The sequence below is a fragment of the Salmo trutta genome, chromosome 17, assembly GCF_901001165.1.
Source record: "Salmo trutta chromosome 17, fSalTru1.1, whole genome shotgun sequence".
NCBI lineage: Eukaryota > Metazoa > Chordata > Actinopteri > Salmoniformes > Salmonidae > Salmo > Salmo trutta.
This window is the reverse complement of record NC_042973.1, coordinates 35,744,485-35,888,663: the sequence shown is the minus strand read 5'-3', so window position 1 is coordinate 35,888,663 and position 144,179 is coordinate 35,744,485. Positions and strand designations below refer to the sequence as shown.

The 144,179-nt window shown below is 43.3% G+C and overlaps 2 protein-coding genes across 3 annotated transcripts in view; both read right to left on the bottom strand.

The window, feature by feature from the left end:
* Positions 1-18,702, bottom strand: part of slc1a2b (solute carrier family 1 member 2b) — a 41,117-nt gene extending 22,415 nt beyond the window's left edge. Inside the window, exon 1 of one of the 2 annotated variants that reach the window (XM_029696664.1) lies at positions 18,415-18,702. The gene's annotated coding sequence lies outside the window, so the exon portion shown is untranslated. The remainder of the gene's footprint in view (positions 1-18,414) is intronic. The other variant, XM_029696665.1, reaches the window with a different exon arrangement.
* Positions 18,703-39,184: 20,482 nt separating this feature from the next.
* Positions 39,185-103,313, bottom strand: pamr1b (peptidase domain containing associated with muscle regeneration 1b). The gene is made up of 14 exons (XM_029696663.1): positions 103,122-103,313; positions 79,630-79,806; positions 75,530-75,655; positions 71,859-71,973; positions 51,626-51,843; positions 50,863-50,970; positions 47,737-47,907; positions 46,791-46,982; positions 45,540-46,529; positions 45,181-45,357; positions 44,898-44,964; positions 42,476-42,708; positions 41,795-42,171; positions 39,185-40,950 (listed from the first exon to the last, which is right to left on the bottom strand). The coding sequence occupies exons 1-14, from the start codon at positions 103,255-103,257 to the stop codon at positions 40,381-40,383; spliced, it is 3,657 nt and encodes a 1,218-aa protein (XP_029552523.1). The 5' UTR covers positions 103,258-103,313; the 3' UTR covers positions 39,185-40,380.
* Between the last annotated feature and the right edge of the window lie 40,866 nt (positions 103,314-144,179).

Sequence of the window (144,179 nt, the reverse complement as noted above, 5' to 3'; positions counted from 1 at the left end):
ACTAGCCTGGATGGCTGTGAAAAAATATGCTTAAATTAACCTTTTAGCAAACACGTAAGGTTATGCCATGCGTAGAAAGAAGGAGATACATTCTTCAAAGTGAAGGAAAGGGGAAAGTTTTTAGCGAGTCTTCATTACGTATTCCACAAGGGTGGATAGGGTGAATGGATTCCAAGACATGTAGATGGTTGGACATGTATAGACACTGTTACTGTTGAGGAAACAACTGAATGGTTGTGTCAGAGGTGCTCAGAGAAATCTGATAACTACGTGGTATAGAGAATATCTGATATTGCCTACATAATGGTCTCCAGTTGCTAATCAGACCAAATTGCACCCTCGATTACTAAACATTTCTCCCTGTTTGTGCCCCCCGGCCTCTTCATATTATCAGAGCCAGAGCGGGACTGTGTGTGTGTGTGTGTGTGTGTGTGTGTGTGTGTGTGTGTGTGTGTGTGTGTGTGTGTGTGTGTGTGTGTGTGTGTGTGACACTAGCAACCTGGCTTGGGGTCGATGTTGGTCAAGCTGTTCTACTGCACTGGACCAAGAGGACTGTCCACTTTAGCCCCTCAGAGGGAGAAGAGGGGAAGCAGTGAGCTTCACAAGATCCCAGCCAACAACAGGGATAGCTGCTTGCCCCTCTCCCTCCTTCCCTCTTCTCTCCCCCTTGCAGGCCCCTCTTTTGGCATGGTGTGACCCCTGTGCCCGTATCCCCCTCTCCCCCTCCCTCCTTCATGCCAAGGCCACACACACACACTATTTAGAGAAAACATATCACCCTCATTGTAATTATCCTAGATCTGCACACATGGGATGCCACTTCAACATTGACTTATTTCAGTCAATATGGCTCTTTCAGGTCATGTGACATGGCCTGTGAAATGTGATACGTCCAAGTCCTGTAAAAAAGCTTTGCCATGGCACTTCCATTTTTTAACGAGAGAGAGAGAGCTGGCAGAGCTGGCTGAATCCGATTCATCTGTGCCATATTAATAGAGTGAGTAAGAAAAACAAAGACAGTGATTAAGGGTGAGTAAGAGTGAATGAGTTAGTGAGTGGATGAGTGAGCGAGAGGGAGGGAGAGTAAATAAATTAGTGAATGAATGAATCTCTCAGTTTTTCTCTCTGTCCCTCTCCTCCTCTATTCCTGTATCCCTTTTCCTATTCGCTCCCTCCAACTGCTATTCAGTCTCTCTCCACCTCTTACTCTCTCTCCCATGCTCCCCCTTTCTCTCTTTCTCTCTCTTCCATACTCATAGATAGTAATAAACAATACATTCTCTCAATTTCCATCTCTCACGCTTCTCTCCCTTACAGTCTTTTATGGTCTGATGCTGCTTTCAGCTTGTGGTTTTGTTGGCTCTCACAAAGACACCCCAAGGATTTGGTTTCTGGGTTGTCCATCTCCCTCCACCACTCTCCACCTCTCGACCAACCACCTCTCCACTTCCTCACCTCTCTCCATCTCTTCCTAAACATCCCTCCACCTCTCCACCTCTCTCCAACTTCCTCCCTTGGATGAAAATGCTGCAGAATGAAAGGCCAGCAGCGAATCTAGGAATGTCCCTCATCACACCTTCCTTTTCTCCCTCTCCATCTCTCCCTCGTTCCCTCCGCCTAATCAGAGAGGGGCTATGTTCCTACGCTAGAGCGCCTCTCCACCTCTATTCTCACCTCTCTCTTTCCTCTCATTTCTCTACTTTTCCCCATCCCTGCGTTCACGCTTGCATGAGGCAGCACTGCTATCATTAGTGCTGGCGCATCTGTTTAACAGAGCTGGCTGTACAGCACAGAAGAGAGGAGCGCAGCTTTTGATGGCTTCAGTCCGATCCCCACAGGAGCTCATTAAATCCGGAAGGAAGGCCCACCACACCCCCTCCTACACCGCTACACTGCACTGATCTATCAGAATGAGAGGGAGCGAAGGAGGGGGTGAAGGAGGGAGCAAAGGAGGGAGGGAGAGATAGATGGATGGGTGGAGGAAGAGAGGGGCAGGAGATAGAGATGGGAGGAGGAGGACAAAATGAGGGAAGGTGTGGGTGTTGGAAGAGGGAGGGAGACAAAGAAAGGGGGTGAGAAAGAGAGAGAGTAAGCGATAATGGAAAGAGAGTGAAGGGGAAAATGGGAGTGGATGGTTCAAGTGTAACATAGAGAGGCCAGATTAAAGCAACCAATTGAAGTGGAGATTGAGTATGTACTGTAAGTGTATTTGTATCTGAGAGGGATCCAGTCTGGGGGTTACAGGAGAGGCTGACATCTGTGTTAGAAGGCTCACCCTGTGAAATTAGATTATTGCATCTAGAAAACAATTTCTGTTTCATTCTTCACTAGGGTCACATGCCACACTCTCTAATGTACATAATGTGTGCAGATACACACACACACACACACACACACACACACACACACACACACACACACACACACACACACACACACACACACACACACACACACACACACACACACACACACAGTCAGCAGCATACATGCCTGTATAGCCAATCATCTCCTTGTGTCTGGTCCTGGTCATACAAGGCCAGTCGAAAGGGTTGCAATATCTCAGGATTTGCCAATAAGAGGACTAGGGAGGATGAATGTGCTTTTACTAATTAAACACTCCAGTCTGAGGACAACCCTTCAGACCCAGCATAGCTCTCCTGTACTCTACTCTCCTCACCCCACAGTATGGTTCTACACTCTTAGAAAAAAGCGTTCCAAAAGGCTTTTTCGGCTGAAAGGAGAGTACACTCTTAGAAAACAAGGTGCTATATAGAACCTTAAAGGGTTCTTCAGCTGTCCCCATAGGAGAACCCTTTGAAGAACCTTTTTTGTTTCCAGATAAAACTATTTTGGTTTCCATGTAAAACCCTCTGTAGAAAGGGTTCTACATGGAACCCAAAAGGGTTCTACCTGGAACCAAAAGGGTTTTACCTGCAACCAAAAAGGGTTCTTCAAAGGGTTCTCCTATGGGGACAGCTGAAGAACTGTCTATATGCTGTCTGTCTATATATAACTGTTCTATATAGCACCTTTGTTTCTAAGAGTGTGCTCTCCTTTCTTGCCTTCACACCACCCCAGACAGACAGCATTCCTCCACACTGACATACAGACACACGTAAGTGCAGGCACACACATAGACAGGCACATTATACCATATACTGGCAGCCGTATATGCTAATACCTAGCGCACAGTCAATACATCCAGCTCCATGCTGAACTGTTCATATCACAGAACGTTGGTGGCACCTTAATTGGGGAGGATGGCTCGTAATAATGGCTGGAAGGTATAAGTGGAATGGTTTAAAGTACATCAAACACATGATTTCCATGTGGTGATGCCGTTCCATTCGCTCCGTTCCAACCATTATTATGAGCCGTCCTCCCTTCAGCAGCCTCCTGTGGTTCATATACAGGCTTCACAATAACCCAGAGACATCCAGAGATATCCACTATACACGGGATGTCTATACAAACCTTATACAGGATGTGCTTCATTAGTGCAGACAGTCTCTGTCATCTACCAGCTGCTCTGTATCCAAAGACTCTATCATAGATTCCTCAAGACACAACTTATATCATACTGCTACCGTTACTCTAGAGATACCTACCTACAGAAGCACCATATGTCATCTACTGACTAGAAACAATGTAATGCTCACTAAACAGCAAGTACCACAGTAGTTGTACAACACTATGTGGAAAGAGTTGACTGAACATTCACACTGTTCTGTGACATACTTAACTCCTTGGTAAACACGTGTAAACTCTAACAGAACCAGGCTAATAGATGTTGACAGTGAGGGCATCAAGAATTCATTTTATATTGTGTCTCTCTAATTGTGACACTGTGTCTATGTTGGATAATACATTTATTAAAATGTAATATTGTCATTCAAAGACTGATAGACTAACATGTCTTGAATGCCATCGCTATGCCAGATTTAAAAATAACTTTACTGGGAAATCACACTTTGCAATAAACGATGTGGTATGCCCAGAATAAAAGTCTAGGCTATACATGTTGGAGCCAACTTGGAACGATCAACCATCAAAAATACTATTGTAAATAATACCTTACCTTTGATTATCTTTATCAGAAGGCACTTCTTGGGATCCCAGGTCCATAACAAATCTAGTTTTGTTCAAAAAAGTTAATAATTTATGTCCCAATAGTGTTAGCGCGCTCTGAAGGCTAGTGAAAATGTACCGTGTGCGTCTGACTTGTCGTCAGGAATGAGCAAAAAATATATATTTAAGTTCGTTCAAACATGTCAAATGTTGTATAACATAAATCTTTAGGGGCTTTTTCAACCAGGGCTTCAATAATATTCCATTGGGACGGTTGCATTGTTTTTCAAAACGTTTCGAAAAGGGAGAGTAGTCATGGGCGCCGACGTCACAATGGTAATGGCCCATCCCCTGTGACCAAGTGCCACTGCCTCTCTTTGGGTCAGTTACTACCATAGGAGACTCAAACCACTTTGTAAAGACTGGGGACATCTAGTGGAAGCCATAGGAAGTGCTAAATGATTCACAAGCCCCTGTGTGTTTCAATGGCAAATGTTTGAAGTGATATCCACACATCAGATTTCAGTTTCCTGTCAGGATTTGTCTCAGGGTTTTGACTGCCATATGAGTTCTGTTATACTCACAGACACCATTCAAACAGTTTAGAAACTTTAGGGTGTTTCCTATCCAAATCATATATGCATATTCTAGTTACTGGGCAGGAGTAGTAACCAGATTAAATCGGGTCCGTTTTTTATCTGGCCGTGCAAATACTGCCCCCTAGCCCTAACAGGTTAACAATGTTTTCGAATAGTAATTTTGTAAATTGTAGCACTAATAAACCAGCATTTGAGGGAAAAGATTTTCTGAACGTCATGCGCCGATGTAAAATGCTGTTTTTATATATAAATATGAACTTTATCGAATGAAAAATGCATGTATTGTGTAACATGATGTCCTAGGAGTGTCATCTGATGAAGGTTGTCAAAGGTTAGTGCTGCATTTAGCTGTGTTTTGGGTATTTGTGATGCATGCTAGTTGCTTTGAAAATGGCTGTGTGATTATTTCTGGCTGGGTACGCTGCTGACATAATCTAATGTTTTGCTTTTGCTGTAAAGCCTTTTTGAAATCGGACAACGTGGTTCGATTCAGGAGAGGTGTATCTATAAAACGGTGTAAAATAGTCATATGTTTGAGAAATTGAAGTTATAGCATTTATGAGGTTTTGCATTTAGCGCGACGCGATTCCACTGGCTGTTGATTAGGGTGGGACGCAAGCGTCCCACTGGCCCAGACAGGTTAAACCAGGATGCAGATCAATACCAGCTAGCACCGATGGGGAGGGAGAGGAGAGGAGGGAGGGAGAGGAGGGAGGGAGAGGAGGAAGAGGAGGGAGGGAGAGGAGGGCTGGTATCAGGGATGCAGGAGAGTGTGACAGAGTTGTCAGTGGAGTAGCAAGATTTTGCTCAGAAGACTCATCTCCTCTCTTTCTTCCTTCCTTTCTCATTCTCTAATCTATACATCTCTTTATACAATGTATTTTATCTGCATCTGTGTAATAAGCACTGGTTATCCTGCTGACCATTGCCTTGCTTGTGCTGATGTGTCTGAATGAATACCCATGGGTAAGAAATACATTTTCTTAGCCAAGATCCTGTTGCCAAAAATCTGGAACACTGGAATGGATACTGAGCAAACAAGTGCAGAGCATACTAATAAACCTATTGCACTGCTGGGGAAAAGTCTTGCTGGACCAGACCTAAGTGTTTTACTAATGACTGGCCTAGCACTGTGACTTCCACTCAATTCAAACAAACATTGGGGACATACAGTACATAACGACAATTTATATACCAAATGAGAAAGTGCTCCTTTTGTCTAGTCTTTTGAAGTAGGGCCCTAGGGCTTGCAGGTAAGCACGATTTGCTTGGCATTTGAAAGCCTGTGCTTTATGGCTACTTTTTTTCAGTGCCTACTTTGGCACGCCAAATTTGCTGTCGTTTCAGAACCACGTTGAGCGGGATGACCGCCTGCTGTTCTTTCAGAACCCCATCTGGCTCTGGCTGCACAAAACCTCCAGTGAAAACAGAGGAATTTTACATGAAAAACAATGATGGCAAACACCATACAGGATTTTATAGTGTACAGTAGGCAATAGGCCCGAAGACTCACTGTATAGGAATAGGCATATCATCTACAGTACTGGCATATTGAATGTGTTGTTGTGATGGAGACTGGGTAGCCTATTGCCGCCTGCTGCACATGTGAAATGCCCTTGAGGGCTGGTCCCCGGTTCATTGTTTTTCTTTCCACGTCATGATTCGGCGCATGTTTTGTCAAACAGTGTAGATATTTCTGCAGCCTCACGCAGTTATGGAATGCTGTTGTGTGTGTGTGTGTGTGTGTGTGTGTGTGTGTGTGTGTGTGTGTGTGTGTGTGTGTGTGTGTGTGTGTGTGTGTGTGTGTGTGTGTGTGTGTTTGTGTGTGAGTGAGAGAGCAAGAGAGCGAGAGAGAGAGAGAGAGAGAGAGAGAGAGAGAGAGAGAGAGAGAGAGAGAGAGAGAGAGACTGGACAGCTTCTTCCCACTCATTTATGTCAACGAGCCTACTACCAGTGGGAGTCCATCATAATTACTTACATTTACCTACAGGTATTTCTCCCATCAAGTGTCTGATACTGTATATGTAATCCCCAAATTCACGCTCAGGGAATCCTCTAAGGGTGTGTTATACCCTTGAGCCGAGGTCTGAGGCACAAATCTAAAATTCCCCCAAATACACCAGCCTAAGAATCAATCCCCGTTTGTATGATTCCCTGTGCTGTTCTCCCAACTGTCAGACCCTCAGTGAGTTAAAGACAGCAACCTTCTATGGAAAGTTTGAGTTGTTCTGCAACAAAACAGTGTGTAATTGATTTCTAACATAACATCTATGACATCTGAATCAGAAAGACCCTAGTGATTTCCTGCCTTCACGTTTGTCTTGTCTCTTCATTCACCATCATTACGGGCCTGCTTGTGCGTTCGACACAACTACACTTATCTCACCGTGTTAGCTCGGTGTTTTTAACACAGACAGATATATTAGTAAAGGCCCAAGCCCAGGGAGGGGAGTTGGTGCAAAATACGATATGATTACAATAGATTCATATCGGAGGAAGTCAACGTTATTTGCTTCCCACTAATTACAGAAGCCACAAAACCTAGGCTACAGCAGACCCACACAAGTTTTGAAAGGTCCTTAACTGCGAGAGACATGTCAAGTACATCTGCACATTATAGGCCATTATGAGAACCATTCACACCCCATCTACACTCAAACCATCCAACTATCATAAGAGGCCAATAGCCTATACCGTAAAAAACTGTGCATTCCTCTCATCAAGGACTAACTGCTGTTGTATCAGCATAAGCCAACAGTTCTCATCTCCTGTGGAACACATAAACAAAGGAGAATATACATCACAGAGGGCTAATACTTGTCCTGGAGGGCCCTGCACATCTCAACAGTTGTTGGGAGAAGGGAGACAACACATTTAGCTGCTCTCATTGGCACTCCCTACTCTGATGTACAGTAGACACTATGTGCTCACAGCAGCACACAATGATACACTTGTCAATTCCAAATGTGTCTAATAATCCATCTAATAATGACAGGTGAAATGTGCACGGTTTGGACAGAGAGGGAGGCCTACTGAAGGTGGACAGATGGAGAGATACACAGATAGATGGATAGATAGATAAATGAATGCAGGTCCTAATTAACCAGTGCATGGTGTGGTGAGCCAAGAAGCCAGGAACAAAACCCCATCTGTGTTGGTCAGCCATTGAGGCCTGGCGCTCTTGGAACACGCCACCCTTGCTGGAATAATGGGCCACTTTAGAGTCCTCCAAGTTAGTTCACAGGCCCCAGGGCTGGGAAACCGCTATATTGCAGGGTTCACAAGAGGTTTTTAATTGTTTCCTCTGTTTTTTTCTTTTTTTCTTCTTTTTTTCACTCTATCCTCTTTTAGTTCTGAAAGGGGGGCTGACAAACAGGCGATGAAGGGGATAGCTGTGTGTTCCACTGGACAAGCGGTGAGGTAAACAAAACATGGCTGTATGCTCCATCGGCTCAGCTTGGGGATAGGCTGAGGGATGGGGGGCGGGGAGGGGAGGAGGGGCAGGAGAGGAAGGTTGAGGGCTGAGGGGTAGGGATGATAGGGGAGTATTAGGGGTTCGGGGAGCGAGGGGAGAGGGGTATGGGTAAAAAGAGGGAAAGGGGGGTCCTCCGGAAGGAGAGGGAAGTGGGCGCAGGTCGTTGAGGTTACTCTTCAGAGTGAGGCCATTGTCCTTGGTGCTGAAGTTCTCATGCATGTCCCCCTTTTGGCTCCCGGAGTGTCTGAAAGTGATGGAGCTCTCTGCGATTAAGCAGCAGCAGCTCAGCTCTGCGCTCCCACAGCCCGGGCTATTTACATAGTCAAGAGGGACATTAATGCCCACCGATCCCCCTGGGCTGCACAAAGCAGCACACAAACCTGCCTCACAGGCCCATTAAGGCTCTAAATTGAGGATTTGGGGGGAGAGAAAAGGGAGGAAAGGAAGAGAAATAAGGGGAGCGATGGAGCAGGGAGGTTGATGGAGGAGGAGAAGGGTGTGTATTTTCACTATCCATTTGCTACCAACTTAGACCACAGCGGTGGAGAGAAGTCTCAGCGATACTGTTTGGCAGATAATTTTTCTACAGCTCCCAAGTGGCTGTGGAGACACCGCCATTGTTCCCTGCGAAGGAGTGGAGTGGTTTCACTGGAGAGAGAGAGGATGGCCAAGTGGAACTGGGTTCCTACTGTCTGCAATGAAATCCACTCACTCTACTGAATATCACCAGGAGGCCTCATGCAAACATGTAAATGCTGGAAAGTATCTGTTTTTAGACAGATACTTGGCTTTGGATTTATGACATTTAACTCCAACCAATCTTCTGTAATTCCCAACAACATCTGGTACTCACCAACAGAAATGCTCACATGCTTGGTTTGTGACTGTGTGACAGTGTATGTTTAGGAGGATGCTGATGTGTAAAAGAGTATGAGTGCCAAAAACAATGCACACTCTCAATGCTGTGTACATCTGATGGCTGCTCGGAATCTGACGTGGTGCATATTGGGACAATTGTTTGGATGAGGTCTTCCATTTGTTTTAATGATTCCTTAATTGTGCTTTAATTATGATCATTCTTTTGTTGCCCCACAATGGGAGATTGTTCTCAGTGGCATGGGCATTGGTGCCAAGAGAGGGAACAAAAAGTGTGCCCCCTCCCCTCCATTACCCCATTCCAGCACCCCCACTTCATCAACCCTTCCGTGGGCCCTTTCGTGACTCCCTCCCCGCTGACCTGAATTCCGCTGGAGCGGGTGCCAAGAGGATTGTGGGTGGTTTAGGGTTTGGAGAGAGCGCTTGAGAAAGTGGGGGGAATGCTGACCACCATAACACTTCCCTGGCCTGTACTAGCCCCCAGCACACCCCCGCCACCCCTCCATACAAATACTAATCTTGGACTTCCGTCCTTGAGATGATGGTTATCTAAGTCACACGACGGGATGCCTTTCAAAAGAAGCGCACTTGAAATCTTGAAACCATTTAGATTGCAGTGAGATTCCACTAAAACAGAAATGTTGACCAATACACAGGTACAGTACAAAGTTGGGTCTGACGCAAACAATCTATGTGAGAAAAATGTATACATTTTGTCCATCTTGTGCAGTTTGATCTGAAAGAGTTTGTTAGGACTCCATAACCAGATTCATTTAGCTAGCTATCTCCGTTTTTGAACGGGACATGACAGACTGACATTGAACTCTTAGTTTGGCTTTGGCCGTTATCAGCTATCCTACAAACTGTAAATAGGAAAGCATGTTGGTGTAATGTCCTGTGTGTAGCTGGTGTAGAGAGTCAGGCGCAGGACAGCAGAAATGCGTAATCAACGTACTTTACTCAAAATACAAAAATACAAGGCAAATATACGAGCCCACAAATAACGGACCGATTTACAAAGAACAATCACTCACAAACAAACATGGGGAACAGAGGGTTAAATAATAAAAAGGTAATTGGGTGAGTGAAACCAGGTGTGTAAGACTAAGACAAAACTAATGAAAAATGAAAAGTGGATCGGCGGTGGCTAGAAGGCCAGTGACGTCGACCGCCGAACGCCGCCCGAACAAGGAGAGGGACCGACTTCGGCGGAAGTCGTGACAGTTGGACTGAATTCAAGGGGCAGCCTTTCAATTTCACTGAACGTTACTATCATGTTCAGCTAAGGCAGACTACTAAGGCAGAGTATAAAACATTAAGAACACCTGCTCTTTCCATGACATAGACTGACCAGGTGAATCCAGGTGAAAGCTATGATCCCTTATTGATGCCACTTGTTAAATCCACTTCAATCAGTGTAGATGAAGGGGAGGAGACAGGTTAAAGAAGGATTTTTAAGCCTTGATACAATTACATGGATTGTGTTAGTGTGCCATTCAGAGGGTGAATGGGCAAGACAAAATATATAAGTGACTTTGAACGGGTAGGGTAGTAGGTTCCAGGCGCATCCAGTTTGTGTCTGCAACGCTGCCGGGTTTTTCACAGTTTCCAGTGTGTATCAAGAATGGTCCACCACCCAAAGGACATCCAGCCAACTTGACACAACTGTAGTAAGCATTGGAGTCAACATGGGTCAGCATCGCTGTGGAATGCTTTCAAAACCTTGTGGAGTCCATGCCTCGACAAATTGAGGCTGTTCTGAGGGAGGGGGGATGGGGGTTCAACTCAATATTAGGAAGGTGTTCTTAATGTTTTCTACACTCAGTGTACATGCCCAAGGAAAACGTGTGTATTTTTCCTGTCGAAGTAAAGGAAATACAACATGTCCATGTGACAGATGTCCACCTGTGTACTTTGCCCCTCTCCTGAGCACCAAACCAGGGAAGATAAAACCTAAATAGCTTGTTTATGCGATAGATCACGTTATCAGAATATATTTAGAGTTGTGATCTGTAATGCCATTCATCTTTCCTAGAAGCACAGTTTATGATAATCTAGCAAACACTGAAAGCAAGCCTCAGGAAATTGATTATTCAAGGCAGTATCCAACTGCCGAGAGAAGGCGAGGAAAAGAAACAGCAAACAGCCATGAAAACACACTCAGGACTATATTATTTTCCCTTTGGAACTGCAACTAACAACACTACACAGACTATCTGCAGGGACCCAAAAGTTATTCTAAATTAGAGAATTTGTTTTCGCTATGACCAGCGGAGATCTATGGGCGTACAGGCAGGCGGGTAGGCAGGCTGGTGAATACCAGTGTGTCTGTTCTGGTGCAGTCAAACAGAAATGAAGAGAGCAAGGAAGGAGGCTTTTGTTTGTCCAACCCATGGGAATAGGGTCTCATTCTCTCTCAGCTCACTGACGACTGAAACACTGGAGTTACAGGGAGGACTACAGTGGCGAAAAGAGTAAGTATCCTTTAGAAAAGGGAGTCATATGAAGCAGATTGGAATACAGATGTAGGATCTAAATTTGAGCCAGTTTGCTGAAGGAAAATAATCCTGCAGCAACAGGAAATGTGAATTATTATGTGGATTATAATTAATGTACATTTGTGTAGGGGGTGATACATTTTTCGTAGAGGGAAAATCAAGTCTGAAATTTCAAACTTCAGAAGCCTTTTTAAATCTCAAATACACTACACATTTTAAATTTCCTGCATTGGAAATGTATCTTGCAACAGGGTGGACGAAATTAAGATCCTATATCTGTAGTAGCATATTCTAGAGATAAGGATAAGGAAAGTGGTAGTGAGGGAAAAAGGAAGAGAGAGTAAAAGGGAAAAGCAATGGATTGATGAAATTGAAGGACCAGGGGAAAGAGTGAGGAAGACAGGGAAGGAGATGAGAAGAGAGGGAGCGAGAGAGGCATAAACAGATGGGATGATGAAGCAAAAAGACAGGAGATAAGAAACAGGTAAGAGTAGAGGAAAAGACAGACCGATAGACAGGGGCTAGAAAAGGGAGCGACAGAGAGTAAGGCAGGGGAGAGTGGTGGAAGAAACAGAGAGCTAGACAGGGATAGTAGAGGGAGAGACAGAGAGAAGAGGATGGTGAACAGTTTGAGAAGGATCTGGATGGTACTTTGGCAGCTTCTGTATGTTCCCAGGGGGATTACTCAAGTGCTAGATGCTACAGAATGGCAGCGAGCCCACAGTGAAGCCCTATGAATGGAGCCACACAAAGACACACACATGCACACACACACACACACACACACACACACACACACACACACACACACATGCACACACACACACACACACACACACACACACACACACACGCACACTCTCATCTTCGCTTTCCGTCCTTCGCTCCTCTGACCCTATTCTGCATATTTAACTGTCTCTTTTTTTAAATTCTTCCCTGCCCCCTAAACCCTCTATCTCTTTTTCTCTGTCTCTCTCTCTCATCTCCCTCTCTTTCTCAGTAGCAGTCTCCTCCAGTGCTGGCTGGGTCTCAGAGAAGCAGCAGATAGAGGTTGACTTCCCCTAGCCTGGCTGCCTGGTGACAAGTAACAGATGCCTGACGTCCAGGAGGCTGGCACTGCCCTGTGACCCCCTCAAAGGCTCAGTCTCTCATCCTCTCAGCAGCACACAATGCCCTACTGTCTATCTACCCACCACCATTACTACTACTATTACCCCTCTACCCATTTCGCTCCTCCAAAGAAAATACCTGATAGATCACTCTCTGTTCCCTCTCTCCCGGACTCTCTCTCTCAAATGAAAAGTTCTCTCCTCCGCTGCCGGAAAATGAAAGTGTTTCACATCCCTCCATTCTAGCTGAACTCCATTCTCCAGTGAGGATTCTGTTACACTGTAAAGCATCTGGATGACAATACAGAGCAAGGTGTCAGAACAAATCATATTTCAGAACAATGAGCTGTGAGGATCATTTCTCACTCTCAAGCCCACACACATTCACACACACAAACACTCACACACACACTCAAATGTGAGTAATTTTTGCCATGCAATCAAGCCTGGCTGTTATAATAATATATGAAATACTCTTTGTGGTCTACCCCATGTGGATAACCTATTATTGATGTAAATGTTTACTAGTCTTTCTAGTACAACATCTGCACCAGCGTGAAGGCAGTTTCAGTTATTTGATTTGTTTCATGTTTATTGGTTAACTCCAATCCACCATCTGGCGTGAAAACGTGTTTCCACTGCTCCGGAGTCCAATGGCGGCGAGCTTTACACCACTCCAGCCGACGCCTGGCATTGCGCATGGTGATCTTAGGCTTGTGTCTGGCTGCTCGGCCATGGAAACCCATTTCATGAAGCTCTTGGCGAACAGTTCTTGTGCATACGTTGCTTCCAGAGGCAGTTTGGAACAGAGGATTTTTATGTGCTACATGCTTCAGCACTCAGCGGTCCTGTTCAGTAAACTTGTGTGCCTACCACTTTGTGGCTGAGCCGTTGTTGCTTCTAGACGTTTCCGCTTCACAATAGCAGCACTTGACCGGGGCAGCTCTAGCAGGGCAGACAAACTGACTTGTTGGAAAGGTGGCATCCTATGACGGTGTCACCTTTAAAGTAACTGAGCTCTTCAGTAAGGCCATTCCACTGACAATGTTTGTCTATTGAGATTGCATGGTTGTGTGCTCGATTGTATACACCTGTCAGCAACCGGTGTGGCTGAAATAGCTGAATTCACTAATTTGAAGGGGTGTCCACATACTTTTGTATATATAGTGTATCTATCAATTAGGGCAAACAAAGCATATAAGATTGTATGTTTTGTTTATTTTGAGCAGCTACTCCCTATTCCGGGCGATATTCACAATCTGCCTTGGTTAGCACATCTCTACACACACACACACACATACTGTGCACACACATACGGTACATACACAGACCTTGTACCTTGAGTGATATGTACCATAATTAAACTAACATGTCTTCACAGATGTTTCAGATAATAGATTCTGATAAATATGGCTTCAGCACCCCTCCAGGGTTTAACTTTGTGTCTAGTGTGTGTGTGTGTGTGTGTGTGTGTATGCATGTGTGCGCGTGTGTGTGTGTGTGTGTGTGTATAACTGGGCACCATCAAAGCCATTCAATGTTGATCTCATGTCTCTTGGGCTAAAAACCATTTAACGTGACCTATTTTTTTAAATAAAAACACCACTGAGAACCTATTTTACCCATGTTGAGATTTTATCAGTCCCCTTCCACTTCATATTTGTCTTCTTGAGTTTTCTTTTGTTCCTCAACAGATCACCATAGACAATACACGGCATAATCCAGGAAGGATTCTGCATAATCTCTGATAGACTCAGAGTAATGCAGCTCCTTTTCCCAGATTAACTGACTAACCTCAGATACTACAATCAGACCAAGAGTGTCCTCTAGGAAATGACAAAATCAATGAGCACTGTACATCTCCTTCTCCTCCTCTGGACTTTCACATGGAGTCACCAATAAAGACAATACTAAACGACAAGGATATAACAGAAACACATTCATGTAGATTATTGTAAATGGCTGTTGACAAACCAATCCCTGTCCAGATACACACATGAAATGGCACACTGTGCACTTGAGCATACAGTACATTAAGCTCTCCCCGAATGACTGCTGTGTATTCATTCATGTACGACAGCAGCCAGCGAGTGCTGTAGTATAGGAGAGCAGCCTCCGGGCTCAGGACAGAACATATTAGTTGCATGGACACTTTACCACTCCATATTCTCCTTCCAATTACACAAGGCCACATTTCACCAGATCCTGGCCTGAGGACATTTATCACATACATCTCCAGCCACCCACAGTCCTTACAGACTGACTCCCACTGGAGGATGAAATATTCATTAATAGTCTTCTTATCAAAGCCCCTGTAGTCCTGACAGAGACACCCCCTCTGCCGGTTTTGACGATCACCACCATCAATCAGGCAGCGATTGACGTTACATCTGGAAACATGTCCTCTGGTTTTGTTCAAATGACAGGCTGTGAGAATAATGTGAATGCAATCAAGTGCCAAGAGAGTATGTTTCCATGGTGACGATAGTGTGTGTGTGCATGTGTGTGTAATTGACGGGAAGTGGGGGCAGGGGGTATGGGGGGTGAAGTAATTGGTTCAAGGAAGGGGTGGTGAATATATACCACTTCCAACTTCACAAAATGTGAACATTTGGCAACTTGCACAAAAGGAAAATGAACATGTTATTCCCACTAAATATTAGGGTAAACATTCATGAAGTGCATAGGTCAAGACAAAAAGTGACTTTATCTTTACATATATTGACAGGGTCAGCTACGGAATGAGCAATCTAACATCATCAGTGAAATAACAAGGCACATGCCTTAACTTATAAAATAAATAAAAATAACCAAAAAATAGGACATGTAGAAGAAAGAATACAAATCAATTACACTATATATACAAAAGTATGTGGACACCTCTTCAAATTTGTGGATTCAGCTATTTCAGCCACACCCATTGCTGACAGGTGTATAAAATCGAGCACACCGCCATGCAATCTCCATAGACAACATTGGCAGTAGAAGAGCTCAGTGACTTTCAACGTGGCACCGTCATTTGATGTCACCTTTCCAACAAGTCAGTTCATCAAATTTCTGCCCTGCTAGAGCTGCCCCGGTCAACTCTAAGTGCTGTTATTGTCAAGTGGAAACATCTAGGAGCAACAACCACTCAGCTGCGAAGTGGTAGGCCACACAAGCTCACAGAACGAGACTGCCGAGTGCTAAAGCACGTAGTGTGTAAAAATGATCTGTCGTTGGTTGCAATACACACTACTGAGTTCCAAACTGCCTCTGGAAGGAACTTCAGCACAATAACTGTTTATTTAACCAGGGAAGTCAGTTAAGAACAGATTCTTATTTACAATGATGGCCTACCCCAGCCAAACCCTAACAACACTGGGCCAATTGTGCACCGCCCTATGGGACTCCCAATCACAGCCAGCTGTGATACAGCCTGGAATTGAACCAGGGTCTGTAGTGACACCTCTTGGACTGATATGCAGTGCCTTAGACCGCTGCGCCACTCGGGAGCCCCTAAAACTGCAGCTGCACACAAGCCTAAGATCACTGTGCGCAATGCCAAGCATCGGCAGGAGTGGTGGAAAGCTACATTATACAATGACATTCTAGACGATCCTGTGCTTCCAATTTTGTGGCAAAAGTTTGGGAAAGGCCCTTTCCTGTTTCAGCATGAGACTGCCCCTGTGCCCAAAGCAAGGTCCATACAGAAATGGTTTGTGTAGATCGGTGTGGAAGAACTTGACTGGCCTGCACAGAGCCCTGACCTCAACCCCATCAAACACCTTTGGTCTGAATTGGAACACTGACCGTGAGCTAATCCTAATCGCCCAACATCAGTGCCCGACCTCACTAATGCTCTTGTGGCTGAATGGAAGCAAGTCCCCTCAGCAATATTCCAACATCTAGTGGAAAGCCTTCCCAGAAGAGTGGAAGCTGTTATAGCAGCAAAGGGGAACCAACTCCATATTAATGGCCATGATTTTGGAATGAATTTTTGCTTGATTAAGTATGGTAAGTACTGATAAGGGTCCTTATCGAAAGTAGACTATCAGTTAAATACAAACCATGAATTTAGATATCAGGAGAATATCCCCAAAACAAATATTTTAAACGCTCCTAGAGGAAGTTGACAATTGTGAAAACAGTGAACATTTAACTCAAATGATGGTTTGATGAGCATGCACCTCTCTACAGTAACAACAGACCAGGGACTAGAAAAATGGCTTCATCGCTCACAACAAACCACTGTTGATAACACGACACCACAAGATAACTATGTTACCGAACACGTTTCTTTTTACGATTTACGCACCGGATATGGCTGTGTTGTAAACTATTGATAAGATACAGAATGAACGATAGAAAAGCTAACACCTAAAACACTAAAACAACAATGATCTCTCTTCATCGTAGTCCTCTCTGGCTTGCGTTGAGAAGACCTGGCAGGATACCTACAGGCACGCGTGTGGGAATGCCTTGCGGCAAAGCAGATACGATGCAGCTCGTGAAAAATGTGCGCTTTGGCACAAAGGCACGGAGCCGTTTGGTAGAGAAATTATATTAACGGGATTAGAAGCCCAGATGCAAGATATATCTGTACGTAATTACCACACATTGTCTGTATGCAAACATTGCCTCCTCAGTAGTAGACAAGATAAGTGTTTTATGACAGAAGCACACCTTGAATCTTAGGGTAACGTGGGGTAACCAGCTCCCCCTAAAACCAATGTCCAGTTACTGACACAAGCAAAGTTTGGTAAAAATGTGGTATGTGGATGATGGTCATGCGTAGGCAAACAAACTATGAAGGGAAATAAGTGGCTAACGTTTTAGTTCTAATGTTTTTGGAAAAGGGGTGTGTTTCCCAAGTACCGGGGTAATGATTTGGACAATTCTAATTTAAGGACAGTTGACTTGCACTCACCTTAAATTGTACTGCTTTATTAAAAATATAATTCAATGTTTATCGCTAAACAAGTGGGTTCTTTACCTTTAGGCTCCCCTAATGGTATATACTGTATATATAGATATATATAACACTTTTATAGATCTAATTTAATTAGATTATACATATAACTTTTTCCTTAGAATTTACCTTAGAATTGTTTTGTTGGTGACTTAAAAAATGTAGATGAGACAGATAACATTTTTAGTTGTGCAAGAGCAGTGGCTGCAGGGAGTGTTCAAATTTAGTTTTGTGACATAATGTGTTTTTTGTGACAATTACGGTTGTGGGGGGGACTTGTTACCCTACTGTTCCTTTTACTAGTTGCAGGTCAATAATTTATGATATAAAACAATATGAAGACAATGTAGCAATTGTGAAGTGTTCTTTGGAGTCTAGAGAGAGTGCAGATTGCTGTGCTGCCTAAAATTGTGTCCACATGCACCTGTTTTGCCCACGCCGGTAATGTGAAGCGCAGTCTATTGTTTTCAGGAGGAGCGAGCTCCAACACTTTGATCCTGACCACGCTCTTATAATTGCAGTATATGAACATTTTGACCTTTTGATAGCTAACCACATTGCGACTTTACTTTAAGTATGTGTAAAGAAGCATTAATAATAATAATAGTAATGATGATAGTGACAATAATTGTAATAATGATAACAATTAGAATTAGAATAATTAGGTAGCCTATATAATTAATTACCATGTGCTGATCATCATTATTATAGTTTATCATGTATTATTAGGCCTACTGCAAGAATTATTTTTATTATTATTATCCTCCCCACTTTTGCCAAAAGTGTATGTCCTATAAACATGTAATGTGCATACATGATAATAATTGCCTCTCACCTTTGTATTCAATCTCAGAGTTATTGGAAAATAAGTTTGTCTCTCTTCTTCTCCCTTCTCCGAGTCTCGCGCATCCGCTTCAGAGATGTTCGACTGCTGAAATGCAAGCCTTCAGTGGGTCCAGGGCATGAGCGAGAGCAGCACCAGAAACCAAACAGACAGATTTCTATCACAGTAATCCGTGGAGCTCTGTGCTCAACAATCCCACTGAATGAGCTCTGCCTTACTTCGCTCCTTTGCGCTTTCACTTCCCCCACCTCCCCTCCTCCTGTTCACCCTTTTTCTTCTCTGAATGCCGATCCTCGAAGGTTGACGGTACAATCTTGATGCCCCCACCCATCTTTATTAATGTTTAACCACTTTTACCTTCTTATAACACATGCTTTTGCTCCTCTGTGTCTGTATGTATCTGTGTGTGTGTGTGCGTGTGTGTTTGTTCTATGGGTGTCAGTATCAGGTCAGGTGTAGCGTTGACAGGTTAACAACAAGTTCACTATTCTCTATTGCAAGCACTAACGGTTATATTGGGGGTATGGAATGAACTGGCAGTTGCACTCTAAAAAATGCTGGGTTGTTTGGTTGACTCAACTGCTGAGTTGCAGGCGTTGGGTCACTTAGTTGTGTTGTTTTCTTTAGAAACTGCTGGGTTATTGATGCTGGGTTATTGGTGCTGGGTTATTGAGATATGACCCAGCCGTTCAGATCAGAAGACTGGAGGCATAGTTTAGTAGGGGCGTGGCTTTCAGATAGTTATTTTTAGCCACCCATGAGATTAAATGTCATTCCTGTTCAATTACATTTGTGTACCTTCAATGATGATTACAGAAGTATATGAGTTTCCTAAAACCCTGTGTAAATCCCATTGTTGGCATACAATAAGTTGGTATACCTTATTAGGCAATAAGGCGGTGTACATTATTATAATATGTATTTGGGGGTGTCAGGTAGCTTGGTGGTTGAAATCTGCCCTTCTTCCCTTTAGCAAGGCAGTTAACCCCCAACAACAACTGTTCCCCGGGCGCAGATGACATTGATTAAGGCAGCCTGCACAACTATCTGATTCAGAGGGGTTGAGTTAAAGGCTGAATACACATTTCGGTTGAATGCATTCAGTTGGGCAACTGACTAGGTAATCTTAATATTATAGAAGAATGTGTAATAAAAAAACGCAGAATGTAAACTTAACATGATGAACAGGGATTACATTTACTCTCACTGGTGGCCAATAAGATCTAGCTGAAAGCCATGCCCCTTACAAGCCACGCCTCCTGAAAATAACCTAAGGATTACATTCAAAAAGACCCAGCTGCTAGGTTAACCCAGCATGAGAGTAAAAAATACCCATGTTTGGGTAATCCCAACCACACAACATTTTGGGTTATTGACACAACCCAACTGGCTGGGTCAAAATATACGAAGGTGTGTTCTGCCTAATGTTTACTCAGCGCTGGGTTACCAAATAAACCAAATGTAGTTGTTTTTAACCCAGCATTTTTTTAGAGTGTGTTTGGTCATCCACGCTCATGTAATGAGTAACCTTGCCTGAGACCTGAAAACTCCCCAAGCTAATGTCTAGGCTTTAACTCTGCAGTCTAATTCGACTGAGCGTTCAAATTCAGCTGGTCACCAATTTCAGTCGGTCACATTGGTGCCTTTATCGGGACTCGGTCAGTTAATGTATTAGCTGCTGCAGTTGTTGTGGAGCGATGGAGAAGGTCAAAGGTGACTGCCGTGTAGCAGAGGTGGTTGGGTGAACCACATGCGATGTGTAACCTTGCCTGAAACCTGATGACTCGTGTTAGCTCACCTTGTTACTGCCTGAAAGCTTTAGCTCAGTGGATTTACTGTGTCACACTTGTCATTATCATAGCCATATAGTATGGCCAGTAACCGAAAGGTTGCAAGATTGAATCCCCGAGCTGACAAGGTAAAAATCTGTCGTTCTGCCCCTGAACAAGGCAGTTAACCCACTGTTCCTAGGCCGTCATTGACAATAAGAATTTGTTTTCGTAACGGATAAAATAAATAAATAAATAGTATGACAGTTTGGACTAGAAAGCTTTGGCTATTTGGTGGGTCCTCACACAGACATACAGTACTGATTCCTGGCAGGTGGATTTCATTGGTACTTTACCACGTGGATTCAATTACAGTAGTAGCACAACAACATCCACATGGTCTACTACGACACTCTTCTGGCACATCCTCCGTCTCTGACCCATGACCATAGAGGACAACATATGTGCAGGAACCACAACATATTTACCAGACACCCACAATGTGACCTCATGTAGATTATGTAATAACTCAAAGGTGCTACAAGGATTCTGGGGAGACAGTGATGTTTGGTGGTAATGAATATGGACAGAAAGAAGGAAAGGGATGACGACAGTGTGATAGGAACAGACATGTGCAGAAGGGAACTTTCTCAAAGTTGTTTTAGCTATGTGGAGTGTGATGAAAGAAAACATGATAAATTGATGGGAGAGTGAGTGCTAGGGCCCCAATAGGGTGTTTGGTCGCCCCTAGGTTATAGGTTGGCAAGTAGCCTAGAGGTTAGAGCGTTGGGCCAGTAACAGAAAGGTTGCTAGTTGGAATCCCTGAAAAATCTGTCAATGTGCCCTTGAGCAAGGCTGTTAACCCTAATTGCTCCAGGGTTGCAGTTGATAATGGCAGATCCTTTCTGTGACCCCATTCTCCAAGGGTATCTCAGGGAGAGTGGGATATGCAAAAATCTCATGTCCAATTAAATACACACCTAATTATGATAACTGTCTTTTCATGCTAGGCAAGGATAATATATTCTAATTGTATTTCCAGGTGCACCATTGAAGCCATGTGTAGACTGTTAGACCATATGACTTCTTATAGCACAAGGGTTCTAAACATGTGTTTATGGTACGCTGTAGTATGCAATTTTGGCTGCTGTCCAGGTGTATTTAGCACATGTCCTTTAGTCCATAGGCACCTGAGCAATGGGGCAAATGGAGCAGCTGCACCCCCACTTTCAAAATAAGGGAGCAAACATATGTTTTTGCATCCCCCACTTTTTACCAGAAAATGATCATGATCCATTCGGTCATTTGTCATTTTCAATGGCTAGTAATGTTTTGAGCTAGTCTGTATTAAAATATATATGTCCATTTTATAGATAATTTTATAGATATATATGTCCATTTTATAGATATAATAATTAACAGATTGCATTTTGCACCCCCGTCGCCTCAAGATGAATGGTTTTTGCTTTGCTCCTGTGCGCTGCTGTTATTGTTCCTTGCAGTTAGAAAGCACTAGTTGTACCACTGGTGTTTAAAATGAAAAGGCACCTGCAAAAGAAAATTGTTAATCTATTTTGTTGTGCTGTTGTTATATTTGTATCGTCATTTCATGTTCGATGGTGTTGGTCCAATGGTGTTGTTACACGTAAGTTGATCTGCATGCACCACGAGCAAATGAGTTGTATCATTTCACTTTGTCTTTAAGAACCATGATTACCCTTTGCTCTAGTGCAGACTCTGACTCTGAGTAGCCTACCAAAGGATGCACCTTAGCGGAAAACTACATGTTCCGTAGCTGGCAGGCTGTCAATGAGTAGCTCACAAGTAGATAGTGAGAAATAATCAGTAGGCCACAGGAGGCTGCTGGGGGAGGATGGCTCGTAATAATGCTGGAATGGCGCGAATGGAATGGCATCAAGCATGCAGTACCAGTCAAAAATTTGGACACACCTACATATTCAAGGGTTTTTCTTTATTTTTACTATTTTCTACATTGTATAAAAGTAGTGAAGACATCAAAACTATGAAATAACATGTATGGAATCATGTATTAACCAAACAACTGTTAAACAAATCAAAATATAATTGAGATTCTGCCTTGATGACCTTTGCTATGAGACTCAACATTGAGTTCAGGCGCATCCCGTTTCCATTGATCATCTTTGAGATGTTTCTACAACTTGATTGGAGTCCACCTGTGGTAAATTCAATTGATTGGACATGATTTGGAAAGGCACACACCTGTCTATAAATTGTCCCGGAGTTGACAGTGCATGTCAGAGCAACAACGAAGCCATGAGGTCGAAGGAATTGTCCGTAGAGCTGAGACAGGATTGTGTCGAGGTACACATCTGGGGAAGGGTGCCAAAACATTTCTGGAGCATTAAAGGACCAAACAACACAGTGGCCTCCATTCTTAAATGGAAGAAGTTTGGAACCACCAAGACTCTTCCTAGAAATGGCCACCAGGCCAAACTGAACAATCAGGGGAAAAGGGCCTTGATCAGGCAGGTGACCAAGAACCCAATGGATACTGACAGAGTTCCACTGTGGAGATGGGAGAACCTTCCAGAAGGTCAACCATCTCTCCAGCACTCCACCAACCAGGCCTTTATGGTTGAGTGGCCAGACGGAAGCCACTCCTCAGTAAAAGGTACATGACAGCCCACTTGGAGTTTGCCAAAATGAACCTCAAGACTCTCAGACCATGAGAAACAAGATTCTCATGTCTAATGAAACTAAGATTGAACTTTTTGGCCTGAATGCCAAGCGTCATGTCTGGATGAAACCTGGCACCATCCCTACGGTGAAGCATGGTGATGGCAGCATTAAGCTGTGGGGATGTTATCCAGCGGCAGGGACTGGGAGACTAGTCAACACTCAGCCAATACAACGCAGGAGTGGCTACAGGACAAGTCTCTGAATATCCTTGAGTGGCCCAGCCAGAGCCCGGACTTAACCCGATCGAACATCTCTGGAGAGACCTGAAAATTACTCTGCAGCGACGTTCCCCATCCAACCTGACAGAGCTTGAGAGGATCTGGAGAGAAGAATGGGAGAAACTCCCCAAATACAGGTGTGCCAAGCTTGTAGCGTCATACCCAAGTCTCGAGGCTGAAATCGCTGCCAAAGATGCTTCAACAAGTACTGAGTAAAGGGTCTGAATACTTATGTAAATGTGATATTTCAGTTAAATTTTTTATGTACAGGTACATTAGCAAAAATGTAAAAAATAAAAAAAATACAAAAATGTTTGCTTTGTCATTATGGGGTATTGTGTGTAGATTGATGAAAAAACGATTTAATCAATGTTAGAATAAGGCTGTAACATAACCAAATGTGGAAAAAGTCAAGGGGTCTGAATACTTTCTAAAATCACTGTATTTGCAGTAAAATCACTGTATTTGCAACATAATTCAAACAGCCCTTGCACATCTGAACTTACTTTGTTGCAGGTGCATTGTATCCCTGTTCTTCATTAAGCTTTATGTATCGGCCTCAAGGCCGTTGTCAGAGCTTTTGTGAGTATTTTTAATATGCACCCTTATGAAGACATTGCTCCACCCACATCAAGGAAAAATAAACATGTGTTACCAAATATAACAATGTGCATTTCATAAATATTCTAATAAAGTGTGTACATGAAACGTATCAAACACATTTGTAAAACCACAATGAGGACATCACCCTATCAAATCATTTGGTATAGAGTAGGCTGCAATGATTAATGACAAGACATTAGTTCATGTTCACATTTAGAACATTACATGCATGGGCATCATCATTAAGACCTTTTGGGAATAATGCCTGGAGGGTGAAAAACCCAAAATAATCTCTATTCCTCAGAGTGCTATTTATATCACCTCCCCTGTCTGATATCTTAACTTTCTCTATGCCACAAAATCTAAAGGTAGAAATGTCATGTTTTAGGTCATTAAAATGTACTGCGACAGGACATTCCCTGTCATTTCTCCTAATTTAACTTTTAGGTTCACAAATTCTCTGTTTGAGAGAACGAGAGGTTTTTCCTTTATAACACAGCCCACATGGACATTTAATCATGTAGATAACATGGTTGGAGGAGCATGTAATACTGTCATTAATTTGGAACCGTTTTCCTGTATGTGTGTGGCAGAAATATTCCCACTTCATGTTGTTGCACTGTGTCTCTGCATTTCTAGATACCGTTCAGAAGAGGGCGTAAAAGAGCCTGGCTCATGTTCTTTTGTGGCTGGCGGATAGCTTGGGCCAATGATGCGTAAATTGCGACCTCTCCTATATACTGTAAATTGTAGGTTCTTAAATTCAGCTGGCAAAGCTGCATCAGATGATAAAACACACTAGTGATTCTTGACAGCATCTCCCTCCCACTTCGCTCGAGTTCAAAATATATGTGGTGTTGAACATTACTGAGTGTTCTTTAGCTCTAGTGGGTATTTTTTGCATCAGTTCATCTCGTAATTTCCCTAGTGCCATATTAAGAGCTTCATCTACGCATTTTGTACGGTAGCCTCTTGTTAGAAACCTATTGCGCATCTCCACTGCTTTTTCTAGATAGTCCTCTGTGGAGTGGCATAAACGGCGCAGCCTGAAAAACTGGCTTCTTTGAAGTCATCTTTTTAATGGCTCTGGGTGAAAGCTGTCCCCCTGTAATATAGTATTTCTGTCTGTTTCTTTTCGGTACAGAGTTAGGGTTCCATTTGATTTCTCAATCCACATAGAGAGGTATTGAACACGCTTAGTGTCACATTAAGTCGTGAATTTGAGATTAGAGTAATGTAATAAAGTCTGACAGCTCTTCTACCATTCTTCCCCATATGGAAACAATGTGGTCAATATCGATACCACTTCAGGATTTTATTCAAGAATGGATTTCCATTTTTATTGTTAACCAAACGTTCTTCAAATAGACCCACATAAAGGTTAGCATAGCTTGGACCGAATGGAGCCCATCAATGTTCCATTAGTTTGGATGTAGTATTCATCATCAAACCTGAAATAGTTCAAAGTGAAAACATATTCAGCCAGCTCTAGAGTAAAGCTGGATATTTGTTGGTATTTCGGTCTCTCAGCTAGTTGAGCTACAGCTAGTACATATTTTGTCCCAAGCCATTGTATTTATCAGGAGTAGACTGTTTCACTCTTTCATGCGCAAGTGCTTTATGGGTGAGGTTGGTGCTGTTCCTTGTGCTGGTTTTATTAATGTAGAATAATTGTTGAATATCCTATATGTTTAATGTACTGTATGTCTAAGGGGAGGGGTGTTAAAGGCTACAAAGCTATATACACTGAGTATACCAAACATTAGGAACATCTTCCTGATATTGAGTTGATCTTGCCAATTCACCCTCTGAATGGCACACACACACAATCCATGTCTCAATTGACTGAATGCTTAAAAATCCTTTAACCTGTCTCCTCCCCTTCATCTACACTGATTGAAGTGGATTTGACGTCAATAAGAAGTCATAGCTTTCACCTGGTCAGTCTGTGTCATAGAAAGAGCTCTTTATGTATTGTATACTCAGTGTAGATGACTCTGTAATGAAAGGAACATTAACCCTAGCCATAATGGGCTTGGACCCCCATGGCCTGTGGCCTCCGAGGGGCAATCACGGAAGTGCGTTAGAGAGTAATAAAGCCATCGTTTCCCAGGGAATGCCTCTGGTAGTGGTTAGGGAGGGAAGATATAGATATTGTGTTGTATGGTGGGAGGTGGGTGTTGCTCAAGACTGAACCATAAGCTTAAGCCTCATCTTTGAATGGGTGATTTAAAACCAATAACAACATCAAGAGTACAGAGTGTATTACTGTTAAACCAGTAGAGGGGCAGGCTCTAGGCTACCTCTGGTTTGTTGCTGTGTTTATATTCAAGGTATCCAGGGCTTCTCTCGCTCTCTCTCTCTATCCCTCTCTGTGAGCAGCAGTTACCTGCTCCAGAATTCCATACATGGTTTCTGCTGTGGTGGAAGCCAAATAAACTAAGGTATCTATTCAATCTGTAAAGCTGAAGCATTACAGATTCTGCAATAGAAATATGAAGGTCATTTCCGATTGAGCCGACATATGCAGCATTTACCGTGAGTGCAGCCTCTGCTGAAGCGGAAACACTGCCTTTAAATTTCTATCACGATTTAAAGGTGACCTTCTGCGATTTCATTTGAATAGAGCCCTAAGTTACATTGTTGCCTCTGCCTGGGAACCTTCATCAGAGGCCTGCATATGGATGACTGATGGTAAAATCACATCCTGGGCTTAAAACGCACAACAAAACGTGTGTGTGCATGTGTGTGCAGTAATATGTGAATATACTTGTGCTTGTGTGTGCAAATCTATTTGTCTGTGCATGTACAGTATTTGACTGAATAATATACAGCGTACAGTATGTGTTCTGTTTGGTGCCTGAAGTCCTTCATTGCCAAGCAGAGGGTGAAGGTGGAGAAGGAGATGGAGAGGGAGGGGTAGCAGGCAGGGTGAGTAGATCCGGAGCTAGGGTGGTGGTGGTTGAGTGTGTGTGTGTGTCGTGTGGTAGATATAGCGAGGGGTGGTAAACACATCACAGAACACCTGAGAAGAGATTATATGTAAATGCATGGTCTCCATGGACACGGCAAAACCCTGAGGACATCACAAGACTACTGCCACAGCTCTCCCGTGATGGCAGGAAAGAGAGCCATCTCTTTGTTGTGTAATTCCCTGTCCTTGGAGCGCCAATGACTGTGTTGCATGTTTGTATGTGTTGTGTGTGTGTGTTGCGTGTACGTGTACACTTAAAAATAAAGGTGCAAGTTGGAACCAAATAAGGTTCTTGATAGCAATGCCGTAGGGGAACCATTTTAGGGTCTCTGAAGAACCATAAATGGGATGGTTCTTTGAAGAACCATACAGAAATCCCAAACTAGATCTTTTTTGGCCCTCCAGGACCGGAATTGAATAGCCATGCTGTAGGGTTTTAAACCTTATTTGCATATTTCCCAGTGCCTTTTGAGTTAGACTTAGATTTACCAGTACCATCCATGACTGTGTTCACTGGTAACTGTCATGCCCTGATCTGTTTCACCTGTCCTTGTGCTTGTCTCACCCCCCGCCCCTCCAGGTGTCGCCCATCTTCCCCTTTATTACCTGTGTACTTATACCTGTGTTTTCTGTTTGTCCGTTGTCAGTTCGTCTTGTTTGTCAAGCTAACCAGTGTTCATCTTGTCTGCTCCTGTCTTTTCCCTGCCTCTCTTTTTCTCGTCCTCCTGGTTTTTGACCCTTACCTGCCCTGACCTTGTACCCGCCCGCCTGACCACTCTGCCTGCCCCTGAGCCTGCTTGCCATCCTGTACCTTTGTCCCACCTCTGGATTATTGACCTCTGCCTACCCTGACCCTGAGCCTGCCGTCCTGTACCTCTGTCCCACCTCTGGATTATTGACCTCTGCCTACCCTGACCCTGAGCCTGCCTGCCGTCCGGTACCTTTGCTCCACCTCTGGTTTACTGAACTCTGCCTGTCCCTGACCCTGAGCCTGCCTGCCTTGACCTGTCGTTTGCCTGCCCCTGGTGTTATAATAAAAATTGTTACTTCACACGGTCTGCACTTGAGTCTTACCTTGTATCCTGATAGTACAACCTGGCCATGACTGACCCAGCAGATCCGGGCCAGCTGCGCGACGTCATCTTCTCCCAAGGAGCCGCCATCAGGAGGCACGAGGAATTGCATCGTGGCCTTATAGAGGTGGTCCAAACGTTGGCTGAACGCCATGACTGGGCATTGAACAGTTTGCTGGAACAATTCCGCGGGTTGTCTGGGAGGCAGCTTACCACGGTGGTAACCCTGCAGCTTCTCAGCGCCTCAGCTGCTATCAGCACCGTCTCATCGGCCACTCCACTTTCTTGGGAGCCCAGTTTACACCCCCCCTCCCCCCCCGGAATTCTTCAATGGAGAGTGGATCACCTGTTGGGCATTTCTAGCTCAGTGTGCCCTCATTTTCGAGCATCAGCCCTCTTCCTTCCCCTCGGATCGCTCCAAGGTAGCCTATCTCACCACGTTGATGTCTGGGAGGGCTCTCACCTGGGCTACTGTTGTATGGGAACAGCAGCCTGCCATATGCGTTAGTCTGGAGGGGTTCGTGGAAGAGGTGAATGTTTTTTTTCCGCCCCATTCTCTGGGAGAGAAGATGCCCGGGAGCTAATTGTCACGTCCTGACCAGCAGATGGAGCTGTTGTAGTGTTTTGGGGTCAGGACGTGGCAGTCTTGTATGTGTGTGATTGTTCTGTGTTGGTCTTGTGACTCCTGATCAGGAACAGCTGGGGATCGTTGTTCCTGATTGGGAGTCATATATGTAGGAGTATGTTTGTCACTTGGTTTTGTGGGTAGTTGTTTTTGCACTGCGTTGGTGAGTCTGCAAAACTGTTTAGTGTTGTGGGTATCATTTATTGTTTTGTCAAGTGGATGCTTTACTCTTTTTTTGTTAATTAAAATATGAGTATCCACAACTCCGCTGCATTTTGGTCTTCCCTGCAACACAACGAAGGATTTTGTGACAGAACTACCCACCACCAAAGGACCAAGCAGCGGAGAAGAGGACAGAGGCAAGTGAGGGAGGAATGTTGGAAGCAGCGCGCTCGGGAGGTGATGGATTCCTGGTCGCTGGAGGTGTTGACGGAGAGGATTGACTGGACATGGGAGCAGTTGCGGGTCCACTGTGACAACCTGCCTGGGAGGCAGGTAGAACCTGAGAGGCAGCCCCAAGAATTTTTTAGGGGGGGCACAAGGGCTATTTGGCGGGGCGAGATTACAGCCCCAGGCCAGCTCCCCGTACCCTGGTAGGGCAGACTGGACAGGTCCCGTGCTTTGGGGTTGGGGCTGTGGTGAGGCCTGGGATTTTCAGGCCGGTAGGCAAGGTACCAGCGCCCCGCATGTGCCAGGGCGAAGTAGGCATCGAGCCGGAAGGGGTGATGCCAACCCTGCGCTCAAGACCGCCAGTGCGCCCTTTCGGTCCGGTGTTTCCCGCTAGACGCACTAGCATGGAGGTGCGTGTTCCCAATCTGGTACGCCCAGTACCAGCACCACGCACCAGGCTTCAAGTGCGTAAACCCAGCCTCGCCAGTCAACAGTCACCAGAGCTGCCCGCCAGTCAACAGTCACCAGAGCTGCCCGCCAGTCAACAGTCACCAGAGCTGCCCGCCAGTCAACAGTCACCAGAGCTGCCCGCCAGTCAACAGTCACCAGAGCTGCCCGCCAGTGAGGAATCGCCAGAGCCGCCCGTCAGTGAAGAGTCGCCAGAGCCACCCGACTGCCCCGAGCTGCCAGAGTGGCCAGACTGCCCCGAGCTGCCAGAGTGGCCAGACTGCCCCGAGCTGCCAGAGTGGCCAGACTGCCCCGAGCTGCCAGAGTGGCCCTCCTGTCCTCCGGCCCAGCCCGAGGGGCCCTCCTGTCCTCCGGCCCAGCCCGAGGGGCCCTCCTGTCTTCCGGCCCAGCCCGAGGGGCCCTCCTGTCCTCCGGCCCAGCCCGAGGGGCCCTCCTGTCCTCCGGCCCAGCCCGAGGGGCCCTCCTGTCCTCCGGCCCAGCCCGAGAGGCCCTCCTGTCCTCCGGCCCAGCCCGAGGGGCTCTCCTGTCCTCCGGCCCAGCCCGAGGGGCCCGTCTGACTGGCGCAGCTATCGGCGCCACCGAAGTGGGCGACGCCGAGGGTGTAGCAAGGTCCACGTCCTGCACCTGAGCCACCTCCAGGATAGGTGGGTTGGGGAGGGAGGGTGTAGCACAGTGCCGTCGTTGACGGTAGCCACCCTCCCTTCCCTCCCTTATTGTTTAGGGGTTATTGTTTATGGGTTTTGTTGGGGATTTTGTTTGTTGGTGTTTTTTGTTGTTAGGTGCATTCCGGGGTCTGCACCTTGAGGGGGGGGGGGGGGGGGTACTGTCACGTCCTGACCAGCAGATGGAGCTGTTGTAGTAGTTTTGGGGTCAGGACGTGGCAGTCTTGTATGTGTGTGATTGTTCTGTGTTGGTCTTGTGACTCCTGATCAGGAACAGCTGGGGATCGTTGTTCCTGATTGGGAGTCATATATGTATGAGTATGTTTGTCACTTGGTTTTGTGGGTAGTTGTTTTTGCACTGCGATGGTGAGCCTGCAAAACTGTTTAGTGTTGTGGGTATCATTTATTGTTTTGTCAAGTGGATGATTTACTCTTTTTTTGTTAATTAAAATATGAGTATCCACAACTCCGCTGCATTTTGGTCTTCCCTGCAACACAACAAAGGATTTTGTGACACTAATCCAGCTTCGGCAGGACTCCTGCAGTGTGGCTGACTATGCGGTGGATTTCCGCACGTTGGCAGTGGAGAGTGCTTGGAACCAGGATGCACTGTTCGATGTGTTCCCGCACGACGTCTCGGAGGAGGTCAAGGATGAGCTTGTTGCTCGGGAGTTACCTACGGATCTCAATTTCCTCATCGCTTTGACCATCCGTATCGATGGGCAACTACGGGAACGACGGAGGGAGAGGAAATTCGACTTCGCTCACACGTCCAGGGATTCCACCGTGCCTCCGAGTTATCCCAGAGGTCCCCGACAATCCCATTGCCGAGAGAACCCGAGGCCTCCCGACCTGCCCCGAGAATCGGCTGAGTCGCCGCTTCCCGAGCCTATGCAAATAGGTAGAGCTGGGCTATCGGCATCAACACAGTTGTCTGTATTGCGGGACTCTTGTTAATTTTGCGTCCCCTTGTCCTTTAAAGAGATCAGGCTCACTGGTAGGAGCGAGTACTCTGGTGGGTCATATGGAGAACTTTCCTGCTTCCCTTGCTCGCACCCATGTTCCTGCCATTCTGCTGTGGGGTAGCCAGTCTAAATCTCTCCGGGTCCTCATCGACTCTGGGGCCGATAAGAGTTTTTTGGACGCTACCCTGGCTTCTGAGCTAAACATCCCCACTCAGCCCCTCTCCACTCCCATGGAGGTTAGAGCGCTGGGAGGGTACGCTATAGGCCGGGTCACTCATATTACCACTCCCATCAAGCTACGGGTGTCAGGGAATCTCAGTGAGACTATTCAATTCCTGCTCATCAAGTCTCCTCAGATTCCCGTGGTATTGGGATTCTCCTGGCTCCAGCAACACAATCCCCTCGTTAACTGGTCTACTGGTGTCATCGTGGGCTGGAGCCCATCCTGCCACAGTCATTGCCTGAAGCCAGGTCTGCCTGCTCCGGGACCTTTTCCGGGAGGCTTGGAAATTGCCCCGGACCTCTCTGCCCGCCCCGCAGAGTACCAGGACCTCAGGGAAGGGTACAATAAGGCCCGGGCCACTTCGCTTCCGCTGCACCTACCGGTGTCCAAGAAGGTCAAGCCTGAGGCTCTGGCATGCCGCTATAGTGCCGTGGCTACACCCCCGGAAGCCGAGACCTTCCCCCCTCCACCCCCCGCTCCAAGATCATTCATCCTCTGTTGCCCCGTACCCTCCTTATTTTTCCTACCATTTCTGTCTATAGAGTTAAAACCATGTCTGACTACCCCTTGTCTCCTGTTTCCAAATGAGTGCCTTTTGAGCTAGACTTAAATTTACCAGTACCATCCATGACTGTGTTCACTGGTGACTGTCATGCCCTGATCTGTTTCACCTGTTTTTGTGCTTGTCTCCACCCCCCTCCAGGTGTCGCCCATCTTCATCATTATCCCTGTGTCCTTATATCTGTGTTTTCTGTTTGTCTGTTGCCAGTTCATCTTGTTTGTCAAGCTTACCAGCGTTCGTCCTGTCTGCTCCTGTCTTTTCCCTGCCTCTCTTTTTCTCATCCTCCTGCTTTTTGACCCTTGCCTGTCCTGACTTTGTACCCGCCCGCCTGACCACTCTGCCTGTCCCTGAGCCTGCCTGCTGTCCTGTACCTTTGTCCCACCTCTGGATTATTGACCTTTGCCTGAGCCTGACTACCATCGGGTACCTTTGCTCCACCTCTGGATTATTGAACTCAGCCTGTCCCTGACCCTGAGCCTGCCTGCCTTGACCTGTCGTTTGCCTGCCCCTGGTGTTACAATAAACATTGTTACTTCACACAGTCTGCACTTGGGTCTTATCTTGATTCCTGATAGTGACAGAGACATGCTTGTTGCATAAGTACATTCATATTCAGTCCTGTGGCCTTCACCAAGTGAGATCTTAAGTGAATATATTATAATTAAAATTGTATTATTTTAGACAACACAAATTTCATGCAGCCTTTATTGCAGGCCTAGTTTTACCCCAACACAGTGGCCTGAAACTAATGGTTTCCAGGCCATATCAGGCTTGCAATTCACATTATTGGAATTCATCCTATTGGAATCCAGCCAGAGTGGGGATATCCAACTTTTGGAATTTTTATTCAACTGCAACTTGCATTCAGAAAGACCGCCAGGGTTGGGAAAACTAACAAATGAGACTACATTACACATCTAAACTACCACCATTTCAGTAACGGTTGCGATAAGTCCAAGTAACAGATTGGAATAGATTAGAAAAATGTATGCTCTTTATAATTCAATAGCATAAGATTAATTAGGCAATCAATGCAAAACATAGAGTTGGAGTCAGAAGTTTACATACACTTAGGTTGGAGTCATTAAAACTAGTTTTTCAAGCACTACACAAATTTCTTGTTAACAAACTATAGTTTTGACAAGTTGGTTAAGACATCTACTTTGTGTATAACACAAGTAATTTTTCCAACAATTGTTTACAGACAGATTATTTCACTTATAATTCACTGTATCACAATTCCAGTGGGTCAGACATTTACATACACTAAGTTGACTGTGCCTTTAAACAGCTTGGAATATTCCAGAAAATGTTGTCATAGCTTTAGAAGCTTTTGATAGGCTAATTGACATCCTTTGAGTCAATTGGAGGTGTACCTGTGGACGTATTTCAAGACCTACCTTCAAACTCAGTGCCTCTTTGCTTGACATCATGGGAAAATCAAAAGAAATCCGCCAAAACCTCAAAAATTGTAGACCTCCACAAGTGCAGTTAATCCTTGGGAGCAATTTCCAAACGCCTGAAGGTACCACATTCATCTGTACAAACAATAGTGGGACCACGTACTTTGGTGCAAAAAGTGAAAATCAATCCCAGAACAACAGCAAAGGACCCTGTGAAGATGCTGGAGGAAACAGGTACAAAGGTATCTATATCCACAGTAAAACGAGTACTATATCAACATAACCTGAAAGGCCGCTCAGCAAGGAAGAAGCCACTGCTCCAAAACCGCCATAAAAAGCCAGACTTATGTTTACAACTGCACATGGGGACATTTTGGAGAAATGTCTGGTCTGATGAAACAAAAATATAACTATTTGGCCATAATGACCATCGTTATGTTTGGAAGAAAAAGGGGGAGGCTTGCAAGCTGAAGAACACCATCCCAACCATGAAGCACGGGGGTGGCAGCATCATGTTGTGGGGGTGCTTTGCTGCAGGAGGGACTGGTGCACCTTACAAAATAGATGGCATCATGAGGTGGGAAAATTATGTGAATATATTGAAGCAACATCTCAAGACATCAATCAGGAAGTTGAAGCTTGGTTGCAAATGGGTCTTCTAAATGGACAATGACCTCAAACATACTTCCAAAGTTGTGGCAAAAGGCTTAAGGACAACAAAGTCAAGGTATTGGAGTGGCCATCACAAAGCACTGACCTCAATCCTATAGAACATGTTTGGGCAGAACTGAAAAAGCATGTGTGAGCAAGGATGCCTACACACCTGACTCAGTTACACTAGTTCTGTCAGGAGGAATGGGCCAAAATTCACCCAACTTATTGTGGGAACCTTGTGGAAGGCCACCCGAAATGTTTGACCCAAGTTAAACAATTTAAAGGCAATGCTACCAAATACTAATTGAGTGTATGTAAACTTCTGACCCACTGGGAATGTGATGAAATAAATAAAAGCTGAAATAAATCATTCTCTCTATTATTACATTTCACATTCTCTACTATTACATTTCACATTCTTAAAATAAAGTGGTGATCCTAACTGACCTAAGACAGGGAATTTTTGCTAGGATTAAATGTCAGGAATTGTGAAAAACTGAGTTTAAATGTATTTGGCTAAGGTGTATGTAAACTTCTGACTTCAACTGCAGATATTAAAAATGTAAATTCTACCTGCAGCATGCTGGGAAATATGATAGTGATGGGCGTGGTTTTGGTTCAACTCTGGTCATTAACGCCAACATTGGGGTTCTTTAACGCCACTGAGTGTTAATTGTTAACTGAAAAATCAACAATTTGCTGTGTGCTATGAAATGGACACATCTGCAGGAATCTTCCATACATTTAAAGAAACTTTTAGAATTTTTAAGAACCTTAACAGCTGAGGAAGAACCATTTAAGAACCTTTATTTTATTTTTTGTGTAGCATAGGAGGCTGGTGGGAGAAGCTACAGTATAAGAAGACAGGCTCATTGTAATGGCTGGAATGGAATCAATGGAATGGTACCAAACACATGAATACAATGTGTTTGACTCCGTTCCGTTAATACCATTCTAGCCATTACAATGAGCCCATAGTCATATAGCTCACATCCTCTGGTGTGTAGAGCGATCAGCGCCGAGCTCTAAAGAACATGCAATGCTAGCGGGATCCACACTACAGCTTGGTTTGACTGGGAAACTGGACTGTGAATGGACATTTAGTGTATGTCAGGTGTCAAGCGCCTTGCCCCTCCGCCTCTTAAGTGCAAACACACTATAGAGCCTTCATCGCATCCCTTTTGTCAGCATTGTCAAGTGCTTTCCACTGGTCTCAGGGTCATTCTCTAGTTCCCAGCAGATGAGTCAGGTTATGGTGAAGTGTTGGCCCACTCTACTGAGGATGGCCAGTGAGCTAACAGGGGCCTGAGAACGCGTCTGCTTCCAGCCTGGGTAGAATAGATCTCTCCTCAGGGGAATTTGAGGCCTAAACGAGGCCCTTGTCCATTTCCAGTAAACAGCCAGAGAAAAGAGACAAAAAAGCTTTCATAAATCTTGTTCCTGTGTACAAGAGAAAGTTAACTGTCTCTAGGTTGCCGTCCATCCAAAGGTTTTATTGAACTTCGATCTCCCTCCAAGTATTCTTTGTACAGGCTGTTCCTGCCAGGGCAGTGAGGGTCCAAGGGAAGGCTATGGCCAGAATGTCATTGTTGCCAACATTAGGTTTTCTACAATATGATGCAGAGGAGGCAGGTCGGAGGAGATATAGGAGGACAGGGTCATTGTAATGGCTGGAATGGAATAAATGGAATGGAGTCAAACATGTGGTTTCGATATGTTTGATGTGTTTGAGAACTTTCCATTTATTCTATTCTAGCCATTACAATGAGCCCTTCCTCCTATAGCTCCTCCCATCAGCCTTCTCTGATGTGCCGTCTCTCAGCATGCATATGCAATATTGCAGGTGTTGTCGAAGCACCTCCAAAGATCCTTCCGTCATATTCCTGTGCAATCAAAGATCTCACTGACATTTCCATTTCACATTGTCATGAGGCCACAATTGTTTTTTAATCTGAAACAGTATACACTACTGGTCAAAAGTTTTAGAACACCGACTCATTCAAGGGTTTTTCTTTATTTTTACTACTTTCTACATTGTAGAATAATAGTGAAGACATCAAAACTATGAAATAACATAAATGGAATCATTTAGTAACCAAATAAGTGTTAAACAAATGAAAATATATTTTATATTTGAGATTCTTGAAATAGCCACCCTTTGCCTTGACAACAGCTTTGCAAACTCTTGGCATTCTCTGAACCAGCTTCACCTGGAATGCTTTTCAAACAGTCTTGAAGGAGTTCCCACATATGCTGAGCACTTGTTGGATGCTTTTTCTTCACTCTGTGGTCCGACTCATCCCAAACCATCTCAATTTGGTTGAGGTCGGGTCATCTGATGCAGCACTCCATCACTCTCCTTCTTAGTAAAATAGCCCTTACTTGGAGGTGTGTTGGGTCATTGTCCTGTAGAAAAACAAATCTTAGTCCCACTAAGCGCAAACCAGATGGGATTGCGCATCGTTGCAGAATGCTGTGGTAGCTATGCTGGTTAAGTGTCACCAGCAAAGCACCCCCACGCCCTAGCACCCCCACGCCCTAACACATGCAGAGATCATCTGTTCACCCACACTGCGTCTCACAAAGACACAGGCGGTTGGAACCAAAAATCTCCAATCTGGACGCCAGACCTAAGGACAAATTTCCACCGGTCTAATGTCCATTGCTCGTGTTTCTTGGCCCAAGCAAGTCTCTTCTTCTTGTTAGTGTCCTTTAGTAGTGGTTTCTTTGCAGCAATTTGAACATGAAGGCCTGATTCACACAGTCTCCTCTGAACAGTTGATGTTGAGATGTGTCTGTTACTCGAACTCTGTGAATGTCACGCCCTGACCATAGAGTGCCTTTTATTCTCTATGTTGGTTAGGTTGGGGTGTGACTAGGGTGGGTAATCTAGGTTGTTTTATTTCTATGTTGGCCTGGTATGGTTCCCAATCAGAGACAGCCGTTTATCGTTGTCTCTGATTGGGGATCATATTTAGGCAGCCATTTCCCCACTGTGTTTTGTGGGATCTTGTTTTGTTTTTGTGTAGTTGCCTGTGAGCACTCCAGAATGCCACGTTTCGTTTGTTCTTTATTGTTTTTTTTGTACGGTTCACTTCAAATAAAATGTCCAACCGATTTCACGCTGCACTTTGGTCTGAATGTTCTTACGACGATCGTGACAGAAGATCCCACCACAACAGGACCAAGCAGCGTGTCCAGGAGGAGTGAGTATCCTGGACTTGGGAAGAGATTTTGGATGGGAAGGGATCCTGGACTTGGGAGGAAATCCTGGCAGGACAGGATCGCCTTCCTTGGCGGCAGACGCAAGGAGAGAAGGGAGGACAGTGACAACGCCGGGGTTCGCGGCCACAAGGAAAGCCCCCACCCCAAAATTGGGGGGCACACGGGGTGGTCGGTGGAGCCGAGGAGCGAACCAGAGCCAATCTGGGAGAAGAGGGAGAAATTGGAGGAGAGTGAACGGAGAGAGTCAGAGACCGTCAGTGAGTTGATGGAGAAATTGGAGGAGGGGAAATGAGAGAGTTGTTGTGTTGGTGTATGATGCACGACATTCGCCCTAAGGAGCATGCTATCTGTTTGATGCCACCTGAGTCAAACGTTCACAAAAAGCATAACAATTATTTTAAGAATTATAGATACATTACTCCTCTATGCACTCGATATGTCCGATTTTAAAATAGCTTTTCGGATGAAGCACATTTTGCAATATTCTAAGTACATAGCCCAGCCATCACGGGCTAGCTATTTAGACACCCACCCAGTTTAGCCTTCACCAAAATCACATTTCCTATAAGAAAAATGGTCTTACCTTTCCTGTTCTTCGTCAGAATGCACTCCCAGGACTTCTACTTCAATAACAAATGTAGGTTTGGTCCCAAATAATCCATCGTTATGTTCCATCAGCGACGTTTTGTTCGTGCGTTCTAGACACTATCAGAATGGTAAATCACGGTCGTGCGCATGGCGCAGAACGTGACAAAAAAATTCTAAATATTCCATTACCGTACTTCGAAGCATGTCAACCGCTGTTTAAAATCAATTTTTATGCAATTTATCTTGTAGAAAAGCGATAATATTCCGACCGGGAATCTGCAATTAGCTAAACAGCCGAAGGAAAAAACTGCACGGGGTCGAATCGGGCATGCGCCTAATTCTATTGTCCTCTGATGGGCCACTTGGAAAAGGGGATTCTGTGTTTCAGCCTGAGGCTGCCTCGTCATCATTCAGGTTTTTCCCGGGTTCTGGGAGCCTATTGGAGCCCTAGGAATTGTCACGTTACAGCTAAGATCCTGACTCTTCAATAAACAGAAGCAAGAACAACAACACCTTGTCAGACAGGGTACTTCCTGCATGAAACCTTCTCAGGTTTTTGCCTGCCATAGGAGTTCTGTTATACTCACAAACACCATTCAAACAGTTTTAGAAACTTTAGGGTGTTTTCTATCCAAACCTGAACAATAATATGCATATTCTAGCTTCTGAGTTGGTGTAGGAGGCAGTTAAAAATGGGCACATATTTTTTCCTAAATTCTCAACACTTTGTTGGTTACTACATGATTCCATATGTGTTATTTCATAGTTTTGAGGTCTTCACTATTTTTCTACATTGTAGAAAATAGTAAAAAAGAAAGACAAACCCTTGAATGAGTTCTAAAACTGCAGCGATGGGTTGTGTACTTTGCCTAAGCTTTGAAGGGCTATGATAATGATGGCATCCCAGCCTAAGTATCACCAGTAACACTAGCTTATTATCATTCCCAGAATCCTCATGACTCATAACACAAGTACCTATCAGCCAACCACAGACACAGCAGCTCCCCCAACATGATAGAAGTACATCTTCAGACTGTGTGTGTGTGTGTGTGTGTGTGTGTGTGTGTGTGTGTGTGTGTGTGTGTGTGTGTGTGTGTGTGTGTGTGTGTGTGTGTGTGTGTGTGTGCAAGAGAGAGAGAGAGAGAGTGTGTGAGAAGAAAGGGCAGGGTCGGGTAAGGTATATGTATTACAGAGAACAATGGACACACACATTATTTCCCCTTGGTGTGTGCTTTGATCTCTGTGTGCATCTTTCCAGACAGGCTTGATCCCTCCGCCCACCTTATAAGGCTGTGGACTCGGTCTGATGTGGCTATGGCTGGTCCTCCTATAGACGACTAGACTGAGGAGTCACTCACTCTACCATTACATCTCATGGTTCATCAGTTATTACAGTGCGACAGCTCCTTTGTTTTCAGGAGGAGGAAAGTTATCCATATGTGCATACCAAATGGTACTCAATTCCTAGAGTGTACTACTTTTGACCAGGGCACAAGGGGATCTGCTCAAAAGTTGTGCACTATGTAGGGAATAGGGTGACATTCTGGATGTCAGTTGGAACATATATTTTCTGGTTTGTATAGTGATATGTGTGGTTAGTCGTGATTGGGTAAATGTCCGTTTTAATGATCCAGGAGATTTCTATATCAATGTGTTTATTGTGTCCCATTATATGAAAATATATATTACAGAATCAGTCATGAACATAGTCATGATCGATGATCATACAACATGTGCTGGGCTTGTGAGCTTGTTCTGTAGTTGTTTTTGTACATGTGGTGGACATCTATTGTAAGTACACGGGTAATAGAGGAAGTGAAGTGAGCATAACTTTGGTATGTGTGGATCCTCAGTCACTCTGGCCATGGTTTTTGGCTGAGCCTGTCTCAGAGCATCCCTCCATAGAAATGGATGTTTTGATACATCCACCCTGTGGCTAAATGTTTCTCCGTCAATTACTTCCCTCATTTTCTCTTTAGATACTAGCAGAGGGGTCAACACTTAAGTGATTAACTTCATTATACATACTTTATTAACTGGGTAGGCATGTAAGAGGGAGCTGTTCTAAAAAATATCAGGTTGCTGTTGTTCAATTGAAGCCTTTCATTGTGTATATTTGACCTGGATTAATTCATAGGCTTTCGCTGGAGAATTGGCCCTGGCTGAACGGCTGGCTGATTTACATAGCAAGCGCCAGGTTCTCTCTTTCATCTCTACTTATTACAATCACATGAGTCTCCCTTGAATTTATACTAGATTAAAGCTCACAGAACCACTCTGTGATCAACTCCAATCAGACCACTGTGTCTTCACACACACCCACATATCATTAATTAAAAACATGGCTTTGCTGTCCTTCTATACAATATGTACATCACTTGAGCCATGTGCAGGGCCATAATAATAATACATTACAATATATATACATATCAAAGAATACAATGAAACCAGGTCTTCCCAGAGGCCAGGGGGACCTGATTTTCAAGTCGTTTTCAAGTCTGTAGCACCAGGTTGAAGGTAAAGCCTGAACACTGAAGTACTGTGCTGAGTGGAGGTTATACCTGATCAGGCTGTGTTAGGGCACCCTAACATCAGTGCACCGCACTGTGCAGTCCAGTGTTACTCTGCTCTTTACTAATCACACTCCCTGCCTGTGTATGACAAGAAGAGGGACGGTGGGAGAAGAAAGGAGGGAAAGGGAGAATGGAGAAGACGTTGGCAAATAAAAGGAACAGGGGGAATAATGATGAAGAGAGAGATTGGCAAAAAAAAGCGGGTGAAGTTGGTTGGAGGGAGGAAAAGAGAGATACAGGGCGGGTCACATCCTGGTGATCTCACTTCATATGGCTCTCTATCCAGTCTTTGAAGTTAGCCACATGTGTGTACACAGTAAACAGGTCCGGGTCACATTCTCCCTGGTCATACCCAAAACTCACCAAACCCAGCAGCCGCCACTCCCCTTTGGACATGTTCTGCCCCCCTGGAGAGGCAAGAGAGGGGTCCTGGGTGGAGCCTGTCTGGGCGGGAAGGATCAGGATACCCCCTGTGTCCGCAGGACAGATGTTAGATGGGCCATAGTCGGGTCGCTGGCGGCCGCAGAGCATGTTGTCTGTAACGCTCACAGGCACGCCATTACGGGCATACTGCTGCTCGCAGGGCACCACGTCGGCCAGGTGCTGCACACCCACCCTGGCCCTCTCCTCTTCCCCAATCCAGGGGTCCGGCAGGGGGGCCCAGCCCATCACTAGCCCCTCTCTGGAGGTCACCTCTTCCCCCTGGGTGTCAGGCAGGCAGAGGGGCAGGACCTTCTCCCCGATACGAGCCTTGTCCAGCAGCTTGATCACAGCCAAGTCTGAATCCAAGACCAGGGGGTCGTAGTTGTGGTGGACAGAGATGGAGGCCACCTGGAGGAGAAAAGGCGGGATGGTTAGAGAGACATAAAATAAATGATCACAAGGTAGACAGATAACATAAACTGGTCAGAGTAAGAAACAAGAAAGGAGGTATGGTCAGTGAGACAAGGGATGGTCAGAATGAAGAAGGAATGATCAGAGAGCGGGAGGGATGTTTCGAGAAAGAATAGAGAGAGAAAGGGGGTGTGACAAAAAGAAAAGCTGTAGAAAGAAGAGAGAGACTGTGCCAAACATAACAGCAGGGTGACAGCTTGGCTCTCTGTGGGATGATGTTAGCTGTGCCTGTTACCTGGCAACTCACACTCCTCACTCATATGCTCATACACGAATTGACTGTCCTTTATAACGTGCAGTATGTACCATACATTGACTAGCCATGTAGCACAACCAGATTGGAGTTTACTTACAGTCAAAGTAGCTTTCTGGGACCTATTCAATGACTGAACATAAACAGACATGGGGCTGTATGGCTAGATGTGGTATACATGATGTCATATTTGTAAAATGCTGCATTATAATTGGACAAAGGTTTAAAACCCCTGCCACCCAGCCATTGGTATTATATAGATCCCATAAGACTGGTAAATGTACCTATATAGTGTAGAACCTCATGTGTGATGAACTGTACACCATAGTTGTATTTCAGTGTAATTAGTGCAGTGTGTGGCTAACTGAGTACAGGTGGTCTCCCTAGCCTATATAGTATAAACCCCTTTCATTCCTTACTTGCCACCCCCACCCACCAACCCAGTTAGCCCTCTCCAAACCCTATCTCACTCCCTACTCCCTACTCCCCACCCCCAACCCCCTCAGCCCTATCCAACCCCTCTCTTACCCTAAGATGCTGCAGGCCCTTGGTCTCCCGGAGGTCACTACGGTAGTGTTTTCCCATCACCACCTTGACCTTGGCTGCATCAAGAGGGTACATCTTCCCCAGCTCAGTCACACAGTGGGCTGCCACCACCACACTCCTCTGGTTCACTAGGGCCCCACTACACACCAGCTGCCAGCCTGAGGTCTCGTCCTGCCCCTGGGACCCAACCCCTGCTCCTAGTCCAGCTCCAGGCCCCATATTTAGTGACTCATCCAGGCTGGCCTTCTTGTCTAGCTTGGTCCCTGCTCCGTTAGTGGAGCGTCGGTAGATGGCGGCTAGCCAGGGCCAGTGGGACTCTGCTGGGCTCTGAGGGTCAAAGCTGGGGTGCTTCCCACATACTGGGAAAAGAGAAGGATGGGGAGACAAGGGTGGAGAAGAGGAAAGTGTGGCCAGGGAGGAGAAGAGAAAAGAAAGAGAAGGAAGATATTTAACATCATACTTGCCAGAGAGATACAACAACACTTGATATTGTAATGTATGAAAAAATTATTCCATATCATATCCATCCTGGAATATTACTTTTTCAGCCCAATTTCCTTGATTGTTTAGTGTCTGGGTGTGGTTTGAAAGTGCCGTTCTAGCATGCCTAAGTGGCAAGAAGAACCTTTTTTATATCAAGTAATGTGGCTCTGCTGTCCTCACCTGGCGAGCAGGAGACATGACGCCCGCTCCACTTGCCAGTCTTGAGGCAGGTGCGGCGTGCACTGCCTGAGTGGTGATAGAAGGGAGAGGCACACTCGTATGCTACGTGAGTGTAGAGGTGGTGGAAGCCCTGGGGCAGCTGGGATAGCACTGGAGGACCTTTGGTGGGGCCGGCGGACTGGAAGAGCCTCCTGAACCCAGAGGAGGAGTAGAGCTTATGCACAGGGGTCTTCCTGAGAGGGAGAGAGGAGAGGGGTCAGTGGAGATGTCCTTACAGAAACAACTAGTGTATAATTAAGCAATAAGGCCCAAGGAGGTGTGATATATGGCCAATTTACCATGGCTAAGAGCTGTTCTTAAGCACGATGCAATGCGGAGTGCCTGGATACGGCCCTTAGCCGTGGTATATTGGCCTACCTGGTTAAATAAAGGTGAAATAAAAAAATATATACCACAAACCCCCGAGGTGCCTTATTGCTAGTGCCTTAAACTAGTTACAAAGGTAATTAGAATAGTACAAATAAATGTTTTGTCATGCCCGTGGTATGATATCCCACGGCCTTCAGCCTATCAGCATTCAGGGCTCGAACTACCCAGTTTATAATGTTCTTTAAGAGGCTAGCAGTGTGTATAAGTAGAGTCCTTTTACGTTTTTAAATGGCAAACTTTGATGTGGGCTTCACATGGTAAAGTGCCTCTGTCATTAAAAGATAGAATCATGTCTTCTACTATCCTGTGTGCATTAATGAGCATCATACATAATATTCATGGTCTCTTGTGGTGTGCGTATGATGTTGATATATGATTATGCACATGTTTGTGGTTTTTAGATATGATGATCGCTAAGGTAATGCCGATATCTGTAGTGTTGGAGAATGCTTTTGTCTGTCGTATTTATGTAGACTATATCATGTGCATATTTTTGTCTGCTATGTAACATATGTTAATGAGCGTCTCATCCCGTTAGCGGGATCATTTTCCAGCGAAAACTCCTAGCGACATTAGCATAACGAAATTCAATATTTTTTTTTTTCAAATATAGGACTGTCTCATATCGTTTTATAGATACACCTCTCTTGAATCGACCCTCGTCGTCCGATTTCAAAAAGGTTTTACAGGAAAAGCACAATATTAGATTATGTTAGAGGAGTACATGGTAAAAGTAGCATCATATGAATTTTCCGACCAAGCACATGCATCACATATAACCAAAAAACAGCTAAATGCAGCACTAACCTTTTACAAACTTCATCAGATGACACACCTAGGACATCATGTTACACACAGCATGCAATCTTTTGTTCAATAAAGGTCATATTTCTATATAAAAACAGCATTTTACATCGGCACCTGACGTTGACTAACTATTTTCCCATAAAATGCGTCCCGGGAAACAGTGCTACAATTTCATAAATTACTATTCGAAAACGATTTTTTTTTTAATATTGTCAATCTAAGATTTATAGATGAATATCTCTTGAAAACACCCGTCATAACAGATTTTAAATGAACTTTACAGGGTAATCACACTTTGAGATAAAAGGGGATGCGATACTCAGAAAATAAGCAAGAAAACCTAGCTCGGCGCCATTTTGGATCAATCGCAATTCACATCTAATCTTGTATAATATTGTCAATAATCCCTCACCTTTAGTTGTCTTCATCAGAAAGCACTTCCAGGAATCCCAGGTCCACGACAAATGTATTTTCGGTCGAAAAAGTCTATCCTTTATGTTCCATTAGCTTGCTGTTGTTAGCGCGTCCGAAGGCTGTAACCAAATGTTGATACGGGCGCGGGACTTGGCTAACGAAAAATGACTTTTTTCCCTCCTTTAGGTTCGTTCAAACATGTCAAACGTTGTATAACATTAATCTTCAGGGCCTGTTTCAACAAGAGAGCCAATAAGATTCGAGTGGGACGATTTCATTGTGTTTCAAAACGTTTCCAAAGGTGGGGGTAGACACGGCCGCCGACGTCACAATGCCGATGGCCCTCCTACTGTGACCAATTGCCACATCGTCTCCTTCACTGAGTTTCGACAGCAGAAGCCTCAAAACACTTTGTAAAGACTGGGGACATCTAGTGGAAGCACTGGAAAGTGCTCAATTATCATTTTTTCACGTTGTGAATTACAGGGAAGGCTGTGAAGTCGAGTCCACAATTCAGAATCCCACTTCCTGTTTCAATCGGTCTCGGGGTTTTGACTGCCATACGAGTTCTGTTATACTCACAGACACCATTCAAACAGTTTTAGAAACTTTAGGGTGTTTTCTATCCAGATAAAATAAGTATATGCATGTCCTAGCTTCTGAGTTTGATTAGTAGGCCGTTGAAAATGGGAACGAATTTTTTCCAAAATGCGCTGTGGCGCCCCCAGTGGTAGGATATACGCAAGAGGTTAATGTAAATCGTTAGACATACCTGAATGGAGCCTGTGGAGGCAGAACTCTCTGTCTGACCAGCTCGGAGACCTTGGGCTCTCTGCAGGCTGCAGAAAAACACACACAGGGTTCCCATTAAAACCTACTGTCAGGCAGGGAGCTGCTCTCATTCTCAATGTTGGGTTGATTAGAGGCTGCTAAAAGTAGCGGCAAACTTGCAGGGGCAACAGCATATTCCTAGATGATAGTCACAAAGTAGAGGCACACGCATGCACACACGCTTGCACGCAATCACACACAAACACACACATTCCAGTGCCTACCTCTCACACAAAGAGGTTGAGCGCCCCCCCAGGAGCTGTCAGGCTGGCAGGAGCGTCGGGCGTCACCACTCAGAGCGTACGAGTGGTTACAGAAGAACTCCACCGTCTCTGGCACCATCCCTGGCACCACCTGCTGGTACCCATGGTAGAGCTGTGGGAGAGGAGGACAGCTCTTCTCTGGAAGGAGGGAGTAAGGGAAGATAGAGTGGAAAGAGGGCAGGTGGTGAGAGCAGAAGGTGGAAAGGAGTGAGAAAGATGGAAAGGGAGTGAGAGAGTGTGAAATAAAGATGCTGAGAGTCATTATAATATCTGTTTTAATGGTGCAGTGTATTTTACAACATGCACTTATGATGTCTTACCATTGATGATTTGGTTCTCTCTCTTCTCATCCTCAGACTCTTCTTTAGTTGGCTTTTCTGAATCTTTTCCTGCATTTTCCTCTTCAGGTTTGCTTGTACTTGACGCTGTGTCTTTGGCTCCTCTTGAATCTTTAGTCGATCCTATGTCTTTAGTCGATCCTATGTCTTCGCGTGGTTTTCCCACAGGCCTTTTGGTTTCCTGATCTCCTGACGAATATGGGGTGAACTGTGTGTTGTTGCTTCTAGTTGGAATAATACTCTTCACAACGTCTTTAGACACTGTTGTATTCATACCCTGCTCTATGTCATTGGTGCCAAACACATCCGTAACAGTATAATCTATGGCAAATGTGTCTCCCCGTGGTTTTATCTCAGTGTAATCTATGGCAAATGTGTCTCCCCTAGGTTTTAAGTCGTTAAGATCAACTATGTTTGGATCACTGCTTGTATCTACTGGTTGCTCTTTCTTCTCCTCTTTCTCCTGTCCTTTATCTTCCACCACCACCACTATCTCAGGAATCTCTGTTGTCTTGCCTATCTCCTGTAGCACATCTGTGTCTCCCCCCTTATCTGGACTGCCATCTGTGTCCTCTGTGGTTTTCCCCAAGTCATTTTCTCTGTCTCCCTCCACTGTGTTTAACATGTCATCCGTTTCTTTACTGTCCACTTTATCCTTGCTACCTCCAGTAGGTTTCTCTAGCCCCGTTTCTTTTTCTTTGTCACTCGTTTTATCCTTGCTTCCTCCTGGGATATTCACCAGAGTAATGTCTATCTTTTTATCTTTACCATCTGTAATGTCCACTGTCGTGTTCCTCAGGCCTGTGTCTGGATCTTTACCAGCCACGTCCTCCTTGATACCTGTAGTATTGTCTATCTCTTTGTTTTTGGGTTTTTCAATGTCTTTATGTGTGGCTGTGTCAATGTCTTTGTCTGCATCCTTTTCTTTGTTCTTTTCTGTATCTTTGCCTGATTCAGCAAGAGTGTTATTCACTGTAAGAACAAGAATAGAGAAAAAAAAGTGATTTACTGGATTAAAATTTTTGTAAATAAGTGTTGTTATACAGTTGACTGACGATTCTGAATGGTTGTACACATTTTACTAGTGAAATATTATCAATTTCTTGCAGGCTTGGTCATGTAGTACATAGTCATTAATTTACAATAATAACAGGTCAACTGTTGATGTCTGTCAAAACCTGTTCCCACTGTCTCCAAACTCTGAATCCTGCCATGCCATGCTCTGACCCTAACCTTTGCCACAGGTGGGAGGTGTTCCGCTCCAGGTGTTGTTGGGAAGACAGGTTCTCTGGTGCGTTCCGCTCAGCTTGTAGGGCTGGTAGCACAGATACTGCAGGGCAAGGATGACGTCATTGGGCCCGTACACCTTGAAGTGGTCTCCATGGACGGGCTTGGCTGGGATGGCACAGAACTTCACCATGGGCACTGCATAGGAACAGAGAGGTCATGTAGGCTCAGTGAGATGGGATTGAGGTGGTCAGACACTATTGCTGTTGTGTTAATAGGTCACAAATTTTATTGTATAAAACAAACCTATAAGCGTTAATGTCACTAAGGTCAATCAGGTTTGATTTTTCACAAAGCACCCAAATATACACTGAGTGTACCAAACATTAGGAACACCTTCCTATATTGAGTTGGACCCCTTCTTCCCTCAGAACAGCCTCAGATCGGCGGGTCATCGACTCTACAAGGTATCAAAAGCGTTCCACAGGGATTCTGGCTCATGTTGACTCCAATTCTTCCCATAGTTGTGTCAAGTTAGCTGGATGTCCTTTGGGTGGTGGACCATTCTTGATACACACGGGAAACTGTTGAGTGTGAAAAAGCCAGCAGCATTGCAATTTCTTGACATACTCAATTCGTTGCGCCTGGCACCTACTACCATACACCATTCAAAGGCACTAAATCTTTTGTCTTGCTCATTCACACTCTGAATGACACACATACACGATACAAGTCTCAATTGTCTCAATGCTTATTAAACATCCTTCTTGAACCTGTCTCTTTCCCTTCATCTACACTGATTGAAGTGGATTTAACAAGTGACATCAATAAGGGATCATCGCTTTCACCTGGATTCACCTGGCCAGTGTCATGGAAAGAGCAGGTGTTCCTAATGTTTTTTACACTCAGTATACATTGTGCTTTGCCTCACTCTCTCTGATGAGCCTCTTACCACACTGGGGGGCAGGGGCGCTCCAGGTGCCATCCCGGAGGCATACGGCTGTGTGGATCCCCCTCAGCTCAAACCCAGGGTCACAGCTGAATATGACTTGTGCCCCTGAGTGATGGAATACCCCCTCTGTGGTGCCATGGACAGGTACTGGGGGCCTCCGACAACCTACAACTAGAGGGATACACACAAACCCATACACACACATACACAATTACACACAACCCTTCTCATGCTTTCTGAGCACATTGTGTTTTGTCTTCTGTCCACCAATCTTCTGTCAGCCATAAACACCACTTCAGTGTGTCCACTGCTGTGTGATACAGTATTAGCATTGTGTTGTCTGGTATAACCACAACTCTTTCTGAATAGCCACCTACAGCCTAAGGGCTCTCAGAACCCAGTTCATTATTTACAAACCATTTCTTCCTCCTCAGTATTTCCTCTTTGACTAGCTAGAAGTTTATAAATATAGCCTCCACATCGTACTGCCTTATTAATAGGTCACTTCAGCAGGCCTGGAAAAAGTCTGAACAGCTCATAAGGCGACGTACAGAGGAATAAATAGAACAGTCCTAGTAAAAAGAAGCTTTAGTTTCCACAGCAGTAAAGTGTTTTTATGATGTGGGTTGGTAGCGTAGGGCTTGGGTTGGTAGTGTGGAATGGAATAGTGGGTGTAATTGTTCAGACAATTGTGGCTCCTTTGCGTCATTATTGCTGTCTCTACCTTCTTGCCCTTTCTGCTCTTGTCTGCGCCCAATAATGTCTGCTGCCATGTTGTGTTGCCACCATGATGTTGTCATGTTGTGTTGCTACCATGCTGTGTTGTCATGTGTTGCTGCCATGCAATGTTGTCGTCATAGGTCTCTCTTTATGTAGTGTTGTCTCTCTCTTGTCGTGATGTGTGTTTTGTCCTATATTTTTATTTAATTTATTTGTATTTTTAATCCCAGCCCCCGTCCCAGCAGGAGCCCTTTTGCCTTTTTAATAGGCCGTCATTGTAAATAGGAATTTGCTCTTAACTGACTTGCCTAGTTAAATAAAGGTTAAAAAAATAAAAAATAAAGACAATGTCGACTTTGAAACAGAGAACTTGACTGACACAAATAGCACACGTCAACTTATAATTCACTATCGGTTCCCCGCTCTCTGGCCCGGAACAAAGCAAAATACCAAGCACACACATATCTGCACAAACACATGTACACACCTACAACCCTCCCCCCATACACACACGTGAACAAGGGGTGTGTATGTGTAGGGCTGTTATTATGTGCATCATATCAGTCTGTAATGTGGGATACACAAGCATTTCACTACACCTGCAATAACATCTACTAAATATGTGTATGAGACCAATAAAATTTTATTTTATTTTTATTTGTTATCCCCTCTTGGGACCATACTGTGTCATAGGACCAGCCCCATGCCTCTCTCCCCCTCTCTGGCTGTGGTCTGACAGCGGTGTGATCCAAAACCATCAGAGGAACCCTCCCTATTATCACTGACTACCAACATTTCCACCCTCTAGTCGAGCTGCACGTGGGACGGGACAGGGAGCTTTCACTTGGCTTTCCGCATGTGGAAAAGGAAAAGGTGCACCACCCTGTTAAGTCATTTTCTTTCTTAGAAAAACAGATAAAAGGTGGGGGGGGGGGGGTGTTAAAATGAGAGTCTATCATATCCTCTGTGTTTGCCCACACCCCTGTCCTCCCATCACAGTGTCTGTCTGTCTACCCCAGTATAGTCAATCTTCTACTGGGCTGTCTCTACTGGGATGAGTCATAGCCATTATTAAGGAATGCTAACAGAGGATGTTATGATTAATGAAGCCTCATTAATCCACCACTAATTCCTGTCAACGCCTCAGAAACTATGTTTCAATAATCATCTAAAATATAGACTGTTACTTCATCGGAAATATACAGACAGTCAAGAAAGAATCGTGTCTTGAAAGCATGTTATCCTGAAGAAGGTTGTTTGGAATATTATTTAATGATAGGTAAATTATTGCAGACCCGAAGTGCAGCTGCTGCCAAATCCACCATTTCAGTTTTTTTGTCTAACTAACTGCCTCTGGGATAAACTGGGAGTAATGTACACGTGTTTCCACAACATATACCACATTAGTGTTATCCTAAATCTACCTCACAAACGAGCAGGCCAGCTCTCCTCATGGGAATACCAGCTGAACGAACAACGTGTACGGAATTCCATCCCTCCAATTCTCCCGTGCGTTTTATGAGCGCCTCTCATCCAACGGAAAAGCTGGCTTAGATTATAGAGGCAGGTTTGTTTCACCATTCGTTTTATAGACTCAACTGTAGCCCTGAAAATGAAACCACCTGAAAAAATGGATAGGGTTCTTGGCCAACCTGTTTTCTCTGGGTCCGGGGGGAGGAAAGGGGAGTGGTGTGGTGGTGGGTATGGAAACCCAGGCCTGCGTCCAGACACCCATAAAGAAGCAGGGTTGTGGTGGAGATGTGGACAGAAGGAGCTCCAGAAATATAGGGCCCTGTTGGACCTCTATTAGAATGAGGTAGGGGGCTGTCTGGCATTGTGTGGGTGACAGCCAGGTGACTGCCCCAGATACAGATGGCCATAGGGAAGCCTAGCTTAGTTTAGCCTTGTTTACTCATTCTCTGTCTGCCAATATCTATAATTATCTGTCTCTCTTCCTCACTGTCTCTCCCTCTCTCTCGTCATTCTCTCTCAGTCAGTCTTTCTCTCCAAGACGTTTATTATCCATATATAAACTCAGATGGTGAGCTGTAGTTTCATGAAGTTTTAATTCCGTCAAGTGGTTATAACGGTTTATGGTCCATCTGTCGACACGTGACAGTTTTTACAAGCAGCTGATTGGCCTGGGCCAGAGAGCGAGATAACCAGTAGGGAAGGCAGCTGGTCTGGAAGCTCTCCACACCACAGAGCCCTTGTGATGGTGACTCACTCGCTGTTGTTAGCACTTATGGGACTCTGAGGACATGGTCAGGGGAGAAGTCCAACATAGATACTCTGCACGCTTGTTGTCTGTGGTCTTTGTTTTAACTGTACTACATCTGACGTACATCAGTAACATAAGTCACATCACCTTTGTGAATAGGCTAACCCAAAGTTTAGTGTACTCACCATTCTCACACCTCTGTCCAGTGTAGCCAGCCAGACAGCCACAGTGGTAGGAGTAGGACATGTCCAGGATACAGGTTCCATCATGGAGACAGGGGGAGGAGCTGCATGCTGAAAACACACAGGAGCAGGAAGGATGCTTAATCACATAAAATGGACTACATAACAGCAGTAAAAAATATATATATATATAAATAAATAATTGCAGGCTTTCCCTAAAATATTAAGGAGACCAGGAGAGGAACCATTGCTGTGTCCTTAGTATTGCTTTGAACTGGCGCAAAAGTTTGTAGTGGATAGCTTATGTTGGGGATATGGCAAAATATTTAAAGACGGTATAAAAGTGTAAGAATTCATGCCTAATCTCCAACACCCATCCCTAAAAATGTACAGTAGCCTACTACAGTATGTATTTTTGGCATGAGTACAGCTGGCTTGCAGTACTGTGTTACAGTGTGTGTTCATAGTGATTGGGTTTGAATGAGGAACTGAGTGACAGGTTAAGTTGGTAATTATTAAGGGGTTTCTCTGTTAGGCTGCCAAGCAGGGACCCCCAGGCAGGAGTTTGATAAGATAAGGGTGTGCCCTGCTTAGTTATCATAACAGTTAACATTCAAGTAGCTTTTTTCAACTTTCTAAACTCATTTCCATCCAAACCTCAATTATAATAATATTGAATTAGCATACTTTTGCTACAAAATCCACAGTGATCTACTTAGTCACCATGAGAGTCATAGGTTTCCTTTCAGACATGTACTGTTCCTACCTGAGCTCTCCTGGAAGGTGGCAAAGAAGCCGTCAAAGTTCTTATAGCCATCGGACACAAACAGGACATGTAGGGAGTTGCCGGAGCTCTGGATTGGAGCAGGCCTGTCGTTCCCACAGAACCGACCAATCACACGAGAGTTGATGCTGTCACCATCACGCACCTCTACATAGTCGTAGCGACAGGAGTGGTCGAACTCAAGGCTCAGCATCATGAACCTGTGGGTGGAGATGGAGGGAGGTGGTTATAAGTGTCTAGGGAGACTGCTCTAAATGATTGTACTGCACATGTAGCAGAGGTCAGCTGAGTTTATTTAGTGGTATTGACAGTTTACCTCAATGTGAAGTACTAATGGGAGTATGGGGTTTGGGGGCTTGGTTTGCTACACAAATTCACATCAAATCAAATTTTTATTGGTCACATACAAGTGATTAGCGAAATGCTTGTACTTCAAGCTCCGACAGTGCAGTAATATCTAACAAGTAATATCAAACAAAGTATTCAACATATACCCAATACACACAAATATAAGTAGGAATGAATTAAGACTATATACATATGGGCGAGCAATGTCAGAGCGGAACGACTAAGATACAGTAGAATAGTATGTACAGTATATACATATTAGATGAGTAATGCAAGATATGTAAACATTATTAAGTGAATGAGATACCGTAGAATAGTATAGAATACAGTATATACATATGAGATGAGTAATGCCAGATATGTAAACATTAAAGTGACTAGTGCTCCATTGCTTAAAGTGGCCAGTGAATTATCGTCTATGCCTATAGGCAGCAGCCCCTAATGTGCTCGTGATGGCTGTTTAAAACATCTTGGTGACAGGGGGCAGTATTCAGAAATTCAGATGAATACGTGCCCAAATTAAACTGCCTACTTCTCGGGCCCAGAAGGTAGGATATGCATATTAATAGTAGATTTGGATAGAAAACACTATGAAGTTTCTAAAACTGTTTGAATGATGTCTGTGAGTATAACAGAACTCATATGGCAGGCAAAAACCTGAGAAAAAATCCAACCAGGAAGTGACTTGTAGTTCTTCTATCTAATCCCTGTTAAAACTACAGTGTCTGTGGGGTCATTTTGCACTTCCTAAGGCTTCCATTGGCTGTCAACAGCTTTTAGAAACTTGTTTCATCCGTCTACTGTTACTGGGCAGAGAATAGGAGCTCAGTCAATCAGTGGACTGCCTGGTACCAGTGAGTTGTTTACTGCGCCGGCACGTTGGTGCGCCTCTCCTTCTTTTTCCTCTGTAATGAATACGCTATTGTCCGGTTGGAATATTATCGATGTTTTATGTTAAAAAAGACCCTAAGGATTGATTGTAAACATCGTTTGACATGTTTCTATGAACGGTAATGGAACTATTTGACTTTTCGTCTCTGGTTCTGCACTCTCGTGTTATGGCTTTGGATTAGTGACCCGAACGCGCGAACAAAAGGAGGTATTTGGACATAAATATGGAGTATTTCGAACAAAACAAACATTTCTTGTGGAAGTTGGAGGCCTGGGAGTGCATTCTGACGAAGATCAGCAAAGGTAAGGGAAGATTTATAATACTAATTCTGAGTTTAGTTGACTCCAGAACTTGGCGGGTAACTGTATAGCTTGCTTTGATGGCTGAGCTCTGTACTCAGAATATTGAAAAATGTGCTTTCGCCGTAAAGCTATTTTAAAATCTGACACAGCGGTTGCATTAAGGAGTAGTATATCTATAATTCTTTCAATAACTGTTGTAAAGTTTATCAACGTTTATGATGAGTATTTTTGTAAATTGATGTGCTCATTCATCGGAAGTTTTGGTGGGAATAAATTTTCTGAACATCACGCGCCAATGTAAAATGGGGTTTATGGATAGACGACTCACTGCGAGCTCACAGAACAGGACTCCGGGCAGCCGAGCGGAAATGGAGGAAAACTCGCCTCACTGCGGACCTGGCATCCTTTCACTCCCTCCTCTCTACATTCTCCTCTTCTGTCTCTGCTGCTAAAGCCACTTTCTACCACTCTAAATTCCAAGCATCTGCCTCTAACCCTAGGAAGCTCTTTGCTACCTTCTCCTCCCTCCTGAATCCTCCTCCCCCCCCCCCCCCTCCTCCCTCTCTGCGGATGACTTCGTCAACCATTTTGAAAAGAATGTTGACGATATCCGATCCTTGTTTGCTAAGTCAAACGACACCACTGGTCCTGCTCACACTGCCCTACCCTGTGCATTGACCTCTTTCTCCCCTCTCTCTCCAGATGAAATCTCGCGTCTTGTGACAGCCGGCCGCCCAACAACCTGCCCACTTGACCCTATCTCCTCCTCTCTTCTCCAGACCATTTCCGGAGACCTTCTCCCCTACCTCACCTCGCTCATCAACTCATCCTTGACCGCTGGCTACGTCCCTTCCGTCTTCAAGAGAGCGAGAGTTGCACCCCTTCTGAAAAAACCTACACTCGATCCCTCCCATGTCAACAACTACAGACCAGTATCCCTTCTTTCTTTTCTCTCCAAAACTCTTGAACGTGCCGTCCTTGGCCAGCTCTCCTGCTATCTCTCTCAGAATGACCTTCTTGATCCTAATCAGTCAGGTTTCAAGACTGGGCATTCAACTGAGACTGCTCTTCTCTGTGTCACGGAGGCTCTCCGCACTGCTAAAGCTAACTCTCTCTCCTCTGCTCTCATCCTTCTAGACCTATCTGCTGCCTTTGATACTGTGAACCATCAGATCCTCCTCTCCACCCTCTCCGAGTTGGGCATCTCCGGCGCGGCCCACGCTTGGATTGCGTCCTACCTGACAGGTCGCTCCTACCAGGTGGCGTGGCGAGAATCTGTCTCCGCACCATGCGCTCTCACCACTGGTGTCCCCCAGGGCTCTGTTCTAGGCCCTCTCCTATTCTCGCTATACACCAAGTCACTTGGCTCTGTCATATCCTCACATGGTCTCTCCTATCATTGCTATGCAGACGACACACAATTAATCTTCTCCTTTCCCCCTTCTGATAACCAGGCGGCGAATCGCATCTCTGCATGTCTGGCAGACATATCAGTGTGGATGACGGATCACCACCTCAAGCTGAACCTCGGCAAGACGGAGCTTCTCTTCCTCCCGGGGAAGGACTGCCCATTCCATGCTCTTGCCATCACGGTTGACAACTCCCTTGTGTCCTCCTCCCAGAGTGCTAAGAACCTTGGCATGATCCTGGACAACACCCTGTCGTTCTCCACTAACATCAAGGCGGTGACCCGATCCTGTAGGTTCATGCTCTACAACATTCGCAGAGTATGACCCTGCCTCACACAGGAAGCGACGCAGGTCCTAATCCAGGCACTTGTCATCTCCCGTCTGGATTACTGCAACTCGCTGTTGGCTGGGCTCCCTGCCTGTGCCATTAAACCCCTACAACTCATCCAGAACGCCGCAGCCGTCTGGTGTTCAACCTTCCCAAGTTCTCTCACGTCACCCCGCTCCTCCGCTCTCTCCACTGGCTTCCAGTTGAAGCTCGCATCCGCTACAAGACCATGGTGCTTGCCTACAGAGCTGTGAGGGGAACGGCACCCCCATACCTTCAGGCTCTGATCAGGCCCTACACCAAAACAAGGGCACTGCGTTCATCCACCTCTGGCCTGCTGGCCCCCCTACCTCTGAGGAAGCACGGTTCCCGCTCAGCCCAGTCCAAACTGTTCGCTGCTCTGGCACCCCAATGGTGGAACAAGCTCCCTCATGACGCCAGGACAGCGGAGTCAATCACCACCTTCCGGAGACACCTGAAACCCCACCTATTTAAGGAATACCTGGGATAGGATAAAGTAATCCTTCTAACGCCCCCCCCTTAAAAGATTTAGATGCACTATTGTAAAGTGGTTGTTCCACTGGATATCATAAGGTGAATGCACCAATTTGTAAGTCGCTCTGGATAAGAGCGTCTGCTAAATGACTTAAATGTAAATGTAAATGTTTATGGATATAAATATGAACTTTATCGAACAAAACATACATGTATTTTGTAACATTGAGTCCTGGGAGTGTCATCTGATGAAGATCATCAAAGGTTAGTGATTCATTTTAGCTGTATTTCTGTTTTTAGTGACGCCTCTCCTTGCTTGGAAAATGGCTGTGTGGTTTTTCTTGTTAAGGTGATGTCCTAACATAATCTAATGTTTTGCTTTCACCGTAAAGCCTTTTTGAAATCAGACACTGTGGTTAGATTAAGGAGAATCGTATCTTTAAAATGGTGTATAATACCTGAATGTTTGAGAAATTTGAATTATGAGATTTTTGTTGTTTTGAATTTGCCGCCCTGCTATTTCACTGGCTGTACCGCGGGTGGGACGCTAGCGTCCCACATGGCCCATACTAGTTAACAGTCTGATGGCCTTGAGATAGAAGCTGTTTTTCAGTCCCTCGGTCCCAGCTTTGAGGCACCTGTACTGACCTCGCCTTCTGGATGATAACAGGCTGAATAGGCAGTGGCTCGGGTGGTTGATGTCCTTGATGATCTTTATGGCCTTCCTGTGACATTGGGTGCTGTAGGTGTCCTGGAGGGAGAGTAGTTTGCCACCGGTAATGCGTTGTGCAGACCACACCACCATCTGGAGAGCCTTGCAGTTGCCGTACCAGGCGGTGATACAGCCCGACAGGATGGTTTCAATTGTGCATCTGTAAAAGTTTGTGAAGGTTTTAGATGACAAGCCAAATTTCTTTAGCCACCTGAGGTTGAAGAGGCACTGTTGCGCCTTCTTCACCACACTGTCTGTGTATGTGGTCCATTTCAGTTTGACAGTGATATGTACGCCAAGGAACTTGAAGCTTTCCACCTTCCCCACTGTGGTCCCGTCGATGTAGACAGGGGGTGCACCCTCTGCTGTTTCCTGAAGTCCACGATTATCTCCTTTGTTTTGTTGACGTTGAGTGAGAGTTTTTTCCAGGCACCACACTCCCAAGCCCTCACCTCCTCCGTGTAGGCTGTTTCATCATCGTTGGTAATCAAGACTACTACTGTTGTGTCGTTTGCAAACTTGATGATTGAGTTGGAGGAGTGCTTGGCCATGCAGTCATGGGTGAACAGGGAGTACAGGAGGGGGCTGAGCACACACTCTTGTGGAGCCCCAGTGTTGAGGATCAGCGGAGTGCAGGTGATGTTTCCTACCTTCACCACCTGGGGGCGGCCCATCAGGAAGTCCAGGACCCAGTTGCACAGGGCGGGGTTCAGACCCAGGGCCTCGAGCTTAATGATGAGCTTGTAGGGTACTATGGTGTTGAATGCTGAGCTATAGTCAATAAACAGCATTCTTACATAGGTATTCCTCTTGTCCAGATGGGATAGGGCAGTGTGCAGAGAAATGGCGATTGCATCGTCTGTAGCTCTATTGGGGCAGTAAGCAAATTGAAGTGGGTCTAGGATGTCAGGTTCTTGACTTGTTTCTCAAAGCACTTCATGATGACAGAGGTCAGTGCTACGGGGCGATAGTCATTAAGTTCAGTTACCTTTGTCTTCTTGGGTACAGGAACAATGGTGGCCATGTTGAAGCATGTGGGGACAGCAGACTGGGATAGGGAGAGATTGAATATGCCCGTAAACACACCAGCCAGCTGGTCTGCACATGCTCTGAGGACACGGCTAGGGATGTCCATGTCGGTGGCACTGTGTTATCCTCAAAGCGTGCAAAGAATGTCTTTAGCCTGTCCAGAAGCAAGACATCGGTCTCGGCGATGTGGCTGGTTTTCCTTTTGTAGTCCGTGATTGTCTGTAGTCCCTGCCACATACGTCTCGTGTCTGAGACGTTGAATTGCGACTCCCCTTTATCTCTATACTGACGTTTAGCTTGTTTGATTGCCTTGCGGAGTGAATAACTACACTTTTTATATTCTGCCATATTACCAGTCACCTTGCCATGGTTAAATGCAGTGGTTCGCGCTTTCAGTTTCACGCGAATGCTACCATCTATCCACAGTTTCTGGTTAGGGTAGGTTTTAATAGTCACAGTGGGTACTACATCTCCTATACACTTCCTTGTAAATTCAGTCACCGTATCAGTGTATGTGTCTAGATTATTTTCGCAAGCTCCCTGGAACATATCCCAGTCCTTTGATATCAAAACAATCCTGAAGTGTGGATTCCGATTGGTCAGACCAGCGTTGAATAGTTCGAAGCATGGGTCCTTCCTGTTTGAGTTTCTGCCTATAGGACAGGAGGTGCAAGATGGAGTTGTGGTCAGATTTGCCAAAAGGGTGGGGGAGGGCCTGGTAAGCATTCTGGAAGATTAAATGGCAATGGTCGAGAGTCTTATCAGCGCACATAGTACAGTCGATATGTTGATAGCCTAGTCCTCAGATTTGCTTTGTTGAAATCCACAGCTACAATAAATGCAGCCTCAGGATATGTGGTTTCCAGTTTGCATAAATTCCAGTGAAGTTCTTTGAGGGCCGTCGATGTAACGGCTTGAGGTGGGATGTAAACGGCCGTGGCGATGATGGAGGATAATTCTCTTGGGAGATAATATGGTTGGCATTTAATTGTGAGGTATTCTAGGTCGGGTGAACAAAAGGACTTGAGTTCCTGTAGGTTTCTAGAATTACACCATAAGTTGTTAATCATGAAACAAACCCCTTCACCCTTCTGCTTCCCAGAGAGATATTTATTCCTGTCTGCGCCATGTACTGAGAATCCTGCTGGCTTTACCGACTCCGACAGAGTATCCAAAGTGAGCCATGATTCTGTTAAGTAAAGTATGTTACAGGCCCCGATGTCTCTCTGGAAAGAAATCCTTGCTCTAAGCTCATCGGAATTTTTTTTAATGAAATGTATGCATTCACTACTGTAAGTCGCTCTGGATAAGAGCGTCTGCTAAATGACAAAAATGTAAAATGTCATGTAAATGTTATCTTCTTTGGGAACGGGGGGCAATATTGAGTAGCTTGGATGAATAAGGTGCCCAGAGTAAACTGCCTGCTACTCAGGCCCAGAAACTAGAATATAGATATAATTAGTAGATGTGGATAGAAAACACTCTAAAGATTCCAACACTGTTAAAATAATGTCTGTGAGTAAAACAGAACTCATATGGCAGACAAAAACCTGAGACAAATCCCACCAAATCTGAGGTTTGTAGTTTTTTTAAGTGATTGCCTATCCAATATACTGTGTCTATGGATAGGCACTTCCTAAGGCCTCCACTAGATGTCAACAGTCTTTAGAACGTTGTTTCAGGCTTCTACTGTGAAAGGGGAGCGAATAAGAGCTGTTTGAACCAGGGGTCTGGCTGAAAGCCTTGAGTTGTTTATCGCGTGTGGCCGTGAGCGCGAGCTCCGTTCCCTTTCCTTTCTAAAGACAAAGGAATTGTCCGGTTGGAATATTATTGAAGATTTATGATAAAAACATCCTAAAGATTGACTATATACATCGTTTGACATGTTTCTACGAACTATAATGGAACTTATTTTACTTTTCGTCTGGACTTTGTGAGCGCACCATGTGCATTTGGATTACTGGACTAAACACGCGAACAAAAAGGAGGTATTTGGACATAAAGATTACCTTTATCGAACAAAACAAACATTTATTGTCTAACATGGAGAACTGGGAGTGCCATCAGATGAAGAGCATCAAAGGTAAGTGATTCATTTTAATGCTATTTCTGACTTTTGTGACACCTCTGGTTGGAAAATGGCTGTATGGTTTTCTGTGGCTAGGTGCTGACCTAACACAATCGCATGGTGTGCTTTTGCCGTAAAGCCTTTTTGAAATCTGACACAGCGGTTACATTAAGGAGAAGTTTATCTTTAATCGTATGTTAAACACTTGTATCTTTCATCAGTGTTTATGATGAGTATTTCTGTAATTTGATGTGGCTCTCTGCACTTTCACCGGATGTTTGTTTGAGACAATGCCTTTCTGAACATAACGCGCCAATTTCAAATGAGGTTTTTGGACATAAAGATGAACTTTATCGAACAAAACACATATTTATTGTCTAACATGGAGTCCTGGGAGTGCCATCCGGTGAAGATCATCAAAGGTTAGTGATTAATTTTAACCCTATTTCTGTCTTTTGTGACACCTCTCCTTCTTTGGAAAATGGCTGTATGGTTTTCTGTGGCTAGGCGCTGACCTAACATAATCGCATGGTGTGCTTTTGCTGTAAAGCCTTTTTGAAATCAGACACTGTGGCTGGATTAACAAGAAGTTTATCTTTAAAATGGTGTGTAATACTTGTATGTTTGAGGAATTTTAATTATGAGATTTCTGTTGTTTGAATTTGGCGCCCTGCAATTTCACTGGCTGTTGGCGATATCCCAGAGATGTTAACCAAAGACTGAACATTAGCGAGTAATATACTCGGAAGCGAAGGGTGGCGTGCGAGCCTACTAAGTCGAACCAGCAGGTCGCCTCGAGTGCCTCTCCTTGTTTTGGGGCGGTCTATGGAATAAGTTAAATTGCTCTAGAAGAGTGAACAAAGGATCTGCTCCAGGGAAGTCGTATTCCTGGTCGTAATGCTGGTAGTTGTTGTGAGTTACCACAACTCTAATATCCAATTGTTCTTCCTGGCTGTATGTAATAACACAAAACATTTCCTGAGCTAATAGTGTAAAAAATAGTACATAAAAAAATATATGCCATCTTTCTAAATCCACCTCATACTGGGGCCAAGTTTCACCTTCTAACAGGACAACGACCCGAAGCACACAGCCAAGACAAGGCAGGAATGGCTTCAGGACAAGTCTCTGAATGTCCCTGAGTGGCCCAGCCTGGGAGTGGACTTGAACCCGATCTAACATCTCTTGAGAGACCTGAAAATAGCTGTTTCACAACGCTCCCCATCCAACCTGACAGAGCTTGATAGGATCTGCAGAGAAGAATGGGAGAAACTCCCCAAATACAGGTGTGCCAAGCTTGTAGCGTCATACCCAAGAAGACTCAAGGCTGGAATCGCTGGCTACAAAGTACTGAGTAAAGGGTCTGAATACTTATGTAATTGTTATGTTTTTTTAATACATTTACAAACATTTCTACTAACCTGTTTTTGCTTTGTTAAGTGTGTGCAGATTGATGAGGGAAAATCTATTTAATAGATTTTAGAATAAGGCTGTAACATAACAAAATGTGGGAAAAAGTCAAGGGGTCTGAATACTTTCTGAATGCACTGTATATTCTGTCGAACTCCACACCTTGAATAAACTTGGAAACAGATATTTGTCTACAGCCAAAGTATTGCTAGTGAAAAAATGGCTGTTGACAAAGTATCTGTTCACTTGCAATGCCATTAAAAAGGTGGATATCTTCAGAAGCCAATTTTCACGGTTTGTTTTAGCTAGTCACTTATACCATTCAGTCATCCAGTTATTCTTCTGTTTAGTCCAGCCAGAAAGTTTTCATTGCAGTAGCCAGGCCTGGATTTTCCATATCAAACTAGTCAACAGGTTTCTCACTTGGCTCCACTCAAAAGTAATGGGAAGTAAACATCATGTAAATTGCTCATTACTGCACCACCCCACTTTACTCTGAGTTTTCCTGCTAGAGCCTTTGTTTTCCTGGAGCAGCCGTGAGAGGGAGTGCCTGCCTGGCTTTCTTGGCTCTGCCACTCTGGCTGGCATCATCTCACACCCCTGACTCTTTTACTACAGCCAGCAGGCGAGCAATGAACAGCAATCAGAGCCGTTGAGGATGTTAACGGCGCCAACGTGTGATTCCCTCACTTTGCACGACTCACTTCCTTTTAATGAAGGTGAGAATGGAATGTTTAGTTCTCTCTGGTTGCGGTGGAGGTGAAATCTGTTATGTCTTTTCACCAAGGCAACAGTGATCAGCGCTTTTTCATACTGTCATCTTTTTTCTGCTTCCTCGCCTGCGAACGAGATCAATGAAAAAAAGTAGACTCAGAGTCGTTATAAAAAATGTATCTGCAATGCTTTCAGCTGAGATCATAGCTGAGTCTAATGATGTCCAATTTGAGGCAACAACGCAACAATTGTTACTGCATGGAACTAATGGGACATTTGCAGGAGCTAAGAGGAAAAATGGAAAATATAATGCCACAAGTGTTAGTAACACAGGCTACAAAAACAGAACATATTTTAGCCTTCAATTTCAACAAGGACAGATGTTTGAGTTAACATATGTCGAGCTATAGAAAAACAGATATATTAATAGTCAAGGTTTAGCACTATTAGAAATATTTTAAGGATATCTGTTCACCCCAACTTTAAGAGTCAATTTGCACTTAACACTCTCCCATTGCTTTCCATGAAGCAGATATCCAAACAGTTTAAGTACCTCGTATATTTTGAACCCAGCGAGAAGTATATGGTACTATACAATACAATTTATACATCTATGTTGTGATGCCCGTAAACATCTCATCTCATTCTTTATAATCAGTGATCATCTGCAAACTTCCATGTGTGACTGACTGTATTAACACTGGTCTGATTGAAAGTCATTGACTGTAACTTGTTGATGTGTCGTTGATGTATGATTACTTATTAACTCAAACAGTCACATTGCCAAGCTAAATAGTATGATTGGTGAATATACTACTGTCAACTCCTAGCGTTCCTTGTGAATTCTCAGTGAATTTACACTATAAGGTCGTCCAGAAACCAGAGGTCTGTGTGGCTTCAGGGCCTCTTTTAATGAGAGTTAAAGTGAATAGCATAATTGGTGAGAGACACATTGGTATACAGTGCCTTCGGAAAGTATTCACACCCCTTGACCTTTTCCACATTTTGTTAGGTTACAGCCTTATTCTAAAATTGATCAACTCGTTTTTCCCCCTACACACAAAACCCCACAAGGTTTTTAGAAAAGTGTGCTAATTTATAAAAATAATACTTTACTCAGTGCTTTGTTGATGCACCTTTGACAGCGATTACAGTCTTGAGTCTTCTTGGGTGTGATGATGCTACATACTTGGCACACGTGTATTTGGGTAGTTTTTCCCATTCTTCTCTGCAGATCCTCTCAAGCTCTGTCAGGTTGGATGGGGAATATCGCTGCACAGCTTTTTCAGGACTCTTCAGAGATGTTCAATCAGGTTTAAGTCTGTGCCACTCAAGGACATTCAGAGACTTGTCCCGAAGCCGCTCCTGCATTGTCTTGGCTGTGTGCTTAGGGTTGTTGTACTGTTGGAAGGTGAACCTTCGCCACCAGTCTGAGGTCCTGAGAGCTCTGGAGCAGGTTTTAATCAAGGATCTCTCTCTACTTTGCTCAGTTCATCTTTGCCTCGATCCTTATTAGTCTCCCAGTCTCTGCCGCTGAAAAGAGATGGTGCCAGGTTTCCTCCAGACGTGACGCTTGGCATTCAGGCCAAAGAGTTCAATCTTGGTTTCATCAGACCAGACTATCTTGTTTCTCATGGTCTGAGAGACTTTAGGTGCCTTTTGGAAAACTCAAAGCGAGCTGTCATGTGCCATTTACTGAGGAATGTCTTCTGATGGCCACTCTACCATAAATGCCTTATTTGTGGAGTGCTGCAGAGATTGTTGTCCTTCTGGAAGATTCTCCCATCTCCACAGAGGAACTCTAGAGCGCTGTCAGAGTGACCATCGGGTTCTTGGTCACCTTCCTGACCAAGGTCCTTCTCCCCCAATTGCTCAGATCTAGGAAGAGTCTTGGTGGTTCCAAACATCCTCAAGAATGATGGAGGCCACTGTGTTCTTGGGGACCTTCAATGCTGCAGAAATGTTTTGGTACCTTTTCCCAGATCTGTGCCTCGACACAATCCTGTCTTGGAGCTCTACGGACAATTCCTTCAACCTCATTGCCTCGTTTTTGCTCTGACATGCACTGTCAACTGTGGGACCTTACAGTATATAGACAGGTGTGTGCCTTTCCAATAATGTCCAATCACTTTAGTTTACCACAGGTGAACTCCAATCAAGTTGTAGAAACAGCTCAAGGATGATCAATGAAAACATGATGCACCTGGGCTCTATTTCGAGTCTCATAGCAAAGGGTCTGAATACTTATGTAAATAAGGTATTTCTGTTTTTAGTTATTTTTAATTTGCAAACATTTCTAAAAACCTGTCGTTGTGGGGTATTGTGTGTAGATTGTTGAAGAATTCATTTTAAAATAAGGCTGTAATGTCACAAAATGTGGGAAAAGTCAAGGAGTCTGAATATTTTCCAAAGGCACTGTATATATCCGTTTAATGAATGAGCTGCTTGGTTTAATGGTATGACAGCACTGTGACTGACTCCAGCTGGAACCTGGACAGGGAATTACAGAAAACAAGGGTTTGGATGGAGGAGTGTAAGTTAACATTCAGCTCTAACAGAATAAGATGAAAAAGAATGGGGAGTATCTCTTGGCTCTTCTCTATAGTGGTAGATTTAACCCTTATACTATCAACATATTTCATACAGATGGATTACCATTGAGTAATTTTGACCCTAAGAAGAAACTATTGGAAAAAGCAACAATCAAAATATCAACTTGATTCTCATCAAAACATCATTAGACATGTTGTGTTATCAAAAATATATAAAAAAAGACCAAAACAGACATATTCTTAACATTCCTTCAATAATGTGCAGCTTTTTCCTAAAGTACATTCCACATAAGTACTAAAAAGCTGATTTAAAATCATACTAATTGTCATATTTTATGTGGTAAAAATGTCTGCCATTTAAAGGGGCAGTACACCAATATATGAAATATACTTCATTTTAGTGACAAAAAGTGATTCATCCATTTAGCCTGAGAGGCAATGGAGAAAAATATGGCTTAGTTGTATTTATTTTCTTACCCCACAACCAGCAGTAGCATCGCTGCTAGTGAAACAATGGGAATGGTAAGGCTTGTATGGTAGGATGTGTAAGGCTCTGCTTTTCTTTCCTAGTCAACCTTGTGTTCTTTTTCTTTGTGTTCTTGAACGTAGCCCTGTTTCTTTGTGTTCTGGAACGTAGCCCTGTCTTTCATTTTTGTTCATTGATTTCACCTGTGGTCGTTTCTCACCTGGTCTCATCAGCTCCCTATTTAGTTCAGTTCTTTCTGTTTGTATAGTTGTGAGGTATTGTTTTGTTTTTGACTGCCTACCTGTGTTTGACCATTGCCTGCGACCACAATTCCTGCCTTCTGCAAAGGTGTAATAAACATCTGCCGCGCTCTGCGCAAGAATCTACATATTTTTCTCCCTGAGTATTCATTACAGAATACCGCACCTAAAAACAGAATGGATTCAGCGGAGCTACAGCAGTGCCTAACCCAGCAAGAGGAGCTTATGGAGGAAATGTTCCATCTTCTCTGCCAGCCTATCCCTACTCCTCCGATGCCAGGTATCGTAACCCATAGCACTCCTTCGTTCACACCCATGCCTGGAACATATAACGGTTCACCTGGGAAATGTCAGGGATTTCTGATGCAATGCAGCAAATACATTGAGCACAACCCCACTAACTTCGCCACCGACAACAGCAGGGTGGATTTTGTGTCTCTACTCACAGGCAAAGCCCTGGATTGGGCCACTGCCATATGGACTGCCAACAGCACAGAACTCGGATCCGAGACCCATTTTCACACGCTCTTCAAAGATGTATTCGATCACTCTCCCTCCGGTCGTCCTATAGGAGACCTCATAGAACTTCAACAAGGTTGCAATTCAGCTGCTGAGTATGCCCTCGAGTTCTGCACCACGGCTGCAGGGAGTTGATGGAATGAGGCTGCTTTACTTACCGTCTACCAAAGAGGGCTCAACAGGGAACTTCAGGCGGAGCTGGCATGTAGAGGTCACCTTCAGGATTTAAATCAATACATTCATATCTCCATCGACCACCTCATCGCCGACTGCCGAAGAACTCTGCCACCCAGGAACCCGAAACCTTCTCTTTCCATGATTACGTCATCCTGTCTGAGTCTTCGAGCCCATGCAGTTGGGCCATGCTCCTCTCCCGTGTATCGAATGTCAAAACTGGATCCAAGAAGGGCTCTGCCTATACTGTGGTGGGAAAGATCATCTACTCAGCCATTACCCTGTTCGCCCCCCCACAGAGAGATAAGGGTCCCTCCGCTGCCATGCAGGTAGGCGTGTTCTTATTTCTAAATATCTCCCAGAAGCAATTCTCCATCACAATACATCACAGAGTATTGATAACCTTGAAGGGGGTTACCAAGGACATAGAAGGCTGACAGATTCAGGAGCAGCAAGTAATTTTATCGATCGCCAGCTAGTAAAAGAGCTTGACATTGATCTAACACCTGTGACCCCTCCCTTAAGGATTAACACCCTGGACAGGCAGCCATTGGGCATGCACCTGACACAGAGCGTCACCCTCCAGATTGGAATCTTCCACATGGAAACCATTCAACTCTCATCCTTGGACACCCTCATTGTCGTCACGACCCTGCAATGTCTTAAGCAAAACCAAGGCCTCCACTCTTCCACCACATCGCCCAGGAGACTGTGCTATTGACTTACTCCCTGGAGTGTCCCCACCGATGGGCCGTGTTTACCCCCTATCTATCCCGGAAAATGAGGCAATGGAGAACTACATTGATGTTTCATTCATCCTTCTTCCCCGGCTGCATCCAGCTTCTTTTTTTGGAAAAAAGGACTGGTCTCCGTCCATGTATTGAATGACGTCATGGCCAAGAACCATTTCCCTCTTCCTCTGATCCCAGTGTCCCTTGAACAAGTGGGCCGCGCCAACATCTATACTAAACTCGACCTGTGAAGTGCATATAACCTTGTTCGTATACGTGGAGGCGACGAATGGAAGACGGCCTTCATCACCACTCAAGGGCACCACGAATACCTGGTCATGCCTTACGAACGCTCCCACCGTCTTCTAATCCTTTATGAATGAGGTTTTATAGGATATGATCAACCGCTTTCTCATCATCTAGATTGATGACATCCTGATTTACTCCTACTCCCTGAAGGAGCACACACAGCATGTGTAAAATGTTCTTCAACGGCTCCTTGATCATAACCTTTTATGTGAAGACTGAAAAGAGCACCTTCCATGTAACCTCGGTAAACTTCCTCGGCCTCGTACTGACACCTGGAAGGGTCAGCATGGATGAGAACAAAGTCACCGCTGTCAGTAATTGGCCCAAACCCACCACCATTAACCTCACTAGGGCAATTTCACCTGGCCAACATCCAGTGAAATTGCAAAGCGCCAAATTCAAAAACAGAAATACTCATTATAAAAATTCATGAAACATACAAGTGTTATACATGGGTTTAAAGATTAACTTCTTGTTAATCCAACCACGGTGTCAGATTTCAAAAAGGCTTTACGGCGAAAGCATACCATGCGATTATCTGAGAAAAGCGCCCAGCAGACAAATCATTACAAACAGTTAGCAGCCAAAGAGAGGAGTAACAAAAGTCAGAAATAGCGATAGAATGTATCACTTACCTTTGATGATCTTCATATGTTTGCACTCACAAGACTCCCATTTACTCAATAAATGTTTGTTTTGTTCGATCAAGTCCCTCTTTATATCAAAAAACCTCAGTTTTGTTAGCGCGTTTTGTTCAGTAAAACACTCTCAAACAACAGCCGGTGAAATTGCAGAGCGTGAAACTCAACAAAACAGAAATTCTCATAATAAACATACATAAAAGACAAATGTTATACACCAGCTTAAAGATAAACTAATTCTTAATCCAGACTTCAAAAAGGCTTTACGGCGAAAGCAAACCAATGCGATTATGTTAGGACAGCACCTAGCCACAAAACACCATACAGACATTTTCCAGCCACGGAGAGGACTCACAAAAGTCAGAAATATTGATTAAATGAATCACTTACCTTTGATCTTCATCTGGTGGCACTCCCAGGACTCCATGTTAGACAATAAATGTTTGTTTAGATCGATAATGTCCCTCTTTATGTCCAAAAACCTCCATTTTGTTGGTGCGTTTAGTTCAGTAATCCAAAGGCACAAAGCGTGCTCTCAACATCCAGACGAAGTCAAAAAAGTACAATACAAGTTTGTAGAAACATATCAAACGATGTTTAAAATCAATCCTCAGATTGTTTTTGTCATAAATAATCAATATTTCAACCGGACCAAAGCACTCCCGATCGCGCACTCGACTCATGTCTGGACATTTCCACTGTCCACTCATTGAAAGTGCTGTATCGCCCTCATTTTTCAGAGTAAAAGCCTGAAACAATGCCTAAAGACTGGCCACATGTAGAAGAAGCCATAGAGATCATGAACTGGGTCCTAAGTCTTTGTATGGTGGATAGGCTTTCAATGGAAAAACAGCCTTTCAAAATAATAGTACTTCCTGGATGGACTTTCCTCAGGTTTTCGCCTGCCATATCAGTTCTGTTACACTCACAGACATTATTTTAACAGTTTTGGAAACTGTAGTGTTTTCTATCCAAATCTACCAATTATATGCATATCCCAGCTTCTGGGCCTGAGTAGTAGGCAGTTTAATTTGGGCATGCTTTTCATCCAAAATTCTGAATGCTGCCCCCTACCCTAGTGAAGTTAAGGAACTCCAACGTTTAATTGGGTTCTCCAACTTCTATTGCCGGTTCATTCGGAACTTCAGTTCTATGGCTGCTCCCCTCACTGCCCTTACCAGCCAAAAGACCCGGACCCTTCAATGGACTGGTACTGCCTTGACTGCATTCAACAACTTGAAACACCTCTTCACCTCAGCTCCTGTCCTTCGCCAACCTGATCCGAGGTGGATGCCTCCAAAGTAGGAGCCATACTCTCTCAGCGGGTGGGAACACCTCCCAAATCACATCCCTGTACCTTCTTTTCCAGGAAGTTATCCCCCGCTGAGAGGAATTAGGATGTGGGGAACAGAGAACTCCTCACCATCAAGCTGGCCCTCGAGGAGTGGCGCCACTGGTTGGAGAGCGCACAACATCCCTTTCTCGTCCTAGCAGATCATCGTAATCTGGACTATATCAGAGAGGCCAAGAGGTTAAACTCCAAACAAGCCCGCTGGGCTCTCTTCACATGCTTCCATTTTCATGTTACTTACATCCCTGGAAAGAAAAACGTAAAAGCTGATGCACTCTCCTGCCAGTTTGACCTTCCGACCAATAACTCAGACCCTACACCCATTCTTCTTTCCTCTTGCATTACGGGACCGGTACAGTAGGAGGTTCACTCTGCCATACAAGAAGCCATAACCTCAGACCCGGCTCCTCCTTTGACACCAGCTGGAAAGAGTTACATACCAGCAGCTGTTAGATCCCAACTGATGCAATGGTGTCACATGTCCTTGGGGTCAGGACATCCGGGCATTACACGAACCACCGAACTTCTAGCCCTGAAGTTCTGGTGGTCCTCACTGGCATCCGACGTAAGGGATTATGCACTCTCCTGTCCAGTCTGCGCCCAAACCAAAATCCCTCGTCATCTCCCTTCCGGGAAGCTTCAACCTTTGCCAATCCCTCACAGACCCTGGTCCCACATAGCTGTTGACTTGTTCACAGACCTTCCTGAATCCTCTAACACCACCATCCTTGACATAGTAGACCGTTTTTCAAAAATGTGTTGTCTGGTTCCTCTTCCTCATCTACCTAATGCCATGGAATTGGCGGAGTGTATATTCCAGCAGGTGTTCCGTCTGTATGGATTCCGGAGGACATCGTCTCTGACCGCGGGCCCCAGTTTGTCTCCCGGGTGTGGCGAGCCTTCTGTGACTGACTGGGGGTCACCCTCAGCCTCTCCTCCGTGTACCAACCCCAGACAAATGGGCAGACGGAAGACCTGAACCAAGAAATGGGGAAGTACCTCCGCCAACAATGTTTTGCCTCTCATTTTACATTTAGTCATTTAGCAGACACTCTTATCCAGAGCGACTTACAGTAGTGAATACATACATTTCATGCATTAATCGAACCCACAACCCTGGCGTTGCACACACCATGCTGGCGTTGCAAACACCATGCTCTACCAACTGAGCCACAGGGAAGGCCTAGGCCGAATATGCTCAGAACTCACTCATGCACTCATCCCTCCGCCTTACTCCGTTTCAGTGTGTCCTTGGTTACCAACCCCCCCATGTTTCCCTGGGAGGCGGAGCCTGGTACTGTCCCAGCTGTCGACGACTGGTTTCGGCGTGGTGAGCGGGTATGAGAGACCGCTCACCGGCATCTGCAGGAAGCCTCTAATACTCATAAACACTTTGCCGACAGACGCCGACAACCTACGCCACTCTTTCACCCTGGACAGCATGTTTTTTTGTGTGTTTTTTAACCTTTATTTAACTAGGCAAGTCAGTGAAGAACAAATTCTTATTTACAATGATGGCCTAGGAGCAGTGGGTTAACTGCCTTGTTCAGGGGCAGAATGACAGATTTGTACCTTGTCAGCTCGGGGATCCAGAGAAATCTACATTCAAATAAAATTCCTATCTATCAAATTACTATAGAAGAAATTAGGTGTTTTTGCCTGGGGTCAAAATGACCCCAAAGGACTTGGATTTTAAAGTCCATATTGATACAGCAACACTAAACACTGATTTAGATGTATTAAGAAACAGTTGATTGACAAAGTCATGAACATTTTGAATAATTTAATAAACAGAGCCAGACTATTGCATGTGGGGCCCCTGGGCACCCCAAAAAATATTATTTGGTAATCCGTTTACTGCAACTTACTGCATTTCATGAGGCTAAGAGAAAATGTTGCAGTTTTAAAGCTAAGCTTTCCTACAATTCTACACTTTTTGCATTGGGGAAAATATTTTTTTGTTGTTGCTGATCTCATGCTTTTGTTCACAATTTGCCATGAGGTTGCGAGATTGCTGTAGTTTTTAAAGCACATTTTCAGCTATACTACACATTTTGTCATGAAGCTGAGAGAAAATGTTGCAGTTTTCAAGTTACTTTCCTGAAATTCTACATCATGTGCTATCTGGGGGCCCCCTGACGGGCACTGCATGCCCGGTCGGTAATCTGGCCCTGTGAATAAACCACCTTTGGGTTATTATCCAAAATATGCCTCTGGGGTCAAAATGACCCCAGTCGGGAGATGAGGGTTAAGATATTTGACTCGACATACAAAGGAGAACAGTGGAATGACGTCATATTTTACATCAGACTTTTTCACAATAGCAAGTTCCCCCATTGTTGTTAAAGTCTCTTACGGGCCGAACATCTCAGGGCTCTAAAGGTATAGCTGTGCAGCGTGTGTTGCTGTGTAACTCGATTGGTATATTGTCCATGAGGAGTGTGAAGTGAGAGTCAACATTACTGGTATAAATTATAGGGATGTAGCCAAGAGTAGTGAATAATACATGCAAAATGGCTCAGCCAGTAAGGTTTCGCTGGCTGATGCCAAAGCGTATAACTTCAACTATGAGCGCAACAACATGAAACAGAGAGGACCACTATTTATTGATGGTCTCTGTGGCTTGTATGTCATAATGGACACAAACAGCAGTATAAGGCCCTATTGCTTCATTTTAGGAGATGATTTATGAATCTCTATCTGTCGATAAACCATATTGCGCAACTGTTTTTTCTGCTATGCTTGCAGATCCATTTGTCATCAGATCATGGATTTGGCCTAGCTGTCTGAGCTTGTCACGGTTGTGTAGTTTAACATGGCGCTTTATGTGTAAGGGAAAAATATTATCAATCTTAGAAAAAAGGGTTCTAAAATGGTTCTTCATCTGTCCCCAACCCAAAAAGGTAGAACCCTTTTGGGTTCCATGTAGAACCGTTTGTGAAAAGGAAAAGAGTTCTACCTGGAACCAAAAAGGGTTCTCCAAAGGATTCTCCTATGGGGACCCTTATGGGTTCTAGACAGCACTTTTTTTTCCTAAGAGTGTATTGTTCTGTTTATTTCAGCACACAAAGCTATTAATTGTATGTACTACGTATTGTGCCAACAGACTGAATGCAGCTCAATGTTCAATGCGGCTTTTTTTTTCTTCGTAAAAGCCTTCAAATAAAATGCTGGAGAAAATACAAAGTTATCAAATGAGTGAAATGCAATTACTTTTATTCAAGAATAGGAGTGGTTTCCAATCTGTGGTCTAGACTCACATTGGTGCATGACCTACCTCTCAAAGAATTGTGAAAACTGAAATGAAATGGGTCAGGTATTAATAACTATTACAGACGGTCACCAGAGAGGCCAAAGTATAGCCCTTTCATGTCAAGTGAAAATATGACAAAGTGAACATTATAACTAGCTGTCATTCAGTTACACCAGGCTTTGGCTCAGTGGACTAACTCTGTCTTGAGGTTAAGAGACAACTCAGGTCAGATACACCGTTGGTCATACCCACCTGAAGTCGATGGTGAATCGTGGGTCCACCTGAACTGTCCATTCACAGCGAGCGTTGGTGGGGTAACTTTCCAGGACTATGTGGCCCTGACGTTTACGGATCACTCCTCCACACTCTATAAACAGGAACAAAACCATTTAGAGCTCATATTTTACATGATTATGCAATGCAATCAGCTTTTTATTTATTTGTGTAATTATATGTTTCATTATAATTAAATCATTGTGTTGTTGTGTAGCTCATACTTTAGTAAATATTGAGTATGTGCACACCCCTTCAAACTAGTGGATTCAGCTATTTCAGCCACATCCGTTACCGACAAGTGTATAAAATCTAGCACACATCCATGCAATCTCCATAGACAAACATTGGCAGTAGAATTGCCTAAAGGAAGAGCTCAGTGACTTTCAACGTGACACCGTCACAAGTCAGTTCATAAAATGTCTGCCCTGCTGGAGCTTCCCTGGTCAACTGAAAGTGCTGTTATTGTGAAATGAATATGTTTAGGAGCAACAATGGCTCAGCTGCCAAGTGGTAGGCCACACAAGCTCACAGAACGGGACCGCTGAGTGCTGAAGCGCGGAGCGTGTAAAAACCATCTGTCCTCGGTTGCTACACTTACTACCGAGTTCCAAACTGCCTCTGGAAGCAACATCTGCCCAATAACTGTTTGTCAAGAGCTTCATGAAATGGGTTTCCATGGCCAAGCAGCTGCACACAAGCCTAAGATTACCGTGCGCAATGCAGGCGTTGGCTGGAGTGTTGTAAAGCTCGCCGCGATTGGACTCTGGAGCAGTGAAACACGTTTTCTGGAGTGATGAATCACGCTTCACCATCTAGAAGTCCGACGGACGAATCTGGGTTTGGTAGATGCCAGGAGAACGCTACTTGCCCCAATGCATAGTGACAACTGTAAAGTTTGATGGAGGAGAAATAATGGGTCTGGGGCTGTTTTTCATGGTGCGTGCTAGGCCAATTAGTTCCAGTGAATGGAAACCTTAATGCTATAGCATATAATGACATTCTAGACGATTCTGTGCTTCCAGCTTTGTGGCAAGAGTTTGGGGAAGGCCTTTCCTGTTTCATCATCACAATGCCCCCGTGCACAAAGTGAGGTCCATACAGAATATTTTTTTGTTGTTGAGATCGGTGTTGAAGAACTTGACTAGCCTTCACAGAGACCTGACCTCAACCCCATTCAACACCTTTGAGATGAATTGGAACGCCGACTGCGAGCCAGGCCTAATCGCCCAACATCAGTGCCCGACCTCACTAATGCTCTTGTGGCTGAATGGAAGCAAGTCCCCGCAGCAATGTTCCAACATCTAGTGGAAAGCCTTCCCAGAAGAGTGGAGGCTGTTATAGCAGCAAATGGGGGACCAACTCCATATTAATGCCCAAGATTTTGGAATGAGATGTTTGATGAGCAGGTGTCCACTCACCACATACTTGTGGTCATGTAGTGTACAGTCGTGGCCAAAAGTTTTGAGAATGACACATATTAATTTTCACAAAGTTTGCTGCTTCAGTGTCTTTAGATATTTTTGTCAGATGCTACTATGGAATACTGAAGTATAATTACAAGCATTTCAGTGTCAAAGGCTTTTATTGACAATTACATGAAGTTGATTCAAAGAGTCAATATTTGCAGTGTTGACCCTTCTTTTTCAAGACCTCTGAAATCCACCCTGGCATGCTGTTAATTACCTTCTGGGCCACATCCTGACTGATGGCAGCCCATTCTTGCATAATCGATACTTGGAGTTGGTCAGAAGTTGTGGGTTTTCGTTTGTCTACCTGCCTCTTGAGGCTTGACCACAAGTTCTCAATGGGATTAAGATCTGAGGAGTTTCCTGGCCATGGACCCAAAATATCGATGTTTTGTTCCCGAAGCCACTTAGTTATCACTTTTGCCTTATGGCAAGGGGCTCTATCAAGCTGGAAAAGGCATTGTTCGTCACCAAACTGTTCCTGGATGGTTGGGAGAAGTTGCTCTCGGAGGATGTGTTGGTACCATTCTTTATTCATGGCTGTGTTCTTAGGCAAAAGTGTGAGTGAGCCCACTCCCTTGGCTGAGAAGCAGCCCCACACATGAATGGCCTCAGGATGCTTTACTGTTGGCATGACACAGGACTGATGGTAGCACTCACCTTGTCTTCTCCGGACAAGCTTTTTTACGGATGCCCCAAACAATCGGAAAGGGGATTCATCAGAGAAAATGACTTTACCCCAGTCCTCAGCAGTCCAATCCCTGTACCTTTTGCAGAATATCAGTCTGTCCCTGATGTTTTTCCTGGAGAGAAGTGGCTTCTTTGCTGCCCTTCTTGACACCAGGCCATCCTCCAAAAGTCTTCGCCTCACTGTGTGTGTAGATGCACTCACACCTGCCTGCTGTCATTCCTGAGCAAGCTCTGTACTGGTGGTGCCCCGATCCCACAGCTGAATAAACTTTAGGAGACGGTCCTGGTGCTTGCTGGACTTTCATGGGCGCACTGAAGCCTTCTTCACAACAATTGAACCACTCTCCTTGAAGTTCTTGATGATCCGATAAATGGTTGATTTAGGTGTAATCTTACTGGCAGCAATATCACTGCCTGTGAAGCTCTTTTTGTGCAAAGCAATGATGATGGGACGTGTTTCCTTGCAGGTGACCATGTTTGACAGAGAAAGAACAATGATTCCAAGCACCACCCTCCTTTTGAAGCTTCCAGTCTGTTATTCGAACTCAATCAGCATGACAGAGTGATCTCCAGCCTTGTCCTCGTCAACACTCACACCTGTGTTAATGAGAGAATCACTGACATCATGTCAGCTGGTCCTTTTGTGGCAGGGCTGAAATGCAGTGGATATGTTTTTGGGGGATTCAGTTCATTTGCATGGCAAAGAGGTACTATGCAATTAATCTGATCACTCTTCATAACATTCTGGAGTATATCCAAATTGCCATCATACAAACTGAGGCAGCAGATTGTGAAAATTAATATTTGTGTCATTCTCAAAACTTTTGGCCACGACTGTTTATATAATTGCCATCTAAAGTTGAGTAATAGCATGATAGTAACCAGTTACAGAGTAACAACATGGCATACATTAGGAAAAATACACTTCAAACGGGAGACAAATGAAGAATGCAGGCTGGTAAAAGTAAACAAAATGCACATTAACCACAGGCCTGCAGCCAAGCGCCACAAATACATGCCAAGTTTCTGCTGTTGATGAAAATACATTTTTTTCTGTGCCTGATAGCTTGTTATGCTATTTGCTTATTGTGAAAGCTATGCTTTCTCTAGAAATTATATTGTGAGATTCCAGGATGTTGACTAACACTATTTTGACTTTTCAGCTCCTTGAATGGAAAATCTATGAGACAATTAGCTCTCATCCACGCAAAATACTGTTGTGCCAGAATTGTCTCCTATAGTAATTGGTATATACTGCACTGTAGGTACAGTATGATATATGCCTATATAGAGGCATGGAAAGGAAGCGAGTTGAAGTTACTTATAACCCTGATACAAGGTCAGATATTCTTTCATCCCCATAATGGTTTTGGTTGGAACTGGGGGAATAAAGTAATCTGATCCTAGATCTGTGGTCAAGGGCACATTTTACCCGTAGCGATGGTAGGAGGTTATGTGGGTAGAGGAATATGTGAGAATGAGTGTACTCACTCAAGCAGTCACCGCCTGACCAGCCGGGTCGACACTCAGCACAGTACTTCCCCTTGACATAGAAATCATCTCTGGGGCCCCACGTCCCGTTGTTACACCGCTTACAGTTCTCAAATATGCTGCATCCTAAGTGAGAGAGAAGAAGAGAGGGGAGTAAGAGAGACAAAGACTGAGAGGTTAGATAGAAAGAAAGATGGAGCCGGCACAGCATCAAGTAGAAAGTGCTGACTGAAAACTGAAACGTCTGAAACCTCTTCACCATACAGTACCTTCAGAAGGTATTCATACCCTTGACTTATTCCACATTTTGTTGTTTTACAGCCTGAATGTAAAATATATTAAATATATATATTTCTCACCCATCTACACCCACTATCCCATAATGACAAAATGAAAACATGTTTTTAGTAACATTTGCTAATTTATTGAAAATTAAATACAGACATATCTCATTTGCATAGGTATTCACACCCCTTTGCTATGACACTCCAAATTGAGCTCAGGTGCATCCAATTTCCTTTGATCATCCTTGAGACGTCACTACGACTTGGAGTACACCTGTGTCCAATTTAATTGTTTGGACATGATTTAGAAAGAAACACACCTGTCTATATAAAGTCTCATATGTCAGAGCATAAACTATACCAGAGGAACTGTCCTTAGATCTCTGAGATAGAATTGGTGATGAGACATACTACATATGGGGAAGGGTATTAAACACTATCTAGAGTGTTGAAAGGTTCCAAGAGTAAAGTGGTGTCCATCATTGGGAAATTTAAAAAAAATGGAATTACCCAGACTACCTAGTGCTGGCTGTCTGACCAAACTAAGGAACCGGGCAAGGAGGACCTTGGTCAGGGAGGTGACCAAAAACCCAATGAACACTCTGATAGACCTACAGAGTTCCTTGGCTGAGATGGGATAAACCTGCCAGAAGGACAACAGTTTCTACAGCACTTCATCAATCTGGGCTTCATGGGAGTGGCCAGACGGAAGCCATTCCTGAGAAAAAGGCACATGACAGCACGCCTGGAATTTGCAAAAAGGCATGTGAAAAACTGTGAGAGTATGTAACGGAAAATGTTATGTTTGTGCTTTTCTAATGACCAATTTCTGTGTTCATGGAAGTGACTGATTGAACTAATCCTTACTGTCAGTATCTGCAATTTGGCAGTATGCCCAGACCCTTGTTTTGAGAATGAAAGATATCTCAGTTTCAAGGTCTCAGCTTAGAGAGAAGAAGCCTAGAGAGAAATTGATCTGTCACATGCTTGAACCAGTATTGGTCGGTCACATAAAGGAAACAAACATTAATGATGAATTAATGATGAATGATGAATAAGCTAAATCATGCAAATATAACTTGTCTGCAGTATACAAGAGAACTTAAGGGACTGCCCTGGTAGAGCTCCTGACAGATGTGTACGATGGTGCAAAAATAGAAAAAAATTGAATAAAACTAACGAAACTAAACATAAAAAGAGAGGTTACCACAAGTCTTAAATCAAGTAATAGCACGAAGTGAATGTGATTGTGAGTTGCATGAGTGTAGTGAATGTGGATGTGAGAGTTGTGTGAGTGTGGAAATGATTAAGATTATTAAAATTGGGATAATAACAGGATTGAAATTTGGCTATTAAGCTGATTGAAATTTGGATCCATCAGTCCTTGTGTGTGTGTTCAAGTTCTATATATATTTTTGTTTTTTCTATTGTTACTTCATCAGATCTCTAGTAACCCATTATACTCTTCTTTACCAATTCCTCCTTCAGACATGTGTTCTATTCATACAGGGGTTTAGATATTTACGCTAGTTGTTCTATTTAACAGCATATTCAGGAATAGTACTGTCTCCTTTCATATCTCTCACATACACAGATTCCCTATATAATGTTACAGATCATAAATGCCTACAGACATCCACACCACTCATGTGCAAAGACATCACCATATCTATCTTCAACGGTTCTTTTTCTGCTACTTCCTATACATATAAAATAACACCACATGCTATTGGTAGTGGCTGCAGACACACATAGACACTTCTTAGGTATACGATTATGTGGTCTGAGCACTATGTCTGAAGAAAACAAGGCACAGCTCATCACCCGTCTAACACCATTCCTACCATGAAACATGGTGGGGGTAGCATCATGCTATGGGCATGCTTTTTAGCGGCAGGGTCTGGGAGACTGGTAAGTATAGAGGAAACAATGAATGGAGCCAAATACAGGCAAATCCCCAATGAGAAAGTGCTTCAGAGTGCAAACGACCTTAGACTGGGGGGGCCAAGATTTATGTTCCAACAGGACAATGACCCCAAGCATACAACCAATGTAACGCTCTAATAGTTTCAGAACAAGAATGTGAAAGTCATTGAGTGGCCCAGCCAAAACCCAGACTTGAATCCCATTGAAAATATGTGGAAAGACTTGAAGATTGCTGTTCACTGCCACTCCCCATCTAACTCAACAGAGCTTGAGATTCTGCAAGGAAGAATGGGAAAGAATCCCCAAATCCAGATGTGTAATGCTGATACTGGTAATCGCAGCCAAAGGTGTTTGTACAAAGTATTGACTCAGGGTTGTGAAATCATGCAAATTAGATATTTCTGTAATTAGTTTTCAATAAATGTTAGTTATGAATACTTTCTGAAGGTACTGTAAGTGTGATGTATTCAGTCACAGTCTTGGTTTACCCGTTCCCAATTACTATGGACAGTTTCAATCGGCCCCATACACCTACTGCATTCCCCTTAGTGCCTGTTAGCTCTTTACATCAGACCTGCTATACTCATCAGGCTCCTCTTCCACTGTAACAGGGTAACAGAACAGAAAAAACAGCTTCCTGAAATAGAAATGTCCAGAAAACCCCCAGAAGGACTGAGTTTCAGATAGGATATATTTTTACATTGGAGGTTCTATTGTGCTCTGTATTGCAGACATCCTGAGGACAGGCAGGGCGTCAGGGAGACGGACATCAGAGACACAGCAGCAGGACATATAAACACCAACAGGTATCAGTGTAAACATCAAATGACTTCACCATGTCTCCTCCACTGTCTACATGCAGTACACTCAGGATAGAGAGGGATGGAAAAGGGTTTACTGTATGGGATTTACAGGAAAAGTCCTTTATAAGTGCATACTTCAGCCTTTTATTCTAAAAATGCTTGTTCAAGTATGAATTTGTTCATAAGCAGTTGTTATATCTATAGGCTTACAAGAAAATGTGAGTACATTTCCAGGAGATGGAGAACAACAAGATGTGAGGTGTGTGTGTGTGCATACATGCGCGCATGTGCATCTTATGAATAGGACACCCAGCTGTGATCCCTCACGCCTGTGTTTCAGTGAAATCTGGAGGAGTATGATGTGAAGTAGGAACAGACAAACAGCATATTTTTGTAAGTGAAAAGTTTAGCATATTCCGATAGGTCAACAAGTCTTGCAACAACTTGTGGTGAAATATAATAACTACGCATTGTGCCTTTTGAGTAATGTGTTTTCTCTTAGGTTATTTATGCTGTATTAACTTTGTTATTGCCAACACACCTCCCCCTCAGAGTAAATACACAACAGGAGAGCAACATAAAGGGATGCCCTCAATGAATGCAAATGTAATTCATTGTACAATGTCTCAATAGCTTGCTATTTTCTGGAAAATAATCAGGGTTAAGCATCTCTCTCTAATGTGGTTGGTCTAAACTCACAGCATGTCACTCTACGTGGCCCAACCTCACTGCTATTGTATGTCGGCCAGGCTTATAAGAGAGCCTTGAAGGCAGATGGCATACAGACTAAAACATCAGTCAAGACATGACACTGGATCTAATGGGTACTGTACAAGGCAGATTTTTCAGAAATGTACTGGTAGAAAAGCCTCCTCCACACGGTGTGTTATTGCAAATTAAACATGTATTAACAAATCCAGCACTAAGGCATAATGGAACTACATGTATCTGACCATGTTGTTGTTAATAAAATCTAATACAGAGTGTGCATTCAACCAGTCCTCCACAGGTTAACCAGATAAAATAACCTAAATGGAGAAGCACTCCCCAAGTTTTGAGCTAGCATGATGGTCTTAGACAGGTTTACCTGGGTGGATGATGCAGGGGTCACACTCGTTGATTGCGTTGCGGCAGCAGGGCACAGCGTAGCCAACAGGAGTGCCCTGGAAAGGACACTTACAACGGATGACATCATACTCACAGCAGCCTCGACACATGACGTTCCATTCTGGGCCCGGGCAGTGGTTATACAGGTACCTGTAGTCTGGGAACAAACCAGCACACCTTGGTCAAATACATTTTTTTATTCACTTTTCTTTATAAATCAGGGGAGCCCAATTGAGACCAGGGTCTCATTTTCAATGGTACCCTGAGACCATGAAGTAAAATAAAATAAAAATCTGTAACAAGATACAATAACAAGTACATTACATTAGAACGTCACTAACATTCAGACATCATAAACAAGTTATTACATCAATCAATGAATCAATAAATCAACACAATTGCACACCTCAGTGAGCTAATTTATCATCAGAGTTTGAAAATGCCCTAGTGTCACCAGGGAATCAAATGTAATGAATTTTGTAAGTGATTCCAAAAATGTGGAGCGTGAAAACTAAAAGCCGATTTATCTAATTCCGTGGAGACCCAAGGAATCTGAAGAGCTAACCAACACTGTGAACGGGTTTGATATCTCATTATTTTATACATTAGCAAAGAAGTTAGATAAGTTGGAAGCTTGTGTAGTAGGGCTTTGCAAACAAAAAGGGAGTAATTAATTTATCTATGGGACTTTAATGAGGATCAGCCAACCTTTAGATACAGGATGCAGAGGTGAGTATTAAAACTATCACCAGTGATAAAACTAATGGCGTTATGGTGGACGGCATCCAAAGGTTTAAGAGTAGTGGCTACTGCAATCTGGCAAGTGGTGTCACGATAATCAAGAACTGGCAGGAAAGTCGACTGTTCAATCTACTTTCTGCTATTTAGGGAGAGGCAAGATATATTTCTTTTTTCTTTTTTAACCAGGGATAGACATCTATTTCTCAAATGTCTGAAGGACTGCCAATCAGACGTAGAATCAGTTTGTCTTGCAGTCAGACGTAGGATCAGTCCATCTAAATGTCTTTCCTGTAATTTCTTAGACAATTCATGTGTAAAACAAGGATTACAACAGTCTTTTACCCTTAGTTTTTTGTATTTATCTGCAACAGAGTTAAACAGGGAAATAACACAATTAAGGGCCTGATCCGAGTCAGTGATAGATGACACAACCCCCCCAGTCACACAAACCCAGCTCAGACAAAAAGAAATGTGCTCATTAAAATTCCAAAAATTATCTTTGTAATAATGCATGAGCGAGATTTGGGTAGTTTAACATCTCTTATACAGGCAACGCGACAATGGTCACTGAACTCATTGGCACATATCCCATTGGCTGTAAACTTATGAAGGGCATTTGTTAGAATAATATCTAATTGAGTAGATTTTCCTGTTCAAACAAGCCACGGGTCACCACTGTGAAACGCCTAGATGTTGAATCCAGCCATATGGATGCAGCCTTCCTATACACATGTTCCTCGTCTGCCTGCTCATCTGTGTGTGTTTTGTCATATTGTATTACATCAGACATCATTCATTTTGTAATGGCAAATACATTAACAATCAAGTGTTGCAAGATGGCAAACACATTATCGAATCCAATCATTAATCATAAACTATATTGAATTATGTGGCAGTCTGGCAGCACTAATGTTGACCCTCTCTCCATGTGTTAGGTCGGTACTCAATAAATCTGAGGAACATTTAGTCGGATATTGATTTGATCTGAGGTCCTTTTAAACTGAACAGATTTCATTATGTAACTGTGGAGAAGTCTGAGCAAAGACAAGTGGAAATTCATCTGAGATGAATGTGGAAAGAGAGAGAGGGGGAGAAAGAGAGAGAGAGAGAGAGAGAGAGAGAGAGAGAGAGAGAGAGAGAGAGAGAGAGAGAGAGGGAAGAGAGACAGAGAGTGGCCTCAGACATGGCACCGTGTCATCATTACGGAACACTCTTCTCTTCTCAGCATTCTACACATTCCCTCCCACCACCACTTGTCACGACTTCCACCGAAGTCGGTCCCTCTCCTTGTTCGGGCGGTGTTCGGCGGTCGACGTCACCGACCTTCTAGCCATCGCCGATCCATTTTTCATTTTCCATTGGTTTTGTCTGGTCTTCCATCACAGCTGGTACCAATCCAATCAATTACATGTTGTGTATTTAACCCTCTGTTTCCCCTCATGTCCTTGTTGGTGATTGTTTGTTGTATGTATTGGTGCAAGTTATGTTCTGGTGTGCAACGGGTTTTGCACCCTCTTATTTTATTTTGTGTATTCATTAAACTGCTCCATTTATACCAAGTTCACTCTCTTGCGCCTGACTTCCCTGCCACTAGCACGCACCCATTACACCACTCCAATCATAATATCCTTCTTTCCTCTCCCTCTCTCACTCTCGCTCTCTCTTTCTCTCTCACTCTCTCTTCCTAACTTCTCTTTCTTCCCTGCATTTAAGACTTCTACATAAATGTTCCCAGTTTTCATATGTGGCGTAACTGCAGCCAACGAGGCCTGAACTGTTAATCTAAACTCAGCAAAAAAAGAAACGTCCTCTCACTGTAAACTGTGTTAATTTTCAGAAAACTTAACATGTGTAAATATTTGTATGAACATAACAGATTCAACAACTGAGACATACCTGAACAAGTTCCACAGACATGTGACTAACAGAAATGGAATAATGTGTCCCTGAACAAAGGGGGGGGGGTCAAAATATTGCAGTGTATCTTCTCCTCATGGACTGCACCAGATTTGCCAGTTCTTGCTGTGAGATGTTACCCCACTCTTCCACCAAGGCACCTGCAAGTTCCCGGACATTTCTGGGGGGAATGGCCCTAGCCCTCACCCTCCGATCCAACAGGTCCCAGACGTGCTCAATGGGATTGAGATCCGGGCTCTTCGCTGGCCATGGCAGAACACTGATATTCCTGTCTTGCAGGAAATCACGCACAGAATGAGCAGTATGGCTGGTGGCATTCATGCTGGACGGTCATGTCAAGATGAGCCTGCAGGAAGGGTAGCACATGAGGGAGGAGGATGTCTTCCCTGTAATGCACAGCGTTGAGATTGCCTGCATTGACAACAAGCTCAGTCCGATGATGCTGTGACACACCACCCCTGACCATGACGGACACTCCACCTCCAAATCGATCCCGCTCCAGAGTACAGGCCTCGGTGTAACACCCATTCCTTTGACGATAAATGGGAATCCGACCATCACCCCTGGTGAGACAAAACCGCCACTACAAACCCTCAGTCCAGCCTCTTGCGGACAGTCTGAGCACTGATGGAGGGATTGTGCGTTCCTGGTGTAACTCGGCCAGTTGTTGCTGCCATCCTGTACCTGTCCCGCAGGTGTGATGTTCAGATGTACCGATCCTGTGCAGGTGTTGTTACACGTTGTCTGCCACTGTGAGGACGATCAGCTGTCCATCCTGTCTCCCTGTAGTGCTGTCTTAGGCATCTCACAGTACGGACATTGCAATTTATTACCCTGGCCACATCTGCAGTCCTCATGCCTCCTTGCTGCATGCCTAAGGCACGATCACGCAGATGAACAGGGACCCTGGGCATCTTTCTTTTGATGTTTTTCAGAGTCAGTAGAAAGGCACCTTCGGTGTCCTAAGTTTTCATAGCTGTGACCTTAATTGTCTACCGTCTGTAAGCTGTTAGTGTCTTAACAACCTTTCTACAGGTGCATGTTTATTAATTGTTTATGGTTCATTGAACAAGCATGGGTAACAGTGTTTAAACCCTTTACAATGAAGATCTGCAAAGTCATTTGGATTTTTACTAATTATCTTTGAAAGACAGGGTCCTGAAAAAGGGACAGTTATTTTTTTGCTGAGTTTATTTCGGAGCTCTGTGGCTCTTTCCTCTGACCCAAAGTCCTGTTGCTATGCAGAGCTGTTTCTCCATGGTAACAACCTCAATAGTATGTTACGAAGTTTTAGCCTGCCCACCAATCCAAGCACCACCCAACCTCTCTCACACGCATACACACAGTACACATACAGTAAACGCACACGCACACAAACACATGCATGCATGCATACACACACAGGGAGTTAGTGTTGAGGCTTTGATTCATCTGTGATAGGTTGTTTGTGGACAGTCAGCTGGACAGGAGATGTACAGGCGATGTCCTGGAATGTGGTTAGATATTCCTCCCTATAATCCCCCCATCTCTCTGGCCCTGTAACATTAATCAACTCATAAACGATATCCTACTCCAGGGGAGATCTGCGATTTTCCTTTAAGAATCTCAATCTCATCTCTGCCATCCAAGGACAGTTCAGGAATGGCATACTATTTTCATCACTCAGAGAATAGATTGTGTAAGAGGCCAGGTCAAATGTATTATCAGTGCGGTATTATAAGTGAAGACAGTCAATTCAACTGCACTGCTGTCGTACTTTGTTTAGAAAGCTCTGTGAGTGATTTCGCCATTCAGTTTGTTTTGGATCAGTTCTTCTTTTGCTGACATATTATTGCTGTGGTAACCCTGAAAAGAAGGGTTATGTTGAATGTAAAACAACAACCTATAGAAAATGTTGTACTCCAGTGACAACATGGAAGTTAGTCTTTACAGGGAATCCATCATTGTCATAATGTCTATGACCTGAGGATTCCAGTATAATTCCAGTGTGATGCCATTGAGCTATTGCTTATGTATCCAGCAGTCCCTTGCTCAACAAGCCTGTCCCTCCACTTCAATACCCCCCAGATGGTTTTATGTGTTCCAAGCACATGTAGCCCAGTGCTCTTGTTCTCATCCCTACTCATCTCTTTTGTATTGTATTGTGTCTTCTGCTTTTACTGTGTGTCTGCTTCTTCGGGGGGCACATCGAGAGAAACCGAAAGGGGGGAGAGAGAGAGAGAGAGAGAGAGAGAGAGAGAGAGAGAGATGTTTACATAGAACATGCAGGGACATTTTACAAAGCTCTACAATACATTCGGACAGCCTCACCAGCATTGTTACTGGAGTCAATTACACATGCATTCAACCAGACAGCATCAGAGGCACGATCACTGTAAATGACCACATAATGAACATAATAACCAACAAGCCCATGGGTTAGCCTCCGACCTGTTTATGTTTATTGTTTAAAGCCAACACTTAACAGATTTACAGCATTAAGTATTAAGAATAAAGAAGCTTCCATTTTTCCCCAGCAGTTGCTAAATACCTTCCACGTATCCAGTCTGTTTTTCTATTCATGCACCTAAGTTGGACTGTGAGGTGGCAACAATGAATGCATACTTTTATAAAAAGTAGACAGTCTACTTTGTCCTTGTCTCATATTGTTTGTTCAGAGCTCAGCACTACGTAAACCACCAGCAGCAGTCTGGAGGGGAGCCATGGTGGAGGCGACAGTGACTTAGTGCATCCTGTTATTTGTATGGGATCTGTTAAGTGTCTGGGTAGACTAATCTAGCCCTCGTAGTTATTGGCTTGGACTTCATCCACCTAGACTCACGTCTGCTTACACTCACTGATATACTATACATCAGTGTACAGCAGTACAGACGCTAGGGAAGTAGAAACTGTCAAATAGTCATCCTCTTTGCTATAATTAGAGCACAAAGTGGATTACATAAGAACAAGGCTTGGTGTTATCAAATTAGAGACACAGTGTGTCATTAAATTGCAATCAATGTTGTCATTATTGCTTAAGGAGATGTTTATCTTTCAAAGGGTGTAAGATAGTTGTATGTTTGAAAAATTTGAATTTTGACATTTATTTGGTTTCAAATTTGCCGCTCTTGAAATGCACCTGCTGTTGATAGGGTGCGCCACGGGTGGCACGCTAGCGTCCCAAATAGCCCCAAGAGGTTTAATTGACCGCTGTTGCTGTAGATTTCACTACACCATTTGTAAACCAAGTTCTGGTACATATACAATACTAGTCAAAAGTTTGGACACACCTACTCATTCAAGGGTATTTCTTTATTTTTGCTACTTTCTACTCTGTAGAAAAGTAGTGAACACATTTATATTTGAGATTGTTCAAATAGCTACCCTTTGCCTTAACCAGCATGGCTACCAAAGCAATCCAGGTGAAGCTGGATGAGAGAATGACAAGCGTGTTCAAAGCTGTCATCAAGCCAAAGGGTGGCTACTTTGAATAATCTAAAATATAGTTTGATTTGTTAAAAAATGTTTGGTTACAACATGATTCCATATGTGTTATTTCATAGTTTTGATGTCTCCACTATTATTCTACAATGTAGAAAATAGTAAAAATAAACAAAAACCTTGAATGAGTACGTGTCCAAACTTTTGACTGGAACTATATCTCAACCACATTTTGTTATGTTACAGCCTTATTCTAAAATGGATTAAATAGAACAAATTCCTCAACAATCTACACAAAATACCTCACAATGACAAAGCAAAAACAGGTTTTCAGATATTTTTGAAAATGTACTAAATATTAAAAATAGAAATACCTTATTTACATAAGTATTCAGACCCTTTATTATGAGGCTCGAAGTTGAGCTCAGGTGCATCCTGTTTCCACGTATCACCCTTGAGATATTTCTAAAACTTGGAGTCAATTCTATTGATTGGACATGACTTGGAAAGGCACACACCTGTCTATGTAAGGGAAGACCCCACTGAAATGGACAAAAATGAATTGGATCTTATTGGCACCGTACCAAACATATACACGATGTACAACACCACTCATTTGGATGCCGTTTCATTCAAAACATATTGCAAATGTCAAATGGCAAATGCCAAGTGTCACACAGCAAAAATCCAAAAGATGGCTAGTGCGCTCCACCGTAAATTTTCTTATTGCAAATGTAACACAAGTCAAGACCCAAGAGTAAAATTTTGAAAATATGAAAAAAAAATCTAAAACTTATCACCCCCTTAAACAGTGATAGACCATCACCAAAATGACATTCTGAAATCAACACCAACGAGTGATGGAGAGGAACCAGAATCACTGCCCGGCCATCCTGAGGTCATCGGGCCAGTCAATTTCGCATTCCTGCAGTTTTTTTGAGCATGTCAAATTCGTGATTTTTATAATGGTTTTAAATGCATTTAGGGGGGTGTAGAGAGCACCCCCCATCCACCCCTAGTCATTTTGGACATTTTTCAGAAGATTGTTATAAAACGTCCCACTTCTCTCATTTCACCATCGAGCGATGGCGAGGAACCACTAGCACTGCCCGGCCATCTCGAGTTCATCGGGCCAGTCAATTATACCTTTCTGCAGTGTTTTTGAGCATGTCAAATTCGTGATGGTAAATGCCCACTGAAACATATTGCAAATGGACAGTACATTTGCAATATGATTCAACATTGAAAAAACATCACCAAATGGACATGATGAAATCAACAATGAGTGATGGAGAGGAACCACTAGCACTGCCCGGCCATCTCAAGTTCATTGGGCCTGTAAATTTAGCATTTCTGCAGTATTTTTGAGCATGTCAAATACGTGATGGTAAATGCCCATTGAAACATATTGCAAATTTGTCAGTACATTTGCAATATGATTCAACAGTGCAAAACATCACCAATTGGACATGATGAAATCAACACAACGAGCGATGGAGAGGAACCACTATCACTGCCCGGCCATCCCGAGTTCATCGGGCCAGTCAATTTCAAATTCATGATGGTAAATGCCCATTGAAACATATTGCAAATGGACAGCCGTGCACCTGGTGATTGGAATGGGTTATTAGAAGCACATTTTTAAAATGTTTTTTTTATGCCTTTAGGGGGAGCAAGGGGTCTACGGTTGGGTAGGGAGCACCCCCCCACCCGTGCCCATCCAATAGGGGGCACCCCTGGTCATTTTGGATGTTTTTCAAAAAATCATAAAAAAACTGTTAACCTGTTTGGTATAGGGGGCAGTATTGAGAATTTTGGAAAAAATATGTTCCCATTTTTAACTGCCTCCTACACCAACTCAGAAGCTAGAATATGCATATTATTGTTCAGGTTTGGATAGAAAACACTCTGAATTTTCTAAAACTGTTTGAATGGTGTCTGTGAGTATAACAGAACTCCTATGGCAGGCAAAAACCTGACAAGGCTTCAAGCAGGAAGTACCCTGTCTGACAAGGAGTCGTGCGTCTTACCTCTTTTTATTGAAAAGTAAGGATCTTAGCTGTAACGTGACAATTCCCAGGGCTCCAATAGGCTCTCAGAGCCCGCGAAATAACTGAAGGTTTACGAGGGAGCCTCAGGTTGAAACATATTATCGCCTTTTGTAAGTGGATGCTCGGAGGACCTTTCAATGATGCGCGTGCATGAGTCGCTTCTGAGGAGAAATTTTATTCGGCTGTTTAGGCTCAATGCATACTCCCGGTCGGAATATTATCACTTCTCTACGACATAAATGGCATAAAAATTTGTTTTAAACAGCGGTTGACATGCTTCGAAGTATGGTAATGGAATATTTAGACATTTTTGACAAGCCAACGCGCCATGCGCGGGACCGTGAGGAAGCATTCTGATAGTGTCTAGAACTCACGAACAAAACGTCGCTGTTGGAATATAACGATGGATTATTTGGGACCAAACCAACATTTGTTATTGAAGTAGAAGTCCTGGCAGTGTATTCTGATGAAGAACAAGCAAGGTAAGAACATTTTTCTTATAGGAAATGTGATTTTGGTGGAGGCTGAACTGGGTGGGTATCTAAATAGCTAGCCCTGTAATGCCGGGCTATGTACTTAGATTATTGCAAAATGTGCTTCATCCGAAAAGCTATTTTAAAATCGGACATATCGAGTGCATAGAGGGGTAATGTATCTATAATTCTTAAAATAATTGTTATGCTTTTTGTGAACGTTTATCGTGAGTAATTTAGCAAACTGTTAGTAAATTCACCGGAAGTTTGCGGTGGTTATGCTTTTTCTGAACGTCACATGCTAATGTAAAAAGCTGGTTTTTGATATAAATATGAACTTGATTGAACAGACATGCATGTATTGTATAACACAATGTCCTAGGTGTGTCATCTGATGAAGATTATAAAAGGTTAGTGCTGCATTTAGCTGTGGTTTGGGTTTATGTGACATGATATGCTAGCTTGAAAAATGGGTGTCAGATTTTTTCTGGCTGGGTACTCTGCTAACATAATCTAATGTTTTGCTTTTGTTGTAAAGCCTTTTTGAAATCGGACAGTGGGGTTAGATTAACGAGATTCTTGTCTTTAAATAGCTGTGAAATAGTCATATGTTTGAGAAATTGAAGTTATAGCATTTCTAACGATTCAAAAATCGCGCCACTGGATTGAAGTGGCTGTTACGTAGGTGGGACGAAATCGTCCCACATACCCCAGAGAGGTTAAAAAACTGTATGATGAGAGAGAAGAGTCCCACTTCTCCCTCATCATACATGACAAATAGACCATCTAGGTTGATTCATGGCTTAACACAGGGCTATATATCATTTGGGCATTATAAATGCCATTTGGACATCGTTCACTGACTTTTGGGTTTGAAACCGACTTCCTATGATTGTACATGGCAAATGGACAAAACATCCTGATTTGTCACATTTAATACTTTCATATTGCATTTGGACATTTCTTATGGCATTTGGCAAAAATAAGTGACTTTTGACTTGGACTTTTGACTTCCTATGAAATCATATTGCAAATGGACAAAACATATGCCTTATGGACAAGTAAAAAAAATACAAAATTATGACAATAAAATATGACAAAAGTATGTTCATACAGTTCTTATACATGTATAATTGACAAAAAAAATTGAAAGAATTTCGAAAAATGGTCCAGAAAGCACTTTTTTAACCTCTTACATCTACACGTTCCGCTAGCGGAACGTCTGCTCCAATATCCAATGATGGGCGGGCGCGAAATACAAACTCCTCTAAAATCCGAAAACTTCCATTTTTCAAACATATGACTATTTTACAGCTATTTAAAGACAAGACTCTCCTTTATCTAACCACACTGTCCGATTTTGTCAGCAGAGTACCCAGCCAGAAATAATCAGACACCCATTTTTCAAGCTAGCATATCATGTCACATAAACCCAAACCATAGCTAAATGCAGCACTAACCTTTTATGATCTTCATCAGATGACACACCTAGGACATTATGTTATACAATACATGCATGTCTGTTCAATCAAGTTCATATTTATATCAAAAACCAGCTTTTTACATTAGCATGTGACGTTCAGAACTAGCATTCCCACCGAACACTTCCAGTGATTTTACTAAATTACGATAAACGTTCACAAAAAGCATAACAATTATTTTAAGAATTATAGATACAGAACTCCTCTATGCACTCGATATGTCCGATTTTAAAATAGCTTTTCGGTGAAAGCACATTTTGCAATAATCTAAGTACATAGCCCGGCATCACAGGGCTAGCTATTTAGACAGCCAAACAGTTTAGCCTTCACCAAAATCACATTTCCTATAAGAAAAATGTTCTTACCTTGCTTGTTCTTCGTCAGAATACACTGCCAGGACTTCTACTTCAATAACAAATGTAGGTTTGGTCCCAAATAATCCATCGTTATGTTCCATCAACGACGTTTTGTTCGTGCGTTCTAGACACTATCCCAACGCTAAATCTCGGCCACGAGCATGACGCAGAATTTGACAAAAAATTTCTAAATATTCCATTACCGTACTTCGAAGCATGTCAACCGCTGTTTAAAACCAATTTTTATGCAATTTATCTCGTAGAGAAGCGATAATATTCCGACCGGGAATCTGCCTGTCTGTATACTGAGGGAAAAACCGAAAGCCGGGGGCGGGGCGGGTCGCGAGCGTAAGGCTTAGTCCATTGAGTGACCACTCAGCTTTTGCTCTCGTGTGCTTCAGCCAGGGCTTTGAATTATGTCATTCCTGTTTTTCCCGGGCTCTGAGACTTCATTGGAGACGTGCGAAGTGTCACGTAACAGCAGAGATCCCTTGTAATAGATAGAGAGAATCAAGAAGGGCAAGAAATGTTCAAACAGGGTACTTCCTGAACAGAAGCATCTCAGGTTTTTGCCTGCCATAGGAGTTCTGTTATACTCACAGACACCATTCAAACAGTTTCAGAAACTGTGGAGTGTTTTCTCTCCAAAGCTAATAATTATATGCATATTCTAGTTTCTGGGCAGGACTAATAATCAGATTAAATCGGGTACGTTTTTTATCCAGCCGTGAAAATACTGCCCCCTAGCCATAAGAGGTTAACCTGTTGGGGATAGGGGGCAGTATTTGCACGGCCGGATAAAAAACGTACCCGATTTAAACTCTACGGGCCACGGGGGCAGTATTGAGAATTTTGAAAAAAATATGTGCCCATTTTTAACTGCCTCCTACACCAACTCAGAAGCTAGGATATGCATATTATTAACACATTCGGATAGAAAACACTCTGAATTTTCTAAAACAGTTTGAATGGTGTCTGTAAGTATAACAAAACTCATATTGCAGGCAAAAACCTGTGAAAAATAGATTAAAAAAATGAGAATTTTGTGACTGTACTATTTAGTGTCATTGTTTTAAAGATACCACAGTGAGAAAGGATTCAGTTCGCAACTCCTACTGCTTCCACTAGATGTCAACGATCTTTAGAAAGTTGTTGGAAGCATCTGTCATGAATACAGACCGAATTAGAATGCTTACAAGTTGACACGTCATCACTTCATTTTTTGCGCCTGCGCATGAATCTGAGAAGAGTGTCTTTGTCATAATCGTTTATTCTAGACACTTGATAGGTTGTGTGAAAATATTACTGATGTTTACTGATGTTTCACGTTAAAAATGGACCAAAAGATTAATGCTAAACAACGTTTGACATGTTTGAACAAACATAAATAGATTATTTACTAGGTTTTTTTTAGCTTTTCGGCGTGACTTTACACTGCCCACCTCATTTTGTGGGAGCCTACTGAACGCTAACTATTTGGACATAAATTATGAACTTTATCAAAAGAAACCACATTTGTTCTGGACCTGGGATCGCTGGCAGCGCCTTCTGATGGAGATAATCAAAGGTAAGGGGATATTTTGAATGTTATTATCGATATTAGATGATGCTAATGCTAACGGTATAGCTTAGCTTAGCTTATAGCTTAGCTTATGTTGTTAGCATAGTACCCAGTTTATAGCAAAATGTGATTTCCCAGTAAAGTTATTTTGAGATCTGGCCATTCGGTAGCAATTACGAGATGATAATATATTATTCTTTGAATGACAATATTATAATTTACCAATGTTTTCGAATAGTAATTCCGTGATTTGTAATGCTGGATTCACTGGGAGCATTCGAGCCGAAAAAAATTCTGAATTTCACCGTGACTGTAAATGCTGTTTTTGGATATAAATATGAACTTGATGGAACTAAAAATGCATGTATTGTCTAACATAATGTCCTATGAGTGTCATCTGATGCAGATTGTCAAAGGTAAGTGCATAATTCTAGCTAGTTTTCTGTCTGTTGATGCCCTTCTTTGAATTGGCTAAACATTACACGCAGCTATTGTCAATGTACTCTCCTCACATAACCTAACTTTATGCATTCTCCGTAAAGCCTCTGAAAATCGGACAGCGTGGTTAGATTTAGGAGATATATCTTTCAAATGGAGGAAAATAGTTGATTATTTGATTATTTGAAATGATTACTCTTGCAGTTTTGAATTCCCCGCCATGGTCACATGACAATGAATCCCAATACCGGGATAAGATCCTGCCCCCTGGCCTCAACAGGTTAATCTGGTTACTACTCCTGCCCAGTAACTAGAATATGCATATAATTATTGGCTTTGGATAGAAAACACCCTAAAGTTTCTAAAACTGTTTGAATGGTGTCTGTGAGTATAACAGAACTCATAAGGCAGGCAAAAACCTGAGAAGATTCCTTACAGGAAGTTGCCTGTCTGACCATTTCTTGCCCTCCTTGATCATCTCTAACAAAAACAGGGGATCTCTGGCATGACGTGACAATTCCTACGGCTCCCATAGGCTCTCAGAACCCGGGAAAAAGCTGAATGACGTAATTCCAGACCCAGACTGAAACACACTAGCGCTTTTGGCAAGTGCTCTATCAGAGGGCCATCAGACTGAGGCTCGTGCATGAGGGGATCCCATGCTTTTACTTTCGCTCTCTTTGTAATAAAAAAAGATTTCCCGGTCGGAATATTATCGCTTTTTTACGAGAAAAATTGCATAAAAATTGATTTTAAACAGCGGTTGACATGCTTCGAAGTACGGTAATGGAATATTGAGAATTTTTTGTCACGAAATGCGTCGTGCTCATAACCCTTATTTACCCTTTCGGATAGTGTCTTGAACGCACGAACAAAACGCCGCTATTTGGATATAACAATGGATTATTTGGGACCAAACCTACATTTGTTATTGAAGTAGAAGTCCTGGGAGTGCATTCTGACGAAGACAGCAAAGGTAATAACATTTTTCTTATAGTTAATCTGACTTTGGTGAGTGCTAAACTTGCTGGGTGTCTAAATAGCTAGCCCATCTACTTAGAATATTGCAAAATGTGCTTTCACCGAAAAGCTATTTTAAAATCGGACATATCGAGTGCATAGAGGAGTTCTGTATCTATAATTCTTAAAATAATTGTTATGTTTTTTGTGAACGTTTATCGTGAGTAATTTAGTAAATTCACCGGAAGTGTTCGGTGGGAATGCTAGTCACATGCTAGTCACCTGCTAATGTAAAAAGCTGGTTTTTGATATAAATATGAACTTGATTGAACAGACATGCATGTATTGTATAACATAATGTCCTAAGATTGTCATCTGATGAAGATCATCAAAGGTTAGTGCTGCATTTAGCTGTGGTTTTGTTTTTTGTGACATTATATGCTAGCTTGAAAAATGGGTGTCTGATTATTTCTGGCTGGGTACTCTGCTGACATAATCTAATGTTTTGCTTTCGTTGTAAAGCCTTTTTGAAATCGGACAGTGTGGTTAGATTAACGAGAGTCTTGTCTTAAAATGGTGTAAAATAGTCATATGTTTGAGAAATTGAAGTAATAGCATTTCTAAGGTATTTGAATAACGCGCCACGGGATTCAACTGGCTGTTGAGTAGGCGGGCGTCCCACCTAGCCCAGAGAGGTTAAACATATTGCAAATGGACAAAAGTCAGCCAGAAAGTCACCGTCCATCAGTCAATTAGATATCATTCTGACACCAAACTGATACAAACTGACACCGGCCCCACTTTTTCCAACTTGATTATAAGCCAACTATCACATATTTCAGAGCAGGCCCATAATTCACAGCGCCTTCTGTTTCAAGCATAATAAAAACATAAAACACATAGTTACGCTCTAGCTGCGGGTCCAGTTCTGACATTATGTGTAGGCCTAGATGAGGCAACCCCGAATCCCAAGTTTCAGCTCGATAGGTCATTTGGAGGCCGAGCAGCGACCTTAATTGGTGCTGAAAATCCAAATATTCCGGGCGTTGCTACGGGGTCCATGAATGAGCTATTGGACAGAAACATTGGGGTCCATCTCTATGGGCCAAGGCGGTTTCAATGCACCTAGTCTTGCGACTCTGGTACTTTCCTAAATGTCATCATTTTCGTAATGGTCAAAATTAATTGAAGTTATTGCAAATGTACGAGGCTGTTTCTCGGTCTGAGAACCTTCTAGAGCCTCATAACTCACCGTGCACTATCAACTTGAGCTCTAGACCAGGTTTCTAAAGTTTCAGAGCTCTAGGTCTGACGGTTCTTTGACAGTTCGAACAAAGGTAACTATTGCAGGCTCTTTGTGTCTTTAAGCCCCACACTGTGTCACGCCGTCCTTGCTGTGTGTGTGTGTGAGCTTTTCTTGGAAATCTGATGGGATAAATGACTGATTTACAGTTCATGAGGGTTACCTAGTCACACAAATGAAGTTTTGGAAAGATGTGAGAGAAGTCATTGCAAACTGTTTGATGTAAACACCTTCTTTTCACTGTTAAGGGTTAATGCCACACGGTCAAGGTTAGGCTTGCACAGATCGGGAGGACCTCAGGAATGTTCCTGAGGTCGAATTGTGCTTCTAACCCTAACAGTTCTCTCGCTGTCACCCAAAAGCACTTGAAATTTAGGTCCAGGCTTCATTATGGGCCTACTTTTTTTCACGGTCGCTGCACTCAGACCGAGCGAGCTACGGTCAAGCGGGGCATCTCGTTGAACTCGGCACAGCCTAGAGATAATGGTAATGCCATTGCAGGCTCTGTGTGCCTTTAAGCACCGCACTGTGTCACTCCATCCTTGCTGTGTGTGTGTGTGTGTGTGTGTGTGTGTGTGTGTGTGTGTGTGTGTGTGTGTGTGTGTGTGTGTGTGTGTGTGTGTGTGTGTGTGTGTGAGAGAGCTTTTTTCTTTGACATCTGTTTGGAGAAACGACTGATTTACAGTTCATGAGGGTTGCCTAATCACACATATAAAGTTTTGAAAAGATCTGACCTTTTTAACCCTTCAAAACATCAACTCTGACACCATTTTAAGGCACTTCCGGTTGGCACAGGAAGCTAAAAGTAAACACATATCCTGATTGGGGTATGGTCTTACAGAATCCTGACTTTAAAGTCTTTACGTTTAGAATTGACTGATCTACACAGGATTGAATGCAGTGAGTTTCACAAACTGCTGATTTGGTATATCAAAACACCTTTAGGGTAAATTTAATCACTTCCGGTTGCTCCAGGAAGCTTAGAATCGACACAGGTAGACCTCATAGTGGCCTGATGAATTGTCATCAAAGACAGGTTCATAAGGCATTCATAACCCACATAGGCTTCAGGTTGAATTTAGGGGAGCAGGCAATGTATTCCTATGGGGAGAGATGTCATTGTAAACTGTGGGTATGCTAGTTCTGAATATCACATGCTAATGTAAAAAGCTGTTTTTTGATATAAATATGAAATTGATTGAACAAAACATGCATGTATTGTATAACATAATGTCCTAGGAGTGTCATCTGATGAAGATCATCAAAGGTTAGTGCTGCATTTAGCTGTGGTTTCTGTTTTTGTGACATATATGCTTGCTTTGAAAATGGCTGTGTGATTATTTTTGGCAGGGTACTCTCCTGACATAATCTAATGTTTTGCTTTTGCTGTAAAGCCTTTTTGAAATCGGACAATGTGGTTAGATTAACGAGAGTCTTGTCTTTAAAATGGTGTAAAATAGTTTACTGTTTGAGAAAATTGAATTGTGGTATTTTAGTTGGTTTTGTATTTCGGGCCGTGCGATGCCATTGGCTGTTGGCTCGGGGTTCCGCAGTAGGAAACGACGTTCCGCTAGCGGAACGTCTTTCCTTAACAGGTTAAAGAAAAAAATAAGCAAACACATTTGGTGTTCGCCAAAAGGCATGTGGGAGACTCCCCAAACATATGGAAGAAGGTACTCTGGTCAGATGAGACTAAAATTGAGCTTTTGGCCATCAAGGGAAATGCTATGTCTGGCGCAAACCCAACACCTCTCATCACCCCGAAAATACCATCCTCACAGTGAAGCATGGTGGTGGCAGCATCATGCTGTGGGGATGTTTTTCATCGGCAGGGACTTGGAAACTGGTCAGAATTGAAGGAATGATTGATGGCGCTAAAAATTCTTGAGGTAAATCTGTTTCAGTCTTCCAGAGATTTGAGACTGGGATGGAGGTTCACCTTCCAGCAGGACAATGACCCTAAGCATATTGCTAAAGCAACACTCAACTGCTTTAAGGAGAAACTTTTAAATGTCTTGGAATGGCCTAGTCAAAGCCCAAACCTCAATCCAATTGAGAATCTGTGGTATGACTTAAAGATCGCTGTACACCAGCGGAACCCATCCAACTTAAAAGAGCTGTAGCAGTTTGGCCTTGAAGAATGGGCAAAATTCCCAGTGGCTAGATGTGCCAAGATTTTGAGAAATACCCCAATAGACTTGCAGCTGTAATTGCTGCAAAAGGTGGCTCTACAATGTTTTGACCTTGGGGGGGAGTGAATAGTTATGCACGTTACATTTTTCAGTTTTTTTTTCTTATTTCTAGTTTGTTTCTCAATAAAAAATATTTTGCATCTTCAAAGTGGTAGGCATGTTGTGTACATGAAATGATACAAACGCCCCAAAAATCTATTTTAAATCCAGGTTGTAAGGCTGCAAAATAGGAAAAATGCCAAAGGGGGTGAATACTTTCGCAATCCTCTATAGGTGAATGGTTACATTAGAGACCCCCGAAAGGTAGACTTTTGTTGCATTTAGGGGAGCTCACGTCTCCACCCCCCCCCCCTCCCCCCATCCCGCGCAATGGAAATGGCATCGTCCATGGATCTGTTGGAGCGGTAGGCAACTTGGAGTGTGTATGACGTGCTGGCCTTGATGAGGGCCATGACCAGTCTCTCGAAGCACTTCATGATGACTGGGGTGAGTGCAACAGGGCAATAGTCATTTAGGCATGTCACGTGGTTTTCTTGGGCACTGGGACAATGGTGGTTTCCTTGAAACTACAGCCTGGTGGTCTCCTTGGTCTACAGCCTGGGACAGTAAACTCCCCACGTAAGTAATTTTTCCAAGCTTTTGGCTGGGCATGCGGATTTCAGTGTGGTTTGCGGGGTTTCTATGGTATTATGTAATTGGTATCTGGTTTTTCCATCCCTGATGTTGTGCTGCCGTGAGATGTGCTCCAACATGAAACTAACGTGTATGGGGTTTAGGCACATGTTGTATATGCAGCATTGATGTGGATCCAGAGGCTGACATCATTGTTATTCGGGGCAGATTAGATCAGTCACGGGAGCTGGGAACTCCTCCTACAGAGGTGCTGGTGTGACTATCTCTGACCCCTGTCCTATTGCCCTGCTACCCGTTGCCTTACTGCACCCTCCATTCACAGGTCACACACAGTAACAAGACCTTGGGAGAGGTAATACACTACCATTGAAACACAAGGGGCCTGTAAAAGACAAAACAATATTGACTGATACCCCACATCCAATATGTGGCTGCTCTGTCTGATACACACTGGGCTCGGAATGTACTTATTGTGCAGAATATGGTTGGCCAAAAACCAAATATTACCCATAAACCAGCATGCACACCGCCCCTGGCAGCATGCCATCCCATATAAATCCACTGGAGTCTCCCTATAGGTGTCCATTTTGGGTCAATCTCAAGGTTGCTTCGCAGCCTCTTTATTTGTTGTGTATAAAACATCAATGTTGACCCGTTCCAGGCTCACATCTGTGGAGCCACAATGCCTTCCATTCCTCTCAGCTCTGATTTCACATCCAAATGCTTTCAGTGTGTGTGTGTGTGTGTGGACGTGTTTAACTAGTACTTGTGGGGACCAGAAGTCCAACTGTGTGTGTGTGTGTGTGTGTGTGTGTGTGTGTGTGTGTGTGTGTGTGTGTGTGTGTGTGTGTGTGTGTGTGTGTGTGTGTGTGTGAGCTGACTGTCTGCAGCAGCTGTCTGGTATTTTTGGGCCTGAGCAATTTAGGGCCGTGGAACAGGAAACTCATCTGGGTGTTGTGGTGTATGTGGGGATGGTATGTGTTGGGGGTACTGTAAAAGACAGTGGAGGAGTTTCCTGTTCACGTATGGACTGTGATACATTTGAAGTCGGAAGTTTACATACACCTTAGCCAAATACATTTAAACTCAGTTTTTCACAACACTTTACATTTTATGCCCTGTCTTAGGTCAGTTAGGATCACCACTTTATTTTAAGAATGTGAAATGTCAGAATAATAGTAGAGAGAATGATTTATTTCAGCTTTTATTTCTTTCATCACATTCCCAGTGGGTCAGAAGTTTACATACACTCAATTAGTATTTGGTAGCACTGCCTTTAAATTGTTTTACTTGGGTCAAACGTTTCGGGTAGCCTTCCACAAGCTTCCCACAATAAGTTGGGTGAATTTTGGCCCATTCCTCCTGACAGAGCTGGTGTAACTGAATCAAGTATGTAGGCCTCCTTGCTCGCACACGCTTTTATCACTTCTGCCCACAAATGTTCTGTAGGATTGAGGTCAGGGCTTTGTGATGGCCACTCCAATACCTTGACGTTGTTGTCCTTAAGCCATTTTGCCACAACTTTGGAAGTATGCTTGGGGCCATTGTTCATTTGGAAGACCCATTTGCCACCAAGATTTAGCTTCCTGACTGATGTCTTGAGATGTTGCTTCAATATGTCCACATAATTTTCCATCCTCATGATGCCATCTATTTTGTGAAGTTCACCAGTCCCTCCTGCAGCAAAGCACCCCCACAACATGATTCTGCCACCCCTGTGCTTCACGGTTGGCATGGTGTTCTTCGGCTTGCAAGCATTCCCCTTTTTTCCTCCAAACATAACGATGGTCACTATGGCCAAACAGTTCTATTTTTGTTTCATCAGACCAGAGGACATTTCTCCAAAAAGTACGATCTTTGTCCCCATGGGCAGTTGCAAACCGTTGTCTGGCTTTTCTATGGCGGTTTTGGAGCAGTCTTCTTCCTTGCTGAGCGGCCTTTCAGGTTATGTTGATACAGGACTCGTTTTAAGGTGGATATAGATACTTTTGTACCTGTTTGCTCCAGCATCTTCACATGGTCCTTTGCTGTTGTTCTGGGATTGATTTTCACTTCTCGCACCAAAGTACGTTCATCTCTAGGAGACAAAACGCATCTCCTTCCTGAGTGGTTTGACAGCTGCGTGGTCTTATGGTGTTTATACTTGCGTACTATTGTTTGTACAGCTGAACATGGTACCTTCAGGCATTTGGAAATTGCTCCCAAGGATGAACCAGACTTGTGGAGGTCTACAATTTTTTTTCTGAGGTCTTGGCGGATTCCTTTTGATTTTCCCATGATGTCAAGCAAAGAGGCACTGAGTTTGAAGGTAGGCCTTGAAATACATCCATAGGTACACCTCCAATTGACTGAAATTATGTCAATTAGCCTATCATAAGTTTCTAAAGCCATGACATTATTTTATGGAATTTTACAAGCTGTTAAAAGGTACAGTCAACTTAGTGTATGTAAACTTCTGGCCCACTGGAATTATGATACAATGAATTATAATTGAAATAATCTGTCTGTAAACAATTGTTGGAAAAATGACTTATGTCATGCACAAAGTAGATGTCCTAACCGACTTGCCAAAACTATAGTTTGTTAACAAGAAATTTGTGGAGTGTGCCACGTCCTGACCATAGTAAGATGTCATTTTCTATGATAGAGTAGGTCAGGGCGTGACAGGGGGTGTTTATTCTATGTTTTCTATTTCTATGATGTTAGGTTCTAGTTTTGTATTTCTATGTTGGTTTGTTTGGGATGATCTCCAATTAGAGGCAGCTGGTCCTCGTTGTCTCTAATTGGAGATCATACTTAAGTAGGGTTTTTTTCCACCTGGGTTTGTGGGAGATTATCTTTGAGTCAGTGTATGTTTCACCGCTGCGACACGGTTTGTTGTTTTTGTCATTCAGTTTATTTATGTATTGCATAGTTTCATAGTGTAAATAAAATGTGGAACGACACACGCTGCACTTTGGTCCGCTCCTCCTTTCGACAACCGTGACAGAGTGCTTGAAAAACGAGTTTAAATGACTCCAACCTAAGTGTATGTAAACTTCCGACTTCAACTGTACCAAATATAGATCTCAATGGACAACCTCTGCCATGCTTTAAATAAATCTCAGTCCGATAGGAAATCACCAGTCCGTTTCAATACACACCCCCGTTTCTCTATTATACACTTTAGTTATATGGTGTGTGTAAATGTATACTGAAATCTTGGTCAAACAGGAGTCTGAAATATGCACATTTGTTTGAGATATTTGGTCCGTTAACTTGAGATTTGGACTGAACCCTTTCAGACAATACAATATTATATTTTCCAAACTCAATTTTCTCGTCAATGGCAAACTCTCCATATCCTTTCTCCCATCATTCACTCTTCTCCTCTGCCGTCTTGCCTCTCCCACCTCCACTCTGCCCTTCCCCTCATCATCTCCCCTCATCCTTCACCTTTTTCTGCTCTCTCATCTTCACTCTTATTTATCCTCTCTTCTTTCTCCGTTCATCCCTCTCCACTCTCCCTCTCTTCTATCTGCTAGTGACCGTGGTCTCTATTTCTGATTGTTAACTACCCATTAGCCTAAACCAGCCTCCTGGGGATCTTAGCCAAATAAGCTGTGAGGAGACACATCATTGACTGAATGTGTAGGAAGAGCAGAGGTCCTCAGGGAGCACAGTGGAGGGAGAACACCACATCAACAGAAAATACTGTCCAGACAGCTTGCAGCCTGTTGCTGACTGAACTCAGCTTGAGCCTCAGAGTGTAAGGGATTCTCTGTCTTTGTTTTTATCTCTTTCTCCGTTTGTATCTCTCTCTCTCTCTGTCTTGCATTTTCACTCTTTCTCTCTCACTTTTTCTCTCTTGTGCTTTCCTTAAAGACTTGGCTCTAGTGTGTAAGCACCTCTTCTCTTTAAAAACTTCTACATTCCAACCGTGGTGCCGGCACATTATGGACTTCTATACCAACCATTAGTCTGTGTGATTAATAACAGGAGCTGAGCTAGAGCAGTGTTTATGAGACAAGGGCAGATCACAAATGGTTTGAACTATGAAAAGCTGACACACTCACGAACACGTACATGTAATCTGTTTTGCTCTATGACGCTCACAAGACACAAGAGTCGTTAGAAGGTGAGGGGTTCTTCTACATAGAAGATCATAGGAAATCCCAGGACATAGTCTATAATACTGTAATAAATTCACATAGTTGCTATCACAAACTCCCAACCCCACACAGTTGTCACTGACTAGTTGGATATTCATTTCCCACTGAGCAAACAGTTTGTGTACTTACAGCCTTCATTTAAATTCATTTTTATCATATTTTTGCTTGGCAGACATTATTTCTCAATAAAACTAATGAATGCAACTGTTTCGGAAAGAACTGTTTGTGTTATACTTGTTGCCCTGGTTGTCCTGAAATGAACATGGTAAAACACTTCATTGTAAGGCTAAATATAATGGCTGGACATGCAGATAAATCAAAGTAGTGAAAAAACACATATATTTGCTGGGCTCCTCGGGCCTGATGAGGTTGAGGAAAAGCTCCAAAGCCAAACTCTTCACTCTAGGCACAGTTGCATAGTGTTTGCTCTGTTGCTCAACCAATTTTGTCCTTCAACTAATTGCATAACGATTATAAAGTGACTGGTGCATAAATAGTCTGAGTCAGCCTCACTGACGAATTGCTGTATAAGATCAGATAAGTAGTCAACTCTGGTACAGCTCTCATTGCCGAAGGGAGGTGTCTTCACAACATTTGTTTTAAACAGCTGTAGTCTACCTCATACTTTTTTCCCCCATTATGCTTTATTTTACTGCTAAAACACCTATTGAAGGTGTTAGTTATATTGTCTGTGTCTGCTAAGGGTTCAGGAGGTGAGGATATGTCTTTGGACAGGTCTGGCAGACACTGTATGGTAGACACATCAGCAGAGACTGCACCATTTACTCCCTGCAGCGCTTCAAATGGTCACCGCGGGCCAATGGACAGATGCTTCTGAGCAAACCTCATCAACAAGATTCTGTCAATAGACACCGACTGCCAAACTTTTAACAGTATGATTAGCAGGCTCGGAACAGCTCTGTCTATTTTCACCAGCTGTCAGAGCAGCTCACAGATCACTGCACCTGTACATAGCCCATCTATAATTTAGCCTAAACAGCTACCTCTTCCCCTACTGTATTTATTTATTTTGCTCCTTTGCACCCCATATTTCTATTTCTACTTTGCGCTTTCTTCCACTACAAATCTACCATTCCAGTGTTTTACTTGCTTTATTGTATTTACTTTGCCACCATGGCCTTTTTTGCCTTTACCTCCCTTATCTCACCTCATTTGCTCACATTGTATATAGACTTATTTTTCTACTGTATTATTGATTGTATGTTTGTTTTACTCCATGTGTAACTCTGTGTTGTTGTATGGCCAGGTCGCAATTGTAAATGAGAACTTGTTCTCAACTTGCCTACCTGGTTAAATAAAAGTGAAATAAATAAATAACTAAAAAAGGAATGTGTGTCTTTGTTTGGGATCCAGCACATATCTCAGATAAGAGATGATCAGTTGAATTAAAATAATGTAACGCTCTCAGCAGATGTGAGATCATGTTGCACAATACGTCAAAAGGGTGGTAAGAAAGAGAGTGACAATAACAAGTTGAAAACACAGAGAGGTTGATCCATGCAGGATCCCATAGCAGTATCCCATAGCAGGGTTTTTAAGACAAACTAACAACAAACTCTCTTTCCTTCCTCTTCAAAACCTCACTCTGAAATCTGTAAGAGTAGAGCGAGGGAGAGAGCGAGAGAGGGGGGGGCAGAGTAAATAAAGACTGGACGGAGAGTGCTGATGCTGGCTTTTTGAGAACAAAGAGCACAGACGAGAGACTCAGAGAGAGCAGAAAGATAAAGACAGGGAGAGTGGATAGATAGATGTCTGGTATTCCCGGGGCTCTTACCGTAAGGCCATGCTGTCCCCTGGGGCAGTGAGATGAGGATGAGGAGGGTGTTGAAGAGGAGAGAGCCGGGGGTCCCGGGGGAGCGGTGGGTGCCGGTGTGAGGGAGCATAGGCAGTCCCTGTCCCGCTGAAAGCATGCTGTAGTCTGGAGCTCTGTTTACTTTCTGAGCTCAGCTGGTTTGACATCACCCTCTCTCACTTACTCTCTCCCCCTCCCTTCGCTGATTTCTCTTTCACCCCCCTCTCTTTCACCCTCCTCTCTTTCCTTCTCTCTCTCTCTCTCTCTCTCTCTCTCTCTCTCTCTCTCTCTCTCTCTCTCTCTCTCACTCTCTGTCTCTCTCTCTCTGTCTCTCTCTCTCTCTCTGTCCCTCCCTCTCCCATTGGCTTCAGGTTACAGCCCAGCCTGGTAAGGAGATTCCAACAAGCAGACTACGTCACTGCTCTTGAATGAAACCCAGCTCCCACTGAGCAAAGCCCCATTTTAACCCGTTATTCTCTCGCCCAGCTGTAAAAACACACACACACACACACACACACACACACACACACACACACACACACACACACACACACTGTCTTTGCAGAAACAGAACTAACTTACTCCAAGAGTTGTAGTAAGGTTTGTGCCTGAGGTAATCTTCAGTAAAAGTTTTCATCCAAAAGTTTGCCGGCAAATATATTGTTATACAGTATATTGTCATTTTCCATGCAGTTCTATTCATGAGTTCTCTTTGGTGTTTTATTGAGACTGAACACAGGTTTGGAATCAATTAAATTAGTATACTTTACCTGCATGGGACCTCGGACTGCATTCAATAGCTAACAGGCAACGCAGATCAAACGCCTCAAGATAAAGGCATCAAATATCAGTGGCTGGTTCCTAAAAGAACATGATTTAGACCTAAGACCATAGCAGGAACACATGAGCGGTCGGCCAGGGAGAGAGAAAGAGAATGAGAGAGAGAGAGAGATAGAGAGAGATAGAAAGAAAGATAAATATACACCTTCCCTTCTCTGCACCTTCCACCACCTCCTGACTGTTTGTTCAGATGCCTAATGTTTTATTATGAGTAACCCTAGGCTTCGGGGGCTGGACCAACACACCCCACACAGAGACCACATCTGCACATAGAGCCTACACCCCAGGAGGAGATGAACTACATTGCCCAGTGACAACAGAGGTTGGATTCAATATTTAGATTGTAGATTATGTTTATACCAGCAGCTTAAAGGGAACATCCACTCAAAAGCTCTTATGGTATTTTTTCATTAGTCCATCCAGTGTTGATACAGTCAGAGATTTGGAAATAATGACGAGATACCTGTGTCTCCACCCTAACAATGGGATGTGTTGTCCACAGAACGGAACGGTGGTTTGTCAAGCTCCCGCCTATTCTTCTCTTTGGATTGGTGGATACATCACATTTTTTTAATACTTTTTGGAATATTCAATGAGGGGTGTTGACGTCAAGTGCCTGTTTTCAATGGAGAATATATATTCATGAATATGCATAGAGCATCTCGAATTTCAACAGGGACAACTCTGATATCAAGTGTTTTTTCTCAAAGGTGCCAGGATGTCACGTGCATTACACGTATATCAGTACACTCGTAACAACCTAAGCATTACAAAACGTATATTAGATGAAATAAGGCTGACGTATCAAAATAGCAGTTCATGTTTCTCTTGACTAAATTCAACACTCTCTCTTTGCCCCCAGACAAAAACTCCTCACCTGCTTAATATTGAAAGATCTGCTTAACGTGGAAAGATCTGGTGCAGAGATAGGGCTTTCACTGCAGTTTGAAAACTGCAATCTTTCTTGTAAAGGTAGTCCCCATGATGATGTAGCCGGTGACACTTTGCTTCTTGAAAGTCCAATATCTTGAAAACGTGACTGCTGACATGGAAAACATTGTGGGTCTGTATTAAACGTGGACTACCCTTACAAAAAAGACTAACTGCAGTCAACTGTGGTATTTTGGACACAGTAATTGCAGAATAACTGCAGTTACACTGCAAACTTACTGCATGAAAAAAGGTGTTATTTTGAATGCAGTATTTGCTGCATACTGCAGTTATACTGCACTCTAACTGCAGTTATACTGAATTCTGACTGCAATCTTTTTCCTTAAGGGTAATGAAAAAATACCCAAATATAGTTTGAGTAGATTTTCCCTTTAATACTAAAAGTGTCACTTCATATCTTCTAGATCCCCATTCAGTGGTGGATGCAAGTTACCCAGTCTGTCGACTTAGTGCATCAGTGTTTTTACAGTTGTATTGTGTTTTGTGTCTAGGTGTCTTTCTTTCTGTTGTTTTCCTCACTGGCCAACATTGGGTTTGTGCTCTGTGCTTGGCCTCCCTCACACAGGCAGGGGGTGAGAAGTACGGTTAGAGGCTGATGGTAGCTCCAGCCATCAGCCATCCACCATGCTGATTCAGTTCATTACAGTTTTGTGAAGAAAATATTCAAATGGAGTTAGCTGAGGTCACTAGGGCTATTGCTTTGGTTGTGGTGCTAGCTAGCAGCACAGTGGCTGTGGTCTGCCAAAGATAAGTGGGATACCGTAATGCGCCCAATCTCACTATGAAGTCTCATTACCAAGTTAGCAAAGGACTTTACAGCAGGGGTGTAGCAAACTAACAAAGTCATAAAACATATGTGAGCTGTATAGTCTTTCATATTGTTTGGGATGTCAAATTAAAGTCAGTGATACTGGGGAATATCATGTGTTGAGGAGAGCGCTCCAGAGGCCTCATTAGTTGCTGTAATTTAGTCAGTTGCTTGGTTCAATGACCATCTTTAAGTGAACACAGGCTGAAAGTATAATTCAAACAATGTTTGCACAGTCTCCTTGGTGGTAGTAGTAGGTTTTCAGTACCCTAAGCACATACAGCAATGCCTATTTGATTGAATTGAGCCCATACACACATAAGGAACTATAAGGAAGTTACGTCGAAAACCCATGGATGCTGGAGAATATTATGGTCTGGGCAGAGAGCTCTTGAGGTTTAATTAGTAGTTGGGGTTTTGTCAGTAGCTTGGTTCAATGTCTGGGATTCGTCTAAGGGAGCACAGAATCAGAGGAGGCTAAAGCAGGGACATAAGTGCCTGTTAAATGGCCAAAGAGATTCTTCGAGAGGTTAAAGGCCCAGCGCAGTCCAAAATATATTTTTTATGTGTTTTATAATATATATCATATTGTACAACATTTGATGAAACTATCACTGTAAAAGTGGGATATTTATTTATCAATGTTATTTCCTGATAGTTGCTGGTTGAAAATACAATCTACAAAGGACTTTTTAATCAGCAGGTTTGCATGGGCGGGAGTTTCGGCTTTCCATGTAAGAAATCAACATGTGGTAAATTGGTTAATAGACCAATAACAAAGAGATTTCCAAACATCTGACAATAACAGTTTTTAGTTTTCCCCTCCTACTCAGACCACTCCCAGACAGTCCTAGCGAAATTCTTGCTTGAGAAATAGTTTTTACCTAAAAAGCTATTTTTGTCCATTTAAATGTGAATTTATTACAGTAAGGTACTTAATTGTTACCCACAAATTATTTGATATTGATACAAAGACAGCTGCATTGAGCTTTTAATGTTCAAGATCAAGTGAAACAGGTATGTGGAACCCATGTGATTTTAATATCAAGAAATCTAATCATAGAGTCATGTGACTGAGGGCATGTCCTATTTCCATGGTTACAGGATATACATGAGGATGATGCATGACTCATCTGTGTCATACTGTCTCGAATCAATTCAAACTGTATTTGAAGTGTACTCAAACACCAATCAATGTTATAGTGAACTAGACAATAAAATTCATTAAAATCAAGTATTGAAAACAGATGGGCAACAATACAACATGGCAGGTCACATGTGGCATGGAAACCTGGCGGTCTGCTCCACAGGTGAGATGATGCACCGACTGGGCCAGTCATTAGGCAACCTGGCCACAACTGTTGCCAAGGGGCCTTGTGCCATGACAAGGTGCAGACAGCCTCACAGAGACTAGTAACACCGTCAAAATGGACGCCAAGTCTGCACTCACTTAACCACTGTGCCTGAAGGCAGAATGTTCCCCTTCTGAAGGCAGCATTAGCTCATTTTATAGATGTTACAGTAACTACTCTTTTTCTTTCTGCCCAGCCACTGTATTTACACATAATCAGCTGTCCCGGGAGAGGGAAGAGAGGGAAGGGGGGGGGGGGGGGGGGGGGGTTGTGTCTGTCTTTGTGTCTAGTTTGTCTATACAGTATTTTCTCTTTCTCACACATCTAGAGAGAGAAAGACAGAGAGGTGAGGGAAGCTGAGATAGAGGTCCTATTTACACAACTTGAAGTGAGTGAAGTGAGTCCAAACCTATTAAGAATATTAAGCTCTCACTAGTATGAAATGTTTAATGGAATTATGTTTTTCAGCATTATCACTGTTGACAGGTCATGTGATACACGTTGAGGTTAAGTCAGTGTTTGAAACATCACACATGTACACACAATCTAGAGAAATCAAAAAAGGGAAATGAACAACGTTGCCTGCTGACACCACATTTCTATAATACAATATACAGTGTTATATATGGCCTGGTTTGAATTTATCCCTGTCGGCCTAACAGGTCAACTATTCCCACAGAGCCTTTGTATGGAGCTTTGTGTCGTACGCCTTGCCACTCTACCTAAATCAGCTATGCAGCCATGGCTGAGGGTTGGGGACGACACACAATTCACCTCCCATTTCACAGATGACAGCAAAGGTCCATCTTTAGTGGATTGGGGCGGTACGGGACCCCATCATGGGAAATATTATTATAGTACATCCAACATATAGTACATACAACATAGCAGATAGACACACACACTACGGAGTGTGCCAAATGACAACGTCCACAATGTAGTGTGAATTGTCCATAAGAGGCTAATAGAACAGGCAGTGCTGTTCCGTTACAGCCTTTCTCTGTCTCATGGAGACACAGTGGGAGCATGATATGAACAGCCTGAACCATTCCAATCAAGATGCACGATGCACACTTCCTTCCTTACTCCCCATTTGACAGACCATTTGACAACGATTCATGATAGCCCAATTTAATATACTGTATTCACACGGTGTGCAATTCCATTCAACTGAAAATGAATGGTGACTCTCTTCATGCCGTGTCCGGAAGCTCACATTTGCCTTCTAAGTAGTAGGCATTTTGGGTATGCGAAAATGACGTTTTATATCATGTGAAATTTTGAAAATGTAGCATGCTTTAAATGTCAGGATATCATACTCATTTCGGCTTTTCATCCTAGTAGCACTCGCTGCACACTAGTGAGGAAGAGAATCGTCTTTCAAGGCCCATGTGTGTTTGACAGCAGCTGATAATCAGGTGATGCACTGTACCAAAACGAACAAATGGAGCGAATCAACGCAATTGCGCACTAGATGGCACATTCTCAGTATGGATGAGCCTAGTATGTTAATATTTGTTGCTTACTACATCCATTTTAACTAAACAGTGCATTCTAAACAGTATGTAGTTTTAGTAAGTAGTAGGCAGAACACCTCTATAGAGCTGAATGGAGCAGTGTGTACAGCACATCTGGATTAAGATCAAGACTGAGTAGGTCAGAACTGACAGAAATACTGATCTTTCCTTCGACATAGTAGGCAGTTAGTAGGTAGTTCCACTGACTTGTACTACAATAAACCTGTTCTGAGGTCGACCCCCAGGGAATACTGTATCTTTCTGGGAGGAGAGAGGGGGACCTGGGAAGAGACAGAGGGGGGGATTACGAAGAGAAATAGACAGAGGTTACTTTGGGATTTCCTCCAGCGGTAGGTCTATTTCTAAACTTCCAAAGATCCAATCAACCATGGACGATGTTCATGTTCATGGTTGATTGTTCATGGTTGATTCATGTTGAAAATATGGTGTCAGTTGGGCAAATCAGATGTCAGTGTAACCTATGTAAACCCAAGCTCACTCCGAATGTACTTTCACATGCAGCTTGTGTGAGAAAAGTTAGTTACTTTCAACTATTCAATGTTATTTAGATAGTCTATGCAAATGAGTACGGAAGCTAATCAACATTTAAATGAGTTGATATGATAGCTCAGCTGACTTGAACACAGCTTCTTTCTAAAACTAAGAAGGGTGCATAAAGATAGGCAGCTGGATGGTAGACCTGCTCATACTGAAGTGCATTGCCACTCACATACCAGTAGGAGGCACTGTTCAGGCAGGAATTGTTGGACAGGGCTTTACATTTGATTTCAACATACCTCTTTATTTAGGTTGATGGCATGATGTTGAAACAATGACGTTGATTCAAACATACCATTTGACTATCAACATCGAAACAATGTCAAATAGCACATATCTAAATAAATATGATATTCAACATAATTTCAACCATCAAATATAAGTTGAATATTGGATGAAATGTTTCTCTGTGGGATTTTCAACACAATTTCAACGTATGCATAGTTGTGATGATTATGTTGAAGTTAGATTGATGTAACAACATGTTAGTCAGGTTAAGTTAATGTATTAAAGTTGATGTTTTACACTCATTTCAATATTTACAATGCTGGTTGAAATTAGTTGAAAACCATATTGGTTGATGACATTTTTCAAATCCACTGTATTCCACATCGCAATATGTTGACAAATTACGTTGAAACAATATTGATTCACCCAGTGTGTGCCCAGTGGGTGCTGACCAAGCCTCTGGCTTGGAAGACAGGAGCACATTGGGATACGCTGTTAGTCATGTAATAGAGAGCGCAGAGTAGCGAGGGATCAAGACACAGAGAGAAAGAGGTGGAGAAGGATGAGGGATACTTTCCGTCTGGCCCGGCCAAACGTTCCGACCGGGAGCCACAAGGTCTCTGACACACGCCACTGTCTGCTCTGGTCCCTCAGTGCTAGTCAGTTGGGTGGTTTTTCCTGGTCAGTTCACATGGTCAGTGTAAACTCTTGACCTTACTCATCAGTCTCACACCACCCACTATGCACAGATGTCAATTCATTATCTGTTCCACGTTGGTTCAGCGCAATTTCATGGAAATGACGTGGAAACAACGTTGATTCAACCAGTGTGTCCCCGGTGGGCAGGCACTAATACATGCTCTGTGCTGTACACAAAAATGTTGTTTACTTTCTTTCCCCTGATCCTTGTTTTGATCTAGATACCAAGAGGAACCTTGAGCGTGTCTGTGTATTTTGAAGGCCTGTACTGGAAAACAGCCAGAGGCAACGGAGCAGACAGACGGTTCACACTCAACAGTTGTTTTTGGTTTGCCATAGCAACAAAGTTTCCATGTTGTAGGTCCCAATAAAATGTCAGTCTCTGCATCCAGTCATGTACCAAGCCTGTGCCATTACTATGGAAAATTGGTCAGATGTATGGAAGTGTGGGACTGTGCATGTACATGTGTGGAGGGTGGAAGTCTTGTGGGCGTGTCCATGCATGCGTGTGCGTCTACAGAGAAGTGAGAAAATTGAATTGAATCAAACCGTTCATTTAAAATGGAAAATGATGGGAACACCACCCAAACAGACCATTAACAGAAACCCCAAGACATTACAGCAGAGACATAATTTCTTGTTTCAGTTTAAAGTCTCTTTATTCTGGACTTTTACAGAAAATCCCCAGTCCTGATCTCACCACAGCTTTGTTTTGTTATTGGTTTCTATTGGCAAAAATGTCCTGTGAGTCTATGCAGGCAACGGGCAATGATCTCACCCTGTTGGTGGTAACACGCACAGTCAGTGGTATCTGTGTGGGTGAGAAACTGTTGGCAGGAAGGAACCTCGGTTTCACTGAAACAGTTAACAAGCCTTAACAAACTGAAAAAACAGAACTAAAACAAAAAGAGGAGGATCGGCCTCGTTGTGCTGGATGTTGGGACAGGGGGTGTCCCAACATACTGTGTGTGTGTGTGTGTGTGTGTGTGTGTGTGTGTGTGTGTGTGTGTGTGTGTGTGTGTGTGTGTGTGTGTGTTTTTCCACTTGGTTTAATGTAGGATCTTGTTTCAGGGTGAGTTAGGCTCTAGAGACACCTTCACAATAAGAGTCGGGGTGGTGTCCCTGTAGCCTCGTATTGCCAAACTGATTACCGCTGCGCAGAATGTAAGCTTGTGAGACTTCCAGATGGTTGTACGAGGTTAGTATCCCTGTGTAGTGGCCAACTATCAAAGGGTTACAGTATGCCTCAGTGCATTGCAATGGGCTATGGTTGCATAGAAAGACGTCAATCTCTGAGGTCATTCTTATCATTTACCCATGTTCAACGGCTTTATTGTCCACTATGGAATAGATGTGTTTTGTCTTCCATTTCCCAGCCTCAATCAAACATGTCATCACAATAACACAAAGTATACATTATCTAGCATATACATCAGTATCGCTCTGCTTTTACCTTCTGCATCTCCTTAATTCTCATGGAAGAGAAGAAGAAAAATGCGAATTACTACCACTCATTCCCCAGCCTGAGCCTCTGGCACCAGAGCGCCCTCTTGTGGCCAATAGTGGGACTTCATGAACTGTTGCTTGTCTCAGTGTGTGGGCCAAGGTCCTGAACACAAAGCAAGCTGTAGCCACGCCAGGACCAGCATGGTACTCCCAGTGTAGTCAGTCAGTTTAACACTCGCCTGTAGACAGCCAGGATTGGTACACCCAAAACCACCAGGGTCTGGTAACTTGCGCCAATTTGCCAATGGTGGTGCACTAGCAAGATTTGTGTACACTATCTACAATGAGGCATTCGAGACAGTTCTGCATTACTGAATCCCTCTTAATAACCTTTGGGTTTTGAAGGACCTTGGCTAAGCAAATGCCCGCTGTACTTATTCACTCTGTTAATTATGGGCAATGAGTCTCTATAGACTCATTCAGGCCACAGAGCTGTTTTCTGACATGCTGACCAGTATGATATGAATCTTACGTAGACAAATGCTAGTAGGAGGCTTCAGTGTCTCTTTGTCAGACCTAGAGGGAATGGACATTTCCCAAATGAGTCCATACATGTCAATGTAGACCATTTCTACTTTTTATTATACACTGCTCAAAAAAATAAAGGGAACACTTAAACAACACAATGTAACTCCAAGTCAATCACACTTCTGTGAAATCAAACTGTCCACTTAGGAAGCAACACTGATTGACAATACATTTCACATGCTGTTGTGCAAATGGAATAGACAACAGGTGGAAATTATAGGCAATTAGCAAGACACCCCCAATAAAGGAGTGGTTCTGCAGGTGGGGACCACAGACCACTTCTCAGTTCCTATGCTTCCTGGCTGATGTTTTGGTCACTTTTGAATGCTGGCGGTGCTTTCACTCTAGTGGTAGCATGAGACGGAGTCTACAACCCACACAAGTGGCTCAGGTAGTGCAGCTCATCCAGGATGGCACATCAATGCGAGCTGTGGCAAGAAGGTTTGCTGTGTCTGTCAGCGTAGTGTCCAGAGCATGGAGGCGCTACCAGGAGACAGGCCAGTACATCAGGAGACGTGGAGGAGGCCATAGGAGGGCAACAACCCAGCAGCAGGACCGCTACCTCTGCCTTTGTGTAAGGAGGAGCAGGAGGAGCACTGCCAGAGCCCTGCAAAATGACCAAATGTGCATGTGTCTGCTCAAACGGTCAGAAACAGACTCCATGAGGGTGGTATGAGGGCCCGACGTCCACAGGTGGGGGTTGTGCTTACAGCCCAACACCGTGCAGGACGTTTGGCATTTGCCAGAGAACACCAAGATTGGCAAATACGCCACTGGCGCCCTGTGCTCTTCACAGATGAAAGCAGGTTCACACTGAGCACGTGACAGACATGACAGAGTCTGGAGACGCTGTGGAGAATGTTCTGCTGCCTGCAACATCCTCCAGCATGACCGGTTTGGCGGTGGGTCAGTCATGGTGTGGGGTGGCATTTCTTTGGGGGGCCGCACAGCCCTCCATGTGCTCGCCAGAGGTAGCCTGACTGCCATTAGGTACCGAGATGAGATCCTCAGACCCCTTGTGAGACCATATGCTGGTGCGGTTGGCCCTGGGTTCCTCCTAATGCAAGACAATGCTAGACCTCATGTGGCTGGAGTGTGTCAGTAGTTCCTGCAAGAGGAAGGCATTGATGCTATGGACTGGCCCGCCCGTTCCCCAGACCTGAATCCAATTGAGCACATCTGGGACATCATGTCTCGCTCCATCCACCAACGCCACGTTGCACCACAGACTGTCCAGGAGTTGGCGGATGCTTTAGTCCAGGTCTGGGAGGAGATCCCTCAGGAGACCATCCGCCACCTCATCAGGAGCATGCCCAGGCATTGTAGGGAGGTCATACAGGCACGTGGAGGCCACACACACTACTGAGCCTCATTTTGACTTGTTTTAAGGACATTACATCAAAGTTGGATCAGCCTGTAGTGTGGTTTTCCACTTTAATTTTGAGTGTGACTCCAAATCCAGACCTCCATGGGTTGATAAATTGGATTTCCATTGATTATTTTTGTGTGATTTTGTTGTCAGCACATTCAACTATGTAAAGAAAAAAGTATTTAATGAGATTATTTCTTTCATTCAGATCTAGGATGTGTTGTTTAAGTGTTCCCTTTATTTTTTTTAGCAGTATATTTTATTGGACACTTGAAATGTATAGGGGTATCTGGGCAGTTGGAGAAGACAGAGCAAAAAGGTTATTTTGATATTCAATTTCAACTAAATTCAGTGGGTGGAGACATCTTTGGTACTCCTCCGCCAAGGCAATATTACTGTGTGGATATTGAATGACTGTATATGTAATGGTGGTCACTTGTGAAATCGGAAGAGTGTATATCCTATGTTGGGGTAGGCATTGGACTTGTTTGCTGGGGGGTGGGGGGACTGGTTAGGTGTCTGCTGTAGCTCATAGCTGAGACAGCAAAGCACTGCTCTGATCATCACCAACCCACAAGGAGGGAGCACATCATTTTACTCTCCCCTGAGAGAGAGAGAGAGAGAGAGAGAGAGAGAGAGAGAGAGATTATTACAGGCCATACTGTTTCTAACTATCTTAATCTCCCCCATAGAAACAACAGTGACAGCACCGTCAACAAAAACGGAAGGGAGCTTTTGCAGCTCTGTAGAAGCCTGGGTCTGTACTTTGTCAATGGTAGGTTACGGGGGGACTCTTTGGGGAGATTCACCTATTGCTCACTCACCTCTTGGCCACAGTACAGTAGACTATATGATCACAGACATGGACCCTTTCTCTCTCAGCTCATTCACTGTCAAGCCACTAACACCTCTGTCTGATCACAGCCAAATTACGTTGTTCCTCAAAAGAACAGACCTGGAAACAACCACACATTCACAGCCCAGTAAGCTGTACAACATCAGAAATTCATACAGATGGGCCCAAAACAGCACAGAAGAATACCAGAAAGCAACCTGGAACCAAAATATCCAAACACTCTTAGATAACTTTCTGGATACCACATTCACTAAAAACTAAAAAAATCTAAAAAAATCACAGATGACAACTGGTTTGATGCAGATTGTAAAATTATAAGGAAAAAACTTAGAACACTATCCAACCAAAAGCACAGAGACCCAAATAATGGTGAATTATGCCTTCATTACTGTGAGACTTTAAAACTCTATAAACGTACACTCAGAACCAAAAAAAAGCACAGTACAACAGCAAGCAGCTGACACTAATTGAGGAGTCCATAAACACAAACAACTTTTGGCAAAATTGGAAAAAACTAAAAAAATCTAAACAAGAGGAATTAGCAATACAAAATGGTGACATATGGACAACCCATTTCAAAACACTCTACAACACCGTTCAAATTGACACAAACGCAGAACAACGCCAAATCCATGAGAAGTTGAATGGATTAGAAAAAGCTATAAAGGACAATCAAAACCCATTGTACTCCCCAATTACTGACCAGGAGCTCTATAAGAAACTTCAGGCTCTCAAATTTAAAAAAGCCTGCGGACCTGATGGCATCCTAAATGAGATGCTCAAACTCACTAGTGCAAAATTTCAATTGGCTATATTAAAATTGTTTAATTTGATCCTGAGTGTAGGTTATTTCCCTGACATCTGGAATCAAGGACTCATAACCCCAATCTTTAAGAATGGAGACAAATTTGACCCTAACAATTACAGAGGCATTTGTGTGAACAGTAACCTGGGGAAGGTTTTCTGTAGTATCATCAATGTAAGAGTTCTAAACTTCCTTAATAAGCACAATGTCTTGAGTAAAAGCCAAATTGGATTTATACCAAAACATCGCACAACTGATCATATTTACACCTTACACACCCTGATAGATAAACATCTCCACCAAAATAATACCAAAATATACACTTGCTTTATCGACTTCCAAAAAGCATTTGATTCTATTTGGCATACAGGACTGTTCTACAAAGTTATTGAAAGTGGTGTAGGGGGTAAAACATATGACATAATTAAATCAATGTATACTGGCAATACGTGCAGCATTAAAATTGGTAAGAAAAGGACAGAATTCTTTAACCAGGGGCGGGGCCTTCGTCAGGGTTGCAATCTGAGCCTTCGTCAGGGTTGCAATCTGAGCCCTGCACTCTTCAATATTTACATTAACGAATTGGCCACTATTCTAGAAAAATCCTCAGCCCCTGGTGTTAGTCTCCACAATTCAGAAGTTAAATGCCTACTCTTCGCAGATGACCTATGCCTGCTGTCACCCACAGCACCTGGCCTACAGCAGAGCCTGGACCTGCTAGAGCAGTACTGCCAGACCTGGGCCCTGGCAGTAAACCCCAAAAAGACTAAAATAATGATTTTCCAGAGAAGATCCAGATCTCAGGGAATTAGACCAAAGTTCTCAATTGGTACAAAATATATAGAGTACTGTACACACTACAATTACTTAGGTTTAAAAATAAGCTCAACTGGACACCTTAATGAGGCAGTGAATGAACTGAGAGAGAAAGCACGCAGGGCATTCTACGCCATTAAAAAACAAATTCAAATTGAAATACCTATTAAAATTTGGCTAAAACTAATTGAATATGTCATTGAACCAATTGCACTTTATGGCAGCGAGGTGTGGGGTCCACTTGCAAAACAAGATTTCATCAAATGGGACAAACACCCCATTGAAACCCTACATGCAGAGTTCTGTAAGATTCTCCTACGTGTCCAGAGGAAAACTACAAACAATGCATGCAGGGCAGAATTAGGCCAATATCCACTAATAATAAAAACTCAAAAAAGAGCAATTAAGTTTTGGAAACATCTAAAATACAGTGACCCCCTCTCATATCATTACCAAGCCCTGCAATGCCAAGAGCTGAGCAAAGAAAAGAGTCCCCTCATCCAGCTGGTCCTGGGGCTGAGTTCACAAACCTGTTCTACTAACACACTGAAGCCTCAGGACCAGAACATCCAATCAATCAGAATAAATCAAATTACAACACAGTCAAAACAAAACTACATTGCTTATTGGGAAACACAAGCACAAACACAAAGCAAAATGCAGTGCTATCTGGCCCTAAATCGACAGTACACTATGGCTAAATATTTGACCATGGTTACTGATCAAAACCTTAGAAAAACCTTGACAAAGTACAGGCTCAGTGAGCACAGCCTTGCCATTGAGAAGGGTAGACACAGGAAAACCTGGCTCCCTGTAGAGGAAAGGCTGTGCAACCACTGCACAACAGCAGAACCTGAGACGGAGCTGCATTTCCTGACAAAATGTAAAAAATATAAAACAATTAGAGAGTGTCATTTCCCCAAATTTGAAATCCTTATTCAAGGTTTTAAAGACCTCTCTGATGAGGATAGGCTACCCATTCTGTTGGGGGAGGACGCAGAGAGCTGTGGGTTGGCAGCGCACTACATTGCTGCCTGCCATAAGTTGAGGGACAGTGTCTGACAGACCAATAAACCTGCACATGTCCTCAACTGTATGATTATTGTTATTGTTGAATGTATGGTTATATTGACCGTTGGTTATTGTTGTTACTGTTGTCCCGTTGACAATTTTTGATTCTCATTTTTATTTATTTTTTATATTGTAAATATCCAAAGTAAGCTTTGGCAATATGTACATTGTTACGTCATGCCAATAAAGCGAATTGAATTGAATTGAATTGAGAGAGAGAGAGAGAGCGAGAGAGAGCGAGAGCGAGAGAGAGAGAGAGAGAGAGAGAGAGAGAGAGAGAGAGAGGAGGTGGCGGGCTAGGGAGAGGGATAGAGAGAGAGTGTGTGAGAGAGAGTGTGTGAGAGTGTGTGAGAGAGAGTGTGTGTGAGAGTGTGAGAGAGTGTGTGAGAGAGAGAGAGAGAGAGAGAGAGAGAGAGAGAGAGAGAGAGAGAGAGAGAGAGCGAGAGAGAGAGAGAGAGGGATAGAGAGAGAGAGAGTGTGTGTGAGAGAGAAAGAGGAGGTGGCGGTGTCTAGACTTCAATTCTGCTCTGATTCAACCATGTTCAGTGATATATATGGAATTATATGCAATTAGGTTTATGACAATGAATGAGAATAATCCATGTATGACTGGAACTATCCTTTAATCTTGCACTACTGTCTTTGGAAGATTCTAACATTTGAATTACGTGTGCAGATTTTAAATAAGGACTCAAGCCCTAAGAACACCAAGAAAATTCCCACAATTGACATGCTAAACCCTTTATCGATCCAAAGCTACTTCTAACTGTGGAAATCAGATAGGAGGAAGATCGAGTTGATGAAAATGCATTGCAACATTGATTAATAAACCATGCTTCACCTCTTCAGAAAACATAAAGGTCAACAGGTCAAAACTAGATCATGCTGAGACACGTAGCAGTTCTTTGCCTAAATTAAAGTGTGTTAGAAAGGCAAGTCATTATCAGTAGAAATGTCCATTGTTATTTATGAGGATGAGTTATCAGTAGTCAGGATTAATGTGCTATTTAAACAAAGGCTGGAAGAGGAGATTAATGTTGGTTCTGTCTGCTACTACTACCATCCTCTAGGGGGCACCATAACCTCAGCGTCTGCAAGGAGCTACACAAGGAAGGCAGGAATCTAAAGGGGCTTCCTCTCCTTGTCGTCTCCTCTCAGTCATCTCTGCAGAACTTAGATGCCAGGAGAGGATGTAATATAAGTTTGTAAGGTATTTCCTTTCACCATGTCCATTTCTCTTGCATCAGTCCAGAGGTGGAGGGCTAGGGAGGTTAGAAGAGTGTCTACAGACATAGCTTTCTATGTGCTTGACTTCTTCCAATGTTGCATTTTAATCTACTGTATATTGATTTTCAATGTGCCAGCTAAGAGCAAGATGTCCTCTCCCGAGTAGCAGTGGACTGGAGCAGTGTGTGTGTGTGTGTGTGTGTGTGTGTGTGTGTGTGTGTGTGTGTGTGTGTGTGTGTGTGTGTGTGTGTGTGTGTGTGTGTGTGTGTGCGTGTGCGTGAGTGTGTGTGTCCTACCACCACTACCCACCACACTAAATAATTCAATTGGTGCTCCTTTGTTGTTATTTTTGGTGATCATTCTCACTTAAACTGTGTAATGTATGCAATGACAGCCAACAACAGGGATACAAGCCAGTCCCAGGGGACACAAATCTATCAGTGGTGATAGACTATCCACCACATTAGAGCTCACAGGCACAAGTAAAGCAGGGGGAGGCAAAAAACGCACCCAACACCAAGGCCATGGAGATGCATGCTTTGGCAATGTCGAGGTCGTAAATTATCTGGCCTCCCATTTCATGGCAGACATGGGATGAAATACAGTCAATTATATCAGGCGCTGGTGTTGTGCATCCTCTTAGGCTCAAATAGATGGCTCCACTCTTTCATGCAGCCCTTTGTCATTGAAGTAGGATATAAAAAAACAGGACTGCATGATTAATGCATAGCACAGTTCAGTAAAATGGAAAGAGATTATGAGACAAGAATAAGAGCTTGCTCCCAGTTTGGGAGAAAAAACTGTTTTCAATATTTTTCAAGTTTGGATGCAATGTGCCAAGAATAAACAATAAACTCAAACAATGAATGTATATATTTGTCCAAGCAAGCACTCTGGCTGCACTACATGGGCTGAAGGCTAATTTAAGATCAAGCACTAAACATGTTCTTGAAACCACTTCTCTCAGAACGTAGGGTGTGTGGATGAAAATAGTAGCATCAAATGCTGTGTGGGGGATCAGCACTCAAAAAGAGATTTAAAGGTGTATTTCTTCTCATGAGAGTCATGACAAAAGCACCAAAAAACAAGAATGATTAAAGCATGAGGCATTGAAAAATGTTTGAATATCTTTTTGGAGTGTGAATCCCCCACACAGCATAGCTTTAAGCATAGCATGACATGAATGTATGATTTACACAGATATTCCAGTCACGGGCAATTGAGCATGGACCCCAAGTTAAGAAGTGGCCCTACAGCATGTGTCTGGTTACATGTGGACCATTTGATCAGCCATGTCTGATCCAGTCCTCCATGGCTGTTTGGGTCCCTGCCTAGCTGGTTTGCATGCCTTACTGCCCCTGTGACCAGCATGTTTAACCCTCCCCCACCAAGTCGCTGTCAACAACCATGTCCCAGTACACAAGGGGGTTGACAGGTCAAGGGTGAGTCTTGTGTCCAGGCCCCTGACCCTTTAGCCCCTCCCCCAGTTCTGTTGTTGCAGTATAGCCAGGGGTCAATCCAGTGACTAGGAACACAGTGGGGCAGAGGTGGAGTTCCATTGCTTTTAGAATACTGCCACAACCTTGCTGACCAACCGAGGTGAATAAATCAATACTAGGTGCTGAAACATAAGCTTGTTCAACATCATTCTTTATTTTTCTAAACAAACATGTCGAAGAGATTTTTAGTCACTCATGGTGGAAAATGGGAATAGGCCTACAAGTGTTATTTTTAATTAAAAAAGGAATGTGTTTTGCATTAAATAATGGAAATCGTATAAACACTGCAAGGCAAGTGAATATAAAACTGTGTGGGACGGCTAACCTAGTTCTACTGCCCCCAAAATCTGAATGTACCCTACGAGTGTAGCCAGTTGGAGAGCAGAGAGAGAGAGTATGAGACATGAGCTTGGTGAACCAGTAAAAAAAGAGGCAATAGAAACCTGCCAGAACCCAGGGTCCAGTGGTAAACCCCGGTAAAGTCTGAACACACCGCTCACAACACAGTTATCCTGGCAGAGGGAGGGGTGGGGGATAGAGAGAGAGAGGAGGGAGAGGATAGGATTAGTGAATCTGGAAGGCTTAGCAGATGAGTCTTTGCTCTAGAGAGATGCGATTTTCACTTTAAAAACAGCAAGGCCTTTGGAGGCAGGATATGCACAGCTGGACAAACGTCTCCAGTTAGAGACGCGGCCAAGTTCTGTCTGGTCTATGCTCATATGCCTCACAGTGCACATTTTCAATTAGAGGTTGGTTGACTTGGTTTGAAAGATCTGGGTTAGTTGGGTTGGAAGAGGAGGGTTGGAGTGTGTGTGTGTGTGTGTGTGTGTGTGTGTGTGTGTGTGTGTGTGTGTGTGTGTGTGTGTGTGTGTGTGTGTGTGTGTGTGCGCGCGCTGTGTGTGTGTGTAAGAGCGGTTACGAAGGGGTATGTTAGCCACAGCCCCCTGTAAAACCATTCCAATGTGATGTGATGAGAACAAGCATTTCAGGCTGGCAAGCACGTGCCCATTAAACTCAGGCCTTTTATTGCTCTCGTTTAGCAGAGTAAATCTTCATATGAAACATGACCAGCCTACCGTTTGAGCCCCAACTCTAATCCTAACCGACCATGTGACCCATATAAGAGACCTGGACACGATCATAACCCATGGTGCATTTCACCAGAACAATACATTTGATTCTGTGGCTGAGTCTACTGACAACAATCAGATGCAGTTAAGCTCCTCTTTAGCCAATTGAAACCCTGTAAAAGTCTAAGCCCTTAGATCTCAATATCTACTAAGCTAACAGGAATAGTTTTAGTTTTAAGATGGTCATAAACTGTATAATTTGATTTTACTATCCCTGTAGGTATAACATTTTGTTTTAAGTTTGGGATAGGGGGCAGTATTTTCACGGCCGGATAAAAAACGTACCTGATGTAATCTGGTTACTACTCCTGCCCAGAAACTAGAATATGCATATAATTAGTAGATTTGGATAGAACACACTCTAAAGTCTCTAAAACTGTTTGAATGGTGTCTGTGAGTATAACAGAACTCATATGGCAGGCCAAAACCTGAGAAGATTCCATACAGGAAGGCCCTGTCTGACAATTAGTTGTCCTTCTAGGGCATCTCTATCAAAAATACAGCATCTCTGCTGTAACGTGACATTTTCTAAGGCTTCCATTGGCTCTCAGAAGGCGCCAGAAAGTGGAATGACGTCTCTGCAGTCTCTGGGCGAAAAACAACAGGAGTTTTTGTGAGTGGTCAGACAGGGAACAATGACACTGGAGTGCGCGTGCATGAGATGGAGTGCGCATGCATGTTGTTGAAGTAGTCCTGGGAGTGCATTCTGACGAAGAACAGCAAAGGTAAACCAATTTTTCTTATAGTAATTCTGAGTTTGGTGAGCACCAAACTTGGTGGGTGTCAAATTAGCTAGCCTGTGATGGCCGAGCTATTTACTCAGAATATTGCAAAATGTGCTTTCACCGAAAAGCTATTTTAAAATCGGAGACCGCGATTGCATAAAGGAGTTCTGTATCTATAATTCTTAAAATAATTGTTATGTTTTTTTGTAAACGTTTATCGTGAGTAATTTAGTAAATTCACCGGAAGTTTGCGGTGGGTATGCTAGTTCTGAACATCACATGCTAATGTAAAAAGCTGTTTTTTGATATAAATATGAACTTGATTGAACAAAACATGCATGTATTGCATAACATAATGTCCTAGGAGTGTCATCTGATGAAAATCATCAAAGGTTAGTGCTGCATTTAGCTGTGGTTTTGGTTTTTGTGACATATATGCTTGCTTTGAAAATGGCTGTGTGATTATTCTTGGCAGGGTACTCTCCTGACATAATCTAATGTTTTGCTTTCGCTGTAAAGCCTTTTTGAAATCGGGCAATGTGGTTAGATTAACGAGAGTCTTGTCTTTAAAATGGTGTAAAATAGTCATATGTTTGAGAAATTGGAGTTATAGCATTTTTAAGGTATTTGTATTTCGTGCCACCCTCTACCATTGGATATTGGTGAGGCGTTCCGCTAGCGGACCGTCTGTCCCCTAAGAAAATTATTTGATGAAACATTGGATTTGGCATTTACTGCTATAGCCCATAGAAACACATTGAATAACATGTTTGTACATGGCAGTGTCTGCCATGTTTTTGCCATTTTTCCAGCCTGGTACTGTCACTTTCGTCGAAAGGAGAGGACGAAGGCGCAGCGTGCGTAGAGTTCCACATACTTTATTACATAGTGAAACTTAATAAAACAACAAAGAATAAACGAATGTCCAGTACAGAGCGCACTTAGGCACTAACTGAAAACAATATCCCACAACACAGGTGGGATCAATGGGCAACTTAAGTATGATCCCCAATTAGAGACAACGATAATCAGCTGCCTCTAATTGGGAACCATACAAATACCAACATAGAAATAGAAACGCTAGAAACCCCCCTAGTCACGCTCTGACCTATACACCATAGGGAACCCAGAGGGCTCTCTATGGTTAGGGCGTGACAGTAACCCCCCCCCCCCCCAAAAGTGCGGACTCTGACCACAAAAACCTGAACCTAGATGGGGAGGGTTAGGGTGGGCAACTAGCATCCGTGGCAGCTCCGGTGCGGGACATAACATCGCTCAGACAGCGGATCTGGCCCTGAAGCCGGGCTGAACACCGTGCCCGGACTGAGCACCGGAGCAGAGGAAGGCTCCGGCCATGGAGCAGGACTAGACGCCGTGCCCGGACTGGGCACCGGTGCAGAGGAAGGCTCCGGCCATGGAGCAGGACTGGACGCCGTGCCTGGACTGGGCACCGGCGCAGAGAAAGGCTCCAGCCATGGCACCGGCACAGGAAGCTCCGGGCTGTGGACCATCCCTGGAAGCTCCGAGCTGTTGACCGTCACTGGAGGCTCCGGACCGTTGACCCTCAGTGGAGGCTCCAGACCGTTGACCCTCAGTGGAGGCTCCGGACCATTGACCGTCACTGGAAGATCCGGACCGTTGACCGTCACTGGAAGCTCCAGACCGTTGACTGTCACTTGAAGCTCCGGACCGTTAACCGTCACTTGAAGCTCCGGACCGTTGGCCGTTGCTGGAAGCTCTGGACTGTGAACCGTCGCTGGAAGCTCTGGACTGTGAAGCGTCACCGGAGGCTCCGGACTGTTGACCCTCAGTGGAGGCTCCGGACCGTTGACCGTCACTGGAAGATCCGGACCATTGACCGTCACTGGAAGCTCCGGACCGTTGGCCGTTGCTGGAAGCTCTGGACTGTGAACCGTCGCTGGAAGCTCTGGACTGTGAACCGTCGCTGGAAGCTCTGGACTGTGAAGCGTCGCTGGAGGTTCTGGGTTGTAGACCGTCACTGGAGTCTCCGGACTGTGGACCGTCGCTGGAAGCTCTGGACTGTGAACCATCGCTGGAGGTTCCGGGCTGTAGACTGTCGCTGGAGACTCCGGACTGTACACACGCACTAGTGGATGAGTGCGGGGGGCCGGCACAGGACGTACCGAGCTAGGAAGGCGCACTGGAGGCCTGGTGCGTGGAGCCGGCACAGGTTGCACCGGACTGATGACACGCTCCTCAGGGCGAGTGTGGTGAGCCAGCACAGGACATACCAGGCACTGGAGGCCTGGTGCGTGGAGCCGGCACAGGTGGCACCGGACTGATGACACGCTCTTCAGGGCGAGTGTGGGGAGCCGGCACAGGACATACCGGGCTGGGAAGGCGCACTGGAGGCCTGGTGCGTGGAGCCGGCACAGGTGGCACCGGACTGATGACACGCTCTTCAGGACGAGTGCGGGGAGCCGGCACAGGACATACCGGGCTGGGAAGGCGCACTGGAGGCCTGGAGCGTAGAGCCGGCACAGGTTGAACTGGACTGATGACACGCTCCTCAGGGCGAGTGTGGTGAGCTGGCACAGGACGTACCGGACTGGGAAGGCGCACTGGAGGCCTGGTGCGTGGAGCCGGCTCAGATGGCACCGGACTGATGACACGCTCCTCAGGGCGAGTGCGGGGAGCTGGCAGAGGACGTATCGAGCTGGGAAGGCGCACTGGAGGCCTGGTGCGTGGAGCCGGCTCAGATGGCACCGGACTGATGACACGCTCCTCAGGGCGAGTGCGGGGAGCTGGCAGAGGACGTATCGAGCTGGGAAGGCGCACTGGAGGCCTGGTGCGTGGAGCCAGCACAGATGGCACCGGACTGATGACACGCTCTTTAGCACGCCTGCGCTTCAGCATACTCCTCGCCAACACCTCTCTCCATTATCCCTCCTCAAACTCCTCCATCGACTGCCAGACAGTCTCTGGCTCTCTCCTCTGCTCAGCAGACCGCAACTTGTGCCCCCCCGTAAACATTCTTGGGGTTTCTGTGGCCGCGGACCCCGGCGTCATCACTGTCCTTCCAGATTCCTTGGCGACACCCTCCAAAGAAGGGTCTCGCATCCACCCATTATTTCCTCCCATGTCCAGCTCTCCTTTACCTCCATGGTACGTTGCTTGGTCCTGTAGTTGTGGGATATTCTGTCACGTTCGTCGAAAGGAGCGGACCAAGGCGCAGCATGCGTAGAGTTCCACATACTTTATTACAAAGTGAAACTTAACAAAAACAACAAAGAATAAACAAACGTCCAGTACAGAGCGCACTTAGGCACTAACTGAAAACAATATCCCACAACACAGATGAGAACAATGGGCAACTTAGAGACAACGATAATCAGCTGCCTCTAATTGGGAACCATACAAATGCCAACATAGAAATAGAAACGCTAGAAACCCCCCTAGTCACGCTCTGACCTATACACCATAGAGAACCCAGAGGGCTCTCTATGGTTAGGGCGTGACAGGTACTGGGTTACCTTCAGGCAACTCCTCTGAAGCTTGTGTTCATGAGAGTCTCCTCTTTCAATATTATTGACATATTCGTTTTTAGGTCACAGAGTTCAGGTTTAACATATGATTTCTTGACGATTTCCTTGTCCAGATCTTCTCGTGTATAAAAAGGAAGTTTTCACAAGCCCCATGTTATGGAATAGGCACAAACTTTATATCGGCGAAAAGAGGGGATTGAGATGCAGCCACTAGGCCTACAAGAAAGGGTAAGTCTCCAGCATAAACACAGAGGGAGCTATTTAATTAAAAAAATGACATCACCGTGTGACGCACGTGTGCGTCAATGGACTTTACTTAAAGGCAGGGCTTCCCACAATGCACTAAGCAGGCCAGAGTCAATAAGCCAGTTAATGTTTTTCAATTGTTTAATTATTTAATAGGGGATTTGGTGTGGCAGGTCAGTGGGTGCAATCTGGGAGATTGGACACTGCTTCCTTAATGGAGTTGCTAGACAGTGCACCAGTCTTCCACCCTCCCTCACATAGTGTAGCATAGCTCTGCATCTCAGTGCTCCTCCGTTTCTGTAAAAGAGCAGTGAGGGAGGAGCGGAGAGCAGAGAACCACCTTTCTCTCTCACTGTGTATATTTTCTTTCTCGCTCCCCTTTTGTCTTTCTATCTCCTTTCCCCAGATGAAGATGAGTAGAGTGCAGTACGTCAAATGGTCCAGTATTTCCTCACAGTCTTTCCTTCATGGCTGTCAGAGCAATAACCCAGGGTGAGTAAGGAGGAGAGTAGAGGAGGGAAAGGGGGCCATGGTGCCATGCCAGGACTGAGCTGCATTAATCATCTCTGAAAACCATGGGCCCACTTATCGGCCACCACCAAGAGGGGCTCAGGAGATTGTCAAATGCAAGCTAATAAATTCTTATTGGATATTAAAAAGTCAGAGCTTTGGGGAGGCTGTGTAGTAGTGTGCGGTGCTGTGAAGGTCCCAGGCCAGCAGCGGATTTCCAGCCTCTGCTTTATCTGCCGCTCGCTTCAGCAAAGGCTGGGTTTTATGCTTCATATACCCACTGGGCCAAGCCTGTGTTTAGACGGCAGAGGAGGAGAAAGGGCTCTCGCCTTTTATGGTGCATCGAGACTGAATGGAAAATTGGCAAATAAGACCCATGCATGTGAGCTATTTTGTTGAGAGAGAAACGCAGCGTTCAAAGCAATTGTGTGATCCTCAGCCAAGATTAAAAGCATATCCTCTGTACCTTTCTGAAGTGAAGCAAGACGTGGCAGTACAGCACATCACCTGTCAGGCAGCCAGCACAATGTGGCGCATACATGTATCAAATAAAACTGTTTACAATGTCTGCCCTGTGTAATAAATGCATTTTTCAAATGTTCAGTGATGGGGAGATGACACAGTAGTGACAGCCTGTCATCTTTCCTCTCAGCATCACCCCCCCAAAAAAAAGCTCCACAGTGCCTTCAGAAAGTATTCATACCCCTTGACTTATTCCACATTTTGCTTTGTTATAGCCTGAATTCAATTCAATTTTTTCCTAACCCATCTAATCACAATAATACCCCATAATGACAAAGTGAAAACATGTTTGTAGAAATATTTGCAAATTTATTGAAAAGGAAATATGGAAATGTCTTATTTACATAAGTATTCACACCTTTGAGTCAATGCTTCATAGAAGCACCTTTGGCAGTGATATTAGCTGTGAGTCTTTCTGGGTAAGTCTGTAAGTGCTTTCCACACCTGGATTGTGCCACATTTGCCCATTATTCTTTTTAAAATTCTTCAAGCTTAGTCAAATTGGTTGTTGATCATTATTAGACAACTATTTTCAGGTCTTGCCATAGATTTTCAAGTAGATTTAAGTCAAAACTGTAACTCGGCCACTCAGGAACATTCACTGTCTTCTTGATATGCAACTCCAGTGTGGATTTGGACTTGTGTTTTACGTGAGTGTCCTGCTGAAAGATGAATTAATCTCCCAGTGTCTGGTGGAAAGCAGACTGAACCAGGTTTTCCTCTAGCATTTTGCCTCTGCTTAGTTTCATTCCATTTCTTTTTTATCCTGAAAAACTCCCATACCCATAACATGATGCAGCCACAACAATACTTGAAAATATCGAGAGTGTTGTATTGGATTTGCCCCAAACATAACACTTTGTATTCAAGACAAAAAGTGAACTGCTTTATCATATGTTTTGCAGTATTACTTTAGTGTCTTGTTAAAAACAGGATGCATGTTTTGGAATATTTTTATTCTGTACAAGCTTCCTTCTTTTCACTCTGTCAATTAGGTTAGTATTGTGGAGGAACTACAATGTTGTTGATCCATCCTCAGTTTCTTGTATGACCGCCGTTAAACTCTGTAACTGTTTTAAAGTCACCATTGGCCTCATGGTGAAATCTCTGAGTGGTTTCCTTCCTCTCTGGCAACTGTGTTAAGAAGGATGCCTGTATCTTTGTAGTGATTGGGTGTATTGATTCACAACAAAATGTGGAAAAAGTCAAGGGATGTGAATACTTTCTGAAGGCACTGTACATGTCACTTTACTAATTCAGTCTGTGTAGCTGTTTGGGTGTATTTAAAGATGCATCCTTGTCTCTACTGCCAGTAGGTTTGCTCCAGCCTGAATGATTCTATCATTCTCCGTTGAAGAAACAGAACCACTAAAGGAAGCAGGAACGGATGCTAACAGTCTGATTCCCAGAATGCATGGCAGATAGAAACACCTTGGAGAGAGTCAGGATTCACCATTAAAATACTTAGTCCATCAAACTATGACATGACCCATCCCCCCATCTGGCTAACATGTTCTAATCTTACTCTGTCCATTATCCTATCTCACACGTATGCAGTCGCACAGACAATCGCGCAGCATGTCATGTCTTGTCTGCACATCCCATGTAGAGTAATGTGTCAGGTAAAATAGTTCCTCTCTCCATGCTCTTAATCAATTTTTTTGTCTTACTGTATCTGCATAATTTCTCTCAAACACAAAGCCTACACATAAATTCCTCCTTCTCATGCACACACAGACACTCACACTTAAACTATAGGTATCATCACACCAGATATCAGCAGACCGATCATTGAATTCCTTCCAGAGGATATGAACCCAGCATGTCCCCAACGCCCAGTGAAATGATGGCAGCTCTCAGTGGTAATGGAAGACCTGTCCATTTATTTTTCAGCCCTGCAACCAGACTCCTGGGCCGTATCAGGGGGAGCACGAGTTATGGCTCAGCATGGGCTAACATTAAACAGGAAATGACAGCAGCCTGGTTGGTGTGCTTTCTCCTTTTCTCGTTTGTTTGTCTCCCTCCCTCAGGCAGGCAGACACCACAGATAACCTGAGCTCTCACAGCTGTGGTGTGGCCAGACGGGCGGGCAGGCCAGGCAGGGTGTACTGTGTCTCGGGAGTCACGCTGCGGACGGAATGATAGAAAGCATGGGCTCTCTTGTCGCCGCAGCAGCCACCACCGAGGGAGGTGATTGGAGGAGAGTGGCCGGGGCCGGTGTTATACAACCCTCTTGGGGTTTGCCGTTTTTTTTACGAGGAAGACTGTAGTCTTACGAGGAAAGAATGAAGAAAGAATGCAGTAGGGAGGCGGGGGCTCAGAGGCACTGTGACCTGGAGATAACACATGGCAGGAAATGGATAGGCTTGATATCCTAACACGCAGGCCCGAACTTGTGCTTCTGGGAGAAAGGGACACCGCACACTGCTGCAGAGTGGAGCAGGGCCAGTCAACACAAAAGGGTCAAACCAGACTCTTAAAAGCCTGCACAGCGCACACCCACTAGACGGAATGCCAATACTGCAGTTTAAACCGTCTTCATTTCCTATGTCTAAGCCTTGCCTTGTTGTCACTGATATGCCAGGGCTGGAGAGGTGAAAGTTATACGGGGCAACTAGCTGTCTGGCCCACACATCCTGTCCTCTCAGTATAACAGAGGGACAATCTCATCTCCATGTTAAAGTGGCCTCATTCTTATGACAGAAGGCCATTTCAGAACACTGTTGTTCATGAACCTCTGGCTATTTTAGTCCTGGTAATTGAGCATTCAGTCTGGAGCTGTGTTATTCTGGACTCAGGAAATGTGGTATGTCAGCATGCTACTGTAAAAATGACCCAATTAATCTGATTAAGAATTTCAATGCAGAGTTCACTGGCTGTGAGGGTCAGGGGCATCCGTTGGGTATGGTACCCTAGCTCAAGACCAAAAATAAAGTAGGCACTTTTTTTTTTTTACAGAAATCACTCCAATCCTGATTAAAATGCAACAGCTGTTTAGCATACTAGAGGCTGGCTTTAGGACCATGTGGAGCATTGCTTGGACAGCAGCTGCCAGCCTGCAGGCCTTTTGTCTCACTTTTAGAAAGCAGAGAGCAGAGACAGTGCCAGTTTTCTTTGCCGGTCAGCCATTTAGGCAGTGCACAGATTACTTTGAATTTGATGTCAGCATTTGAACCCTTCCTTGTAGGCCCTGTTGTAATCTGATATCCAGGGGTTAATTACATTGGGAGTTGGGAGGTGGAGGAGCCCTCCTTTTTGGTGATCATTCGACACCAAAACCTATTTTATTACTAATAAAATATCGGTTGTCATAGCTGTATGCCTAATTTATATTTGAATTGATTCGCCCAGTAAGCTCGTGCAATTTCTCCTGTTTTTGGCTTCAAAGACAATAATAACTGTAGGCTATAAGAAATGTGCATTGTCATGCAGTGACAGAATGATAATTGAGATAATGCAAATAATGATTACTTAGAAAGGGCAAACTTTTTTTTCCTTCTTGCTGTAAGCCTACTTATCATCCTCTATCTGCTCCCTACCTGTAGCCTACCTGCCTCTGATAATGAATTCCCACCTCTCACTATCAGTCTTGCTTGTCCATCTTCCTGAATGAAAATGATATATTCTAACAGATCAATCTGGCTTGTAAAACATCATTAAACATTGCTAAGTTATTTAGCTATAGTGTGGATGTTGGGATGTTTTTTTTGCATATAATGAGCACCCAGATGCTGTGTAGGCAACACAATAAGACAGCGACGAAGCTAAAAATGTGCACAAGCCGCCTCCTCGTTGGTTACTATGATACAATTAATATTCTCAGAGCAGCCTTGAGATATACAAAATGTTTCAACATTCTCCGAGCTGCCTCGTTCATTGATACAATTTTTCAATATTCTCAGAGGCACCTTGTTGATACAATGCGTCAATATTTCGCAGAATGTTTCCCTTCCCTGGCAAATAATGCAGACAGGCAATGCAAAAATGAGCAGGAAGCGCACAGGACAATGTTGATTTGAAGCACACGAGACAATGACACTGTCATAGTACAGTTTATGAGCCGTTCCACAAGGGCATCAGACACCTTTTTCCATGTGGAATGCAAATTTACAATTGATCCTACCATTTCTAAAGATCTGCGTGCCAGTTATGATTTTCATATACGTATTGTAGGCTATCTAACTGTGCCCAGAAAATGTAAAACTGCCCACAAATGAAATAATTCTATAGCTGGCTACAAGACAGAGGCGCTGTCCATTCAGCACCACGCCACGGAGCTCCACTATGATTACCAGTATGTAGGCACTGTTGATTCAGCACCACACCACGGAGCTCCACTATGATTACCAGTATGTAGGCACTGTTGATTCAGCAGTGCTGAATCAAGGGTGGGGCGTTAGCTCCCTTTAAAAAGGCATGTGTAGGTTTTCCATTTTTATTTTGTGATTTTCATCATTCTTTGGTTGAGTTTGTTTGTCTCATGCATCCCTGTCAATTGTAGGCCTAAGTAAGTCCTTTGATGTATGCATTTTATTTCAACGCATGTGTAGTATTTATCTGACATACTGTAGTTTGCATTCGCAGTCAGCTGTTTTACGCACCGGTTACTTTCACATTAATGTCGGCATTTGAAGCCAGACTTGTTGTGACAAAATAGTGTGTATTATGCATCTATTTCATTTTCTGGACACTGTACAAAGTCAGCCAAAATATTTTGGTTTCATTTTGTTAAGACACTCCAAGACTGGACTTGTCCAAAGCAGATTGTAGATAAAACGTTTTTTTGGTTTTTTTATCTTTCATCTGTAAAATACTAAAGACATGTAGGCCTAATTTAAATGTATTTTTGGCACATTTTTCCAAGCAAAATGTTATCTAGAAAAAAATAATTGACAACATATCAACAATTCCCTCTGGGGAAGTCTGGAGAATATATGTAAGGGTAACCACCCACTATTTGGTGAATGCAGATACTTCTGAAGTGTGCAAAGCTGTCATCAAGGCAAAGGGTGGCTACTTTGAAGAATATCAAATATCAAATATATTTTGATTTGTTTAACACTTTTTTGGTTACCACATGATTCCATACGTGTTATGTCATAGTTTTGATGTATTCACTATTATTCTACAATGTAGAAAATAGTAAAATAAGGAAAAACCCTTGAATGAGTAGGTGTGTCGAAACTTTTGACTGGTACTGTAGATGAAAACTCTCTTGATAAATAGTGTGGTCCAGCTGTTATTGGCTACCTCCAGTGTCTTACTGGAGGTAGCTGTTCTGTCTTGCCAATGCACGGAAAACCAGCCAGCAAGGCACCCTGATCTGTGTCACGTCTATCGACGAATCCTCTTCATGCGAATGACGGGGATTTGGGCCTTGTCCGGTAGCAGCAGTAAATCTTTTGCGTCCGAATCATTAAAGAAAAAAATCTTTGTCCAGTTTGAGATGAGTAATCACTGTTCTGTTATCCAGAAGCTCTTTTTGGTCAAAAGAGACGGTGGCAGAAACATTGTGTACAAAATAAGTTACAAACAACGCGAAAAACACACAAAATAGCACAATTGGTTAGGAGCCCATAATACGGCAGCCATCCCCTCCTGGGCAATTCTAGCTGTTAGGCCTAGTTAGCTAGGTAACGTTAGTTATGTTAAAGCTCACTAGCTTTAAGCACCAGCTGTCAGAGCAGCTCACAGATCACTGCACCTGTACATAGCCCATCTATAAATAGCCCAAACAACTACCTCTTCCCCTACTGTATTTATTTATTTATTTTGCTCCTTTGCACCCCAGTATTTCTACTTTGCACACTCATCTACTGTCAAATCTACCATTCCAGTGTTTTAATTGCTATATTGTATTTACTTCACCACCATGGCCTATTTATTGCCTTTACCTCCCTTATCTCACCTCATTTGCTCACATTGTATATAGACTTATTTTTCTCCTGTATTATTGACTGTATGTTTGTTTTACTCCATGTGTAACTCTGTGTTGTTATATGTGTCGAACTGCTTTGCTTTATCTTGGCCAGGTCGCAGTTGTAAATGAGAACTTGTTCTCAACTTGCCTACCTGGTTAAATAAAGGTGAAATAAAAAAAATAATAAGAAATGTTACCTCAGTTTTACATATGAAACGCTCATATTTGATACAGAAATTCTACATTTTTATGAAACATATAATACGACAATGACATATTAATGGACATATACAGTAAAATAAAGCAGCGTTGAAATTCGCCTTTAAACCTAATATTGTTGTAATAATTAAAACAATTCCATATAGCTTAGTAGGGTTAAAGGTCATTTGTGTTATTTGTTGCTGTTCTCCAAATACCATTTCAGAGTTTTTAAATTGTGTACAAACGCAGTAAATGAGCTTCAACTTCTACACACCCTACTTTGCCATACCTTAGGTTTAGCTGAACTGACACCACTGATATTGGTACAGTATGTTAGAGGATTGTTAATTTCAGCAATAGCCCATGGATTCTAAAAATAAAGCATTGTGGGAACAGGCTCAAAGAGTAGAAATAAATCAAGTCCTTTTCGTTGTGTGGCCCTGTTAATCCTAATTAGGTATGTGAGATAGGCCTGCGCTTCAGTGTTATCCCAGACAAGTAAATTCTTATCCACTCAAATGAGCTGCATTCAGCAGAAGTACTAATCACGCAGACGTAATGAAAATCGTACATGAACCGTATAACCCACAGTCATTGATAAATGATGAAATTAAGTGCAGTAATTATTTAAAATGACTTTAAGAGACTGCACACAGAAGTCAATGTTTATGTAATTATTTGAGTGCAATGAGTAGCCTAGGCCTAATACCAATCCACAATGTTGCAAAGCCATATTCGGAAAAAACTGTCTCTGAGAAGTTAGAGCATGGGCTTTGAGGCAAGAACCATACTTAATTGAGGTCACAGCAAGGACAGAACATTTTTGGTCATATTCATAAATTAACTAATGAATAGATGTTAAGCGTTACATTATGTTTTAGTTTAGGTTATTTAAGTGGACTCAGTGGATCAAATCTCGAAAACTGGTTTCAGGAGCACTCTCTTTCGCAATCATAAACTCTTAGAAAAAAGGTTCTTTATATAGGAAATAGGATTTATATAGAACCTTTTGGTTCTTTGGATGAGATTAAAGAACCCTTTACTAAAAAAGGTTCAACGTACACTGAGTATACAAAACATTAAGAACACCTGTTCCTTCCATAACATAGACTGACCTGGTGAATCCAGGTGAAAGCTATGATCCCTTATTGATGTCATTTGTTAAATCAACATTCAAATCAGTGTAGATGAAGGGGAGGAGACAGGTTAAATTAGGATTTTTAAGCCTGGAGACAATTGAGACGTGGATTGTGTATGTGTGCCATTCAGAGGGTCAATGGGCAAGACAAAAGATTTAAGTGCCTTTGAACAGGGTATAGTAGTAGGTGCCAGGCTCACCAGTTTGTGTCAAGACCTGCAACACTGCTGGGTTTTTCATGCTCAACAGTTTCCCGTGTGTATAAAGAATGGTCCATCACCCAAAGGACATCCAGCCGACTTGACTGTGGAACTGTGGAAATCATTGGAATCAACATGGGCCAGCATCCCTGTGGAACGCTTTGACACCTTGTAGAGTCCATGCCCCGATGAATTGAGGCTGTTCTGAGGGCTAAAGCAGGCAATTGTGGGCAACTCAATATTAGGAAGGTGTTCCTAGTGTTTGATATACTCAGTGTATATACCCAGTGAAGGCAAAGAACCTTGAGGGTTCTATCCCTACTCCAGAGTGTACTGGGGATTTTAAAAAGCAAGAACTAACAAAAGCTAACCCAGTCACATCAAACTCTGAAATGACAGCTAACATTCCCTTTAATTTGTTTCAGCTGTTTTGCATTGCCATTTATATTCATATCAATGATGCTGCTGCATGATTTCGCCTGGTCAGAAAAATGGCTAGCTGACGTCCAACACGTTAGCTCTCTATGGCAGGGGGAAGATCGAATTAATATTTTGCAACTTTGTTGCCAAGGTCTGTGTGGCAAACAGCCAGGTTCTTACAAATATGTGCTGTTGCAAACTAAATGTTAGCTAGAAGCAAGAGGAAATAATGTGCTTAATTAAAGCATACACTCTTAAATCAAAAAAGGGGTTCTATATAGAACCTTTTGATCAATTCATAATGTAACTACCATTCTGATTCAAAAACCAATTGCCATTCCAGCATGACCATGCAGAGGATGGTGGTTGAACCAACTTGCAAGTAGCCTAGGGACAGATAGAAATTTACTAGGGAGGGGTGGTCCAAAATAGCCTCACAAGTACTCAACTGGCAGCTTCATTAAATAGTACATTTAAAACACCAGTCTCAATGTCAACAGTGAAGAGGTGCCTCCGGATGCTTGCCTTCTAGAAAGAGTTCCTCTATCCAGTGTCTGTGTTCTTTTGCCCATCTTAATAATGTATTTTTATTGGTCAGTCTGAGATATGTATTTTTCTTTGCAACTCTGCCTAGAAGGCCAGCATCCCGGAGTCGCCAATTCACTGTTGACGTTGAGACTGGTGTTTTGCAGGTACTATTTCATGAAGCTGCCAGTTGAGGACTTGTGAGGTGTCTGCTTCTCAAACTAGACACTCTAATGTACTTGTCCTCTTGCTCAGTTGTGCACCGGGGCCTCCCACTCCTCTTTCTATTCTGGTTAGCGCCGGTTTGCGCTGTTCCCTGTGAAGGGAGTAGTACACAGCGTTGTACGAGATCTTCAGTTTCTTGGCAATGTCTTGCAAGGAATAGCCTTCATTTCTCAGAACAAGAATAGACTGATGAGTTTCAGAAGAAAGTGCTTTGTTTCTGGCCATTTTGAGCCTGTAATCGAACCCACAAATGCTGATGCTCCAGATACTCAACTAGTCTAAAGAAGGCCAGTTTTATTGCTTCTTTAATCAGGTCAACAGTTTTCAGCAGTGCTAACATAATTGCAAAAGGGTTTTCTAATGATCAATTAGCCTTTAAAATGATAAACTTGGATTAGCTAACACAACGTGCCATTGGAACACAGGAGTGATGGTTGCTGATAATGGGCCTTTATACGCCTATGTAGATATTCCATAAAAATTCAGCTGTTTCCAGCTACAATAGTCATTTACAACATTAACCGTGTCTACAATGTCTACACATTTCTGATCAATTTGATGTTATTTTAATGGAGGAAAAAAATAGCTTTTCTTTAAAAAATAAGGACATTTCTAAGTGACCCAAAACTTTTGAGTGGTAGTGTATATTACATAATTATGAAAATGGCATCACAATGTTAAAAATCAGATTTCTCCCTAGCTGATCATTTTCTGCAGTATAGCCATGCTTTGCATTCTATGTGCCACAAAAGCATGCTGAAGTGGCAAAGTTGATATCCACTTTTATAAACACAGGGTCGCTACAGTTATTTTCTATGTTTTTTGTTGTAACACCTTGAGTTGGTGAAGCCCCTCATCCCCAGTAAATGTTGATCTGTCTCCTACCAATAAGCATGTTATTTCCCAATGTACTAAGGAAAGCAAAGTTGAATATTTAATTTCTATATACGAAGCCAAAGTCATATGATAACTATCCACCTCATTTTCGAACCCTTTTAAAACACAGAAGCCAAACAGGGAAACTATGGATACAAGCCAAACACGGAAACCATCGATACAACTTCCTCTGCGCTCATGCATTATCGTAATTAATTTGTGTGCCACTAGAAATCCCTACATTAGCATGTTTCTGTTAACAGATACATGCTGAAAAAAAAAACCATATTACCAATGATGTGTATAAACCCTGGATGACTGACAGGGTGCGCTGTACTGAAGCTGCCATGCAGCCATCTTGGTACTCTTCAACTATAAAAAAATGGGAAGCTACAGAAATGCATTTATTAATGTCTACATTAGTTTTTGACACGTTTATTCTATTACAGACACCTTACTGAATACTTTTAAATTATATTATGTGAGATAAACATACACCTTTAAAAAAAATATAAAAACATTTCCTAAAATTATTTTTTTTGAGTACAAATGTTACTGTAACTTAAATACATCATGTAATTTAGTCCTTAAAACATTTAATTTAAATACTATAGAATTTCATTAATTCCTATGGAGGACTGCTCCTACTAGGGAGTGCCAATATCGCCGAATTGTTGCTTCAAAGCTTCTCAATGGCCAATACATAGTATCAACAATCCAGGGTTTATATAGGTCATTGCATAGTACTGGCCTGGTAATGTGCCTGGACCTTGTGGGCAAAAGTGCTGAGAAAAAATATATAACTGATCAAAATGGTTGCCCAATCAGGCAGGCTAGATGCAATTACACTATATGACCAAAAGTATGTGGACTCCTGCTCGTCGAACATCTCATTCTAAAATCAATAGGCATTAATATGGAGTTGGTCCCCCCCTTCGCTGCTATAACAGCCTCCACTCTTCTGGGAAGGCTTTCCACTAGATGTTGGAACATTTCTGCAGGGACTTGCTTCCATTCAGCCACAAGAGCATTAGCGAGATCGGGCACTGATGTTGGGCGATTAGGCCTGGCTTGCAGTCAGTGTTCCAATTCATCCCAAAGATGTTCGATGAGATTGGGGTGGCAGATAGCCTAGTGGTTAGAGCGTTGAGCCAGTAATTGAAAGGTTGCTAGATCGAATCCCCGAGCTGACAAGGTAAAAACCTCTTGTTCTGCCCCTGAACAAGGCAGTTAACCCACTGTTCCTAGGCTGTCATTGTAAAGAAGAATTTGTTCTTAACTGACTTGCCTAGTTAAATAAAATAAAAAATAACAAAAGATTGAGGTCAGTCCTCTGTGCAGGCCAGTCAAGTTCTTCCACACTGATCTCGACTAACCATTTCTGTATGGACCTCTTTGTGCATGGGGGCATTGTCATGCTGAAACAAGAAAGGGTCTTCCCCAAACTCTTGGATATCAACTTTGCCACCAGCATGCTTTTGTGGCACAGTCAATGCCACACAGGGCTACAGGCCAGAAGGTTGAGGGTTCACCAACCACAGAAGGTTGAGGGTTCGCCGACCACTGATCAGCTAGGGGGAATCAGATTTTCAACATTTTGATGCAATATTTATAATTATGTAAAATATATGCAACAAATGTTTCATCAACAGGTTTCTGTGCCAATGCAACACACAACCAATAAACATAACATACCGACTTCAGGCACCTCAATATCATGGTTTGAGTTTTCAACACCAAAATAAACAGACTATGACAATCTCAACAAACAGAAACACATCCCTCCCTACTTTAGGCTGACAGAGTATTGAAGGATTGGCTTGGCAAATTGCCGCTGCACAGTTTTGATGGTTTGATTGATTTTATTTGTCAGTAGATTTTTTTTTTTGTAAAGATTATCTATTTATTTTTTCAGCTGTAGAGTTTTAAAACAGCATATCAATTGAATATTGTTGCATTAAATCAGAGTGCATGTGAGCACTCTGTCATAGTCTTTCTCTCTCTTCATCAATTCCATTCAAATTGAATTAAAAATAGATAATACTGTTCAAAGTTGATATATTGTATATACAGTACCAGTAAAAAGTTTGGAAAAACCTACTCATTCAAGGGTTTTTCTTTTTTTGTACTATTTTCTACATTGTAGAATAATAGTGAAGACATCAAAACTATGAAATAACACATATGGAATCATGTACAGTATTAACCACAAATCAAAATATATTTTATATTTCAGATTCTTCAAAGTATCCACCCTTTGCCTTGATGACAGTTTTGCACATTCTTGGCATTCTCTCAACCAGCTTCATGCGGAAGTCACCTAAAATGCATTTCAATTAACAGGTATGCCTTGTTAAAAGTACATTTTTGGAATTTCTTTCCTTCTTAATGCGTTTGAGCCAATCAGTTGTGTTGTGACAAGGTAGGGGTGGTATACAGAAGATAGCCCTATTTGGTAAAATACCAAGTCCATATTAGGCCAAGAACAGCTCAAATAAGCAAAGAGAAATGACAGTCCATCATTACCTTAAGACATGAAGGTCAGTCAATACAGAAAATTTGAACGTTTCTTTAAGTGCAGTCGCAAAAACCATCAAGCGTTATGATGAAACTGGCTCTTATGAGGACCGCCACAGGGGAATGAAGATGCAGAGTTACCTCTGCTGCCGAGGGTTTTATTAGAATTACCAGCCTCAGAAATTGCAGCCCGAAGTTAAAGTAACGGACACATCTCAACATCAACTGTTCAGAGGAGACTGCATGAATCAGGCCTTCATGGTCGGATTGCTGCAAAGAAGCCACCAATAAGAAGAAGAGACTTGCTTCGGCCAAGAAACACAAGCAATGGACATTAGACTGGTGGAAATCTGTCCTTTGGTCTGATGAGTCCAAATTTCAGATTTTTGGTTCTAACCGCCGTGTCTATGTGAGACGTGGAGTAAGTGGACGGATTATCTCTGCATGTGTGGTGCCCACCGTGAAGCATGGATGAGGAGGTGTGATGGTGTGGGGGTGCTTTCCTGGTGACAGTGATTTATTTAGAATTCAAAGCACACTTAACCAGCATGGCTACACCAGCCTTCTGCAACGATACACCAGCCCATCTGGTTTGCACTTAGTGGGACTATCATTTGTTTTACAACAGGACAATGACCCAACACACCTCCAGGCTGTGTAAGGGATATTTGACAAAGAAGGAGAGTGATGGAGTGCTGCGTTAGATGACCTGGCCTCCACAATCACCCAACCTCCACCCAATTGAGAAATATATTTTGATTTGTTTAACACTTTTTGGGTTACTAGATGATTCCATATGTGTTATTTCATAGTTTTGATGTCTTCACTATTATTCTACAATGTAAAAAAAAATGTTAAAATAAAGAAAAACCCTTGAATGAGTAGTTGTGTCCAAACTTTTGACTGGTACTGTATATATATATATACAGTGGGCTCCAAAATTACTGGCACCCTTTACTGGCAATGCACAAACAATACTTAAAAAAATATAAACAATATAATTATAGAGATAAACTCAAAATAACAACGTGAAAAATACTGTACTTTATTAATGTTTCAATGGAACACAACAAAATCATTTATTGATTTATTTAAAAATCAATGTCCTCCAAATCAAAGTTTCACAATTAATGGCACCATTAAATATTATTGTAAATAACATCTACCAACATTAAACCAGGAATTAAATTCCACTTATTTAAGTGTATCTAAGTGTTAAGGAACTATATTGAGCCATTACATCACTTCCTTTTTCACTAGGGTATAAAAATGAGGTAACAGGAATGCAATATCCCTTTGTCATCCAACACCATGAAGGAAAGAAAATAACTGGCAGTTCAAAAGGGACAGATGGTCGTAGAACCTTCATAAATCTGGTAATGGCTACAAGAAGATCCACAAATGATTGAATATACCACTGAGCTCTGTCAGGGCAATTATTAAAACATTCTAAAGATATGGAACAGTTGAAAACCTCACAGGTAGAGGATGCAAATGCATTTTGCCCCCCAGGATAAGGAGGAGGATCATGGGAGAAGCAACAAAATCCCCAAGAATCACTGTGAAAGAATTGCAGGCCTTGGTGGCGTCTTGGGGTCACCAGGTTTCAAAAATCACCATCAGACGCCACCTCCACAACCACAGGCTCTTTGGAAGGGTTGCCAGAAGAAAGCCCTTTCTGACCCCAAAACACAGATGCAAGCGCTTGGAGTTTGCCAAACGTCATTTAAATTATGATTGGAAGAAGGTGCTCTGGTCAGATGAGACCAAAATTGAACGTTTTGGTCAGATACAGCATCGGCATGTTTGGCGTCGAAACAGAGATGCATACAAGGAGAGGCACCTCATACCCACGGTGAAATATGGTGATGTTTTGGGGCTGTTTTAATTCCAGAGATCCAGAGGCACTGGTTAAGTGCATAATGAATTCCACCAAGTACCAGGCAATTTTGGCTGACAATTTGGTTGCCCCTGCCAGAAGTCTGGGACTTGGCCGTATGTGGACTTTCCAACAAGACAATGACCCAAACATACCTCAAGATCCACACAGAAATGGTCCTGTGACAACAAAATCAATGTTCTGCCATGGCCATCTCAGTCGCCGGACCTCAATCCAATCGAAAACCTGTGTGCTGAGTTGAAGAGGGCAGTTGATAAGCGCAAACCCAAGAATGTGAAGGATCTTGAAAGGATCTGCATAGAGGAATGGTCCAAAATCCCTCCAAATGTGTTCCTTAACCTTGTCAAACATTCCAGGAAAAGACTCCATGCTGTTATCCTTACCAGAGGTGGTGGCACTAAGTACTAAATGAGGAGTGCCAATAATTATGAAACCTTGATTTTGGTGAAATGTATTTTGTATTAAATAATTGTATGATTTTGGTGGGTTTCATTGAAACATTAATAAAGTACAGCATTTCTCACATGTTGGTATTTTGAGTTTATCGCTATAATTATATTGTTTATATTATTAAAGTATTAAAGTATTGTTTGTGCATTGCCAGTCAGGGGTGCCAATAATTTTGGAGCCCACTGTATATATATATACATACATACATACATACATACATACATACATACATACATACATACATACATACATACATACATACATACATACATACATACATACATACATACATACATACATACATACATACACACACCAAAGTATGTGAACAGTGAACACCCCTTCATACACCCGTTGCTGACAAGTGTATAAAATTGAGCATACAGGCATGCATTCTCCATAGACAAACATTGTCAGCAGAATGGCCTTACTGAGGAGCTCAGTGACTTTCAAAATGGCACCATCATAGGATGCTACCTTTCCAACAAGTCAGTTTGTCAAATGCTATAGTTGCCCAGTCAACTGTAAGTGCTATTATTGTGAAGTGGTGATGTACCGGAGCAGCAACGACTCAGCCAGGAAGTGGTAGGCCACACAAGCTCACAGAACTGGACCATCGAGTGTTGAAGCATGTAGCAATAAAAAAATAGTCTGTTCTCGGTCGCAACACTCCAAGCTGTCTCTGGAAGCAACGTCAGCACAAGAACTGCTTGTCGGGAGCTTCATGAAATGGGTTTCCATGGCCGAGCAGCCGCACTCAAGCTCACTTAAGATCACCATGCATAATGACAAGCATCGGTTGGAGTGGTGTAAAGCTCGGCCTCATCGCCCATCATCAATGCACAACCTCACTAATGCTTTTGTGGCTGAATCGAAGTCCCCGCTGCAATGTTCCAACATCTATTGGAAAGTCTTCCCAGAAGATTGGAGGCAGTTATAGTAGCAAGGGGGGGCAAACTCCATATCAATGCCCATTACTTTGGCATGAGGTGTTCCACAAGCAGATGTCCAAATACTTTTGGTAATGTAGTGTATATATCCTTGCCTACCTCTTTCAGGTAATAATTTCAGGTAATAAATTCAATTAACCCTTGTGTTGTCTTAGGGGTCAAAAATGACCCGCCGCTATGTTTAACAGCAGAGAAAACCTCCTAAATTATATTTTTTCAACTTGAAATTTGATGACTTTTCCTAGGTTGACCCCAACATTAGAAAAAGTGAAACATCGCATTTGGTCATATTTCCATGAAAGATGTACACCACCAGGGTACAAAGATTGTCTTAGGGTCATTTTTGATCAGGCAGTTATAAAATAATTTACACATCACAAAAACCACACACACACACACACACACACACACAATCAATGAGACATTGAGATTATGTATGCTACTGATTGAACTCAGCCAGCAGCTCCTGAAGAGGAAGGTCACCATGGTTGGAACAGTTAGAAAGAACAAGCCGGAGCTCCTCCTGCACTCCTCACAACAAGGGGGAGAGAGGCCTTCTCATCAAAGTTTGCCTTCACCCCCACCACCACTCCGGTATTTTACCCCCCAAAGAGGATCAAGAATGTGGTCCTCCTGAGCACACTGCACAAAACGGCTGAGATCATTGATAGTGAGGACAGGGAGCCAGCCATCATCCTGGACTACAACCACAACAAGGGAGGTGTGGACAACCTGGACAAGGTGATTGGAACTTACAGCTGCAGGAGGATGACTGCCTGCTGGCCCCTGGTCATCTTCCATAACATCATTGATGTGTCCTCATACAATGCCTTCGTGATATGGAACAAGATCAACCCTACCTGGATGCCTGATAAGTGGAACAAGAGGAGGGTGTTCCTGGAGCAGCTGGGAAAGGCACTTGTTACCCCACACATTCAAAGAAGGGAGCACCTCCCCCGCACAGCAGCCTCCGCAGGGCTTGTGGAAGCTGTTCAGGGGGCTGAATCTTGTCCTGATCCACCTGAGGCTGCAGCTGGGGCAGGAAAGAGGAGGAGATGCCAATTCTGCCCCCCAAAGGACTGTAAAACAACTACTATGTGCTGCACATGTGAGATACATCTGCAAAGTCCGTGCACACACACTTGCATACTGTCCGATGTGCTAATTAGAGTTGATTTATTTATGTTCTTCACATTTTTGTCTTATTATCTTATTTTATTCTTATTTATTGTTGTTGTTTATACACCTTGTGGGTGGGGGCAATGGTTAAAAAATGGGAGAAGACTAGTATTTTGTAGTTGAATTCCTCATTGTACAGTATATAAGAATATATCACTATGTTGCCAAAAAAGTTCAAGACTGTAATTGTTTCCCTTCAATAAAATGCATTCAAAACTATTTTCTGCACATTTCTGCTACTTTCTTAGGCTATACAAGTGCTATCTCTTGCTATAAATTGTATGTTTATACCTATGCAGTACCTTTAGCTATAATAATAATAAACCTCTACTTTAGTAAAGAAAACAATTATGACAGGTGTGTTGTAATAAAAACGAGTGGTGTCCACTGATTAAATGCAGTCTTTCTGCATTGTGATAAGGGAAAACACAGATATTCACAATGTTTGTGATGAATGACAGGTTGTTTGTTTATTCAAAATAGATTTGGGTTTTAAAATTCAATTAAGCTGCTTTATTTTAGGGGTTTAGTGAAGGTGGGTCATTTTTTTACCCTTAGGACAAGGGGAGTATACAGAATGTTAACACTACACAAGGGTTAAGTTATTAGCCTTATATTTAGCTAAAGAATAATCAGCTAGAAATAAGCTTCTAATTTATAGCCTCTGTCTCTTGTGCAATACGCACCATGAGCTCTGCTGCTCTCTTTCCTTAAAAAAACCCTCCTTAGCTCTTGGAGTCCCAGGAAAAGCTAGACTAGAATAGTTTGTGGAAGAATATATATTTTTGTATTTCTTATACTAATAGACTGACTATTGGAAGAGTGATGCAAGCTTTTGTTTGCTGAAGGTTAAATACAGCAGCGAATAGAACTCCCAGCCACTGGCCGGGGAGTTTGAAAGAAGAGAGAATGCAGGAAGGCGGTAGGCTGTAGCAGTTATTTGTTTATTCAATCTTCCTGAAGAGAAAATTAAGCCATCTGCATCTGATTCTAGTCCTATATTATTTGAGCATGTCGTTACAATGATGAAGATCAAGACAACGAAACATTTCATTTAGGGTGAGTATTGGTTAAGTGGGACACCTGGCAAAGTGGGACAAAAGCTTTGTAATGGCCTATTATATTTCAACATTTAAATCAAATTCGCTATCCTATAATTGTAACTTTGTAGGCTGCATGTCCTGTACCAGCATCACATGTTCTCTCCCAGGTTCATGGTTTGAAAGAGGTGTGTAATTCCAGTCCATATAATAAAGCATAATACAATACA

Coding starts and splice junctions, on each gene's coding strand:
- pamr1b (XM_029696663.1), bottom strand. CDS start 103,257: ATGCTTTCAGCGGGACAGGGACTGCCTATGCTCCCTCACACCGGCACC. Junction 47,908..50,862: donor TGGACAGAGGTGTGAGAATG/GTGAGTACACTA, acceptor GTATCCCTCTAG/TTGTAGGTTGTCGGAGGCCC. Junction 40,951..41,794: donor AGGGCCTGCAGCATCTTAGG/GTAAGAGAGGGG, acceptor TTTCTCCTCCAG/GTGGCCTCCATCTCTGTCCA.